Source organism: Trematomus bernacchii, unplaced genomic scaffold (genome assembly GCF_902827165.1).
Source record: "Trematomus bernacchii unplaced genomic scaffold, fTreBer1.1, whole genome shotgun sequence".
NCBI lineage: Eukaryota > Metazoa > Chordata > Actinopteri > Perciformes > Nototheniidae > Trematomus > Trematomus bernacchii.
The window spans coordinates 10,230,377-10,352,982 of NW_022987698.1; the positions used below are offsets into that span (position 1 = coordinate 10,230,377).

Here is a 122,606-nt window from a genome sequence, read left to right on the forward strand (position 1 = left end):
TAGCATAATGTACAGTAATATCAGTTTTTCTCCCTGATGAATACATGTCTTTTTTTCCTTAGCAGGTCTACATTTTTTCTCTTTATTTGGTCTCTGTTCAATGCTCATATGTGTCTCAGTATGAGTAAAAACAGCAAATCAATCTGACTAAGTGGTATCTAATGAGAGTAATTATGGTTAAAATTATGAAGATGTTCCTCTTTATAATTTACATTTATTTCGATTAAATTTTTCAAGGGGAATCCTAAGGTGGCTGTCAGGGGCAAACGCACTACAACTGCCAACAACACTTACGGACCGTCCATACAGCAGCGTTAAAAAAATCTTGGAGGTGGGCGTATCTGAAGCTTGGGGATTTTTTGCGAGCAAGGCACCAACAACCAATCACATGAATCTCCCGCCCCCGACATACGAAGCAAAACAGTTTGAAGTAAACTGGATATAAACTCCCAAAACAGGCGAAAACATACCACTGTCTCTGCCACCTCCCTCCATGCCTGGCTCCTCCGGTTTATATCCCGGTAGGTAAATAGGGACTGGTCATAAAGCACCGGGTGATTCCCTACCGCTAATTTCTCCTCCATTTTTTGGAATATGAGGAAATGAACTGCGGTATGTCTCTCCCAGCATACACGCCATTTGATTGGCTAGCGCTTGAACTGTCAGATTTGCGTACACGGGATTTGATTGGCTGACGCTTCCACCTCAGCCTCAAAAGTTGAACGTTGTTCAACTTTGAATCCTGAAAATCCTGAAAATCTCCGCTCGCCTGCCCACAATGCAGTTCGGCGAAAAGTGAGGGAAAGTGACGTCACCCCATTCAAAGTGAATGGGCAGAAGCGTTTCAAGATTTGTTTAACGCTGCTGTGTAGACGGTCCGTTACATTAGGGGACACGTGCTGCCGTTTCAAAAACTGCAAATAAAAAATCACAAAAGTTGTTATAAATAAAATAAAACACGCTTCAAGAAGCTGAAAACACAAAAGAAACGGGGACACTAAAAAGTGATGCACAGAGCTGGGACCGGAGCGCTTGTTGACGTTCAGATATTATAAAGTGGGCCAACTGAACTGTTATTGAAAACGTACCAACGTTTTGGTTTTATAGTCGTATTTGAACACATTTTAATATCGCATGATTCCTTCCAATATTACTGCATATCTGCTGTAAGCTAGCTAGCTAACGTAGCTTACCTATTCATTTAAAATAAACTGAAAGAACACTTACAATTATAAAATAGACTTACTCTGCAACACTGATAGTTGGCCAAATGTATAATCCCCAAACATCAACAAGCGCTCGAGTTGCAGCCGTGTGCTTCACTTTTTGGTCTCCCCGTTTCTGTTGTGTTTGAAGCTTCATGCAGCATTTCATTTATGCAGTGCTTTTAGTAAACCCTATGCATGTTTCGTCAAGTTGGCAAATGTTTTTCTAAATGCTGCGCATGTTTTTTGGAAAATGTGTGTTTTAATATTACACCTTTTTTCAAATTCCAGCATGTTTCTCCTAATGTTAGTGTTTTGGGCCGTTGTAGCTTGTTTGCACGGGTCTGCCTCCGTACATTCCTTATAACAGACGTAATGCAACCATTTTGTAGTATCTAACATGGCACTTTTAACTTAAGTTATGGAATATGCTTAAAATCATTATTGTTGACTGAGTTATTCCCTTAAAAATATCCCTACAAATGTCTAAAGCCAAAATAGTTAAGTTATGTAGCATCAGCAAACACACCAGTAATTAATTATCCCTGCTGAAATTGTGCCACAAACTCCGTCCACATGTTGGGACATAGGGGACATCGACTCCTCTCTATCAATGCTCGTTGGTAGGTGGCACATGATGGATTTCAGAGCAGTGCTCTTTCCATCTCCTGACTGCAGAGATTGCCTGGGGATGCTGGCAGGTCCCTGACAAGCGGGGCCTCCTCCATGCCTCACCTTGATCAACATTCAGCGTTGCCCCCTGAATCCATCATGGGCTGTGACAACACGCCCCATTTTGGGCGCTTTTTATATCACCGTGGATGATATGGCTGCTGATGATGAAGATGATGATGATGATGATGATGGTGATGTAGTGGTGGTCTCAAAAATAGAAAGAGAACATTTTATTGAAGTCCGATGTATACAGTATTTTTCATTAATAAATAAACAGATGCACTCATCATTTTGATGCATGAAATGGGGGGAATAATATATTATACAAGAGCAGGAAATGTCCTGGAGCAGTGACAACATAAAGCTGGAGCTTTTTTTGTCATTTACAGAATGCAGGAATAATCATTAAAAGAGACTATTGTACAGGAAATCTCTGTCCTTCCTTTGTCCTCCTGGGAACCATATGGTTGCTCATATTACATTTTACAGACATTTAATGGATTTTGACATAAACCCACAATACAGCACAGGAAATACAACTTAAGTAGAATTTGAAAGCACATGCATTCACTTTCAACTTTTCAGGCTGTTAGTTCCTTAAGGTCTCAAACTGTCAGTTATTTATGTACAGTAGAGCATTAATGAAGTCTTCCCTCTTCCTCATTGCTACTAAGCGGTCTGAAATGAATTCAAAACAGATGACCCAAAAAGCTAATGATATTTCTTTGATAATCACTTGTTTGATCTGAAGTAATTATTGATTCTAATCTGCTCATCTGCATGAACTCGTCTTGAGTAAATGTTTTTGTTCAGATTAGCTGCCACGCTTTACCTCATTAAGCTCGATTTGTCAGACGGCTTTGTCAACAGCGGGGACATGTTGCGAATGAGGCTGCGAGACAATTAAACATAAATCTACATCATGCAAATGCAATTTCTAATTATGATTATATGTCAAAAAATAATTTGCATGTTATTTAAACATAACTGACTGGACCGCTATAAAGATGAGATGAATGATACCGTGGTGGTAAACAAAGATCTGTAGGCTGACACATGATTTGTCATTAGTCATTTGTAATAATGCTTTAACGATTATACTTCACCAGGGATACTCGGCTGTAGTTTTAAATCATCTCCAGGTTAGTATAATTAACATAGTACCTGGTGTGAGAATGCATGTATGATTTAAAACGATGTTGGTTAAAGGTTATAACCTGGAAAAAAACTAACTTTTCTGCACCTACACATTTTTAGGACAAAAACAGCTCAAAACAGCCCAAAATTTCCTCTGTAAATACCATTGACTTCAAAGACAAATTTCACTCTCCCTCTGTGTCTTGTGCTCCCTCACTGCAATGTTGGTGCCATTCCCTCCAGATGACTGCTTTTATTTGATATCAAACTAATGAGATTTCCATTCTCAAAGCATATCCTCTCGCTTCCTAGTCTTAGAGACGGTTCCATTTATGTATATACCCTGGAATGATATTTGTTTTGCATATTTACATAAGATATATCCGCCCTATCTATATGTTTTCCAAATGCCAATGTTTTATTCATGCATTTCTCTATCGTTTGCTTTTCATATCCTCTGCCACTTAAACCGCATAAAGTGTCAAAAAGAGTGATGCGTATTATTGGTGTATCGAACATATAATTCAGTTTGCGGCTTATGTGGGCGAAAGCTTATACTCCTGAATACACAGACACTCAATCAAGTAGAGCAATTATAATTGATATTCTTTGAATTGAAGTTATTGAAAGATTACTTTGCTCAGTTCTCTTTCAGGAAGCCGGTTTTCTTTGTCTTTGCTCAGGGAATCACAAATTGAAATAGTAATAATTAAAAAACGCCATACACCGTTATAATCCAATGCTGTTGGCTATTGTACTGTACTGTATTTAGCAGTAATTGAACCTAAACAAGTAGAACATCTTCTCCTCAGAGCTGGCAGTACTGCAGAGTGCAGTGAATGTATACACTGAGTGTGATTGACATCCCAGTCAGGAACATGACAGCGTACGCTCAGCCAAGCTGGCAGACGACGCCTCCTCCCTCGCTCAGGAAAACATCAGTTTGTGAGCGACAGAAATCCTCTTTAATATTCGTCTCTCTTTGGCCTTACACACAGACTGTAAGGGTCTTACATCAACAGACAGAGCGTCAGGGAGTGAAGTGTTCAAAGTCCAAGCGTTCAAAGTCCAAGCATAAAATATGTCTTCCACAACTGCTGAAACACGTCCAGGTTGTACTCTACTCACCGCTTCACTTTGTCACCCTCCATATGTCTCCTGCCCTTGGCACATCATACTCTCTTCTTCTTTTACACACACACAAGCACAAATATATAATCACTGAATTATGGATGAACCCTGTGACACTGTGATGATACATTTGTCACATCTATACAAAGTCATTCTTTAAAGGGTTGTCCCTCTTTATGCCGCCTAGAGTTCACATTTTGTCACTTGACATTTACGGAGAGGCTTCTGACGGCCCTGAGCGCTGATGTCTCACTGCGGCTGACACTGAATCCAGACGGCGTGGACAGCACACGGACACCACCTGAGGGCCTGAAGCGGTGCAGAACAAAAGCTCCGAGTGTGAGCTCAGCTTTGAGGTACGACTGAGCAGCTCTGTGGTACAGGAGAAATCCAGACTGAAAGACACTCTTACTTCTTACGAGTGTTGCACAAACCAACCCCAGTAATTAGAGCTTGTTGATTATTTAATGAGTTTTAGTTATGGGGAGGCGTGGCTCAGGAGAGTGGAGAGGTTGATCTTTAATCGGACGGTCAGAGTTTCAATCCTCAACATATGGAAGTTAAGTACAGGGGCTCAACAAGATACTTGACCCAAAATGTGCAACGTTGTATTGTGTGTGGAAGTTAGTCTCCCTGACCAGGTAACACCTTGTATGTACCTGTGTATGAATGTGTGTGGACGGGTGAATGCTGACTCGAGGGTTCGCAAAAACCGTCGAAAAGTGCTATATAATTCGCAGTCCATTTACTTTTTTTACCAATTATGATTTTTCTTTCAAACATTATTGAAAACAAGGTAATCAAAACAATTATATATACAGTATGTGCTGCATCCCATCCGGCAGTGACGCCCGGTTTTATCATGTGTTGTAAACCTAGCCTAGCAGGCCCATTTTCTTTACAATGGTGCGCTTTTGTTTCGCCCCCTTGGTTTGTCAGTGACTGCCACTCGAATCACTTTGTGGCGATGTGCTGCAACCAGCTCTAAGTTGGCTCGTAAATCAGATGTAAAAGTGGCTAACATGAGCCTTACAGAACCCCCTGAACTAATCCTGCAGTTTTTTTCGGGGGCCGTGCATTTTGAGCCCAATGCGCCCTTTCTGAGGGGCGGGGCTCCCGTCATCTTGAAACACGGAACCTGTCCTATTTACCATGCTTTTTATGTTTGACTTCACTAATGATTGCTTTAACTAGTGTCTACAAGAGCACACACTTCATAGATCCACCTCTTCATTGTGCTCTCAAAGTGTAAAAGTTAGATTTATTGTGTAACAAGTGACATGTAATGTAATGTAATTTATTGCACTTGTACCAAAGTTTTTTTTCGAAATGCATGTTTCCAAATTGAATGAATACTTTTAAATAAGTATTGAATAATAATAATCATTATAAGGATGTTTATCATAATCTAGCAGTCCTACCAGCATTCACGCTTATAAGTGACCTAAATTGGTACCATTAAAATGTTAAACTTTCTTTATGTCTTTCCACTGGGGATACATTTTATTATTTTGCTCTGGAGGGCCCTGGCATATTTCATTTTTCTCAAATTTGGCTTAAGACTCAGAATTATTTTAACAAGAAGCCTTAAAATGTTTTATTAATACGAATAAAAATGGGGGTTTGGGATTTTAGGAGGCAGTAAGGGGCTAATGAAGATCACTATTGAGTTACTTATGGGACAATTAATGGGACATGTAGGATCCAACGTTTGTGGGGCTTTAGGGACTGCTTTCCGTCCGACCACTTTTTAAACCTCTCTAAAGTTTAGGAAAGTGCAGTACTAAATGCTTCCCATTAAGGAAATTGTTAAATTGGGATATTTATTGTGAAGGTTCAGTTAGACAATAAATCAATTCATAGACACACCTTAATGCTGTAACTGAAATGGCCCATAAATATAAAAGCAGTTAACTTGCTTGGTAGTTCTACAAATCAATATTTTAAGCTTAAATTAGAGCAAGGTAACATAGACAGTCACACATTAACATGCACATAATCAACCAGGTTACGGTTGCCTTTTTAGAGTCGTGTTATTCTTAAATGTAGTGTTAACAAGTACTCTGTCTATGCAAATTAGGAAATGGAGAAACTTGGTTAATGAAAGTTCACATCTGCTGGAATGTATTTATAATAGTGTTCCCAAAAGGCGTGTAACACGTATGCATGTACATATCAGGGACATCAAATAGGGGAAGGATAAAAGAGCATTAGATTCAGATTCATAAATAATTACATTTTCCAACTTATATTGAAAACAGACTCTAAAATCAAGAATTATGGTTTCTTGAAGTCATTAAGTAAATATGTTTCCACAGCTGGGGCCTCATTTATAACGCCTTGCGTAGGATTGACGTGAGAAGGTTGCTTACGTAGTACAAAGCAAAAAAATAGGTACAGAAACTTTCCGACATTTTCCGATTCACAAAACATTGCGTACCGGCGAGGGAAGTGCGTACCGGCACTTCCTACGCCTGTTTCCCTTTATAAATCACAATCGACTCGAAATGCGGCGCAGCTTTTGCAGGCTTCACGTAACGCCCATATTTGCCTATAAATAGTCAAAGAAACGCCCATTCATTCATTCATTTTGACTGACTGCATGAAGAAGATCGCAGGAAATTACGACCGAACAGCTAAAAAAGACATCTCACACCGTGTCAGATTTTGGTTATTTTGGGGAGGTCGAGATAAATCATATTGTTTGGTGGATGCAGTTTGAACCAGAGTAGCAGCATGGAGGTCGGATCGTCACCAAAATAAATAAATAAGTGGTCCGAAAAAAGTTAATGACAAAAGAAATACACATAACCTTCCTCAGGCAGTGTGTTTGTCCCGGGGACAGGAGACACCCCCTTGATGAGAAACTGTAAGAAATGATGGGGGAATCCCTCCGGAGTGGAGTCATGACGACTGGATCTGAATTATTTTGTTGTATTTGGTGGTTTGTGTTCCAGCTGTCGATCAGCAACTATATATCCATAATCCACCAGTTAAAGGAAATACAACTAATGTGTTGTGTTATATTAGCTGTACAATTTACCACATATGGTGTTCTTAGTTTCCATACCTCCTGTGTTTTACGAGCGACTTATCAAGTCTTGGCAAACGGCATAAAACACGATTAAACGTGATAGTATATAAAACCATACTCGTATCTACAACCTATAGAAATGCAAAACGGCGTCAGTTTAGACGTAATTCTGTCCTCCTGCTTACCGCATCATTTATGAGAAAACATTTCATAACATGAACACAACATATTCGAGGTGGTTTTAAATAACATATCCGTATTTATTTATTTCTCCAAGTTATGTTTTTGTGTGCACTGAGGAGTCTCAAACAGGCGTTTGTTTAATCATTTAAAGATTGGCTTTAATCAATGTTTGAAAATGAATTATTCATATATGATAAATGAGAGGTAACATTTGATTTATTTCCACATATTTCTCTCCATTCTTCCTTCTGCCAACGGTGTCGCAGTTTCTCGTCTCTCCCGTTGTTGTGCTTAGTGCGTACGCATGGGTTAGAGTTTGCGTGGAGGACAGCACATTTTCCCGTCAAGTTAGTATTTTATAAATCGCAAATATTGCGTAGAAACTGGCGTACGCCATTTTTTGAGCGTATATCCCTCTATAAAAATAGGGTCCCTCAACAGTGGATCATATTTTAGACACATTCATGCTGTGCTGTCAAACCTAATACTCTGTAATCTGTAAAACCCAAAATCAGATCTGTCAAATTTTCTTTTTCTTTATTGGTTTATCAGGTGCACAAAACTTAAAACAGAAAGAATTCAAATCTTCAAGGTAACAATACAGAGAATGTGTCATTGTACATTATTACATTGGGTATTTACCAGATTTGGTTTAATGTGATGCTGTTCAGCATGTGGGCATTGCTTTTATAGTAAGCAGGGTTTTGTATTGCAGTGAAATTGGTTATTAGATTCCCAACATTAATGGTTTATCTTTTATCTGGCAATAGGAGGTCATGAATCAAAGTCTGTTTGTACGAGAAGACTCATTGATGAAGTATGATCAGCTGACTGTCAGAGGCGTGTTACTTGTGGACAGTTGAGGTATGGCAGGGCCTGAAACAAGACTAAAAGTTCAGTAAAACACACAGACCACAGACCGATACTAACACTGCAGTAGGTAGCAGGAGGACTGGAGGCAGAGGAGGACGGAGCAGCTGTAACCAGGACAGAGCGGTTACATTTAAAGTAATCACATTTCCAAACATCCATCCTTTTTATCTCCGACCAGCATCTAGCATAAGTCACAGTGTGGGCTTGTCTGGCACATACATTTTACTTTTTGCACATGTTCTTTTGCGGGGCACAGCTGCAAAGAGCCTGCACATCCTGTCTGTGGCATCATCACTTTGAGTTTAGTTTCTCATAAGTAACAGGCTTGATCCGACTAGTGGTTCCTAAACTTTTCGGTTCAGGAACTCATATTGTGAATGCTGCCAGTGACAACTTCAGAAATGTGAATTCATCTTATATTAAACATCAGTATGTATAAAGTTATAATCTTTAGGGGTTCAGTCATGGTTCATTTAGTGACACTTGTGGTTGCAAGTGGTAACTGCAGGCTTCTCCTTGTCAAATATACAATCAAAATCTCAAATAGTGTTACTGTTTACAGTTGAAAAAACTCATCCTCTTTTTGAATAAAAGCAGTCTGATTCCATGCTAACATAAAAGTTACTTATCCTGCTGATCAGTTTTTTGGTGGGCTGTCAACTCTACCTAACGGCTAACTGTTGCTGCTCATTCTTCTTCTGGTACTCCCTGCAATAATTAAAAGCCCACAATTGCAAGGTCTGCTTTTGTAGACATATTTTTGACTAATGGTTTCACTAATTGTTTCCTTTACATTCACAAGCATGCATCATTTACCAGCTGAGAGGTAAACACTTTTAAAATTACACTGGATTACATGCTTCATTGTTTCTTGTAATTATTTTTTAAAGACATGATGTATCATTTGTGGCTATGGCAAACTTTGTTACTAACAATGACAACTGCTTCATAAAGAGGTAATTACAGAAAGTAAATAAATTGAATGGCTATTGCTAAAAACAGCCATACATATACTATAAATGGGATTTTTTTTTTACAAGAATTGTAGGGATTCTATTTAAAAACATAACATTGCAGCATTCACACATAGTACAATTCAAACTGTATTCAAGAACTGCCTTAAAAATCAGGGCCACAGTATGTTAGTTATAGTGCTGCCCCAATGGTATATTATTTTCCATGTTTGACAGGGTTGTCTATACCAAACATTTTTCTAATCTTAAGCAAAGCTTAGAGATCTTAAATTTGACTATAACAAGTCTCAATAGCTTTTTCTCTCCAGAGGTGATCTGTCATTCTGTCAACTCACTAATACCCGTACACAAGCTCTGTGCATAGGGAAGAGAAAAGGGAACACATCAACAGAGTGTTGCTGTACTGTAAAACGACAACGAATCATAAATATTCAATTTAGCGGTGGAAAAAACGACTTCTATTAATGTTATTGGACATAAATGTGTTGAAGTCTAGAGAAAATTCCTACTAAAGTATAAGGCAGTAACGATACAGCCCACAAAGCTGGAAATGGGGCTTGAGAGCAGTTTGCACATCTTCATGCTCAGTGAATGTTTGCATTAAATACGGTTTCTTTCATTTTGCCAAATGGGGCCGGTCTCCGTGTCTCCCACCTCAAATGGCAAGTATGGTTCCCAACTGGCTCTGCGAAAGGGCGTTGATTCAAATGAATTTCCATTACAGAAAACTGGCTGGCTGGAATAAATCATCATAAAAATGGCACTTGTGGCCTGTCATCTCTCAAAGATCGGTTACCTTGGGACACTGCTGAAACCTCTCCCATCATATGCCCCAGTGAAGCAGAGACGATGGGACTGAGGACAGAGAGGATTTCTGTGCCAGAGGGAATGTTTTTCAAAGGAGATTAAAATATACAGTTCACTTTTAAAAAGGCTTCCTTCTGAGGATATAGCCCACCGGATACAGCTGAGAATGTTTTCCCCAGAAAGGACAGCCCATCAGTTCCCAATGCTCCTTTATGCTTTATTACTCCGACCATCACCTCTGAATTAGTCTGATAAATCACCCACGTCATTGGGAACAGCCTCACACGCTGGAAGGTTTAAAGGGTTGTTTCATGTTTGGATACGACCCATAGACTTGTCAGCCGTTGTCTAGCAGCAGAATGAGGGTGTGTGCCGCACTGAAAAGCTTATCAATTAGATGTGATGGCGAAATGTCAGGCAGAGAGAGTGCCGGTCCCTTAGAGCACCCTGTGAATATTGTTTGTCACTTCTCACAGACATTAAGCATGTCAGCATGTCACACTGCAGCCCTCTGCTTTTTCAAATTGGTCCTCTGGGAATTGGTGTATGGAACTTTTTTTTTTTTCTTCAAAATGTCAAACCACTGGCCAAGATTCATCAAAATATATGTCCATCTTTCCCTACGAAGCTGCTGCATCATACAGCCAGAAGTATCAGATTCTATCCCTCTGATGTAAGGAAGCTCATTTAGGATTCATCTTTCAGACCTATAGCTGTCCTTCTGATTAGTCTCTAGCATGCTGGGTTGCTACTGTGTTTAAAGGGGCCCTATTATGGTAATTTTCCCTTTTCAAATTTGTATTTTGCTCTCTGATGTGTTGAAATGATCAAAAAGTATTTATTTTTCTCATACTACCTGTACTGCAGTACCTCTTTTCTACCTTTTTCTAAAACCAGTGCCCAGTCTGCTCTTATTAAGCTAGCTTTGCACACCATTTACATGCACAAAAACCTATGTAACACAAAGGAAAGGGAAAAAAGCATATGAAGGCCTCTTCAAAGGGCCTAACAAACTGCCCAGCTGTAATGATAACCCGATGTTCAAACAGGTAAAAAATCCCTCATTTATCGCTAGGTTGCTTTGTATGTGCAAAACAGGAAACTTACTCGCCTGTCTGGGAGAGTTAGCAGCTCCAATGTTGCGTGCAATGTTGTGACACACACTTTCCCAGTACCGTCTATTTCCACCACATCAATTAGTTAAGCCAGGTTGGCAGCTGTGTGTCTGCCTGGCATTACAGTACATTACTGTCTGTGTGTGTACAATGTATTTGTTGGTGAAAATGAATTGTGATATAACGCAACCCAAGCCAAGTGTCTGTGTCTTGCTTGCCACCTGCTGATTAAAATGAAAGTGGTTAGCTTCCAAAGCTAGCAACAACAACTCAGGCTCACTCAGGGTGGACTCACCTTTAAGGCGGACAGCTATTTTCATAAGTCGCTTCTCTGAGTTTTGCTCTACATTTATATATATGTATTTTTAAACGTATCCACTAATTGATCTATTTAATGTGGTTGGTTGACAGATAACATATACATCATTAACATCCTTGATTTATATTGACAATAATGTTGTAGATTAATAGAAACAGTGGTTTTAATAAGTTTAAAAAGCAACACCTTTTTTTAGCTTAACATTAATTACAATTTGATAGCAACAGGCAATAACTAGTTACATATGCAACTGTTGTTTTGACATCTATGCTCTTCGGTACAATATCTCTTTTCCCTCTGTGAAAAGCTTGGTGTGTGTGTGTCTCTGTGTACTTAAAAACTTAAAATCAGATAGCTATGACAGGTCTCAGGTCTCAGTATCTCTATATCTTTTACCCATCATATTTTTAAAATATGTATCTGTTGCCAGAACCATAGCTACATACACAACTCTTGTTTTAAAATCTATGTTCTCTATACTTCTCATGCTTCACCGGCACAACCTGTCCTGTAATGAAAGCAGTGAGTGACTTAAAGAACTAGAATCACTACGTTCACGTTTCAAAAAGTGGTTCAGAGCAATTTGAACTGCTAGTTTAGCTTAATTGAATGTAGCTTTAGTTGAAGCAATGGATAGAGACAGTATTAGGGGTATGAATGACTGCAAGGTATGTATACATTTGCACGTAACATAATAGATGTATTGGACACTATACTGTAGATTGAGTCTGAAGAGTGAGTTGGTAAATAACACTCATCGGATTTCGTTTTTTTTTCACTCTTTAATGAATAATGTGTGAAATGAGAACTCCAAACCGGTGAACATCAGAGGAACATTTCATTGACTGTGTTGTTGATTAGTGTTTTGAAAAACCAACACACTCAGAGACTAATGGAATAGCTGGGCTCTTTATTGTGTTTCACTCTGAGCTAAAAAGAACACTCATATACCCACAGAGCCAATTTATTATTACATTATTTCCCACAATCCTTTGCTATTGTCAGTTTGTTGCAACTTCAAAAAACCCTGATATTGACAGTACATCTTCATATGCTCACTTTCAAAGGAGAAATTCAAATTGAAGTTCAGTTGTTCATCTCGTGAAAACCTCCGGCTGTATTCAGTGATTATGTGGTATAATGTGTTATGATTGATTTATCATATATCTATTCTAATTATATATTTACTGTCCTGAAGTCCTATGAAGTCTGAAATGATTAGGTAGAGGGCATTTTAGATTACATGTCAAGTTTATGTTGTATTGACAGTTTTATGCTTCGCTTTGGCACCTTGTTTTTATCTTGACTTAAAGGTCCCATGGGTAATTTCCCTACAATAAAATAAAATGACACCCGACTTTACATAACAGGATATTGGCTGCTTTTGAAGGTCATCCATCTTTTTTTTAAATATGTGATGATCCAAAATGTGCTTCTAACTGGCCCAATGGGGAAATCTATCCTTTTTTTGGTTAAAGGTCCCATGTCATGGCCATTTCTACTGATCATAATTCCATTGTTGAGGTATACTAAAATAGATTTATATTCTGCAATTTTCCGAACTCACATTGGTTTCTCATACAGCATCTCTGTATAGTATGTGTATTCACTCTCTGTCCTAAACGGCTTGTTGGAGCTCCTGCCCCCTCCTCCCTATGAGCCCACTGTGCTCTGATTGGTCAGCTCGCCCACTCTGTTCTGATGAGTCTACCACCGTTACAGCGGAACATCAGTGATTATGTGTTACAATGGCCATAGTAAACAAAAAATGACACCAGTAAGGACAAACAGATGGGAATGCTGCATCCGGACAAAAACAACCAGATTCAGAGACAGCTTCATCCCGCAGGCAATAAGACTGTTAAACAACTGAACTGCTGAAACAATTTCATAACATTCATCTGCTACTTAGTAATTATTTATCTATTATCTAATATATAATTCCAATAACTTGTATAGACTCGTATTGCACTATTCCACTTTTTTTTCCTCACTTTTTTTAAAACTATTTTTCTTTTTGTATTACTTAGTATAGTATATTTTAATATTGTTTTAATATTGTCTGCTTACCTGTATTATTGTGTTGCATTGTTGGAGAAGCCTGTGACCTAAGATTTTCAACGACATAATTACTCTGTAGCTATGTTAGTTTGACAATAAAGAACCTTGAACCTTGGGATCTGGGTGCCGTGTGGTGGGACGTTGCGGGGCTCGCTGCTCCGCCCTTTGAGGCTCGAGGAGCGGACAGTGTGAGCTGGGTTCATTTCCTGCTTGCTGCGTGGGATCTGCGAGACATCGGGAATGGACGCGGGAAGGGGGCGGTGCTGAGGGGGCTGCAGCACCCCCATATGCGAGGCTCCAATAGCACCTGCACCCCCCAAACGCGGCACACCTACACTAGCACCCATTAAATCTCATTCCTGAAAAATTCAACATCACAGCGTGCATCTATTTGTTACTACTGTTAAACAATGCTACTGCTATCACTTTCTTTTGCATTCAGATTTTTAATACAGAATTGTCGGCCTTTTGAAAAGTATGTTCATACTGTATGTCTGCACTCTGTACTTGGTTGGGCCTCTTTTTGCATGAATTACTGCATCAATGCGGCGTGGCATTGAGGCTCTCAGCCTGTGGCTCTGCTGAGGTGTTGGCACCTGCCCACACTGCCCACACTGCCAAAAGTACCAATACCTGGTTTAATGACCATGGACATACTGTGCTTGATTGGCCAGCAGCTCGACTGACCTGAACCCCGTAGAGAATCTATGGGTAATTGTCAAGAGGAAGATGAGAGACAGGAGACGATGCAGACGAGCTGAAGGCCGCTATTGAACCAGCCTGAGCTTCCATCACACCTCAGTAGTGCCACAGGCTGATCACCTCCTTGCCACGCCACATTGATGCTGTAATTCATGCAAAAGACGGCAAAACCAAGTACTGAGTGCATGCACCTGAACTTACTTTTCAGAAAGCCGACATTTCTGTATTAAAAATCCGTTTTTATATTGGACTTATGTAATATTCACATTTTCTGAGATACTACATTTTGGGTTTTCATTAGCTGTAAGCCGTAAGCATCAAGATTAAAACAAATAAAAGCTTAAAATAATTAACTTGTGTGTAATGAATCTGTTACGTGAGTTTCACCTTTTTAAATTGAATTACTGAAATTAATAAACTTTTCCACGATATTCTAATGTATGAGGTGCACCAAATAACTCCCAACAGGAAAGGGAAAACCCCCAAAAGCACAATAGAGCCCCTTTTAAGGCTTGTACAGACACAGAATCGTGACGAGGGAATGTTCGAATCTTCAATACACCATGCAGGTTTCTCCTCATGGCATCCCGATACTCTCCAAGCTGCTAGGTTTTCAATTATTTCCCTCCAGCAATATCTGCGTTTCTCATGGTCAGTTTTGCCATGCAGGCACCTGTTCCTCCAGATGAGTCAAGCATACATTAGGCATTACTCTTCTTTAAAGTTTGCCTGCTCAAATGTCTCAACAATATAAATTGTTTCCGTGCAACAACAGATTTGTATGTAATCAAATCCCATTGCCCATACAGACTCCAATATACTGTAATTTCATGCACTGCTGACTGGATGTTCAGTTAGCTCTATTTTAGCAAAGTACACTACTTGTCACATGCACAGGGTCATAGGCTATTACTGTAGGCTACATCTCAAAGCAATAACTTATTTATTGAACATAAAACATTTTACATTTTTCACAAAGAAGTCCCATCCAACAGTTTATTTGGAATTCACACCATAATATGAAAGTTTGTTTATTCTTTATTTTACTGGTTCATTTAACATGGGCCTGAATAAACATTATTTTAAATGTGCCAAAAATACCCACCCTAAAAATCACAGGAAAATAAAAATAATTAGTTTCCCCCTAGGGAAAAGGAAAAAATACATCTCACTTCCTCTCATAGTCGGAATGAAACCCACCATGGGTGCAGGTTGCCAGCTCAACACAGAGCTCCAGAAGCAGAGCACTGATGGACAGGTGCAGGTGTTTGAGCACAGAGGTGAGAGGGGGAGAATAACAGGGGAGATAGTGAAGCAAGTGACGGGGTCCTATACGTTTTTGTCTTCCCCCTTTCTAATTTCACATCCCTCTGACCGAATGTGGAATGTGGATGTATTTACTTTAAATCAGTGATTTATTTCCACTCTTCCATCTAAAGGAACTCTGCCCTCCGAGCTGCCTCCCTGTCCCGCTCTGCCTGTAATCCCATCATGCTTCTCACAAGCACATTGCTGCTAGCGCTAGAAAATAAATGGTAGGCGGATATAAATAATATAAAAACTCCACAAATATTTCAAAATACATGCTCATGCTCATTTTTTTCCTGCAAGAACACATTTCAAACTACAAGTGCAGAGTATTTCCATTGCATTTCTCTGACCTTTTACTCTTATTTATATGTTCCAATTCAGAAAGCAAACACATTATGTAGACCTGCATGCAGGATCAATTCAGTTTCCTGTGAATATTGTTCAACACTTATCCATTCCTATGCATTTTTTTGTCATTTCATGAGCTAAAGCTGAACATGTTTTGCTTTTTTTTTGTGATAGTTCTTTATAATTCATGTTAAAGCAATTATTTTTGGCTCATGGACGTTTTGAATCGGCCATAAAAAGGCATGATTCATGTCTTAAAATGCAACAAAAGCACTTTATAGCTCCTATTACATTTTGACTTCTATTCAATTTAGCTTGATTGATAATTATACCACTTCACAGTCGTGGGAGGCGTGAAAGAAAATCAACACCCCACTGTTGTAAAATATAATTTGGAAACGCACCTTTGAAACCTTCTTTTTTGTAATACTCGATTAACTTTATTCCTAATGCAATTTACATTTGACATCATTGTCCCCTTCTACTGTATGATATAATGTATATACATCACGGACTTGAGTAAAACACTTGAGTATTGATTGCTCTTGTGTGTCACTGCTTCCTCTGAGAGGGAGAAAGTAGGAGAGAGACTGTGTTGAGTTGATGAGCACGGATTCGCCTCTGGGTAGATCAGCCTTCTCTTATTGAACTCTACTGTGAAAAGAGGAGATCATTTATCTCCGAGGAAAGACAGAGTGCTATTACTTGTAGACGGACTGATTGTGATCGTGTTACAAGTACTGCAGCTCTCTCCGTACCAGCCTCACTGATGCAGGGTGTTTGTGCACATACACAAGTGTGCCTAGCATAAAATGCAGTTGGTACATTTGGAAATGAGATGGAATATAAAGTATGTGTTTTCCAGTTCACAGAATTTATTTTGAAATGTAGATTAGAGAAGCACAGGCTGAGGCCCTGAATGCATTTGTGGCCATTTGCTCTTTAACAATGTTTGGAAGGGTTACCCACACACCATACATTACATCCAAAGCGCGGATTCTTTTCATCTAGCATTAATGATCTTTACTTCTTTTTTTAGAAGACCATCGCTTTATCTCCTGCTGTAAGGCCAAAAAAACCTTCCTCTAGTACATACAGTCGCAGTATGCCCACATTATGTGAGCAGGCTTGGCTTGATTGACACATCATGGAATTATCTGGGTTATATTTTTGATTTATACATTTGATTCAAGGTTCAAGGTTCTTTATTGTCAATCTGACATAGCTACAGAGTAATTATGCAGTTGAAAATCTTATGTCACAGGCTTCTCCAACAATGCAACATAATAACATAACATAATAACAATAAGAGCAAGAGCAATACAAAAATAATAATAGTTATAAAAATGAAATAAAGTTATGATGTGGAATAGTGCAGTACGAGTCTATATACAAGTTATTGGAATGATATATATATATTAGGTATTAGATACATACTACTGAGTAGCAGATGAATGTTTGATGTTGTTTCAACAGTTCAATTTTTTAACAGTCTCACTGCCCGCGGGAAGAAACTGTCTCCGAATCTTCTTGTCCTTGCCAGGATGCTGCGGTAACGTCTGCCAGACGGCAACAGAAAGAACAGTTTGTGGCTGGGGTGATGGGGGTCTTTGATAATCCGTAGTGATTTCTTCCTGAGCCGCTGGGAGTAAAGGTCCTCCATGGATGGCAGCTCCGTCCTGGTGATGTGCTGTGCAGTTTTCACCACCCTCTGTAAAGCCTTACGATCGAGGTCGGTGCAGCTGCCGTACCAGGCCGTCATGCTGCCAGTGAGGATACTCTCTATCGTGCACCTGTAGAAGTTGCAGAGTATCCTGGAATCCATTTTGAACCTCCTCAACCTGCGGAGGAAGAAGAGCCGCTGTCGAGCTTTCTTGGTGATGGTGGTGGTGTGAAGAGACCATGTCAGGTCCTCAGTGATGTGGACCCCAAGGAACCTGAAGCTTTTGACTCTCTCCACCGTAGTCCCATTGATGGCGATGGGGGCGTGTCCCTCTCCCTGCTGCTTCCTGTAGTCCACAATCAGCTCCTTTGTTTTGCTGATGTTGAGATGGAGGTTGTTATCCTGGCACCAAGATGTCAGGTTTTCGACCTCCTCTCTGTACGCCGTCTCGTCATCGTCTGTGATCTGGCCGATGACGGTCGTGTCATCAGCAAACTTCACGATGGTGTTGGAGCTGTGTGTGGCCACGCAGTCGTGGGGGAACAGGGAGTAGAGGAGAGGGCTGAGCACGCAGCCTTGAGGGGCACCGGTGTTGAGAATCAGGGTGGAGGATGTGATATTTCCCACCCGCACTGCCTGGGGTCTGCCCGTCAGGAAGTTCAGGATCCAGTCACTGAGGGCGCTGTTGAGCCCGAGGTCTCTGAGCTTGATGGCCAGCTTGGAGTGCACAATGGTATTGAATGCTGAACTGTAGTCAATGAACAGCATTCTCACATATGTGTTCCTGTTCTTCGGGTCCAGGTGTGAGAGGGCAGTGTGGAGGGTGAGGGCTATGGCGTCGTCTGTGGACCTGTTTGCTCTGTAGGCAAACTGCAGGGGGTCCAGAGATTCAGGGAGGGAGGAGGTGATGAATAATTTGACTAACCGCTCAAAGCACTTCATTATGGTGGAGGTGAGTGCTACTGGGCGGTAGTCGTTGGGGCAGGTGATGATTGTCTTTTTGGGGACAGGAATGATGGTGGAGTGTTTAAAACATGTGGGGACTACAGACTGCAGCAGGGACCTGTTGAAGATGTCTGTGAACACCTCTGCCAGCTGAACTGCACACACCCTGAGAACGCGGCCAGGGATGCCATCAGGTCCAGGAGCCTTGTGTGGGTTAACCCTTTTAAAGGATTTACACACATCTGCCCTATTTAAAACAAAAGGGCAGTGTAGCTCCTGGTCCCTCTGTACCTCCACAGCCTGGCTGCTCTCAAAGCGTGCAAAAAAACTGTTTAGCTCATCTGGGAGAGATGCGCACGCAGACACTCCCGCAGCACCCCCCGCTGCTCCTTTGTAGTCAGTCATTGTCCTTAGTCCCGCCCACATATTCCTAGTGTTACAGCCTTTGAAGTCAGATTCCACCTTGTCTTTGTACTGTCTCTTTGCATTTTTAATTGCTCTCCGGAGATCATACCTAGACTTCCTGTACTCCTCCAAATCTCCCGCTGTGTGCGCGAGAGTGCGCGCTTTCAGTTTGCCGCGCACCTCACCGTTTACCCAGGGCTTTTGATTTGGGAATGTCCGTACAGAAACCTTCGGTACCACGTCATCGATGCATTTCCCAATGTAGCAGATGACAGTGTCCGTGTGTGTGTTGATGTTATTGTCCTCAAACACACTCCAATCCGTGGATGCAAAGCAATCCTGCAGTGCCTCATCTGACTCCACGCTCCATCGTTGTACTGTCCTTGTTACCGGTCTGTCCCTTTTAAGTTTCTGCTTGTACGCAGGCAACAACAGTAGTGAGATATGGTCTGATTTGCCGAAGGGAGGGCGAGGGAGAGCCTTATATCCATTCCGGAAAGGGGAATAAACATGGTCCAATATGTTTCCCCCGCGCGTCGGGAAGTTGATGTGTTGGTAATATTTTGGCAAAACCTTCTTCATGTTGGCGGTGTTGAAATCTCCGGCCACAACGAACGCCGCATCTGGCCGTGAAGTCTCGGTTTTATCAATAATCCCAAACAGCTGATCGAGTGCCGTGTTGTTGTCGGCGAGTGGCTGCGGCGGGATATACACTGCTGTTATCACAACAGATGCGAGTTCCCTCGGCAGATGGAAGGCCCGACATGAGATCATGAGGTGCTCTAGCTGTGCGGAACAGTCCGATGAAATAATCTTCACATCTGAGCACCAGTTGTTGTTAGTCATTACACACACACCGCCTCCCTTACTTTTCCCCGAGTTAGCAGTCCGGTCCTGACGAAAAATAGAGAATCCATCAGGGACAATGGCGGAGTCCGGGATAGCGGGGTTGAGCCAAGTCTCAGTGAGAATTAACACGTTACAGTTCTTAATGTCCAGTTGAAAAGCAATCCGGCTTCTGAGTTCATCTAGCTTATTTTCAATGGATTGAACATTAGCCAGAAGAATACTCGGAAGAGGGGGCCGATTCTCTCGTTTCCTCAATCTGACCAGCAACCCGGCCCGGGATCCCCGCTTTGTCCTCTTCTTGCGTCTCTCAGGTAGAACAGCAACAGGTAGCCATGGTGAATGTCCATTGTTTGTCGGAGGGTTATTATTGTCCACGAAGTTTCGCAATTGGAGAAGTTCCTCTCTGCTATATTGTATGGCAGAGTAGGTGCGGTCGGCTAGCATGTTGCGAACCATGTTAAAAGTAAAACGGCAAAAGTAAAAGAAATATGTACAAAATACGAAAATGGGCAAAGTTGGAGAGGAGCACATAGACGATGCGGCCATCTTCACCGGCGCATCATACACAATTCTATTGATCACAATTCTATTGTGATCTATTCACAGTTGAGCGGTTCATTAGAATAACATCAGAGTTTACCAGCAATTTTGTTTGTTAATCCCACAAATGTGGGCTACTTTGGATGCTTAAAAACCAAACACTTTTAGAGAGAAATGATGCAGCTGTAAAGGCGCTACTTATTATTTACTGTATAAGAAGTGAGCCTTTGTAGCTTTCCGTCGGGCTTGTTTGACATAACATGAAGGAGCAGAGTTAGAATTCTGTGAGGAAACAGTCTTTTACATACAACCAATTTAAAAGTGTAGGTAAACCAGAATCAGCAGGTTAAAATTGACTCACTTTACATACTTTTCTTATGCATGCATATGCTAATTGACTGAAGTTTCGACGCTGGAGGAAAATGGAGGTTTATCCTCTCTTGTAGATCGAAAGACGTGAATTATCTTGTGTAGTTTGAAATTACTGAACGCTTCTATTGAAAACAAACTGGTTTTAGAAATGCCGCCAAACGATTGGCTCTTGCCCTTTTGCTCGTACATGACCACCGCAACAAAATTAATGATCTTATTATCTTAATGGCCATAGGTTCATGCACAGCCGGTTACTAATGCAGTTTGCTGTACGGCTGAGCTAATGATGGTTAATCATTTGACCGTGCCGGAACTTCATCCAAAATCATCGCACATGTAATATCGCTGTAAATTTCCTCTGATGTTTTGTTATTCTCAAAGCACTTATACTCAATTACATGATTCCCAGCAGCAGAGGAGTGAGGCTCTCACAGGAGGCTGCTGACCACGCGGGCCTCTGGCCAAGATGTATCATTCTGTGGCATCATGGATAATTGAACAACAAATTTGTAATTTCAGGGACCAGTGCTCAATGTCCACCATGTTCTCTTTCCAAAGAGAGCAGCTGATTATACACATCTGCTGAGGCTTCAAAATACTGTGACTCATTGTGTGAGTTTAAAAGTGTGCTCAAAAGAGGACAGAACATGAAAACAGATCCTTGGACAACAAAATAATAATACAAATAGAAAAGAAACGCACTTGAGGTTTGTTTTTCTGGTAAATCCTCTTGAGCTGTGCCTTGCACCAAGTACATACTCAGATAGAAAAAGACAAAATTATGAACATTTTGTCTAATAGTTTTGTTGTTTTGTGAGATCTCTGACTCAATTTTCGAAACAGTTTCTAAGTGCACATTTATTTCATCCTCTTAGTGTTAGCCTAAATCTCTTAGGCCTATATTAGAAGAAAAGAAAACATGCTACCATGATCATACAAAAGTGATATCCTGCCATCAAATTTTGCAACAATATTGGACTTTTAAATATTTAATGGATTTTCTTGTTGTTCAATGTAATATTGTTTATATCTTTCTGCTTTGAAATTGTTTGAAAAAAGACCTTGAGCTGCATCAACAACTTCATTTTTGTAGACAAGAATTTATTGATGGACCATATTTGTTGAAAAAGCCATTACATACTCTGGTAGGATTCTGGTAGGTAAACTAACACTATATGTTATGGATTTGGTCACGGTCAACCAAAAAAAACATACATCAGGGGTTTATCCAAGGTTATCAGCAATGTAAATGTGTATATCTCAGATTTGTATACCTATAGTATGTTATCCGAGTATAACAGTGTGTTGCCCTGCCACAGAGGAGCGGTGCAGCGCAGCCTGGTCCAGCAGCTAACTGAGGGTTACATAATGTAGCTCGTGTTCTATTCAACACCTTAAAAGACCTGTGAGAAACAGAGCGGCTCTTCTTACCGCTGCAGCAGCAGCAATAGCAATCTAGGATAAGCCCGTTTAATACCAGCCTCTTCAAACACAGTGCGAGTGATAGTCAAAGGTTAATGAAAGGGCACCTGGTTGGGAGGATGAAGACATGGCAGCAGCCAGAACTACAGGGATTAGCCCTGTTCTCATATCAAAGGGATCCCCAACCAGCGAGGCTCAATCTGGATTTTGTTTGGAAATCTGTCTCCGAGCAGAGGTATTGGGTCCAAGAACAGGCTCGCTGGGCTCTTCATTTTCTCTCACAGCCTCCACTCTCTCTTTATAAACTAACATCCACTCTGTTAACACTGAAACCCATAAGGCTGTGGATGAAAGTTGGTAAAATAGCGTGGACAATTGCTTTGTTATTGTACAATTAATTGGTATAAAGAGTTTTAGGTCAGAGTCATTTAACTACCTTAATTGGTATTTAATGTTAATTCTTCATAATAATGCTGCCCTTGTCACCTGTGTAGCAACATGGTTTCAAACTATATTATCACCAAAAATAGCTGTTGCAAAATCTGCCTTGACTAGAAACGCTAAATTGTCTTCAGAGTTGGCCCACACATTATGAGTAAATCGTGTGCAACTAAAGATTATGCCCATCATCCACTGTTTCTCAATGAACTGACTGGTATATTAAATCCCAGAGTATTGTGAAAGATTACGTTACTACTTCTCAAAGACCCTGCTGGGTAATTCCAAAGATTTACTATCACAAACAGCTCAAATAGAAATAATAGCAAATATTAAAGATCTCCTATTATACTGTTTTTCATCAATATATTATAGGTCTCAGATATATACAAAATATGTCTCTGAAGTTTTTGGCTCCAAATACCAAACAGATCATTGCAGCATCCCATAATCCCCTCTGTTTCAGCCCTGTTTCAAAAGTGCTGATTCTCTGTCTGTTACTTCAGATGAAAATAAGGAGCCACTCCCCACGCCCCTCAGAGATATATTTGGTTAAAAAGAACACAATGGTGCTCTCGGAGGAGATTCAGGTGATACGGTGGGTGGGGGTGTTACCTTGGTTGGTTATTGGCTAATGGTTACACAAGCCAACAAAATCGTTATGATATCATAAAGTGGCCAAGATCTGATCAGCTCATTTTCAGACAGGTTTTTATATAAATGGATCAGGACAAAAGGAGAGGGGGGCTTTTTTCCTGAAACTTTCAGAATCTCTTTACATAGAGGGGACACATGTTGATGTATAAAAGACATGAAAAGGTGGATTTTGCATAATAGGTGACCTTTAACATCTGAGAGACTGGAAGTTACACAATTTGACATTTAGCTTGAAGAAGTTTCCTTAAACGATTAATCAATTAATAAAATAATCAGTTTTCTGTTAGCTTAATAATTGGTAGATATGTTACACTGTATTGTAAACTTTGCTTTACAAAGCTGGTGCTACATAATTATAAAGTGCTATGTCTCTGCTTTAAGTTGATTATGTTTTTTACATACAGTTTGTTGTCCTTTGTTATTAACAACTTTATCTACAACCTATAGAAACGTTTTAATCTCACATGGAGTTGCACTTGAACTCTCAACTTCCTGCTTGTTTCATGGAGATTTTGGCTTCAATTGTCTACTCTTTTACAGGAGAACATTTCCTCTATTTGGCACCTTACAAAAAATGTTCTCTTGCCTGTTAAGCTGTGTATTTATTGTCCTCCTGTAGGATGAAGCATCCAATAAGATGTGATGCATTGGCTTGAGTCTGGGTTAAACATATTGCTGTATAGATCCTCCTGCATTCATCCAGCTGCTGCCAACAGAACTAATCAATGATCATTGACCCCAAGTGAACCGGATCCATTGGCAGTCTACATCATCAAACCATAACTTCACAGCCAATGTGTTTGACCGATAACCTAATATGGCTCAAATCGAAAGCCAGGTCGTTGTCTTTCACTGTTCTCAGTTTCTATTATGAAAGGTTATGAATTTTAATTTTCGTATAACCCAAATTATCATGGACCAGGACATCCAGGGCAGGGATTGAGTTTTAGTAAATGTACACCCTGTACGTAGGAGTTCAAAGAATATGAAAATATTTTTTTGTAAGATATCACACAAACTGTTGTATGAGGATACTTCTAACAAGCTGTTACTTTTTGTTCTCCCCTTCTACTTAGTTGAGCTTTGTCAAAGAGCAACACAACTCTTACATTTCTCCAAGCTCTTTTTTTCCAACTTGCAACTTTCTTAAGGCTATCTGGGAGTAGGAATACAGATATCTAGCTCACCTATGTTTCTGCTGGTGAAGTCTACTCAGTGTTTCCCCTAGGTTTACTGCTCTGGGGGGGTGCTGCCTGAGCGCGGGGGGGGGGGAGGGATATTTATTTTTTAAATCCTCTGGAGCAGAGAGAGGAGCTGTGGATTATTGTTATTGATTAATGCATCAGTGTTTCTTAGGGTCAAAAACACTAAACTCACAACTTAAAATGAAAGCGTTTAGTTTATTTAAAGGTCCCATGTCATGCTTTTCCGGTTATTACCCGTCCCCTTGTGTGTTATGAAGCTTTTTCTGCATGTAAACGGTCTGCAAAGTCACAAACCCTCAAAGTACATCCTGTAGCGAGTACAACTCTAACACAGAAAATACCTGTCTATGCTGCCCCAGAACGCCTGGTTGGAGATTTCTCTTTTTCCATTGTTTTCTTCCTGGGTACAGTGACGTGCCCATACCCAAATGGACCAATCCGTGCAGCCGTTACGTTACGTCCGCGGAGCCGTTAGGTTAAGTGACTTCCTCACACACACACACACACACACACTCAATCTTTTCTCAGCTGCAGCTCCGCCGATTTCTCCTCCCTGAGACGGCGGAAGGGTGTAGGAGCTCCAACAAGCCGTGTAGGACAGAGAGTGAATACACATACTATACAGAGATTGTGGACCATGGCATTCTATGCCAGAAGTTATCTCATATAGGCCTGTCTGACCAAGCTGTTGGTTGATTTGCAAACTATCTTTCAAATCGCAAGCAATGTGTAAAATTCAGCGGTCTCTCCTCAAGCTTTCTTAATGTGCCCAGAGGTGTTCCTCAAGGTTCGCACTTGGGACCGACCCTTTTTACTATTTATATAAATGATGTGGGTCAAAGTATTGATGCCTCTGTACATCTATATGCAGATGATACTGTTGTGTACTGTTGTGCTAGCACTGTTGCCCTTGCATTTGAACGTCTGCAGTCTGCTTTTGACACTTTTCAGTCACATCTGTTCCACCTTAGGTTGGTGTTAAATTCAGATAAGACAAAAGTCATGTTGTTTTCCAATAAGAAAAGGTTACCAACTGTTCTTCCCTGCATCATGTCTGCACAGCATAACCCCATTGAAGCTGTTAACACCTACAGATACTTAGGCATTACTATAGATGAAAATCTCTGCTTCAAACAGCATATTGACAATCTCTTAAGGAAATTGAAATTAAAACTGGGATTCTTTTTTAGAAATAAGGCCTGCTTCTCCACAAGTGCGAGGAAACGGCTTGTAGCTGCCACATTTTTGCCGCTCTTGGACTACGTGGATGTTGTGTACATGAACGCCTCAGCTCACTCCCTTCATCTGCTGGACGCTGTCTACCATGGGGCTCTGAGGTTCATAACCAACTGTAAACCCCTCACACACCATTGCACGCTGTACTCTTTAGTCAACTGGACATCATTATCAATGCGCAGATCACTGCACTGGTACAAACTCATCTATACCGCTATGCTTGGACTGCTGCCCCTCTACATATCCACTTACATATCACACAAACAGTACAGCTATAGCCTACGATCTCAAAATTACATCACTCTGTCCGTCCCCTCAGTTCGCACGGTGCTTGGGAAAAAAGCCATATCATACTCTGCCCCCTCGACCTGGAACACACTTCAGCAGGAACTTAAGCTGACCAGTTTGATACCCATCACGGATTTTAAACTAATTTTAAAAAAGCTGGAGAAATCATCTGTGGGTGTTTGCACCTGCTATATCTGAATACTTTATATGGATTTCAATGACTACTTTTTTTACGATGTTGTATTTTAGTGTTGCCTCTATGTTTAGTGTCCTGTCTGTCTGTAACTTTGTGTGGTAGTGTCACCACTGACAGGTCTCTCTTGAAAATGAGACCTTGTGTCTCAATGAGATTTTACACCTGTATAAATAAAGGCTAAATAAAAAGAGATGCTGTATGAGAAACCAATGTGAGTTTGGAACATTGAACAATATAAATCTATTCTAGTAGACCTCAACAATGGAATTATGATCAGTAAAAATGGCCATGACATGGGACCTTTAATAAAAGAGCACATGTTCAACGTGAAAAGTGACAGTAGATATAGATTAGTTGCAATTTGCAATTTTTTTTTAAACACCTTGAATTTCAGGGGGGGCGCGGGGCATCCGTTGGCGGGCGCAGCTTACCAGTGCATTCTTGGATCTTTATTTCATTTATTTAATACAAATATCATTTATTTAATACAAATATTATTTATATAATTCAAATAACACACAATAAATCAATTATACTGCTCAGATTTATTGTACAAAAGTTAGAATAATACGAAATACACCTTAGAAAACAAGTTAGCAGGAGTAGTTATTTTATGTAAATTCAAACAGTATAAATGTAGATTAAGATCTAAAAGTCAGCATTTCCACCTCACATCTTGATATCTGACATTGTGCCTGAGGATCTTTGTATGTGTCAGTGTAAAGAAAGTCAATGTGTATTTCTGTGTGTAGGGACTGAAGGGAATTGTTCGTGCAGAGATGGATAAGCTCTTCTGTAACCATCTTTATAAATTGGATACAGAAGCATAATGCAGAGCTGCTTAAACAGTTTGCAGCCGCTCCCTGTGGTCCCACTGTGTGACGGCGTTTCTTCAATCTGCTCTTCAGAGATAGGCCTACTTCATGTTCATAAAAGGGCCCAGTCGTTATGAACAGATTTGAATGGATTCTTTAACATTAAGCCTTAGTGGTTTTTTACGGTGCCAAAAAGACTAAGTTGAAACTCTCTTCTATTTGTCTCTTATGAGCAGTTTTCTTATTTTTCAGATGCATTGGCACTTTTTGAATATATTAAAATAAATTCTGTGCTTAAGTCCTCCAATACGAAATAATTAAATGACAACAGCATACACTAAAGACGTTTGTTCAGAAGCAGGGTTAGAGGGCAACTTCACAAAAATAAAATAAAATTGGTTGCACAATAGCTCAATAGGGACAGATTTATTTTTGGGTAAACTTCTTCTAAAAGGTAAGAATGCAAGAGCAGGCGTTCAGGCCACAAAGAGGGACTGACAGAGGCAACATTCTTCCTTTTAAAAGCAAGTGAAGCATCAAAATAATTTAGAAACTTTGATTGAAAGGTAAAATTGATGCATATTTGAATCACTTTAGCATGCCCATGTTAGCATTCATCACAGGTCAGGCTGTACTGTAGAGTCTCTGATTGTTTGATTATTGACATCATGCTACTATAAAAAGTGTAATACAACATTTCAGACTTTTTCACGGTAACTACAAATCTGGACATATTGGCATGGTTGTCAAAAGTGATTTGATGGTAGAACGCTTCTTGACGCGGTTAAAGAATCAAAGCTTGGCTGTTAAGAGTTGACGGTCTCATTTCAAAGTAACATTCACATCATTTCCTCATGTGTTAACATTGTTGTGAAGACATGAACATATATTTCATTTGAAGGGGTGGTTGAGCTGAACAAGATATTTTCACTGTAGATAAAGATAGAAGTGTGTTTGCTCCTATTAGCCAGCCCACACATCACAGAAAGGTTATGTGGCAGCCCACAGCAACAGAGGAAGTTGTTATCAAGTCAAACTATTTTGCAAATTATTCTGCCAAGTTTTCTTTTGATGTTTAACTTGAGCAATTTGTTTGTTGATCATTACAGCAGATTTTTTTAGACGTGGGTGTCGGTAATGTCTCTGAAGCCTTGACAGAAAAGGTTGAGATCGTGTGTGTTTTTTTTCTAATATAATTCGACCAATACTTTTCTCTATTTCATTGCATTACTGCGGTATGCTAGTGTTTAATATAGAGGTCTGACGTGAACCCCACATACATGTTTAATGAGTGGGAATGTTAATCACCTCACAGTGTAATATGCCTTAGAAGTCTTGCAGGAGAGAAAATCCTCTCAGCGCTTCAAAGTGCTTCTGCCTCCCACTCTGTGACAAATTACTGGCTGAATCTTATCAAGTCAACGTGTCTTTAAATGCCTCTGTTACCATTACACCAGAACTGCTATTCTGGTTCTGCACCTAATGCTGAAAGACCTGCTTCTCTGTTGTGTACATTCACTGCACTTATTGATCTTCTGTAATGACTGCCAGTTCATTTCACATGTAGTAAAAGATGTAAGTGTGGATCTAAAAGTGAATTATGGTTCTAACCAAGGTTATCTCGATCATATTCTTTTCCCCCAGATCTGAGTAGTTTAATTGTTAGTATCTGCGGATCCCAAGTCCTGATGTGATACTTCTATTATCTCAGATGAAACAGCTGCACTGTGCATATTTCTACTACATAAAAATTCTGTAAACAAACAAAATGTATATGCTTGACATTGAAGGGCTCTGCATTGCATTTGAAAACAATGTTTGTATTTTTGCTTTAGTTTACAAAAGTAATTATAACAAAGCAAACCCTCTCTTTAGTATTATAATAAATAAAAGTTGTTTGGAGAACAAGCGTTACATAAGCTACTCTCCTTCCATTCTTACAACAAAGACGTTAAACAGACCCCCCCCCCTGCCTGAAACGCCTGCATTGGACTGTGTTTACTTCCTGGAAAATAATGACATCACTATGTAACAGTTAGGCTTCTATTGGATATTGCTCCAACACCTTGTACATGATAGGCTAAGGGGCGGGACATCTCAGAGCGGTTGACCAATCACAACAGAGCCGGCCAGCTAACCAATCAGAGCAGACTGGGCTCTGGTTTCAGACAGAGGGTGAAAAGAGGTGCTGCAGCACAGGCACTATGAGAAAAATAAAGACATTTTTGAACATTAAAGCATGGAGACATGTCACAGTAGAAATACAAATATGAACCTAAAAATAACCATAACAGGGTCCTTTTTTTTTAAACTAAATATTTATTTTGTTTAATAATGTTAATGTTAGTTTGGCTTAGTCACTAAAACTACTTGATGAGGTTTAGGAAAACATTTCAGTTTGGATCAAATAACTTTGATCGGATGGAACAGCCCTTTCTTATGTCTTAAGTCAAATGTTGTTTTGACCACCATCCGCCCTGAGTTCCTCCCAACATGGAGTTTGAAGCTATTCTGTAAAATGACATCACCTGCCTAACTCCTTTGCTTCTGCCCTAATTGCCATGGCGGCTCGAGAGCTTTGTTATTTCAACCTAAATGTGTAAAAAAGGCACTCGTTTTATCGGAAGGACAATCTATTTACTTCATTACTTACACAAGCTCACATTGCAGTCAGTGTATACATTTTGTATATATATTGGATTATTATCATCTGTAATAATGTGTGAAAATTACTACAACAGATTAATAACAAATCCAGGCTTGCTAACAAGACCAATGGAGATGAGATATTGCAGTGTCTTTTTAATTAGTCCACTTCATGTCATGTCCTGATTTTCCCACAAGGGCAGCCTGAGAGCAGCACTAACCAGGAGACTTTCAGTCGTGGATTTTGGTCCAGGAACCACAATCATTTATTTGAAAATAGGACAACCCTGTCGACTCATTACAGCGTATTCAATCCTAATATGTGGATCTCGAAGGAGACAGCTCTTAAATTGGGACACACCATTTTCTCTCTTTCTCGAACACTGGATTTCTATTGCACCATAAACATGGCTTTACTGTAGCCGTACAGAAAGGTATTGAGACAGTTTGAAGAATCTACAGATAGGAGACGCCTTGAAACTGTGGAGGAACACCTGTTATATCCTCCTGCAAAGTCATTCTTGGAGGGCATCTGTAACATGGACTAAAATTCTCTTTCTAGGTCTTCGAGGCGAGTGCCAAAACAGCCTCTAATAATTGCTTGATGGTTTGAAATATAGGCAGTTTCTCAATGCCCCCCTACAGAAGGTAGAGGGGTGGATGGAGAACAGGTATTAGCCCCATAGATCATGTAAAATTAGCAGCAGGAACTCCTGTCAGCCCAGACATTGGCACTTAATCTTGGACTTTTGGCAGACTGTTGCCTTAACAGGTCAAATGATATCTATAAATCAAGGATCCCCTGGTGGAGAGCGAGAGGGAGCCGGGGCGAGAGGGGAATGCATAGAGCTGGCACTGAAACTCCAAGGGAATTAAATGGCATCATAAAGCCTAACCCAAGGAAATAATCCAGTCTATTTCATAAAGGATTAAAACCTTTATAGAAGATTGATTGCCTCTTTTTCCTTTTCTACCCGATGTAATCCTAGATTATGGAGAGCACTTGGGGTTAGATTTTAAAGAAATTCGCACAGGATTAATGGTGAAGGGGGCATTCGTTCTTAAGATTGCTTTGCTGGTTTGTCGCAGAAAAATATGCTTTTAGGGACTCATCCTCCGTTCTGTCACGAGTGAATTATGTTTTTAAAGTAGAGCAACAGAAGAGGAAGAAATGTCTTCCATTTTAACATCTCTTTATTTTGTACTTCTTTGTGCTCCACTCACATTGTATTCGACAACTATTGTTGCTCTGTTTAATCAGCTATTCTCATCAACATCTACTTTTCAAGGGAAACCTGAAAAACAAATATAACAAAGGTTAAAGTGATTGTATTTTTGGGACAATTCTTTTTGAATGCACTGCATGTGCATCTCAAAAGGCCAGATCACACATCCTCCAGTCCAGAAGGCAGTGCCATGTCATGTGGAATACACCTGAAGCTTTTTGGTATCTGACAACAAACACCAGAAGAAGATGTCTGCACTTTGGCAGTTTAGTAGCTTTAGATAGCATTGGCTAACAACTAGGGATGCTCCGATCGATCGGTCACCGATCGAGATCGGCCGATACTCACTCTCTACCGATCGATCGGTGCTCTCTAAACATGCCGATCGCGAGAGCCGATCGCATGACGTAAAATACATGACACTTTTCTCTGTGTCAAACAAGCTCGCCAAAATGGCTTCACCGGTCTGGCATTATTTTAAGGTGTCCGAAAAAGACAGTAAAATAGCGGTATGCAACGTGTGTGAAGCAGAAATCCTGCAGCTCCGCCCGCTGTGACGGACCGGTGAGCGGAGCGAAACACACAAGAGTTAGACCTAACACACTTAGCTATTTTATCTACGTCTGGAACTAGTTATAAATATATTTATTCTTCACTGTCGGGTCACACATTACTGGATCAGTGAGCTGCATGAGATACTGACAGGTTGTCAGGAGAGGGAGAGAGGGGGAGAGAGGAAAAGAGAGCGCTTCCGCTAATTTCTCCCGTGTTATTATCCAAAGTGAATGTAAACTTGAATAATGTACATCATTTGAATGTAATAATTAAGTTGATTGTTGTTTGTGGAAGCTCCAGTGAATGAGCCCCATTAACTGAGTTTTAAACATCACTTTAAATGGAAGATTTAAAGTGATGTTTAAATCTTCCATTTAGGCCCCGCCCACTCGATCGGATCGGCGATCGGTATCGGCCGATACTGATTCCGGCGATCGGCCCCAAAATTGGCGATCGGAGCATCCCTACTAACAACTATCTGTTACAAAGTCATAAATAAATCCCCTTTAGTTTCATGGGCTCTACAGACTCTAAATCATGCTGCTCAAATCAGAAACATGCTTCAGCAGCTTGGACGACTTGTATTTTCTGCATATTTAGAGATATCTGGAATTGTCTGACTGCTTTAATGAGAAAGAGAAGAAACTTGGCATAATTCAGTACAATGTTAGTTTAACTTCAGCTGACATAACCACAAGGACAGAAGAAACAGACGAAGCATGTATTAAGAAAATCCTACAGTGAGAGCGTTTCCACTGATGGCTTATTGACATGGTTACACTATTCATGTTGTGCGTCTTAAAAAGACTGCAGCATTTACACCCATCTGGCCCGTTTGAATGCTTCTTGGATGCCTTTACGCTTAGTTTTCTTTGAAATGCACTCAGTGACTAAATGTAAATCAAGCCTCAAAGCAATTTCTGTTGCAAATGACTAGTATGGTAATTAGTAGGTAGTGGAGAGGAGCAACGACAGATCCCTCATACCAAATCACTGTGTTTTTCCGACTAAATTCAGTTTTTTTTTTTATATTTAACGTAGTAATGGATCTCCTGTGAGCAGAGTGTCTAGTGTCCACAGCGGGACACGCAAAGCACTGTGATGGACAGAGCTGAATATCAGGTGAAGAGAGCCATTAATGATATGTAATCACAGAGCTGGTTGGCAGAGGAACGGGAGGTGGTAATGGAAATGGAGGTTTGTGAAGTGTGTGTGTGTGTGTGTGTGTGTGTGTGTGTGTGTGTGTGTGTGTGTGTGTGTGTGTGTGTGTGTGTGTGTGTGTGTGTGTGTGTGTGTGTGTGTGTGTGTGTGTGTGTGTGTGTGTGTGTGTGTGTGTGTGTGTGTGTGTGTGTGTGTGTGTGTGTGTGTGTGTGTGTGTGTGTGTGTGTGTGTGTGTGTGTGTGTGTGTGTGTGTGTGTGTGTGTGTGTGTGTGTGTGTGTGTGTGTGTGTGTGTGTGTGTGTGTGTGTGTGTGTGTGTGTGTGTGTGTGTGTGTGTGTGTGTGGACAGCGTACCTCAAGCGAAATGCTCCACCACCCATGGAACTAATTTAAAGTCCTCGTTTAGAGGCTGTCACACGAAGGCTCTGACGACCACTGATCTCTGCACATTTAACGGCACAGGCAGCTGTCAGGGGCTGACAGACAGGCCCCTCCACTGACTGATTACATACAGGGCCAGAGTGAACTGTGATCTGGTGAACTTTATTTTCCCTGGCAGGCCCAACGTGCGGTGCATGCCTCAGCTCGGTGTCCGTTCACAGGCTCAGATAGACTCTCCGTCTCCTCCATTAACACCATATAGCTGTGAGAATAGTCCCTGAGTGGTTATGATTTATTAATTCTGATGATGGAGATCCTGTAACACCTTTTGAAGATGATAAAATAAACACTTTTGGACTGTTTTAGTTGCGTAGATAAAAGCAGAAAAGCTCTATGCTCTTCTTCAGGGTACTGTGTGAAGGTATTAGCGCTCTCAATATAAGCTTTCTGATTGAAGACTGAATATTATATTGAATCCTCACTTATCCTTAAGCCTGCATTTTTTTTTTCATGATACAGACCTCTGAGTTTTACATAGGATTCCATTGTCAAAGAAATCATGTGTCAGGAAATGAAGGAATTGTGACAATCCCTACACCTGCTGCGGAGAGTGAAGCTGTGGAAAGAGTATTTCAGAGATATACAGGCATAGATCTATCGGCATCCGCTGGGGAAAGAATCATCTCAACTAATTTCAAGATTAATCAGTAATTACCTCAAAACTGCACATTTCCCTAGTGGAAACACATTAATGGATTCTCTAAAATCGTTGAACTGATTTCAAAGAGGCAACCCTCAGAGACTGACATAAAAACACCAGATGGAAATTAAAGGAATAATTACAGCAGAGCCTTTTTTTTAACAGTTTTTATGTGTTTTATAATTGCATTTTTCAGGTTTCAGACTTGATCTTGAAACATTCCTATTTAACATTGAGTCACCAAACCTGAGACTTGTACTCAGGTTGAGCTTTAAACTAAAATCTTGCTTGTACATTTAAAAAAATAGATTTAAAAGATGATAAACACCCCAAAACCACACACACATATATATATTTCTTTAAGAGACATATACTGTACATGTCAAAAAGCATTGAAAGATAGCACATAGGCACTAATCATGGCAGCACAAGAACAGGCGCTGAGCACAAGATCCAAAGATGCCGGGGGTCTACCACCCCAGACAGGACCCCAGGCAAAGGCTGTGTCAAGAGACCCCTGAGACAGTCCAGCAAATTACAGCAGGGTGTAAGATGCAGGCATACATGGAGATCCATAACCAAGTAGGTGGCACAGTGTACAAAAACATCTGTGGGGGCCACATCTGTGGGGGCCACCAACGGTGGCTGAGAACAATAAAGCTAAAGTCTTGGTCTTCAGATCCAGAATTGTGACGGCTAACCAACCAGACATTGTGGTGGTCGACAAACAGCAGAAGAAGGCATAGCATTCTCAAAGGAGAGCAGCATCAGGAAGAAGGGACACGAGAAACTTGGGAAAGACAAAGGGCTCAGAGAGGAGCTAGAGAAGATGAAGAAGGTGAAGGCAACAGTGGTTCCAGTGGTGATTGGAGCACTTGGAGCAGTAACCCACAAACTAGGTAAGTGGCTACAGAACCTACGCAGAACTGTTCCCAAGGCTCTGGTAGAGGGCCCGAGCCTGAAGAAAGTAAGAACAACAGGCCACCCAGGATGGGCAAGTGGGGACATTTATTAAATGATATACATACAGTATATAGACTTCTGTCAAACCAGGGCTAATGTTACTGCGTGCTCTGCCCACTAAAGAACGAGGAGAGAGAATAGCAGACGGATATGTAATCCATCATTTGAAATAAAGAAAACTGTTGAAACTTATCAGTTCATTCTTTTAGTAATTCTTCAAGTTAAAATGTCAAATATTTGGCGATTCCACTTTATTAAATGTAAGAATGTTCTGCTTGTATTCATCTTAATTGATAGTTAACTAGAAAAGCAAATGTTTTGAGGAATTCACCTTGGATTCTGGGAAATAGGACATTTTTCAAGGAAAATTCAACAATTAAGAAAATAACTGGCAGATGAATCAATAACAAAAAGATTCTTAGTTGCAGCCCCAGAATTCAAACACATCGAAGAAGACATTTGGGGCTTTTTCAAAAGATTACCAATATGTCTGCAGAGACTTTGTGAAATCTTTGAACACGTTGACATATAAAACAGATCCCCTATATATTTTCCACTAACACTTGAGGTCAAAAACAAATACAAAAGCAAGTTTCTTCCTCTGTCACTGTGCAAACACTGACATCTCTCTCTGCCGGAAAAAGAAAGCCATCAAATAAGAATTCCAGCCTGTCTACCTGCAAATCTCCCTCCATCTGTGGATTAGATTTAAATCCTCCAAAAATCTTGGGCTGGTGCTACATCAGAGGATGTGCGGTGCGGGGTGAAGTTACGTAACTCATTAAGACCTCACTGCTCTCTCCTGGGCTGGAACTCATCCCTCTAAACTTGCAGCCTTTGAGCAAGTAAAGCCATATAAGAGGGTTGAAATATAAGACACCCGAAAACTCTGTAAAACTTTCTGATCTAACACAGCTTGAATTCAACTTGAGGCCTGGCAGCCCTTTTGAACTGCGTCATTAAGCATCATTATTCTCATTGTTCTGCTTTCTAATCAGCAGTGTTATTCCCAGCCGGCGCAGTACAGAGTAACACATGCGAGAAATAATAGCAGACTGTTGGTAATGTTTTTAATTATGGTATTTATTAAACCGCTCAGCTCTTGGATACATTTTCAGAAATAACTGAACATGTAAGTACTTTTGAGTAAACTAGTTCCAGTTTTTGATAGAGAAGTTTGAATGGTTAATTTATCCTTTTGTGTGCATATTTTCTTCTGCCACAAATCCCCCTCTGTCAGCCTTTCTTTCCTAATAACTGCTTTGTCCTTCAGGAGGATCGTGCTCTCAGCCTCCTATTACCTGTCTTTCATACTGCACATTAGGACAACATTGCTATGATTGGCATTCTGTATTAGCAATCCCCTCCCTAGCCCTTTTCCTATTGTCATTCTGCAGCAGTGCTGGGCTGCAATGTTCTCCCTCAGTCTCTCTGAACTGCCATGACAACGTGCTGGAAAAGCCTGACGAAGCCCGAAGGCCTCCTCAGTCAGGAGGGCTCTGCTCGCTCTGCAGATGACTGCACTGTTTCATTTATTTTCATGAAGGAAAACAAAAGGCAAGATTGAACAGGGGATAAGGCGGCCCAGCTAAACACGCCTGAGAGACTGACCCCACATACTGTAGTTGGCAGCACACAATTTACCAGGAGATTCTGTGCTGTGCATCCAGAAATGATGGAAATATTTCAGCGTGGGTTTAATTACAGCCTCTGCTTTGGGTACTGTAATAATGTTGGAGCTTGGAGCGCCATGTTTATGTGCTAAACTTGCAACACTTATTGGTGCAGAAGACAGCTAATTGATCTCAAAATTGATTTGTTTGTCCTACCGTTACTTTATTGTATCACATGAAGTTGATTAATGGCTTTCATTTTTGTTAAAATGAGGAGGTATAGTTTGGGGGAAATACACCTATTTGCTTTCTCCTGAGAGTTCATTGAGAAGATTGATACCATTGTCGGTAAATGTGTTTGCTTAGTTTGAGAGAACAGAAAGAGAAATATAGCCTGCCTCTGTCCCAAAGTAACAAAATATGCATGTCAACACCTTCCATCCTTTTGTAAGTAATGTTAACTTGCACAATCTTTTATATTTGTGTTTACTTTTTTTGGTTAGTGTTTTCCATCTACTTGTAGTCTTAATGCTCGAGAGCATAGGATGGATGTCAAACATCACTTCTCAAGCTGTCTTCACATGGAGAGAGCTTTGACCTCGATTGCCTCCGATCTTTTGATGCCCAACCAATCAGATCATAGCTATGTGAATCCGCAAGCTAGCAGGGGAGATAACCATATAAACGTAATCAGCTGTTTTCATTGCAAGACTGCGCCTGACCTCATGGTGGGCAAAGACCAAATTGTGTGCCATTTGAATGCAGCTTAACTCTGCAAGTAAGCGCATATGAACAAAAAACTAGATTTTCCACTGGTAATCTAAGAGAAGAAAATTCAGTGTTTTTGTTTTATAGTAACATTTCATGGTCATCTAGGTTCTGGTTCATACTTGTTTTTGAGTTTCATGTTGACCTGCTTTTAAGTTCAACAAACTCTTATTTATCTGTTTTAACAGAACTACTAACAGTTTGGCTTGTCAGCTGATCTTATTAACATATATACATAGACATATACATACATACATTTAAAACTGAGAAATGAAAATCTTCATGTAGTATCTGGACAACTAATTTACACTCACAGTTTCTGAATACGGGGTGTGTGTATTACTGTGGAATTGGGAGCGTTTCAATGTTTCCACATTCTATAGCAGAAGAACAAAAGAAAATATAACTTTTTACAATTTGGGACCTATAACTAAATATTGCATGGTTTCATTTTTTACATTCAGTGAATAGTAATTTGATGTTGGCAGCCAGCTCTCCTTTGGATGTCTTCAACCATCATTCATCAGCGGCCGCTTCTTTCTGCTTTGAAAATGCGGCATCAGACCATCATAGGAAGCGTGGCGAGAACCGCTCTTCTCTGAGATCTCGCTGCTTTGAAGCCTCATTACACCTGCAGCCAATAACACACAAAGAGAGGTGGAGAGATTACTGATGCAACATATCTGAGTTCATAGCTGGATGAGGCGCTTGGGGGCACCGGAACAAAGTCAGACACTTTCACATACACCAACAGTGTGTAGCTGTGTCTTACAATAACTCTTTGAATCTGTAATGGTGGTGGTGGTGGCGAGATTTTCTTTTTGCGATGAGAAATCTGTGACCTTTCAGTTCGTTTTCATTAGCTGAATCCCAGCTCCCATGAAATATAATAACAAACTTGGCCAATGGAGGGGCATGCAGGTTTGCACTGGTAAAATATAGTAAAACTACCAAGAAAAATATAGAATCTCCCTCAAAGCACCTAATTAGCATGCACATTACAAGATTTTGTAAACGGCTAATTGGTGCTCTTATTCATCTTGTTGGAACAAGGTTATGAGTAGAATTATTTAGAATTAGTTATGAGTGCAATTTGCAGATCTTCACTCCATTTTAATTTATTATGCACCTTTAATCATCTGCTCTGCTCAGATATCTCATCTTTGAAGTTCAACCGTGCCAAAAAAAAAGGTCACTGGAATATGAAACCAACCAGAGTGAGATAAAATAGTGAAGGAAGGGGTGCTGTGTGAGTGTTACTGTAGATAATCTGGGGGATATGATTGTGGATGTGCTTTTAGCCAATGTACCCTCTGCCTCAACCTTGCCCGCAGCGAGTGTAGAGTTAGGGCAGCATGCCTGAGGCCTGGCCATGTCTGAGTGATTAGATAAAGCAGGAGAGGCCAAGCGGTGGGAGCCACAGCCAAGTTTATGCTGCACTGACCACTCTGAGCCCAACTTCACATCGACGAGCACGGCAGGAGGCTGCGTCTGCTTCTTTATTCATTCACAAGCCCTCTGAAGGAAGTAAACACTGCGAGCAAGCGTGTTGATTTGTGTAAACATTTTCACTACTGATTAATTCTCCGAAACAAAAACATTTCTGCACATTGGTGGCACTTGCCATGCCTCGACCATGAGCCATGACAGCACAGCTGGCTGGGGGACACTGTTATATATTTCATGCTGCGTAAGTGCTGCTTTTTCTCTCCCCTGCTTTATGGTAATGAGATTCACTGAGGTGTCAAATACTGCTCTGGGCGTATTCCCCTCTCCCAGTTCAGGTCAGAAGAGACCGATGCTTCGACAGTTGCAGATGTTGCCGAATCATGTCTGACATGACAGCAAGGTTTGAAAAACGCTGCAGCAAAACAGTGCGGCATTTTCCAACACAAACAGGATGTCCTTTAAAGCTCTGCCTGCAACATAATCAGAAAATGGACTCTAATTTGAGCGACACATGTTTTCATATTCACATAAATCCATTACGACGTTGTTATCAATCCTTCCATTAAATCAAACACCCAGGTGCTAGAATGGATTTTGAAAATATTGTGCAAAACAAAAATATTTTGGTCTGTTGGAAGCCCTGGTATATATCCCTGAGAGCTGACTATCATCAGAGACGAAAGGTTTTAATGGGATTCACACTGCACCAATCCGGCAGTTGTGGACCCCGGAGTCGTCCACAGAGGAAACTCGGGGGATTCGTGATATCAGGGTTGAGATAGCCCTCGTAGGATTCCTCTCTTCCCTATCAGATGGTTTTATTTCTAATCTTTGAATACTGCAACATGACACATTTCACTGGATGAATCCATAGCTACAGGAAATCTCCTAGGCTATGTGCATGTACTGTGTCAAAACCCAGATGTATGCAAAATCCTGTATCTTGAGCAGATCTTCGTCAAGATTTTCCTTAGAGTAAAGAAGCTTATAGGAAAAGTAGGAATGAAGAATGTGCCGTGGTATCCTTGATGCAATAGCTTCTTCTTTTTGCTTTTTTTCCTACAAAGATTAATACAAAACCACTTGACAAACTGAATAATCTCTCAGGGCGAATGTTTTCAGATATGAGTCACGTGTAAATATGCAATATGACGACAATTTTGAAGAAACATTTGTTAGGCAGATGCACAGCCATTTTCGAGCTAATTGACAAGTTATAATGATATAAAGTTATTTCCCTGAATCCCAGCCAAAGTGCTTCCACGCTCTGATGCCCTCAGGAAAAGCACCATCTGTACAGCCTTCCATAAACGTTTTGCCATTTTCATTTTTAGACAAATGTGTTCTTGATGAGCAGGTTTTGTTTGATTATCTGCCTTAATGAGTCAAAGGTTTTGTCCCACAGCTTTATTGACATGTTTATAGTGGGGCTGTTGGTTCTGCTCTGAAGTAAAAAAATATACAAATATAATAACGCTGCGAGGCCTTCTGTGAGTGTGATTGATGGCTTTGTGAGTGTTTTACATCGGCTGGGGTTCAGAGTAGAGGGCTCTTCTCACGAAGTGAAAGAAATTAGCCTTATAGAAACCAAAGCCTTTTTCAAATCCCTGGTCTTTTATTTAGCAAATGCTTCTCTTCGGATTATGTTTCTCTAAGGTAGCTATTCTTTTTAATCCCCTTACCTGGCTCCCTGGCAGATGTTTGTTTAATTTTAGCCTGCATGTTAGTGATTTATTTCTTGTGAAAGCCATGATAGTGCAGAGCAGGTAAACAACAAATGCCTCATAGTGAAAGGGTAAACATGAGCTTATATAAGGTCTTCAGGTGGATTTGTAGTCAGACCCAGTACAGTGTGTGTGGCCACTGGCTATGTATGTTTGTCACTGATGGTATTGTGCCCTCTCAGCCCCCATGGGAACTATAGCATGGACAGTGTTCCCTCTACTTCACAGATGGAGTTTGCAATTGGAGACCTCCAGTGAATAATCTTCTCATTACTTATAATGATGAACTGTGGCATGCAAATATCAATAAGGGACTGTGGTGAAGCAATCCAATTAAGGCCCAAAACCGGGAGTCTCATTAGTGCTGAGTCTCTGATAATGCAAATGACACCCTACTTGTAATCAACCTTGAATATAAATGGCCCTGGCAAATTCCCCACTACAGGTGATTCTGCCTACCTGGAGGTGATTAAAGACTTGAATCAACACTGCTCTGTTTGAGGTTTTGTAATAAAAAATGAGCATTTTCCGCCCTTTGTGTAGATAATGTGGTCAAAATATGGTGCCTTCAGATTTTTTGCTGCTCTGTTGTTGCTGCTTTAGGTGTTGACAGTAAAAAGCTTGTCATAAATTATCTCCCGGCTGCAAATATAGTTGAATCCAACACTTAATAAATCTCAAAAGTATAATTGGGAAGAGGAAGTTGACTGCGGTTACTGTATCAAGCTAGCTCAAATTGCTTGATACTAAAGGGAAAATATAGCGGGATTTAGGAACAGTGTCATACTGGCAAAGAGAAAACTCCAACAGTGGTCAATTCTGCAAAACCCAGACAACCTTTAACGGTTTAACTGTTTTAGATTGTCTTAACAATTTATGCATGGTAATAAGACTGTGGTTAAGGTTGGGTATATCTTTGTTTCACAATATAAACTAAGTTTAAGGTTTTGCTGCCCTTTTTAAAGTTTCTGTACCCTAATTTACAGCTGGCCTGAACCCAAAGTAATCCCACAGTTGATGCCTTTGAGGGCAGTGTGGCATTTTGTGACCGAAACAACATCCCATCCCTGATATTAAGGGCTTCTGCAGTAAAATGTAAGACTTTTCAAGACCAAATGTATACCATACAGAAGGTAATTTGATACATTGTCAACTGACATACTGGTCAGAAAATGAGAAAACCATTAAGGAATATGAGGCTTACATTTTGTTATAGTAACATGCATGTATTACATTCTTACCAGCCGTATCTAACATTCATTCATATCAACATTTCAGATAAGTGACCAGAGATGGGGTCGTTACTAAAAAAAAGTAATATATTACATATTACATATTACTTTAAAAAAAAGTAATATATTACACTACTTCGTTACTCTCTACATAAAGTAACTCGTTACTTTACTCGTTACTTTACTCGTTACTTTACTCGTTACTTTACTCGTTACTTTACTCGCAGGGCCGGCCCGCCCCTCCCTACAGGCAGATCACGCAGACTGCTAAAGTTTCAAATGTTCTCTTTAGTTCAGTTTCCATTGTCGCATAAGACTGATCCAGATAGCTCTGACCATGGCTGTCCTCTGTCTCCTGCTATCTGTATTTTGTGCAGTATATCTCTGAACGATGCGATGGTGATTCCACTGTGCAAATGGGCAACATTACCTCTACTATGAAGGATGCTACAAGCCTGTCCATCTCTGCTTTGGTTACCGGTTCTCCAAATTCTTGCGGCGGCGCACTCACAACATCCTCACTCTGGGTTCGGGGGTCCTTAGCTATTAGCTTCACCTTAGCATGTGTTCTTTGCAGGTGTTTGTTGAGGTTTGACGTGGTGTTTACAGCAGTGGATAACAGCTTCTGGCCTGGACACAGTTTGCACCTCACCGTCACATTCCTGTCTATTCTTCGGACGAACTCAAAATAATGGGCATACCTCCACCGCTCGAAAGTTATCGCTGACTCTGCCATGTTTATGCAGCACTGCACGTGGAGATGTGGACGTGCAAGTCGCGCAGATTACGTACATATAAACCTGCGGCGGAAACCCCTCTTGTCTGTCAGTGTGATTATAACTGATTTTATAAAAGTAACGAAGTAACGCGTGTCGGGGCAATGTTAGTAACTGTAGTGTGATTACTGAATTATAAAAGTAACGCGTTACACTACTCCGTTACCGACAAAAGTAATATTATTACACCCAACTCTGTAAGTGACATAATGATTGATACATATATTGACCAATTATTAAATAAGTTTAATTTAAGTTTTTGCTAAAATTAACACTTGCCCAGTTTTAGTTGTAGCTGCTGTAGCTTTCAGTTGTGACACAAGATGTTACAAGGGACAAGGAAAGATGGAGCTCACTGTGGACACACATCGTAAAGTGCTGAGTCGTCCCTTATAGAGGTAATCCCTGGTGGGCTGCATCCTGCGTTTAGACCCCATCGCCTTCCTTAAACTGCAGCAGGGTTAATAACTGCTGGCTTAAAGGGTCAGTGAACATGTTCCGCTGTGTGATAACCTTCACAGCAAACACCTCAGCACTTACATTTAAATCAGCATCCCACTGAGGAAACAGGGGTTTCACATCACTTTTGGCTTTGAAATGGTTAATAAGGTATTTGTATTGAGGTGTAATGAAGTAGAAAGGAAGGGTCAGCACAAGCAGCCTTTCAGTAAAGAAGGAAGAGAAACATGATGCAACACAAATGCAACCTGACAGAAAACCCCCCCTGGAGGTTTTTTAAGTCTGCCCGGTGCTCCCTGTGGCCATTTTCCATCGACTGTGGGGGGGTCTGCTGCTTCAGGCGCATGGAAAGATATGGTGGTTTGTTTCATGGTTAAATAAAAAATAAAAACATAAACAAGATAAAACTAGTTTAGCTTTATACTTTCTCGTAGGTGGAGAGGACATTTCTGGAATCTCTCTGGTTTTCCTTGTCATCTCTTCGTCTCTTCACTCTCGGATCATGACTGATTCATTCTCCCCCAACCACTGAGAGCATGTAACTTCCCACCAGTGTGAGCAGAAGTACAACTTTTCAAACATCTTCGATTTCGTCAAGTCCAGTCTTGCATTCTTGCGTAAGTTGAAGTTTTTTCCAGTTTTGGCAAGAGATGAATACAAAAATGTCTGCTCAAGTTGGAGGAGAGTCATTTTAAAAACACTTTCCCCTCCAACCACTCCATTCTTGATTTTAACATTTTATTCAGAAGGAGAAAACATATTCACCAAAAGTATGTTTGCTATGTCTTTGGCCTGTTATCTTCTACATTTTAATCCCCGCTGCTCTCCCTGAGTTATATTCAGAGGCCCGCTGTATAATTGTAATAAAATAAAAGTTTGAGAGATCACAACTGTTTGAGAAATGACACCGCTGTAATAGCGCTCCATGTGCTGCACCATTACGGCAATTTCCGAAGCACTTCAGATTGGTAGCACTTCACATTATAGCTACCTTCTTCCATAACAGCAGATCCACCATCTGCTTACACATCAGCAGGTTTAGTAATGCTGCAGCTTCTCAAACCAGCTTGTTACATGCACATTCATATCCATCATACTTTTTACAGAAGCCTTAATGATGAGATTACTTGTTGAGAAATATTATAATTTGCAATAAAATGTCGATTAATATGCTGAGTTAGATTTTTGAAAAAGACACTGTTGTGTAATGTGCCAAAATCAGCATTACATCAATACTAAGATTCATTCATTATTCTACGTTATTATTATTACAAACAAAAAAACAGTATATCAAATATTGTGCATTTTACTTCAAATATCTCAATCTTTATTTATTTATACAATAAATACAAGTACATCCCTGTAAAAGTCGGAAACTTTACTGTACAAAAAGCTCCACAATTAATACATCATACGTGTCAGTTAAGTTTTTACTGTTTGCTTATGCTGTAAAAGAAAACACAGATAAGGAGAATAGCATGTACATCAAGCAACCCATTTATCCTAATAACAATATACCTGTCATCTTAGACTAGTACATGTTAATATCATGAGCTGTTTTGTTTAAACTTCTGTCAGTTTCAGCATATAACCATAACTACATCATTCTTTGTACTTAAACTGGATGCTCTGTGAAGTGCTCCAGCTGTGAACCTTTCAACACATGTTAGAAGCAAAGTGAGGCTCATTAGCAGGACGTATCCTGAAGAAGAGGGATTTGAAGTGTCAGCCTCTTTATTCTATAGGATTTATCTTCTCAGGGTCTGTGATGCTCCCGCATTCCTGTCAGATCTGAGATATCAGCGTTTTGGTTTTTCTTTCAATTAAAGCCTTTCAATGACAGATTTCCTGGAATCGTTAAGTATTTCTTTGAAAAATATTGTGTTTTTGGCATCGACAAAAGCAGACATCTAATTTCTAGCCGGCGACTGACAATTTTGCCGACTGATGTGAGACCCGTAGCTAGCAAATTGTATCTGCTTGAGCTAGCCACATCATTTTGTGTTAGCTCCCTGAGCTTGTTGAAAACGGTTAAAGAAGTCTAAATGATGCACTTGTTGGTGAAATAAGCTACATAATAGGCTAAAAGCTAGAGGCTAAAGCTTTTTATCAAACAGTAAGTTATTTGGATTAGAGTTGGTATGAAAAAAGGTTATATCAGACTGTTGGATTGATTAGCTTAAATCGCATGTTTTCATTTCGATCATTACAAGCGTTAAAAGGCTTTCAAGATAAGAACTAGCTAATGTGTTGAGCAGACGCAACAATATTTAACGTTAGCTAGGGTTTCATGAGTACATGTTTCCCAAATACAGAAAAAAAAGTCGTGACTAATACAAATGAGGTACTACACAGTGGTAGCCATGGAAGTAACACCCAGTTTCTGCTTTGAGCTACTTAGCATGCTAACGATAGCCGATAATGTCTCTGCTTCTATTTTCTTGATTCCTTCAATTTGTACGCTTGTGTTTTTGGTTTTCGAAAGTCTTGAATAAATACACCGTCAAATTCTTAAAGCGCTACAGTAAGAATTACTCTTTATACACTGCTAGTGGAAAATGGCAATCTGTATAGCTCTGCAGTTACAGTTGCTATGCTTTGATTGGACAATTGCTGTTCATGGGAAGGGTTTAGATTATGGTCTATTGAGAAGAATAAGCCCATTTAGTTATACATTTTGCCTTTTGTGGTTAAAAAATAGTGTCTCCTCATACTCAACGTACATAATGTGAATCCATTTAAATGGTTACAGCTCTTGGGAGTGTTTTCTATGAAAACACAGTGCTGGAAATGGGTCTTAAGTTAAAGGCGTGCACCCATTTTCCGCAAAGCTTACGCTAAAGATCAGTTGGCTTACAATCATTAATATGATAGTTGGCTGACACTCTGAAAAGCTTTGAGCTGCCTAGAAGAAAATCCAATTATGATCTTTGATTCCTCTCCAGAAACAGATTACCTATCTTACTAATGACATTTTCCTTCCCATTCATGCCCTCTGTAAATGAGACGATTGAGAGACCGTGCGGGTGTTCCAAATGTGTGCGGATGGTGATGACTGTCTATTCCTTACAGGTCTATCAGATGGACAGCTCACATTATGTTTAAACGCTTTTCTTGCGATTCCCAGCTTCATGAGATGAACTTTATAAGGATTATTTAAACTCCACCTTATGTACAGTGGGGGCAAAAGAGGGAGAGAGGGTTTTTTCTGACTCTCACTATCTTTGCAAGGATTTTAATTCAAATGAGATGAAGGCAGGCTGACATCCAGACAGATGTTTATTATAAACTATCAGCCCCTTTCATATTATTTTGCAGAAGTCTGTCAGTTCCATGTAGGTCTCTTTAATTTTGACTAGGTACATTTAAAAAAGAGGAAATGTGGCTTGCAGCATTAAGAACCCAACCCAAAATATATTTTAAGCTCATGGAAGTATGGCAACAAACGCTGAACTTTTTCATAGTGTCAGCTTTTTTAACTATTGCCATTGTGAATTTACTTTTTTCTTTGAATAAAAGAGTGCACTGTTCTTTTAAGTGATCCATAATTCATGACGATAAATATGTCTGTAGTTATAACACATTTTTAGAACCCTGAGGGCATCACATTGATAATTAGATCCTGGAAAGCTGTCTTTACAGTCATCATATGGGAATCACAAGCGGCAGTTCGCGAATCTTTTTCTTTTTAATAACTCTGCTGTGTGTAGCTACAATATTAACATCATAGCAGTAAAGTAGTGTCACAAGAGATGCTAATCACAAGTGGGACATGACTTTAGGACAACATTTAGATTTAAGTACTTTCTGTAGGGGAATTAAATATTGTGGGGATATTTTTAAAAGAAAGAAATGCAAATTCTGAACCATTGGCATTTTTTTAAAGTTTCCTTCTGTGTACTGGGATTATACGTCTTGTCACAGGATGTTGCTGGAGGATAGCACCAAAGTTCCTACAGTATGTAATACACCGAAGTGTAAGTACACCACCTGCACACATATTTCTGCCTGTGTGCCTCTGATACTCCCTGCAAAGCTCTGGCAACATTGCGTACACATTGGCACTAAGGTAGAGTCCTCGCTGCCAACCGTATGAGCTCCACACCTGAGGCAGAATGAGCAGCAGTCACACAGGCACCGAAAGAACCTGCTCAGCCCTGCTCTGTTGTGGTTTCAGACAACACCGAATAAGGCTTTCTTTCTTTGTGTGTCCTTTTCAGTGTCCTAACTGTAAATTACAATTACATTGTTGTGTTACAACCAGGGGTGTTAAGTAACCGAGTACATTTACTGTACTTAAGTATAATTTTGAGATACTTGTACTTTTACTTGAGTATTTCCATTTGATGTTACTTTGTACTTCTACTCCAGTACAATTCAGAGGTAAATATTGTACTAATACTCCACTACATTCATGTAGTACCTTTTAGTTACTTTGCAGGTATAGGTTAATGAGTTTTGAGTTACACCTGAATTCAATTCACAAGCTACCCTGCAGTGAATGAAGTAATTCAAATGACTTCCACCTTTACCGGCTTGATAAACAAATCAATGTATCAAAAATCATAATCAAAACATTTAATTTACAGTATATGATTGTGAAATGGGCAAATCTGCATAATGAGTATTTTGAGTTAACGTATATCTAGATGCCAATACTTTTGTACTTTTACTTGAGTAACATTTTGAATGCCGGTTCCTGTTACTAAGTATTCCTAGTTCTACTTTTACTTAGTACAAGATCTTAGTACTTCTTCCACTTCTGGTTACAACTGAAGCGTTTTGGGTTTAAGAGCTGCACATGATTCAGCAGGTTTTCTTGGTATGAAGCAAAAAGAATGGTACGTTTGGGATTCGAGGAAAGAAACAGGCCGATGGTCAGATGAAAAGATGGACGGATCGACAGGCGGAGGGCACGGTTGACTCCTCTTTCCCTTCTTGTCTCGAATGATCAGTCTCTTCATTGGAATTCGGCAACATACGCGGCCGGGTAGTTAGCATGTCTCCAAGGTTAACATTTTTTGATGCAAGACTGAGGGATTCAGAGAAGTGCTCCTTTGAAGTTTCTTGTTGGAGTCAGAAGGGAGGCGGCAAGGCTGTTGAAGACTGTCTGCGATATTGACATTAAAACTGAACACATAGAATGATGCCAATTGAAATTTCATAGTGTTCCCTTCGGGTAGCTTGGGAGTTGGGCATGCCAGTGTGAGATGAATAATGAAACTTCCCTCGCTTTGCTCATTTTTTATTTAATGTGGAACTCTCCTTTGTTGCTCCCCGAAGCTCCGCGGGAGCCGGTGTGCACGTACTACAGGTGTAGAGTCAGAAGAAAGGAGTCAAGTTCTTATTTTATATATGCATGAAATTGGGCATGAAGGTTAAATGGTGATGAATAATCCTTTGTTGTGGATTTATGGATCACGGCTGGCTTTCACTATTGTTTGTCATCACATGGTGAATGTGTAAAGCAGGATTGTGTAATGAGTTTTGGCTGCGTTTTGAATTCATATCTCCCCCCCCCCCTCTAGGATTAACAAAGATACCTTGGGGTATAATTGAGTCATACTATTGAATACATAAACTGTAGCATGAGGTTTCCCCCCATCTTTAATGGCGTGTTATTTGATGTTACCAGTCCATTAAGCAAGTACATTACCTACCACCTTGCATATTCACTTTAAAAGGCTGTCTCTTCACTTACTTGGTACCAGGCTTTGCTGGAGGCAATGCTGCCAAAAGGGATGTCACGAAAACCTGTTTTTATTTTGTACCGTGGCATAAAATGAGAATAGAAAATTTGGAATTTCCCTGGTAATGGTATTGACTACTTTATGGTATTTACAAACACAGCAGTAGGCAATGCAAATATTAAGAAAAAAATATTTTTGATTCGTTTTTTCAAAGTTACATTCAGTATAACCACTATCAACCACATTTCATTGGCTACATCTTAAAGGCAGTCTGCTTCACAATAAAACAGTCAATAAAGTGCTGTTAAAGTTCTTATAGATCCTTAAAAACCTTCCCTTTTTAGCCGAATATAGTCCTTTTTAAAGGATGGTAATAATGAATTTTGTCTTGTCTGATGTTTTGTCACCAAATTCCATTATAAGGCCAAAACCAAGTTTCCTTTATTAAACTACATGTGTAGCAAAAGGATAATGTGTCCTATTCCTGTATGCTATAGACAAGCATTGTCGTCTATCAAATAAATAAATAACGTGAGTGGCCGACTGAAAGACTGTTGCATTCCTTCATTGTTGCTGTATATAATACATTGTGCATCAAATGTAGTCCAGCTCCTCAACACACATTACATTTACTCCTGTTTGAATAAGGTTGATTCAAAACTACAGTTCCCAGCAGATTTAACAAATAACTTAGACTTTTAGAAAACATAACTCTGTTTTCTTCAAAGGATGTATGTATTAGTATGAATAATATGCTTTGGAAGTTGTAGATAAAGGTGGAAAGGAAAGTGTTGTTCTTTAACTGAGGCATCAAAATACCTTTTAAACTTGCACTGTAGATTTGAAATCAAATACCTTCCACTGAGAGCACATAGAGAGTTTTCTGTCGATCACAGAGAAACAACCTGGGATGCTGAGTTAACAAAGAGCAACTTCATAGCCGCATAAGAAGCAAGGCTCCAGCTCCCATACAAGACTTATATCAAACTGGTGATATACGGTTCTAATACATATAGTCAAAATAGCGCCTTCGTTGTTTTATCCCACTGTGGGCAATAGTTGTATGCTTTATGCATTCAGGCAGGGACACTGGGAAAAAACCCAACAAGACTTTTTAAACATCTGTTGTTTCCCATTTGTCAGCTAACCTGCCTGCTCTCCTCTCATCCACTCTCCTCTGTTCTCTTTGAGTCATCTGGTAATGTGGCAGCAAAGCCCCCAGGGACTCCATGCCCACCTCTGAATCATAGCTCATCTCCCAAAAGGTTAATAACTTAATGAAAACTCAAGGGCATCGCTTTGAGCCGTGCCACAGCGGTGGCTGGGGTAGCAAAAAAAAGAGAGGGAACCTGCCAGGGCGGTGTGTTGGATTTTGATTTAAGTAAACAAAGGGACTGACCTACTTCAGCTCATAGAAGGAGTGATGGTCTTTTTTATGAAATCAGGAGGTCAAGGGGCAAGAGGGTTGTTTGTTTCTCCCATTATGATTTTGTCTCAGAGGTATTTGGTGGTCGGGGAGATGGTGTGTGCCGCAAAAGATTAAGAAAAATAAGGTGGCAAGGCACAGTGTCAAAAGAAAAATGATTCCCTTAACCTTTTGTGATAGGAATTGAATCTTTTGCTCTGTCTGGTGGAGACCTACTATACTTCTGTGCACGGTGTTACGGTATGAGTCACTTTTCATTTCATCCAAAAGATCTCCAAAACGGGGAACAGTGGATTGCACGTTTAAGAAAAGGTGGTATTAATATACTTGCCTTGTTCATGAGGTTGTCACGCTTTTAAAACCCTCTGGGAGTTAAAGTGGTCCACCTGTGAGACTGTAGAATCAGCGAGTCATGATAATTAGCAATTACATCCACAATCACCCATGTTAAATCACTTAGCAGGAGGTCGGCATAATTCATTCTGAAACTAGGACTGACAAGAAATGAATGCACCTAAAATAAGTGGCATTTATGAAGCAGTTTTCCATTCTCAGGGGCAGCCAGTTATCTCTGTATCCTGTTCCACAAACACTTTTACACACACACAGTGGCGGCACCAGGGGGGAGCTAGGGGGTGCCGAAGCACCACCCAGGATAGCCATAGCACCCCCAAGAAATGTATGTGTCTTTTATGTGTGAAATTCATAATTTGAAAAAGGATTGATTCGAAGATAATATGCTACAGTACAGTACAAGTAGCCTACTTCTGGGTCTCTGTGTTTCATTCAAGCTCTGTGTGTGTGTGGCACGCACGAGCCATTTTGTGTGCGTGCACGAGAGAGAGAGAGCGCGTACCGGAGATCGTTGTGGTTAGCATCTGCTAACGGATATAAGGAGCTTTTTCAACATCAAGGTGGAGGGAGAACTCTCTCCTGTCAGATTGAGAGTCTCAGATAACCTCAGCTCAGGTGAAGTAAAGGACTCTCTCAGTGTTTAGATAGTTAACTTTAGTCTAAGTTATTTCAGTGGGTCTCAAACGGTTTGGTCACGATCAATGTAAATAAGTATTTCTGAGGCACACGTTTATATGATCATTATAGGTATACAAAAACAAGAGCATAAATGAAAAACAGGTATGAAATACTATATGACAGTAAAACAAGAATACAGTTTTAAGGGGAGTGATTTGTAAAATATCCATAAAGAAATAGAAAATCTGTTTACAGTTCTGTTTCATATGGATGTTGAGAGATGTATCCATAGATCTCTTCATTTTGCTCTCAAAGTGAACCGGATTGATGCATTTATTTTCAATATTAAAAAATAAATCTTCCCGGGGGAGCATGCCCCCGGACCCCCCTAGAGGATGTTAGGTCCACCCCCCACTTGTAAAAGAAAAATACCACTTTACCCTTGCTTACACCTATGCTGTGAGCTGACTATCGAGCCTTCATTGTAACAGTCGCGGGTACACTGTGTATGTGCGTGTGGGGAGTGTTGCAGTAGAAGATTCAACTTTAGCGCCCGGGACATTAATGGGAAACCCTAAATGTTTGAGCACCCTCTATGAAACGTCAAGCTACCCCACAGCACCCCCAAAAGAAAATATCTGGTGCCACCACTGCACACACACACACTTATTACTGTTTGAGTCTTATCCTCTCTCAAGGCTCTATTGTCATTCAATTCTAATTTCTCTCCAGAACAAAGATCCGATCTCTGTCTAACATGCATGGACAGGGTCTGCTTGATTTCCCGCGTGTTTCTCTTCCTGACTACACGGTTACAACCGTTGGCATTTCCATAAAATACAATCTGCACCAAAGAACAGATTCAATGTTGGGATATAGTCCTACAGTGTCCTGTATCTGGATAACATTCAGATGATATTATGCTTTTTCGGGTTATCCCTTTCCTGCAGTGTATTCTATAGGTAATGGTCTGCAAATGGTCTGCAAAGGCTAAATTATTTATTTTAATTTTACCTTTATTTAATCAGGATAGGTCTCATTGAGATTTAAAATCTCTTTTTCAAGAGAGTCCTGGCCCAAGAATGGTAACAGCACAGTTACAGACAATTTAATTTAAACGCACAATCACAACACAGTCAAACAACAGTTAGCCAAAGCATTTACAGACACAGCAGCCTGCTTCAAGCTCATTTAGCATCGCTTTGAGTTTCTTTAAAGAGACCAGCTCTCTGAGTTTCAGCTCAATTTGCAGCTGGTTCCGAACCACAGGAGCAGCGTAACTGAACGCCCTCTTCCCCAGTTCAGTACGGACTTTTGGTACAGTTAGAAGAAACAAATCCTCGGAGCGAAGCCGGTAAGATCCTGTGCATTTTTGGTTTATGTAGATCCTTTGATAGGGAGAAAGAGCACCAAGAATAGCCTTATATATAAAGATGTGCAGTGTTTCAGTCTACGCGTGGTCAGGGAAGACCATCCAACACGAGCGCATAGGTTGCAGTGGTGCGTCACGGTTTTGAGGGTTGTGATGAATCTCAGTGCACCGTGGTAGACGGTATCCAGCGAGTGAAGGCACTGAGAAGATGCTTTCAAATAAACCACATCTCCATAATCCAGCACAGACAGAAAAATTGCAGACAGTCAGAGCAGAGTGGGCTCTGGTTTCAGACAGAGGGTGACAAGAGGTGCTGTAGCACAGGCAGTATGAGGAAAATAAAGAGCTTTTTGAACATTAAACTACAGTAGAAGCACAAAATCCAAATATGAAACTGAACATTTGCATAAGAGAGCCCCTGTAACACTGCATATATTATTTACAATTCTTCTTTGGCCTGAATACAAATATGTTTGCATTGCATCTTGGTTTTCCCAGGCTGCTTGTCAATCAGAATCAGTCCTACTCCTCCTCCAGGCTGTATTGGTATTACACCTGAATCTGAAGTGCCAACAATGCCAGAAGAAGAATAACTCATTCACTGAAGCAGTTTAGCTACAGCAATAAAAGTTTACTAGCCTGCTAACAAGACAAATACATGGATTAATCATATTAACTATGGGTTAGACAAAAGTATTATTGTCTTCACAGACTCTAATTTGATGCTGCTCCTTCTCCCACAGAGATCGTTCAGCGGTCAAACTGGTCAGGAATCAGATAAACGCTTCAATAGCTCATGGGCTTTCGTATTCATGCCTTTTTCCTGTCACTTTAATGAGACAAAGAATGACGGCTGATTTTAGTTTAATCTATTCTGCTGTTATCACAGTGTCCGCAGAGGATACTTCTGTAGATACCTGGCTCGAACAAAGGGGATTTCAACCATCAGATTTCATGTTAAAACCTTATCTTTCTTGATATCCATCTACTTTTAAAAAACGACATCCAACATAGCTTTGATATATTGTCCTGACCAATGTATTAGTCTAGATCTAATGATACCAAGGCACAAATATGTTCTGGGAATTGTTAAAAAATACATATCATATTCTGCCTAACTGCCTAAGGAATACACTGCTGGGAACCTTAAAACAAATCTGAATAACAAACACCTTTAGGGAAACAGAACACCTTTACTGTGGCCTTATGTAATTGTAATGAGCAATTAAGAATACAATTCGTAGAAATAAAAGAGAGCACACAATCCATCACACTGTTCAGATGGCCTATCAAGAGATTACTTGATAAGTTGCCCTGCCTAATCCAGTTAACATGGTCATTTTTCAGGTTTTAACGATTCATTTCCTACACAAAGTCCTGTCTGTGGCCACTTCTCTTTCTAAATGGGAGACCAAGGCCAGCCACATTGATTTGACCAAAATACTTCTATTGTTGTTCCTGTGAGTTTATCTGGAAAAAAGACTCATTAGCAGCAGTTCTGAACACCATTTATCTTTGAATACACAGCAGGTGTCACAATGTTGATTTGAAATGGAAATGAGTGTACAAAACCCAGAATCTCTCAGTACATGTTTTTTCGACACCTACATTTATTTGCGCGTGTCCAAAAGAAAACAATCACAGCACAGCGCATTTTCCTGGAGCTTGCAGATTAAATACAAAACTCATCTATCGAATTTGTTTGCGCTAAAAGACACCAATCCATTGCTAGAGTTGACGATGCCACAAAAGAACTGGAAAATCCTTCTGCCTCCCTAAAGTCAATCTATGGTTACATTAAGCCTCCTCCCTTTAGAGTTATCTAAATGTGTCTTAGACAGAAAACTATAGTTTGTGATTTGATGATATTTGCATGTTATCAATCTGCAATCTAGTCATTGGGTCTCTGTTTTTGTGTAGCCTAGTTTCATGGTGAAATCAGGTATGATTATATTTTTAATAAGTTATTTCCCAAAAATTATATGGTGGCTTTATGTACTTGATAGCATGAAGCCTTTGTTCTCAATGTAACAGTTTTCAGGGCATAAAAACAATAATCTGATGGTCTTTACAAATTTAGATTTAGAAAAAAAGTTTCAATTGAATTGTCGCCTTTAAAATCGAAAGTCAAATCGAATTGCAGATTTGGGCAATTGTGACACCCCTAATACACTTTAATTGTTTGATATGAACATTCGTTTTACATACTGTGTATGTCTGGTCAGATTTTTACAACCAGTGAACATCATTAATTGAAGTTCCCTCAACCCTGCACAGTTATCATTTACCCAACAAATCTCATGAAATGTCCCATCTGCATGTGCAACGGGGAAAAAGAAAGAAATCCAATCTAGAGGCTTTGCTGCTTAATCTCGTAGTTCAATTCCAGCTGACAGATTCGGAGGAGATTTTCTTTTGCAAACTGAAATTTCACCATTAGCCGAAGAATGTGAACCAGCAACCCTCGACACGGAGTAAATTGCATCAGATGCTATCATCAATCTCTGTTGGCAACATGTCTTATACATTTACCAGAGTGGAGGAGCAGTGGAGAGCTGGATGGTGCTGTATCTCCGTCATACAGGTCTCTTCAGAAAGTCTTGTGACAGGCAATGAAAGACCCTGTGAAAGCTTGTGTAACACACATGCATTCTATCAAGTCCTATTGTCTCTTCACACATTTATACTGCAGCTCTTATTATTGGCTTTCTTTTTTAAAGTTTTGAATTTCTTTATAAGATGGTAAGACTTAAACCAAAGCTTGTATGATCTCCTGTGCATCATTTAAGCCCATTGGACCCTTGTTCCCAGCTATACTCAACAATTTTAGAAAAGGAGACCACCCAAAGAAACTGCTTTGAAGAATAACCTCAGTATTTTTTGTATCAATCAATCTGGCTTTAAAGATCTTCACAGCACCAACCATAAACTCATGAACACTAATGATCTACTGGCTCTTGATCTCATCAGTGCCTTTGATACGGATGATTGCTCTATTTACGCGAGTTGACACTTCTGTCTGGGCTTTTTCTAGGGTTTTCATCTTTTGTTACTCCTGTGTCACCAAGGTTCGATTCTAGGTCCTTTATTCAATCAACACACATTTAAAAAGACCAATAGTCTTCTTTGTAATCCCCTTTGCAAATGCCCTGAATCTGAAATGATGGGCCGTCCAGGAAAGTGTTACAAAATTATTAAACTTGATATGTCTCAATTTATCAGCCAGTGTGAATTAAAAATATGACATCACCATTTTTTAATTTTTTAATTTATTATTTTTAATCGTCGCAGATCTTTAATGATTCTTAATAGTGAACAGAAAAAATGTGGTAAAATCAGTGAGAGGAGAGCTGATTAAAGTTATATTTCAGCTGCCTGTGGTTCACCTGAAAAATGAGTATCAGGCAAATGATATTGTTATCATGATGTGCTCAAACGTAATCTTATACAATTGACTTTTTGCAAGACATTTGAATAGATGCAGTGTATTGAAGGGATGTTTTCAAAGCAAAATACAATAGATACTGTATTTAAGAGGGAATTAAAACCTGTTTAACTTATACATAATTAATGCACCTAAAGGCCAAGCAATAGCCCCCAAAATCACTAATCACTAATATGCTACTCGTTTAGACTGATCAATTATGTTAAGCTAACCCTCAACATTGAATTTGGCTGTTTGAAAGGGGATTGGCTTTAAAAAGCAGCAAGGTGATACATGCTGGTGTCATCTGTAAGAACTGTGGCAGACATAAAGAAAAAAATACTTGAATTAACGGAAAGTTACGAACATTTTTAATTGTTGCACAAAAAAATATCTCTGCTACTCAGCTAACATCCACACTTATTTATTTTATAATGACTTAAACATCAGAGTTTATTCTCACAGTTGGAAGCGAATTGTTGCAGGCAATCGATATAATGTTGGTCTTTTTAATGAATAAAATATTTACAGTAATGTTAGTTTCTCTGCCTTAAAATCCAATATGCATGTGTGTATAATGGAAAACATCTCATGATCTACTGGCTTCTATAATGAACAACACATTAACTTTCAATATGCTGCGTAGTGGACCCATTAATTTTTGCACTCCATAAAATGCATAATATATGCTCACCATCGTCATCCTTATTAAACAAAGCCATAATTGTTCCACGCTTGTCAACTTTTGTGATTTGTGGAGGGAGAACTTTCTTCTATTAAGGGGCGAGCGTGTGCCATTTGTATCGTTTGCACTGGACTCATGGGAGCTGCGATTGCAAGATAATATGCAAGTTTTGCATCAGCTCTGACATCTCCGGCCAGCAGCGCATGACCTTTTTATTTAAGCGTCTTTGCTTCTAAATCAAAGAAAGGAAGGAACAGAAGATCACATTTACTTGATGTCAAACCCATAACAAGGGATCTCAAGTGGTAGGTTGTTTTTCCACTACAATGCTCTATTTCTTTGCAACTAGGAAAACAGTTGTATAGTACATTGTTAGAAAGGATTTAAAGACTAAAGTCATATTCAGTTTCCTCTGAAAAACCTTAAAAAAAAAGAATATTACAAATCAAAAGTAGGTATAGTAGTAGAGGCAGAAATAAGATAAGACTCGACGTGATACGTGCGTGTTATCAAATGAGAAGTGTTGCCTCTAGTGAGTTTTTGACTCGTTTTGACATTTTAAGAGCACTGGCCATCATCAGATCATCTTTAATATGTCTCCTTTTTACCACATGGTCTTCATCGGTTGTCACGGAGTCCTAAAAGTGCTGTGGATGAACTCATAACCTTAAATGTGCATACTTCTCTCTATAAATAGTGAGCAAACTCCTACTGCTGAGGAAAGCCATGTGACAAGGCCTGTAAAAGAAAAAGGATTTCCAAAGATGAATGAACCGTCATGATTTATTTTTATTTATTTATTTTGTAATCAAAATCTAGTCTCAAACAGACAAACATAAGCAAAACAGTTCACCTCAAATTCAATTTCAATACATTTATTTCTGAGGATGAGTTGTTTGTATTCATGTGACCCTTAAAAATGTATTTGCAGGACATTATAATAATATCGTTTTGGAGGAGAGAATGTGTTGACATCATTTTATAAAGTAATTTAAAGTCAGTAAAATAGTTGAATTTAAATACAGAGGGCCTTTTTATTGTTCGAAGGAACCAATTACGACCAATTATATACCAATTATATATCAGAAGAATCAGAAATCCTTTATTTGTCCCGATACAGGGAAATGTACACTATTACAACGGTAGATAGTGCAGATAAAGTTTTATTTTTTAATGGCTAAGTGTATACATGGGTAGAAGCAGCACATCTCCAAATCGTATATAATGTATCTGCTGAAGAGTATTGGCAAAGATCTGAGAAACCAAACACCTGCACTCACAGATATAAGATAGCTGAAACGTGTTTGTTTTGTGCCCATGAAAAATCAGACCTGTGAGTGCCAGTGTTTTGTTTCTATGGACGGAAACAATCCCCTATATGGTGTATACTGTATAACCTTCTTTGTAACAAATGTATAAAATCTGCATTTTTCTTTTTACACTGACCTTTTGTGTTCTAAGTTCAATCAAATCCAAGTCCCTGCTCCGCCGTGTCCTCCTGATCTTTGCTAGCTGAGAAGCCGGAGTCATCATCCAACACCAGCAGCAGAAAGCCAGATCCTGACATTTAAATAAAATATGATGCAATTCAAAAGAAATGCCGGGCTCCATAGGAAAATCTGATAACACAGAATAGCTTTTACCCCTATTTCATAAAGAGGTGCACACTTGAAGGAAGCATTATTTTTATCTTCTGTGCTACATTGCCAGAAAATTAAATATTCATGGGCTGCTTTCCCCATATTTATATACAATGTGTTTTTTCCTCTGTAGGTTTTCTTGTAGGTTGTTGTCAAGGGCACTGTTTTTTTAACCTGCTGATTCACTAAACCTCTCATTTAATTGTGCTTTTGAACTCTGAGTATTTCATTTGCTTTGGCACTAGAGCGCTGAATGAAACAAGCATAAATGATGTAAGGGAAGTTCCCTTTTGGATTTGTGCACCTCAGATATTTGAAAGTGAGACCATTGTCATGTAGCTTCATTGTCAAAAGACAGCAGCGGATGAATATTTCATCCCAACTGCCTACCGAACCTTTCCAGTCTGCATACAGATGTTCGCTGCTTTAAAACCCTGTTCTGCTCGTGGTGCTTCCTGCTGGACCCAGTGTGAGTCAGTCATAAACTACTTTTAACCTTTGTCCCCCAAAATAAAACAATGATTTTAAATGTATTGAACAAAGTAAGAGATCTACTTAAGATTTAATTTATCACTAATACAGTATGAAAAAAAAAGAAAAGTAGGGGAACTCTGTTGATCTCACACTGTAACATTAAAGCTGGATTTGATGGCAGGAAAAAACCCAACAAGAGTTAGCGATTCTGTATTAAACTCAAATGTAAAAACAGTGGTCTGCACATTAAATCATACCAGTTCCAGAATTAGAAACATCATCCAAATAAACACACCCACTATATACATGTTCATTTCACCTTTAAATAGTCTTACATTATATATTTGTCTATCATAATCTTAATTTACAGATCATTGCAGAAACATTGTTCTGATAATTATAGTGTATGATGTGACATTATTACTAAAGGAACTAAAGTATTATTTATTCAATATTTTCATTTTATTCAACTTTATACTTAACTAGATTACTAAGGAGATAATGGAGTACTTCATTATTATACATGCTGTGTATAAAACAATTAATACAATATGATGCATTGTTAAACTACTGTCCAGCACATGAGGTGGTTCAAATGAGCTTCACCTTAAACAACTTTAACAATAGAGTCCTGCCTCAATAATGACCATTCTAGTAAACCAACCATACTGCGAAACAAGAACGTTTTTCCGTTTATTCTGTACTTTTAGGAACATTTTGAGTAAAGACCTTTTTCTTTTTATGGAGTCATTTTAACATTTGCTCTTGCTAGTTTAGCTTGAATACATGAATGAACTGAATACTTGTTCCACAACTCAGCAGCACATGGAGTAGCAGTGGAGACCTTCTTGTCCTGAATGTTTCAAAAAACTTTTAGGCTCATATAGTATGTACTGCACATAGAGGACATTACGGTGGTGCGTCCACAGCGCCCGGCCCTGCCCCCCCACCACTCTGCAGCCTTGTTCCCTGGAGGCCAGCGCAGCATTATGAGCTATGAGAACAGCTCCTCTCCAGCCATTTGGCTTCCTGCAGAAAGGTTACCACAAATCCTCCACGCACACAGACTGGAGGAGCTGTGAAGCATGCCTGGCTTTTACAAGAGGGTGGGATTTGTTGATGTTATTGTTGTTTTTTTCTAAATAAATCCTCAGGCTATAAGCTGTTGTCCCATGCATCTTTCCTCTGATGAATATTGCATGGGTTCCAACCTGACTGGCCAGCCAGCCGCAGCCCTTAATAAAATCACCGCGCAATGGTGAGGTAAATTATGCCCTAACTGCAGTGGCAACAATTAATTATTCATCAGGAGCTTTTCAGATAGCAGAGGCCTGCAATACCTTTCCTGACAAAGCTTCTGATGTCAGCTCATAATTAGCATTCAGAGAAAGTTCTTTAAGGCAGAAGTAAAGGATTGTATGTACCTGTCATAGGAACAGATGTACGAAATGCAAATGGTAATATATTACAGGCTTCTTCACCTCCTCAGAACTTTGCTTTCACCCTGTTTGTCTCCAAATTACCATTTTTATTATCTGAAATGTGGTCAATTAGGATGATGGATGTGGTTGCTTTGCATGCTACCGCTCTTTAGCTAAAGAGGACAGGAACACACATTGCACAAGGAACTGCTGTGTTGATATATTCATGCTTTAAATGAAATTACTGTGCTGACCGCTGCAGTGTAGATAGGAATGAGTGGGCTGTTCAAATAAAATGCATCATGGGAATTTGTTGTATATATCAGGAATGTGTTTTGTGACAAAAGAAGTACACCTCCGTAGAAGCCAAGTGTAACCTGTGTTGTCCTTTCAGGTATGCAACAAATTGCTTTTCAGAAAGAGACTGAAGTAGCGCTTCGGCTGCATAATCCATTATTTTACTCAAGCATACGCAGCATTTTTATGTGTCTCCGCGGACGAGAAGCTGCATCCTAAATTCCTGAACACACCTCAGTACATTAATTTGCGCGAGGAGTGCTGATGGCTTTTATTTGCAGCCCTTGGTGTCCTGCATCGCTGAAATCCATGCATACCTGCGCCACACTCCGATGCCCTTTGTCTAACCATGTGAGTGGAAGGTGCAGCTACTTTACATGGAGCAATTCTAAGTCAATTTTGCCTACTTCCTCAAGCGGAAAATGAGAAGAGCACAGATAAGATGCGAAAGTGCATTGTCGACTGTGTAGTATATCTGCTTTATGATGGCATACAGTGAACACCCTGTTTAAGCAGGGGACCGACTGTAAATTGAATCACATTGCATACATATTCTTCCATGATCTCCACGGTAATGTGCCCGGCTCATCCGACCATTTCTGGCTCTGATTCTATTTGTTGTGCTTTCATTAGGTATTAGCCACTATATATATACTTCAGTCTTCAAGCTGACAAAGCTATATAGTCATAAATTCATAGATAAATGGATTTACTTAGCTCAGATAAATGATTGCGATTCAGCCGTGGCATTGCAGAGACACTAATGGATGCAGCTACAACCAACACCTAACTAGAATGAATGAGTCATTGACCCAAGCAGTCACACAGTGATGAGATTTAAATTGTAATAATAAGATATAAAGGGGTTTTAAACCGTACAGCTCGTGGATCTGCACTTAAAAACTAAAATAGATACTGAATTAAGTCAAATGTGTTCTTGTGTTTTAAGAATTGTCAGGGTTTTCTCCTTTTTGCCACGCTACAGGATGAAAAGAATTGCCATGAGATTTGCACATTCATCCTCTGGGAACGCATTCATGGTTCCTAGAGGATCAATCCTACCGAGTTGTGTCCCCTGAGCTTTCATCTACTGTACCGCCACAGGCACGGTTGATATATCCATTTTTAGAAACATGTCTTGATAACTATTGGATAGATTGTCTTGAAATGTAGTTCACACATTCTTTTTCCCCTCAGCCTAATAATGTAGTGTCCACTTCTAAGGTTTCTACACCAAAAGTCCAAGGGATTAACAGGAACACAAATCAAAACATGCAGACACATGGTATAAACATAGCAACTGCAAGCTAAAGACCATAAAGAATGATTACAAAACATAATGATAATAATAATAATAATAATAATAATAATAATAATATTAATAATAATAATAATGATAATAACTAATAATAATAATGATAATAATAAATAATAATAATATATTTAAAATGTAAAATAACAAAAATGTGTTTAACAATTATTTAAAAAACGAAATACTTCTATTGCTATCTTAAGATAGTAAAAATGAATACAAAACCTAATAATACGATATGAATAATAATAAAATGTTTTTGTATATAAATATCAAATCATATACACAATAAATACATAAATAACAGATTAAACAATTATTTAATAAAACGTAATACTTATAGTTTAAAAATAAATGCTGTTTGACAACGTGCTAACTCCCAGTTGCTATCTGTTATAAAGGGTGAGAATTGGCATCTGGAGGGTAAATATTGGCAGTGACAAGAAAGACATTTTGAGTCACCTGCCAATGACAAACCAATAGTGAAGGATTAAGGTAACATGATATACTCCATATTGGAACTGTCTGGTAACACTGACTCAGTGTTAAATATTCTAAATCGTTCTCCATACATTTTGGAAGTATAATTAATACATTGAGTGGCTGCTAGAAATGTAAAGTGATCTGCCATATCGAGGAAAAAAATGCAGACCCTGGTGATAAGTCTTGCATTATTTCTATTACCTTTATAGGAATTCCTTTTTAATATTTGAAACTACTTCATTTGCTTTTTACTTTAGGATTGAATTAAGATAACATAAGGCCAAGCTACACCCTCCCATGAGTCTGTAAGCAGGTAGTGCTGAGTATAATTGTATCTATCGATGTATTGAAGCTTCCAATTTTCTTTTTTGGAACATCAACATGGTGCAAAATAAACTTTGTCCACAAGATGTCCCCACATTAATATAATCATTTAGTTGATGAGCATCCTTATTGGAATTTACACGAGAAACACCTAATTTCCTACAAAAACAGTCGATTCAGTTTGGAACAAATTGCATGAGGATGTCCTACATAAGTCTCCATTTGCATTAAATGGACTGGCCACTCTGTAAAAACTGCAGAGCATATGAGCCGGGCTCAATCTGTTGGCCGCGCAGGAGGAGAGGATAATGAAGGGGAATTCAAATGTTATGCTGGAGTTATGTTCTCATTCCAGCCTTCACTGAAGCTGGGGCTCGAGCCAAAGAGTCCCGTGGTGTAACAGTGCTCTTGTCTCTCAAATGTTATCACTCAATAGACCTGCCATCTGGCCAGTCTCAGAGGTGCAGAGTGACTGATCCAAAATAGAAGCAGCAATAGAAAAGGTCAGACACAGAGTAAAGGCATCTGTAAAATGACTCTCTCTTGGCATCGCAGCGTAACACTGACAGATTTAGCGCCGATCTTTGATGTCTTTTCTATAAAGAGGAGGAAAAGGCTTAGGTCGCAAATGGGGGGTGTTCCGTTTTATAGCCGGTAATAATAATAACATTAATGCCTGTATCATCTAGATAATAACCTGTTTCATGTCCTTGTTATGTACAATAATTGAAAGGAACATGGGGAAATTGCCTCTTACAAAAGATTTGATTTGGACCAGAGCCAGAGCAGTAAGGCCACAAATAGCAGGAGATAAATCTGCTGATGCACGTTTTCCTGCATCACAAATCCTCATGATTACCGCAGTCTTCTGTGTTTTGTGTGAATGATTTGCTTGGGCTTGATCAGCGGCTCAGTCATTCAAAAATGGATCCATCCTAACCTCTCCCCGTGAAGGCACGCTCGGGCTCCGAAACTCTGATCTATGGTACTGCAGCAGGAATTGACCCTCATCGGATAAACCGCTCCAAATTGCCTCCCTGATATATAGCTGGCCCTTGTTACCGCGCTCCCCCTTGTCAATTTTCCACATTCCCCTCAAGGTCAGCTCTCTGTGCTGTTGGACAAAGTAGCAGAACAGCTCTCCTCTTACTGCCTGCCTCACATCCAGCTCTGCAGCCCGCACACCTCCACCCCTCTGCACCTGGGCACCAATCACATTTCAGATACATTAATGACAACCCCGCCTTCCTGCATCAACACTGGGGTTAGAGGAACGTGTTGACATCACTTCAAATCAGTGCGACACAGGGTGTAGAAATACTATTAAAGCCTAAAGGCATTTAACCATCTCTGGAATGCATGTGATGCCCCAGATGAGTTTTACAGTATAATGGCAAGTCACAAAAGAAATCACATTAACTTAATCATTTCTTATGTCAGTGTAGTGTACAGGGCTGCGGCTAGTGATTGAAGCAACATTATGACACTTTAGTGCATCCCTGAACGTATTGAACTAAACAAGGGTGTGTTTTATTGCTTATGAGTTTGTTTGTAATAGGGAGAATGTGTTATTTTTGTATTCTCTTGTTTGAAAATGATTTACTATAAAACTAAAAAAGCAGATAACTTCACTGTGGTGTACAAAGGAGCAGGAAACAGAACTCAGAAGGGGATTTGTTGCCCTCCCACTTGTTCAATCTATTGCAGCAGTCCTCGGCTCATTTCCCTCACATGCTCCTTCATCAGACAATAGGACCCCTGTGATGACAGAACATGCCCCGCCACGGTTATTTCATCTGTGTACACAGGAGCTGCAACAGTGTTTGATGTGTGACACATCTCCACTGGGCTGTACACCCCCCACAATAGATACATGTTAGATACACTTATTCTAACTTAACTTAACTTTATATCTCTTCACCTGGACAAATATTTGTGTGTGTTGAGATTAGATTAGATTTCCAAAATGTTTTCAATTAGATGAATCTGTTATGATCCCTGTAGGTAAATTGGGTTGTTGGAGCTGCAGGAAATCTGTTATAGATAACACTGAAGCAAGAACAGAGAATATTGAAGATAATACAGATCAAAGTAAAAAGTTAAAACAAGATATATATTCCGCAGATTAAGGAAGGAAAGAGGGAATCTTTTCTTATAATATGAGTTACACTTATTAGTTTTTTACCCCTAGATGCAAAGAGGAACGTTTTTTTTGTCTGAATCGTGCATGAGTGCATATTCCTGTCCGTGGTTTTATTTCACTGGTTTTAACAGTCTTTGAGAAGAAGTGCAGAACTGCAATTGATAAAGGGGGTAATGGGGCATACTGCAAGCAAGCATGGATGTAATAACCTTTTTTTAATATGAACAATTTTTTTCAAATGTTTTTAGGTTTGTTTTATTTAGTAAAAATGTGTGATAAGGGCATCATATTGCATTTTAAGACAGAAGTTTCCTAATACCTTAACTTTGTATGGAATACGAGCCCCTATGCAGAAAACTGCTCTAGAAAAACTTTGATAACATGGCAGATGTACAGACCAAGAGAATAAGGAGAAGTAAGTCAGCCCAGCTAGAAACTAGTGCACAACTTTCAGTGGTTTGAGGTTAACACAGGAAGTATTGTGGAGCCTGATACCTGACAGCACAAAGCAGTGCTTGAAGTGCTCCATAAGAGAAGAAGTGTCCTGTTCGTGTTTGATGCAAGGGAAGAGGCTTGTAAACAAACTAAAGATTAAAACAAAGTTTGTGTGACCAATGTTTTTACCAGAAACCCCTCAAGATTTGAAGCTTCCAAACTTTTCAATGGTCACCTCTTGGCGCCTATCATCACTAGGTCTAAAAAGCTTGCATGATAACTTTTAAATATGATCTGACACAGCTTTCAAAGACTCCCTGGAAAAATGCTTTGTTATTTGATAAAATACCTCCGTGCATTTGCTAGAGGCCAGGCACGGACCTGTGTGCCGGTCACATCAGGATGCACAGTCATCCTGAGCCAAACAACATGGAGCAAATTAGAAAATGTAATCGTGTATTAGCGTTAATGCACTCAGGTGTAACCAGAAGAGAACCGAGTGCTGTAGCTGTGGTAATCATTATCCAGGATGCCCCTCTCACTAACCAAACTGACACATTTGGCTGTGGCATGATCATACGGTGGCCGACAGGTGCAAACGTGTTTTAACGGCCCAAAACATTTCCATTAGGAGAAATGTGCTGCAGCTTCAAAAACTATGCATTTAAAAAAACAAAAATGTGCCAAAACACCAACTTGACGATACATACGCAGCGTTTACTGAAAGCGTTTACTAAAAACGCTGCAAATACTAAACGCTGCAAATAAAAGAAAGCTATCAGAAGCTCAAAACACAACGAAAACAGGGACACTGAGAACTGAAGTGATGCACACAGCTGACCACTGGGATTATACATTTGGCACAGTTAGCCTGTTTTATAAAAGTGTTTTGTCAGTATATTTGAAATGACTAGGATAGCTATGTTAGCCAGCTATCTTACAACATCTGCAATAATATCTGGAAGAAATAATGCGATCAAATTGTTAAAATATCAACAGTGATAGTTGGTCAATTTTATAATCCCCATGTCCCGGTCCCAGCTGTGCGCATACATTTTTAGTGTCCCCGTTTCCATTGTGTTTTGAGCTTCTTGCAGCATTTTGTATTTTCAACGTTTCATATATGCAGCGCTTTTAGTAAATGCATGTTTCGTGAAGTTGGTGAATGTTTCCTGAATGCTGAGCCTTGCCATGTTGGTGACGACGCTACATTATTTGCATGTGTTTTGGCATATTCGTATTGATATATTTGCATCGGTTTTTTAAATGTAGCGTGTTTCTCCTGATGGAAGTGTGTTAGGCCTTTGTAGAGCGCTTGCCCCTGCTGGCCACCGTATGATCAGGTTAATTCTAAGAAGTGTCAGGGGAAGTATTTCGAAATTGTCGTGTAATCTATAGAAACTTTGAAAAAAAAGAAGTTGGAGGGAGAGTATCAAAGTAAGAAAATAAAGAAGAGGCGTTTGATTATTTACTCAACATGTGTCTTCGTCAACATTATTTAATTATTGAAATATTACTGATATCCCAAATGAATACAAAACATTATAAACAAAGTTAATAACAGTATGATTATTAAGCCAGCAGCCGGCATATTCATATATTTCCTTAAACCATTAACATCTAAATATGTAAACCAGACTGGACAAAGCAGGTGGTTCCTAACTGTTGGTCTTTGAAGGCTAATTAATCAATGGTTTGTTATTTAAAAATAGGGTTAGTTTAAAACCCATCCATAGTTATGTAATACTCCAGAGATAAAACTGACTTCCTTTTCAGAGTCAAAAGTGCGCCATATCCAAGTGTGATGAGTCTATCGCCTAGAACAGGGGTTTTCAAAGTCTGGGAAGGTGAGCCTCCCCTCAGAGAACATGAGAACAGCCGCGCCCCCCCTCCCAATTATTATTGCTATTATTATTATTATTATTATTGTTGTTGTTGCTATAATGCAGGGGTATTCAATTGCATTTCAAAGAGGTCCAGTAAGAGCAAATGTCATTAAATGCTCTGTTTTCGCTGTCTACCTTTCTCTTTTTTGAGCACGCCATTTGAAGTTACTCCAACTGTTTCTCTCTTCTTGTCTCGTCTCTGTGTGTTTGAATCTATCGTGCTGACTCACTGACTGCACCGATTTGATTGGCTGAGTAGCATCACCTCCTAAAAACATTACAAAATAACTTTTAAAAACCTTTTTATCTTTTTGTTTTAAATATTTGTTTTAAACATTTTTTACATTTTCAACATCGTGGATGAATCCTTATATGCTCCCGGCAACACACTGAACATCAACTTTGCCTCCTTATTACACTCACCCCTACTTTAGTGCTGGGAACAATGAGTCTGCGTCTTTGATGCGCACAGGCGGATGATGCGGGGATCAGAGTCCTGCGGGGATCAGAGTCCTGCATTGGGTCGGTACCCGACGGGTGACCCGCAAAAAAAGTGATTCGCGGGTGGTAAGATTCCTCAGACCTCTCCCCCGCGGGACCGGGCATAATCATAACCTCTGCACCGCATCAATCTGCTGCTGAGCGCGCCACATTCGAAATGGCTGAGGTGAAGCTCTAGCGGAGAATACAGCATTGTAAATAACTCTTCCTCAAGAGCGAAATCCAACGTCTGGGAGGCTTTTGGTGTCATGGAGAAAATAACCAACATCCCACACTCTTTGAGCCAAATACGCAACTGCGTGTGTTAATAATTGCATGTTTTCAGTGCTCCTAGAATATGCGGGTTCGGGTCGGTTTGCGGATCTTGTGCCGACGGGTCGGGTCGGTTTGCGGAACTAATTGGCAATATGTGCGGGTGGCGGGGCGGGTTCGGTATTGCACGTTGCAGGTGCGGGGCGTGAGCGGGTCTTGAAAATCAGACCCGTGCAGGACTCTGGCGGGGATGCAATGTAGACAGGAATAAACGCAGATCATCCTCTGGCTGCAGCCTTGACCGGTACTTGCTTTTGATCAAAGTCAATGCGGAAAACCCACACTCACACAGGTAGGTGGAGGTGAAGGGAATGAGCACTTTTACAACCTTTTTGGCGAGGTGGGGGAACTCGGTCTCCACAGACAGCCAAAAGTGTGCAAGTGACACTTTACTCATCTTGTTCTCGTTACTTTTTTTTCTCATGCTGCGCCTCCCCTGAAGCTCTCTGGCGCCCCCCCAGGGAGGCGCGCCTCACACTTTGAAAACCGCTGGCCTAGAAGACTCTCGAGGATCTATTAAGTGCATTACATCCTGAAGTAGACCATTCAAAAGACTAAAGTCTGCTTTCCTGAGAAGATTATAAATTTCTGTCGAGGCCGGAGCTGGATAAACCTTCAGCCTCAGTGTCTCGGTGACTCTGCTGCCTGGCATTGTTCCACAGCAGTAATTGTCTGCCAAAAACTCTCCTCTGTCCTGAGAAAAACGGGGAGAAACACACATACAGATGTGTGAGTGTGCGTTTGAGCTGGAGGTGCAGTAGGTTTTTGTATACACTCCACCTGGTAAAGGCTACAGCCTCTACCTGGAATAGATATTTCCCCCTCCTTGTATGTTTGAGCTAATTGGCTTCTGCAACAGTGTGCCCTCACCCTGACCCTTAATGAAGATCCCGCTCTCTCTCGGTTCAGCACGCCTGGATTTATGCCACTTTCATCTGCACCACCATGCCTGGCAAAAAGGTAATTGCAACTGACTTTTGACCTGCTCGTGTCAGTTTGTAGGCCACGGTGCAATTACCTTTAGACCAGTCGAAGCTGGAGGTGGTGCAATGTTTATTTGGTTCCTTGTTACTCTGCTGGTGTTGTTTTTGTAAAAATAACTAACCTTTATAAGACACCCGCTCTTATAGGGCAGATTTATTTAGTAATAATCTGAGAAAGAGTAGGGGTACATGCTGTGCACTTGATGAGGTGGGTATACAGTACAGCAAAGCATTGTGTCTGAGATCAAGGCAGCTCCGTAAGGAACAAAGAGCACGTGGAGTGTGTGCTGAATGTCCTAGTTTGATTGAGACAGTATAGCAGTTGTATATAAACTGTGTTGCACATTGCTGAGCTAATCAATTTGAATCCCTCTTGCACTGCTATAAGGTCATTTGTTCCTAACCACAGTGCTGCAGACTAAAAAAGACCTCGGAACTTTTCCTCTGAGGCAGAGAGAAAAAAATATTAAGATATTTTAGTCTGAATAATCTTTGCTTCTGTCTTCACCTTTTGACATGCCCACAACAGTGCTCACATATTTCATCAGTACATTTGGTTGTCAACTTATTCCACTCTACTTTCTTATTCTTGCAACCGGGAAGCTAACATTGTGACCATATATAAAGATGGATGTGCAACTTCTCAAAATATTGACATCATTTTGAACCAGAATTCATGCATTAGGGATCTGGGGGCTGGTAATGCAATATCTAGGTCCCAAACATACATCAGCCTGCACTTATCATGAGCGAAGCAAGGCACAGCCTGTTAGCTTGAGCCAGCTAGCTGCTACTTTAGAACCACGATAGCTTTTTGAAAATAGAGTAACCACTAACCATAATATCTCTATAATTGTATTTAGCTGCAGTTTGTGGTATAAACTGAATGCTATCATTCTCACGAATATGCTAATAAATACAAAGTACAGCAAAGGCTGATGGGAATTTTTTCAGGTGGTCATAAACTGCGTTTGTGCGCAAAATTAAATATTTATGTCCCAAAATCAATTCCCAATTCACACTAAATACCAGCCCAGGAGAAAACCCTGAATTATAGGTGGTGCTCCACTGCATCCTCTGTTTGAAAAGCAGTAAAAGTTCTTATTGGAATGGGAAACATGAGGGCAACAACATAAAACAACGTAACAAGAGACATAATGTTTAGAGGATGTCGAGAATTTCAAGACACTTTGCAAGTACACACTGTTTCAATAACCTCCTGTACTCATGCCTTTCCTTTCCCAAGCTCTGATACAGACTCTCAGACTGAGACTATAATAGCACCTCGGGGAGGTTTTGGAGAAAGGCTCAACAATTTCTGCCCCTAAAGTGTTTAGAAATCTTTCTTGTAGGTGGATGAGGTTAACAAATGATGTGCTGTTTAAGTAAACCGGATTTCTTAAAGCGCTTATAAAACAGCTAATGTGGAGAATCAACGTAAGAAGCATCTTATCTGTGAGGGTGCAGACATTATTCGATATCCTCTCAGGTCACACGTACTATAGGGCCGTGCAGTGAAATACCCTGACCTTGTGTGGGAGCTCGGCACATGACAGAGGGGTGGAGAAAAAATCATTGTAGGGGAACGGCACAAAGCCTCCCACAGCCAATAAGAACTTCACTGACCTCAACATTTAGATAGTGTCCACACCGTTCATCTGTGTGATGTGGACACTGAATAAACTCAACTTTTCAGCTTCACGTTAGTCACTTTAGATGAAGAGTGAAGCTGAAATGCCACTGGCTACTTTTGGACTGTCACAGTGGATTTAGACCCACAGATAACATCAGGAGTATCTTAGAAACATATTGAGTGTTTTTTTATATTTCATAAATATTCAAAGACATTCAGTCCCATTCAATGATGTCTGCAGTTTGTTAACGTGCCGTGGAGACGGGTGTTTATCTTCAGAGCTCATCTGGCCTGTTCGAGAGCTCCTGTCAAGGTAAGACACTTGACACACACACACACACTATGCACGATTACCATTTAACAGTTATCTCTTTAAAAGTAATTACTTGCATAAGTACGCTATTTTCAGCTTAATACTCATAAAAGATGTATTGCTTTGTCAATGTTATAACAATACATTTTGTGTGAGGGTGAGATTTCCCTCTGCAAATATTTAACAAGCTATTCTCATCCATAATTAATCAGACAAATTCACTTGATCTAATAAGTAGTATGAGAAGACCTGGGGTCATAAAAGGCTCAGAGCATTGCTGCAGGGAGAATGAATCAAAGATATTTAGCTGCAAGCACAACATTTTTGCCAAAGATGTAAAATGTTATGTTCATTCAACAACGTTTAAACTACTTTTGCTATAATACTTTACAACATTAACATCTATTTAATTCAGTGTAGTGTTCTATTGATCCAAACCAAAAACAACTCTGACTTCAACAAAGTAAGAGGTTATTTCTAGACCCTAGAATGCACTACATGGAACATATTTGTATGCATGTTTATAACATGTTTAATGTTATTCAAGTCCAACAATACACACTGAAATCTAACCGAGTGACCAATGTTAGTTGAATTATTTCCAGAGAAGAACGTATCCTTTTAACAATGACACCTTTTCATTCTGCATCTCTATTGTGCTCAGACACACCCACCATGCTCTGTGAGGGTATGTCTGTGTTGTCAAGTGGCACTTTGACTGCTTTTTTTAGACCTTTACAATGTGATTTGGCTTAGCATCAATGCCTCTGCCCATTCATTACATTACATTACATGTCACTTGTTAGACGCTTTTATCCAAAGCGACTTACATACATTCAGTACTGTGGGCAAACGACATGCTGACTGCAGTGGGACTCGAACTTGCTATCCCCTTGCTAGTTCAGCGCACTATCCCACTGAGCCACAGCCTCCATTCGTCTACTTATTTCATTTTCCACTACCAGGTATAAATGAATAGACTCTGCAGTTTTCACTGAATTATTTGATGCTATTCTCTCCAAATTAGAGCATAGCAATCGATCAATCAGTATGAAATCATCCAGTTTATTTATTATTCCTGCGATTACGCCGCTTTATCTGGTGTCCTGTCTGTATTAGCTACTTCCTGGATTCATCATCTAAAGCCATACAATGAATGTTTCATTCTTCTAAAACCCAATGCTGTCTCTGCTGTCAGTTCAGAGCACTTCCCCAGCATACTGTCCTATTTCAGAGGCTGCCGGTGAATTTGTGGTGACTTTTCTCACACAGTGATAATCTTTCAACCAACCGTTCTTGTAAACGTGTTAACCCTAACATTAACAGTGATGAATAAATGTTTTTGCTCATCTCTAATACCAGGAGTAGGTATTAGCTATTAGATTGTTACATATGTTAAGATTAAAACAATCGAAAAACATGGTAATTATTTGATGTGTTTCCCCCACCATTAGCCTTCATGCTAAGCTAGGCTACACAGGTCCATACTCAACATGTTTTGATTTATATCAAGCTTCTCTTCATGCACTTGACAAAATGTTATGAAAACACCACAAATCCAAAAAAATTTGACTATTTCTTTAACACTGTCATTAGTAGATATAAACTGTTGCTGAACACTGACCTGAAAGCTTCAAAGATATTGAAGTGTGCTTGTTGATTTATGTTGACAAATCACCAATGTGTATACTGTGATATTATTACATTATTAAACAATAAGCAGGGGACACATGTCAGATTACAGTTCCACCTCCTCTTGATGATGATGGCTATGTAAACAGCAACATATCCATGAACTCGAGGAGCTGTTACGTGATTGCAGCTTTAACACTTTTTGCGCTTTCTTTCTATATATTCTATATTGCAAATTAGATTCATTACACCTCAGTGCTTATTATCTTATTATTTAAAGTCACCCTTAAGGTCTATTTGAATAAATGAAAGACATAAGTTCTCAAATCTCGCCTTCATTGACTATTGAATATGTAGAATAATGCAGGAGGAACATTTACAGCTCCACAGCTGCAGCTAAAATCCCAGCTCAATAATAAAAGTTCTTTAACTCATTAAATATTCACCACTCGCTGCACTCAACTGGCTTCTCCAATACGTTTTCAGAGCACCACTACAATTCATCAACCAAATCAAGTCCTCCTTTGCTGAAAAACACTATATCATCACCCACTCCTGAGCGTAGCCCTGAGCTATTGAACAGTGTGAATTCAACCAGTGTTCATGGTCTGATCAATGTTTTCTCTCTGTAGTCTCCCCAGTGTAAACAATGCAGTAAGTTGTTTGACTCTGCAGATGGACTCTTATTCATCATCTCTAAAGTGAGACTGTGGGAGATCAGCGGGTGGGCGCTCAGTGAATACATGCAGAGAACAATTCAAAGGCAAAAGAAGGCCAAAAACGGCATCCCTCTTTTATCAAGTTGGGGAAATATTTTAAGAAATATTTTATCTCTTTCCAAATACGCACAAAGTATCAGGTACTCAGAGGTTTTTATAGGTCAGTGTACAGAGCATGCACTATATTTGGCAGTATATGAAGGTGAAACAAGCAGAAATGAATCTGATACATTTCTACCATCATGGAGAGCTGCATGTTGACAATAAAAGCTCCTGATATAATCCCAGCCAGACTGTAGCAACAGTATTAGCAAACCTTGCTAATGAAAATACCAAAGTGCATTCAAAGTGCATTTCTAATGTTACCAAATAGGACAATGATAAACCAACTGGTTAAAAAAAATCTTTAACAATAAATAAAATCTTTTAAAAATATAACACGTTCCATGTTACAAAGAAATTCCGAGCTGCTAATGATAAATGTTTCAAAGCAGAGGACAAATCATCAGGTTTGAAAGGACAGTTCATCCCAGAATAAATATTTTTCAGCCTACCTGTACGGTGTAATCTAGAAACTATCTCAGTCCATAAAGATGTCTGCCTTCTCTCGAATATAGTGGAAGTAGATGGCACTCAGTTTGAGGTGCAAATAAGCCCCAAAAATTACATTTGAGAAACTTAACAACAATGTCTCCAAAAATCATGACCTAGTTACTCAAAATAATTCACAGTTTTGTTGTGGGCAGTTTCATGTAGGAACTATTTTCTTCCAAAGAAACTTGCCAACAGTGCTAACCGTATCACCGCGCTGAAGAAAGCATAAACTCTTCAATAAGAAGCTCTCCTGCTAACTCTACAGCTCATCTGAGGAAGACCCTTTTAATATTTACATTCCAATGTCATGAGCACGAGACTCTCATTCATGAGCGACAGGAAAAGTCCTATCTCTTTTCCATAATATTTGAGTGGGCTGATACTCGGCTGATAAAAAGTACATATTTGGAGTCCCTTTAAGTAACATTTGTTTTCATTCTCTCCTGAACAGGTCCTTGTATCAGTAAAACGTGATATATTGAAGAGGAGTTTTGAGAGTGCAAATGGCGCCCGCCGTTGGTGGTCCTGAAGGCTACACACCCCCTGAGGGTGGCTGGGGATGGATGGTGGTGGTTGGGGCCTTCATCTCTATTGGCTTCTCCTATGCATTCCCCAAGTCCATCACTGTCTTCTTTAAAGAGATCGAGGTGATCTTCGACGTGACCAGCAGCCAGGTGTCCTGGATCTCTTCCATCATGTTGGCCGTCATGTACGGCGGAGGTGAGCTACAACCCAAAAATACAACCTGCCAAAAATGAGTTTGTTAACACTTGACATTTAGCACAACAAGAAGATTTATACATTAAATCAATCTCTGGCTCTTAGCACAACGGTAAAAGATTTATTCCTGGAGTGTTAAAAGCCGATTCATTGCTCCAGAACAGACTTGCATTGTAGCCTTTCATCGTGTCTGTCCACAAAGAGGCCACAAAGAGTCTCAGAATTATAGTGCGGCTTAAATCAAACATTTCATACTGAGATAAAACAAAACTGTAAATCCTCTATTGAAGTGTTGTTTATAAAAGTGCAACATTATCTGTCCCTTAAGCACGTTAATGGGCCGTGTATACCGGCCTATTGTTGTCCCATTGTGCTGTGAGAGCGGGGGACCAGGGGGGGTAGCGTGTGTTCCTGCGCTGATGAGATGAATGAGGCGCTGGGTGATGTCACACAGGTCAAGTGATGATAAGGCTCTTTTCATGTTCATGATATTCAACACGGAGCGAGCGGAGTTCAAAGGAGCTCTCCTCGCCCCTCAAGACCGTCTGCTCTGAAATCAAAACACTGCAGTTCTCTTTTCTCTTGCATCTGATAAACTGGGGAAATGATGACTACAGCATCTTTTTCTATTCTCTAGGAACTTTGAGAAAGTTGCTGTAGTGTGCCTAACTAATCTGAAGTGGAAAATATTACACCATAATATTCTATTCTAGCCTCAGTGTAAAATGTATTTGCAAGATCTAAAAGAAATATAATAAAATTAGACATGGTGTTTTATTGCTAGCCTAGTATTTCATCCCATGCAAAGTGTTGAACATATTACATTTAAACTTATCTTAACATCATATATTTGCGGCACAACCTCTGTATAAAGAGTTTGTATAGTTTGTATCCACGATTTGTTCTCAATTGGATTTCTTTGATTCATGTTATTTATTTTGTATTTCTTTCTTATTTTCTAAGGTAAGAGAAACGTTTACAAGCAGCCGAGAAAACTCTTTACAAAATAAGAAAAACTGTTTTAGTTTATTCAACATAAACTTGATTTCAATACTGGTGAAGACTTTCTTTGAGCATTTTTTTTGGTGGCATCTCTTCGATTCTTGTGCATGTGCCAGAGTAGTTGCACATGACCTGCCCTTATATAGTGAACACTGGGTGTTTCCGATGCTAATTATATAAAATCGGCCACACGTCTCCAATCTATTATCAAGCGAGATTACAGTAAATGTTTAGAAGGTTTGGTGCGTCGGACTTCTCTTATATTTTTCTCTTTGGAGAACATTAAGAGAACTTGGAAGAGAAAACCATTGGCTGCTTCTAACTTCCAACTGTAACAGCATTACATGTTAAATACGTGCAAAACCTCACGTCCAAGTTAAACCCTCAATACAGTACAGCAGAAGTATGTTTAAGGAATCAAAGCTGCATATTGTTCAGCAACACATTCCCTGCAGTGGTTAAGGGTCACAGGGTAACAATCTGATAATTCTTAATTTTCTTTCACTTTACAATGGGTTCACTGTCACTGTACTCAATATGAACATCCATGTGTAACAATGTTAATGAATGCAAATGTTGAGAAGTAAATAAACTCAGATGAAAGCAAGCTATGCATGGTAATTGAAAGTAAGCGAGGAGATGTTTGTCATCACCGCTAGTAGATGACAGCTGAGTCTGTTGTTGTGTTACACATTCTGAGCACATCGGCAGGAGAAGTTCATTAACAACCTACTGTTGCGTACCTCTGTACTCCTTCAATTTTTCATTCATTACACTCATAATATTCTACATTGGTTTGTCTCCAACCTTTTATCCTAAGCAACTCTCGCTGCACGGCGGACGGAAAGAACTCATTGTTAGTGTGGAGACCGCCTGCATTACAATTTAAAAACCCTTTGTCTTGCACCGGGCTGGCAAATGATTCTGGACAACCTCTAAACAAAAACTGTCACTTTCCATTTAGGCTCATTGGATAGTGCAGGGATTTGGCAGGAAGGGAGAAGTGTCTTCCATGTGGGTCCTCATACTCATTTAGGCTGGTGGTTATAAGCCGTAGATGGAGATGGAAACCTGAACCCTGCATGTAATTTAGTCATTTGTTTACAAGTCACACCAATTTTGCATGAATTGATGTAGAATTCAAGGTGAATGCATATAAATATTACCTGATTCTGTCACTTTTTCTTTGGAACTAAGGTACCAATACTGTATGTCAGAAAACTGTACTTAAGAAAGTACCAGTTTATATTTTAACCCCAAACACACAAGTCTCCTTACCCGCCCCCACTCCTCTCATTTAAAAACAACAGACATCTACTTATGCTTAGATTATCTGATAATCATTTAAATGTATTTAGAGCCCATTTCTGAAGAATCCACTAACAAATGATCCCTCCCTCCGTCTATGAATATCTGAACCAAATAGATGCTTAATGCACTACAGCCTTCATGGTTTTTCTGACACATCACATTATTAATGCCATGAGAACACATCTACTGCAGTGCAGCACTGACAAAAATGATTGCAGAAGTTGTTTGATTTTGCTGAGCCACAGCCGTGACACTGGAGCCCTCTTGTGGTTAAATATAAGAAAATAAACACCTGTGCTTTGATGATTGGAGAGAAATCCCCATCATTCTGCTTCTAATACGTGCATATTGTTATTTTTCTCCTCAGGTCCCATCAGCAGCATCCTTGTGAATAGATATGGGAGTCGTATTGTCATGATGTCGGGAGGACTCCTGTCCGGATTGGGCCTCATTGCTGCGTCTTTCTGCAATTCTGTTCAAGAACTGTACTTTTTTATTGGTGTGGTGGGAGGTACCTATATCAACTTTCTATATTCTGAAGTTTAACAATGAGTCACCCTTTCTTTTCTCTGTCATACTGCACACTGTTGCCCCCTAGTGGTAAATAATAAAAACAACCAGGGAACTTATTGCCTAGACATTTTAAAGCACCAACATTTATTCCCAGCCTTTTATTCTTTCATACCAGCAACTACAGAACTAGAACTAGATCTACTAATGGGATTCTTTAAAATGCCCTACGGTGCGCTCTGAGGTTTCTGCTTCTCTTTCTGTGCAACTTGGGCATGGAATGAGATGCAATATATCATCACCTGAAGTAGTCCTTTATTTTGATACCTTTAAAGGTCTCTAACAAACTGCCTTAAGGAAATGTGTTGCTGTTTTAAAAAAACACTTGACTTCTGGAATAATGCTTGTATGGACTGTGATGGTCTCTCTTTTTTTCACTATTTCTCTTGTGTTGCTTTTATATATTGTATGTGTTCTAACTTGTGACAATCAGTTTATATCAAACTGATTACACTGCAATCCTGACCAGGAGTATCCCTAGAAGAAGAAATAATGTATCTCAATGCGCTGAACATGGTTCAATCAAGGACAAAAAGGCTTAGTTCTTTTTTACTGAATCTCTAAACACTGTTGAATGCTCAAATCCTTATTGTTCAACTCATATTCATAGAGGTCTAATACATTAACATATTTCTTTCGATTGATTATTTTAGGTTTGGGATTGTCCTTCAACCTCAACCCCTCCCTCACAATGATTGGAAAGTACTTCTACAAGAAGCGACCTATTGCTAATGGAATAGCCATGGCAGGCAGCCCTGTCGTTCTCTGCACCATGGCTCCGATAAACACCTGGCTTTTTGAGAAGTTTGGCTGGAGAGGAAGTTTTTTGATCCTGGGTGGAGTGCTCTTTAATTGCTGTGTCGCTGGTTCCCTCATGCGGCCTATAGGACCAAAACCAAAACCTCCAAAGAAGACCACAGAGAAGAGGACTGTAGTCCAGATCATTAACAGCTTCATTGACCTCTCATTGTTCAAGCACCGCGGCTTCATGCTCTATATTGGAGGAAATGTCATCATGTTTTTCGGTCTCTTTACACCACTTGTGTACCTCAGTAATTATGCAAAGAGTAAAGACATCCCTAAAGACAAGGCAGCTTTCTTACTGTCTGTGCTGGCTATTGTGGACATGGTGGCCCGGCCATCAATGGGGGCCTTGGCTAACACTAAGTGGGTTCGACCCAGAATACAGTACTTCTTTGCTGTATCTGTTCTGTTTAACGGCGTTTGCCACATTTTATCACCATTATCAGTTGACTTCACAGGCTTTGTGATTTATTCCATCTTCTTTGGGTTTGCTTTTGGCTGGCTGAGTGCAATTCTGTTTGAGACGTTGATGGACCTGGTGGGAACTAAGCGCTTCTCCAGTGCTGTTGGGCTGGTCACCATTGTGGAGTGTGGTCCTGTGTTGTTGGGACCCCCTTTGCTCGGTGAGTAAATCGACTTTTATACGAACTTCCAAGTGCATCGGCCCTATTTTTTATTTGTTCCACTTCTCTGCTTGTGATTTTATTTGAGTTTATAAACATTAAGTACAGTATAAAAAAAGTTTGAAACAAAAAACAGCATGAAACAATGCAAAGCATTTCCGAACCTTAATAATATCCATATCCATTAGCCAAAAAACAATAAATACAATTTGAGTTATATAAAAATACATATGGGGTGTAGTACAATCCTCTTTTGTGTTGGTGAAATGCTGAGCAGGTCAGTTTCTGTAAAGTCATTAGAGAGAATCTTAGTTTCTCAAGTTCAATATTAATATCCAAATAACTTGACAAGCAGCAATGCACTCCCTAGGATCATTAAAAACACACACAACAAGCGTGAAGTAGATCGGTCCAAGGGTTGGATAGATACTCAAAAGCTAAGATATCCAAAGACATACTGTATTACCACAGAGATGTTGACATTATATAGTATGATAATGATGTAGAACTTGCCTAATCTATCAATAATGTCAGGGAAAGAAGCTTGCTCCCTTTGAAGTAGAGTAAAGATGTGGACTGGTAAAGTTGTGAAGTCCAGGACTTGTTGTGTAACAACAGAAAGGCGCCAATGATGATAGATAAAGACTTATGGGCAATGACCACATTATAAACCCGGTTTATTTGTTCAGATATTTACAACCTGAAGGTAATTCATATGGAAAAATACCAAAGAATGTACCTGAGATTGGCACTGTTACCAATTTCAATGTATTTCTGTGTTGTTAACTGCATCCTAATGTTGACAGTGACTAAAAACTATGCAATGCCCTTCTTATTCTCTTCACAGGGAAGCTTAAAGACATCTATCATGATTACAAGTACACATACCAGAGCTGCGGGATCCTCCTCATCGTCTCCAGTGTTATTCTGTTTGCAGGGATGGGACTCAACTATCGACTGCTGGACAAAGAGAAAAAAGAGGAAGAGAGACTGGCCAGGGCGGAAAGTGAAGAACAAAAGTCCATCATGGAAAATACTGCCAAGGGTGTGTCAGAGGCTAGTAACAAGGAAGACACTGTCTAATATTGTGTAATATGTTATGTTATATTTAAGTTCAGTTTTAACAGTGCCTGTGAGGCAAATATGCAGTCTAAGACCACCATAGAAAGCCTTACCTGCAATGCAAGTTAAGCTATTTACAAACCTTTTAACTCAAATAAACAGTACACATAAAATGCCTCTTATATTCATATAGGGACTGTTACATGAATTTGTTAGACAATTCAAGTGTGCGCTTATAGGATATATCTGTATAAAATCTGAGATGGTATCACTGAGTTTTCTGTTACTGTTATTGCAGTTCACCATTTTGGGTACTTTAACCTTCTTAAATGTGCCATCAGATTATTAAAGTTATTTTTCAAGAGGGAACATTTGAAGGGTTGTGCTCAATTTAGGACAATACAAAAAAAAGATTGCAAACATTCTCTGTCAAAGTGCATCATTATAGTCTTACATCACTATTTTTGACACCATCTCTCAAACACATTGTAAAGGCCTTTTTGATGTCTACAATTATATTGTGGCTCTCCACAGTTTTTGAATGTTTGAAAACATCTACTTGTATGGTCAACTATAACTTTACATATATATTACAAAAACATATTCATACTCTCTATTTCTCCTTTTATGTTTTGCTTGGTTCATTTTTGATGATGGATGATGGGAAATATCTATTATACTGAGGGCATTAAACCTTTGAAACTGTGTGTTTGCATATGAAAGAAAACAAACTACAAGTTCCTATATATTGAACAAATCCAATAAACATTTATTCTTTGATTAGGATAAAAATGTTCTCTGTATTCAATGTGTTTCATAAATTGGAGATAAGACTGAGTATTCATAGATGCACTCAATCTATTTTTCTTAGATTTTCCAAATCTAATTAACCTTTATTAAGCAGCCTTGGGGAAAAAGTGTAATAGATTTACTGTAGGCCTAAGTCAATTGTTACAAATGTTTCCACATTGTATTTTATTCATGTTCTTGCCATTTAATAACAACCACATTAAAACTAAATCAAACAAAAAAAAAGTGGCCTATAGGCTTAATAGAATATTGCCAAGACAATATTAACCTCTGACATTTTCGCTGGTTGAACAATGTAAGTGAATTTAGGGGCAACTATTTATTTGCACGTCAAATTGACCATGCCTAGTCCTCGATGTTATATTTTTCCTACACAAAATGTGTGAGGTTTTGTTTTTCACAGTCTATTATATTACATTAAACATTAACATTAAAACAGAGATGTTTTAGTATGTATGATGTTGTAATAAGTATACACCCAGTGACCCAGACCAAAACAAGCGTCTCCTCTGAGTGTGTTCAGGAATATTATGCTCCTTGTTGTCCGATAATGGAAGTAATGCTCCTCGTGACGGTTGCACAAAGTTTGAAATAAACTGTTGAGGTCACGCTACAGGATTATTGCACGCGCTCGAATACGGTGGTCAGATAAAAACCGTTAACGGACGTTTTGACGTTAAATACTTCATACTCGTTACAACGAGGGACAGGAGGACAGGTAGGTAACTGCCCGGTCGCCGCTTGTTAAGTCAATTGTTTTGCCTGTTAGTTATTGTATTAATGTTCCTGAAGGTAAATTAGGTTAGATACTTGGACACAAGAGCTAGCGCAAAGTGCCGTTAAGTTCATAGCTTAACTGAAGTAACACGCTAACTAGCTTACTTAATTTAGCCAACGGTTTAAACTAACGGCTGGGTGAAATAAATAACGTTTATGTGAAGTTGTATAATATTATCTTTCTCAAACGTTATGTCCCCTGTTGATAAAGAATGCATTTCCTTTAAATGTTTAAGCTTAATTAACTGTACTTTACGTTTAAATATGGACCTACGTGGTGTTATTTCAGGATGGACAGAAACCGGGGATTTAGCTTCAAACTGTTGGTGCCTTCCAGGGTGAGTAACGGTCAGGTGTCTGCTGTTCGACCGCAGGAAGTCGAGGAGACATGTGGGGACTTCATGGTGCAGCAGGTAACTGTTCATTCAACTAGCAAAGTGTTAACTAATTCAAGGCTTAACACATATGCCAGCTCAGCACTGACGCGGCCTGTCAGCACAACAATAAGACAACTTTTTTCAACCAGCAATGAAAGTCTTCAACATACACTATCTACTCTTGAATGCAATTGTTGTTGTAGCCTGACAATATTTAGTTATTTCTATGAAAAAGCAACATCACTATATCACAATGAATTAGTTCCACTTATTTTCTTTAAAATGTGTCATATGTGTAGCCTAACATATTGCTTAAATTACAGATGAAGGTTTTACAGAATAGTTCACTTAAAATACTTTTTTTAAAACGTTATTGATGTGCTTGATCGTTATGAGGTAAAAAAAAATGTTGCCGCATAACGGAAATGGCACATTATTACATACGGAGATCTTTTCATAATAAATACACAAAATAACCAAGCATGCTGTTTTCCCAGGTTATTAGTAAAGGTTTTGAAAAGGAGCAGACCATGCCATTTCCCAATACAAGCATGGTTGCACCAACTAAACCCACCGGAACAGGTATTTTCTACTAAACAACGTGCACTAGCTAGATAAATTCAGCACACAAATATTTATGTTAAACCTTATACATTGAACATTGCCTCTTCTCTCCAGAGTTGCCAAAGATAAAAGCTGTGTCGCCAATGGAAAAAGGCGAGGTAATACTTTCATTGTATAGTGAAGCATAAATAGGATAGATTTGGCGTATGCAACAAGTATTTATTCAAAATAATGTCTACCTTACCATCTTTGTGTATATCCCACAGAATAATTGCAATCCTGGACAGCTTTATTCAAAGTTGTTTGATGAAGTTGAGAAAGTTAAGTGTTGGAAGGTCAAAGTTGACTCTGACACTTTGCAAAAGGAAAGGAGACTCCAAGAAAACAAAAGAACAATTGAAACTCAGCGCAAAGCCATCCAAGAATTGCAGGTTTGTGCCTCAGTTCTTGCCTCTCTCTAACACTATTTTCATTTATATCAGAGGATTATTTTGATGATATTGTTTGTATTGTGTGTTCTGTCTTCACAGTTTGGAAGTGAAAGTCTCAGTGTAAAGCTGGAGGAACAGATCAGCGAAAATGAGGATTTGAGGAACAAGTATGAGTTTTGTTGTAAAAACACAATTTTTAAATGAAATGTTTTGTCTCTATAAAATACTCTGTTAATAACACATTTTAATTATTAAAAAAAACAGAAACAACGCAACGAGGAATCTGTGTAATATACTCAAAGACACTTTTCAGCGGACAGCTGAAAAAATGCATTTATGTAAGTTAAAAGTGCTTTTTCTTCTGTATTCTGTGTCTTAACCAGTCATATCAAGTGTTGAACAAATGGACACATTGCTGCTTATTTGCTGATGTCTTTTTAAATGTTTTAGTTGAATCCGAAAGAGAAGAAACACATCACCTGTTTATGGAAAATAGTTCAAGTATTCAGGTAAACACCTTTAAATCATCATGTTATTAACTAATAATGTGATGGACAGGAGTAGATTAAACAGCGGGATTAAATGTGTGATTGTCAGTTTATATGGAACTTTTTCTCGTAGAACATGGTTGCAGCATTTGAAAGCCTTCGTGTTCAAGCAGAAGATGATCAACAAGAGATGCAAAAAGGTTTGCTTTGATCTTTTTGTTTGCCGTAGCCTTCTCACTACAGTGAAACCAAATCTTAACTTTGAATGATCTAGGATTAAGAGATAATGTCCAACAGCAAGAAAACATTGCCTTAATGTTTTCAGTCAAAGAGGCCTTGCTGCAGTTTGAAGATCTGAAAGAGAAGTACAATCAAGAATATGACGTGAAAGAAAAAGAGGTTAGTAGAAGGAAATGTTGGTCCGTTTATTTAGGAGTTTATGAAACTCAAGGCTAATGGTTTGGCATTCGCAGGTCGCAGAGCTTCAAACTCAAATACGGGATAAGGAACATGAACTACAAAACCTCCTGCTGGACCTCCATGAAAACCAGAAGCAGTGCAAACAACTCCAAGAAGAAACAAGTACGATCATTTCTTTTCTAATCATGAGCTTGTTTCTTTTTAGATTCAGAAGTTATTTTTGATTAACTTAGTTTTATAAACATTATTTTTTTTACCAAAGAATTTTGTGTTTACATAATCAATGTTGTGTTACGTTCTTGTGAAACAACATTCAATGTAATTTCAACAATGTTTAGAAACATCTCAGCAGTTGTAATAAAGTAGAAATGTTTAAAGATAAATAGGTTTGGATCAAATATAATTACAGTGATAATGAAATGATCATCTAGGGAAGAATACCTAATTAAATATGTATTTACTTTACAGATGAACAATGTGGACTTCTCAGTAGCTCAAAAACTGAACAAGAGTCCCTGCTTCAGAAACGTCTCACTGCAGAGCAGCGCTGCACAGAAACCGAGGTGAGTGACATGAAACTGGGCTCTGTTGTGCCTTGTTTGCTTTGATTAAATATAGTTTTCTATCCTTTAGATAAAATGTGAAGCTCTTGCTGCAATTCTTGAACAAACTAAAGAAGAATTTACAGAGATGATTCAAAGCAAAGACTCAAGCTTGCAGGAACTCAGCAAAGTAAAAAATGAACAAGCAGAGACGTTGGAGCAGATTCAGACGAACATTCAGGAGCTCCAGGATTCCCTAGCCTTAGAGGCAAAGAGGTATACATGTCATTAGCGCCAAACACATCAGGGCATGTTCCTTCCTTCCTTCATGTTTCCTATGCCATTATTTTCCTGTTAGGACTAAATATATATAATATAACATTACCATTTTGGGAACTAATATTGGAATATTTTATTTTCAAGGGCTAAGGAACTTGAGGATAAACTCATGGCCAACAGTGAGGAACTGGAAAGAAGAAACACACTTTTAGGTAAGCCTCACTGAGGGACATACGTAGATCCTTTCATTTGAAGCCTTTTGATGCTGTTTTCATCTACAGGAGAGAACATAGAGCACATTGCAAAGAAAGAAGGGCAGATCAAAATACTTGAAGATGAACTGGTAGGGTATATTTATATTTTGTAGAAGAGTATAACTCGTTTCTCAATCATTCATTGTAGCCCGCACACTACAGAAGCCCATTTGAAGACACTTACAGTATGTTTTTGTTGTTCTCAGGACAAAACATCTAAATGTGTCGAGTCCATGAAGGAAAAGATCGACGTCACTGAAGTCAAAGTGGAGAAACTCACCACTGAGCTTTCAAGGGAAACCGAAGAAGCCCAGCGGTATAAGGTGAGCCAAATAGATCATTCTTCTCCCAATGAATAGGGAGTCTATTGTGTGTACCTTAAAATGTAAGCCCTATTATATTTGTGTTGATACAGAATGATGCAGAGATTGAGAAAGCAGAACATGATCTACTAAAGGAAGTTTGTGAAGCTGCTGAAAAAGCACAAGAAGATTTGAAGGAGAAATCCAGAGTGACTGAGGTGTAGATATCTTTCATTATCTTGCTGCACTCATGACCTCTTACCCACTGCGGGGAATTTGTCTGGGAAGTTCCCAGAAGAAAAACAAATGATTGATATGGTGTACTTTACTCAACACATAGCTTCACCACATTATGTGTTATATACCCTCAGGTCAAAGTGCAGCAGCTGGAGGGACAACTGTTCACAGAAGTAAAGACAAATAAAGAACATACCTTCCAGATGGTGCAACTGAGACAAGACATCCATCAGCATGAGTGAGCTCTTAGTAGCCAGCCAGCGCATTATACAATATAAATACATGTTTGTAATTTTGATGTTTAATTGATGTAATTTCTTAAGGGATAAGTACACGGAGCTATTGGCCAACTTTAATGAGCTGCATTGTGAGAAGACAGTCATTCAGCAGCAGTTTGTGAGCGGATCTTCGAGTGTGAAAGCAGTTGAGGAAAACTTGAAGGTATGAATGACCCAATCAGCTAGATCATTATCTTGTGTATATCAACTTGTTTGCATTATTACTGGCTGTATCATGAAGGACACATTCTGAAAGTGGGTTTGACTAAACAGGTTAGTGAAAAGAAGGCTGTGAAACTCACAAAACAAATTCAAAGATTGGAAGAAGAAAACCAAGGTCTACGGTGAGTTGGCACGTTGAAGACCTAAGAGGTTAGACATTGTGTCGTTTTTCAGGTAAAATGGTATTTATCTTTGTTAAATAGAGAGGAAGTGAAGTCCATTGAGAACAAGAGCCAAGAGAAATGTCAAGAAACTGAGACTCTGCAGAAGAAGTTTGAAGCAAATGTAAGTATGCCAACCAACCCAATGAACAATAGGGTTGTTGTGAAGGTGTTACAGGAGGATGTGTTTGTGATCTCTGTTTATAGTATGAACGTCTGGAGGAGGGAATTGCAGAAAAACAAAAACAGATCAAATCTGTGGAAACCAAGGTGATTGAATTTTGAAAAAACAACATGAAAAACACTATTATTATTCCTTCTTTTTGAAAATAACTAGAAATTGTTTGTTTTTTTAGCTGCGCAGTCTCAGGAAAAAGTTTGAAATCAAACTGAAAGCCCAGGAGGAATACCAGAAAGAGGTTAGTGAGTGCCCTGAACCTGAAGTCATTCAGCGAACGGCTCCATCGTGTACTTTCACATGAAACGCTTAAGAAACAAATGTCATAGGAGAAGGCACAATCCAGTCAACTTGAAATGGTGGTTTCCCCTACTAGTTCTACACATTGATATAAACGGTATAACCCTGCATTATGTAAATGATTGATTTTGTCTTAAGATCAACAATCTCCATGAGGAGGCCGAGAGCCTTAGAACGCTGAACGAAGAAAACCGTCAGAAATTGCTAAAGGAATTTGAGGCCAAATCAACCTTGGCAGCAGAGCTTGAGATTGAGGTTGCTTATTTATTGTTATGTGATTAACCACATATTCAACTCCTCATAATAAGAAATAAAGAATAAAAACACTTTGTCTAACAGGTACAAAAGCTCAAATCAACAGCAGCAGAGGCCACCAAGAACAAAGAAGACGCAGAACTGAAGTGTCAACACCAAATAGCAGATATGGTCGCTCTGATGGAGAAACATAAGGTAACCTCATCAAAAAGCACATGTTGTGCTGTCTAAAAATAGTTTTTTACAACATGATTGTCACTCCAAACACATGTTGAATTGGAAATGTATTTGTTATCATTAGAGCCAGTATGACCGGATGGTTGAAGAAAAGGATGCAGAGCTTGATGAGACAAAGAAGAAAGAGATACAGGCTGTTGCACATCGGGAATCACTGGTATGGTGTTTTTAAAAAATCACAATTTAATGCATAATTGAATATATATATATATATATACAATGAAATCAACGATTATTTGATAACAAATGAATTATGTCAAATCTACATTTAAAAAATGAGGACTTGGAACTTGCAAAGCACAAGACGGATAACGATCAACTGAAGCAACAGCTGGTGGCAGGAACAACAGAAAAGGTATGTCCTAGTTACTGTAGTAGTTGGAATCAGGTAAATTATATCGTTCCCCTTTTTTTCACTGAAATAGCTTTTGAGAGAGTTCTTTATGAAACACTTTTAATCCTATTAGGAAAAACTGCAGAAGGAGCTGGCTGACTTCAAGAAAGAAATGTCATCTATGAAAATGACTCCGCTGTCAGAGGCAAGGGACAAGCAGGTACAAATATCCGTTCATCGGCGAATATGCTAGCACTGATGAGGTGGTTTGTTCTCACATGTACTTGATCTTTAACATTCCAGGCACCTGCCTTAAACTATACCCAAGGGGAAAGCTCTAAGACTCCAAGAGAGAGCTCTTCAACGAGACACTTGTTTGACTTCACCAAAACCAGGAGAACTCCCTCCTCCAGCAACAATGAGGGAAGTTCTGCATTAATGAAGAAAGCTGTGAGTTACAGTACCTACCAGAGTCCTTTAGACAGATAGACTAAATGCTCTTATTTCAGACACATCCCTAATTGTTTAGGTGAGTTAGGAATCAAATCATGAAGTTGTCTTAACTCAAAGACACTGCAGATCTTTTCTTTAACTCACCTGTTAGTCCAATTCAGACCATCTTCCTACCATGGATGTCAAGTTGTAACCATTCAACAATACAACGCATACTGAAATGATAACTCTCTTGCACATGAATACACATCCAATGCAGTTTCAGGGCTGTGTATTGTATGTTCATGTGCCATAATCACTATGGACTGCATGTCCATAGTGATTATGGTCAGTAAGGCTGTTATGGAACGATATTGCAATACATTTTTGGTTGTCAAGGAATCAATTTACCTGCATTAATATTATACATATGTTAGGAATCCTACACTGAATCCATCAGAAGATCCTCTCGAACAACACCAAAGACCAAGGTAGACAACAGTACATTTACATACAAATGTTTACTGGTGATGATGATGATAGAGAGTCTGTTGTTGCTTTCATTATAACTCCGACTGACCTTGATTTCCCTTTGAAGGAACTTCGTAATGAAGACCTAAAAACCCCAAGAAGTACTACAAACAGACTTGGCGGAACATCAAAGATCAAAGTAATATAGTGGATTATTCTGACATTTTCCATAAAGAAAACAAATATTTGAATGACGTGCGGACATTAACGCTCTGATTTGTTTTATTCAGTCCTACAGAATAAGGACTCCTCCTTCTTCTGAAAAGGCATCAGGCTGGGGAAAGAGCACCTTAGTGCTGTCGGACAAGTCTGATAGCTCTGATCAGCATGATCTCTTGGTGAGTTGTATTTGTATTGATTGTTGGTGTATTGAATTACACAGTAAGTACATAGTATCATTGTTTTTGTGAGTTGTATCTGATAAAAGTGCATGATTGCCAAAAGAGCTGGTTTAGTCTTCTGTTTCTCTTCTTGGCAGACCTTTGCTAGTACACCTATACCAGATGTTTCCGCTCCACACCGCAAGTTCAATATCTTCAAAAAGGTAACATGCTATTTAAAAAAAAGTTGATGCATTGTATACATAGACATAAAAACAAACTATCGCATGTCATTTTTATTTATACAAAAATGGATCATTGTTTTTTCAGATCCAAAGCCCCGTCTCTCAGAAATCACCAGGGAACTCCTTGAAGTTAGCAGCAATGAAAAGGATGCGAGATGCTGGTTGGACGGCTGTTACGGGCTGTGACAAAAAGAAGAAGACAACCAATGACAAGATCTTTGCATAAATAGTGCGGTCACAGGACAGATAACCCTTACAAGGTTTTAGTTCAGATGTTCATGTTTCAACTTTGTTATTGTTCACAAATAGCATCGGTAAGAATTGAACACACTGTATCATTAATAACAAAAGGCCAATTTATTTCTTTACATGCACAAAAGATTAGATAGGTTGATCAGTTAAACAGTCTTGTTATCAAAAGTGTTCATTGTCCAGCTGTTCAAGCAAGTTTGGCTATAAGGTCATTTAAATGACCGCAGAGTCCCCTTCAATGCGTTTAGGTGCGTTAGAAAAAATCAGTTTGTTGTAGTTCTGCTGTATGTAAAGACTGATCTTTACTGGTGTTCACATGAAATGGATTTGATCTGCACAAGTTTATATTGTTGTTGTGAGAAATAGTGTAGTTACGTGTTGCTATCTTAATATATTTAATGTATTTCTGTATTCTAGTATTGACAGCTTAGTGAATAAAATTGATGTTCAAATCAATCAGCATTGTCCTTGTTTCAATGTTCTGCCCATCATTGTTTTGGCTGTCCTCTCTGCTGTCAGACTCTTATGAATCATTTTGACATTTCTCATGGGTGAAATGTCAGTCCTGAAGTTCTCTACTCATTTGGGGAAGAGGAAAACAGTTTCAATCACCAAAGCTGCAGGAACTCGGTCCTTAATGAAGGAACTGGAGACGGAATTGAGATCGGTCTGCTGCTGGGGCTTCTGGAACGTTGTCGTATATCGGGTGGCCATCATAAAGTCCTCCAGAAATCACGAGTGTGTCATCGTCTGCCACAAATGCATCTGCTGAAAACCAGGTATGTTAAACTGGTAATGATAAGCAAAACAGAATATACTTATTGTGTGAGGAAGGGAAAGTCCTTACCCGTGTCATCAATGTTATTGAGAGGTTGATGCAAGTATTGGATGTTATGTTTGCATCTGTGAAACATGAACCCAACCAATGCCAGAGCAAATACTCCGAGTACAACGCTGAAAACAATAGTCATATTCTTTTCTGAAATGTTCAGTCGCAAACCTAGCAACAGGGAAAAAGGAACACATTAGAAACCTACAATGAGCAATTAAATCAAAAACTGAAAACTGAAGCCTGCTTACCTTGTGTGGTTCTGTTCATTGAATCTGACGTTGTGTTGATGGTGTGTGATGAGGTTGCAGTTGTAATTACTGTAGCAGTCGGTGTACTCATGTTACCTGCTGTGGTCTGTGTTGCTGGTGTTGTCTGTGCAGTGAGTGTCGGTGTGTGATTGCCAGGTGTCGTGGTTATTTGTGATGTAGTGTTTGTTAGAGCAGTCGCCTGAGATGGGTGACTTGTGCTCTCATTTGTTGCGGCTGTACTTCCTGTGAATGTCTCATTGTCTCGGGTTGTGCTGGTGAAAGGAGTCGTGTTTTCGGTCAAATTTGAGATAACAGTAGAGTTAGGTGAAGGTACCATTGTTGTTCCGTTTGTCATGTTTGAACTGGGGGTTGGTATTATAGGTCTGATAGTAGTGATATTCTCCGCTTGTACCACAGCAATAGAAAGAGCCAGAAGGCAATAAGCCAGACCAGCAGAGATGGTATCCATGACTATTAAGTCCTGTAATGGTAAACAAAACATGAGCACTTCCAGAAACAGTGTAAAATATGTTTCCCGTATCTTGGTAATATATGTTTAAACCGTAAGCCTGTGAAAACAACATCTTAAACATGGTGTTTGACCTTTTAATAACTAGGTCATATCTACTACATTAATCAATATAATCCAGCAAAGATCAGACACATTAAAACACATAATGGCATACCAACTCTGATTTTATTAAATATAATCATTTCTAATCTCCCTCTTACTCTATGTAAAAGCTAAACTAAGTTCAAATCTTGATCAAGGAAGTAAATGTAAGATCTGACTCACCTTGTTTTGTCGGTATCAGTGAAAACAAACTGGGCTCACTTCACTGGCAGCGAGTCTGCCTCCATGCTACGACTGACTCCACTTCCTGTAAACCTTGTGCAGCTCGTGTGGATTTGCTGGCGCAGTGGCAGGTGAAAGTGGGCAGGTCAGTGCTTTGTAACCTTCCTCCATTGTATGTTGCCAAGGAGACAAATGACACGTTTATTATCCAGACCAAAGCTCACTCTCGGTCTTTTCCTTATTGCTCAGTTCAAACACTTTTTACAGCCCTGAGTAGAACAGAAACTGCAGAGTTTCTTAGTTTCACTGTCATATATGGTCACTCTACATACAGAGGTCATACACTCACTGGGGTTTTCTGCATGCTTGTGTACAAGGGTTTATCAAATCTTTAATAATGGGTGGAATTTGTGACAAATTCATATAGGTAGTTACTAAAAAAAGTTCACAATTCCCCCCCAACATAACCAGCCACTTAACAAATACAAACACATGGCCATGTCATCATACATTTTGTAGTATATCAAACAGTGTTTCATTGTGCCTTTGTCAGCAGGACATGAAGGAGGACAATGTTCAGGTAGAGAACATAGAGCTAGCAGACACCGTGAAAGAGAACAATTGAACAAAGGGCAATGAAAGTAAAACACATGTGTGAACACATCACTGCTTAACAGGACATGAGAGCAGCTCTGTCATAGTGAGATCAAATATGAGGTGACTGTGGTCTCAAAGCCTATTGTTCTGATGAATACTAAAACAGCAGAAATGTCCTGGTTTAACTCAGGGGTTATTTTTCTTTTTTTTCAATTATTAAAATCACCTCAGTAGGGTAGTAACATCCAAAGACAGATTTGGATTTTCTTTATATTCTTAAAGCTCAATTTAAGACAAGTTGTCAAGCTCTTTCTCAATGTAAAATATACATAATGTTTTATTGAAATTCAAGAAACATGTTTGAAACACATCAACATAAATACACGGTAATGGACGATTTGTAAAAACAATTGTTTCCACAAATGTAATGCACAGGGGATCAAGCAGCAAAATCATTGAGTTGTCATTATCATGTTTATAAAAATAATGATATTAAAATCTCTCCTTTCAGTAAATATGTATGAATGCAGCAGTGTCACAGTTTGGTGGCTCTTTCAGGATCTTTGCTTTTCATTTCAAAGTCTGTGAATGTTGGGTTGTCAGCCCCCGTATTAAAGTCTGTTGCAGACTTTTCTGTGACTTCTGATACCTGTAATGGAGTGAGAACAAACTATTACTAACACGTGACAAAATATACACATCTGTATTTCATATATCCTTACTTTGTTACTTGTTATATAACAAAGGGGTTATTCTCCTACCTTTGATTTACCACAGCAGCTGAAGCTAAACAGGTCACTCGCCTTCACAAACAGATCAGGGTTCTTTTCATCTTGCTTACATCCACCTGAACGCAAATGGAAACATATTCCCATAACAGTTCTAATTGTAGATTTACATTATACTGTTAAATATTTCACCAACACAAGAATGTATGTGTATTTGGAGGTAATGGTAAAGGAGATGTCTCACCTGTGGCCATGCTCACCAGCAGGCCAACCACCATCGTGGTGAGCGTACCCAGGAGACAGAAGTAGAGGTAGGACAGAGAGTACCAGGAGTCTGCCAGAGGCGGCCTCTCACTGAAACACAGAGGACATCGTTACATTATGTCCTCATGTTATTCTGCACTCCTTACGCCAACATTAATGACACTTTTCTTCTGATGGCATACTGCATGAACCTCGGTTGCAACTATCGTTTATCCTTATTATCGATTATTCATCTTATAATCATTTTGTCCAACGTACAGTCCAAATTCCTAATATATTTTAATAAACAATAATATAAAACAGAGAAACATCCGCAAATTATCACTTTAAGAAACTGGAACATGTGAAAAGTTGCCATTTTTAAAATGCCCTGAGGAATGAATAGCTTGTTGAAATAGTTGATTTTCTCTCAATTGACGTATTAATAAAGCAAGTAACTGCTGCTCAAGTATATATATAAATCTAGACTGAGGTTCTTTGGATATAGTCTCTATCTGTGCACTTTGTATTTCAGAAATTATTTTGAAAAGCATCAAAACCCTGTATAAAAATCTATTTCTGAAATGTAGTCCAGAAAAGCGGTGGGTTCAGCATATATTATCAAGTTTAATGACATGTATTAATATAGTGATAAAGCATTCAAGCATTCCCTCTGGGAGCATTCATCCTTGACAACAGCTAAATCATTTTATTTTTTATTTATATGTGTTTAGAGTTTTTACTTTTTGTAATAAACCGGCAAATTGAAGTCTTTGCGGGTCAGATATGAAGCTTGGAAACATTTCTATAATTTGTATACATTTGCTAAATGAAAATGCTAATGTTGTTTTGGCTCTGCTCATGTCATGTGAGTGGCAGCAGACGCCCCTGTGTGTCATGAATAACTCACTGGGGCTGTGAGGTCAGAGTCACGGGACTGGTCCATGGAGCTGGGGTTGTGACGTTTTGACTCATTGTGCTGTTGCAGCCCACAGTGGAGACTGGGAGAGGGTTTGTCTTTTCAGCTGTGGGGGGGTAGATCTGGCTTCCAATCCCCACCCACAGAGTCAACACCAGGCCACTCATCATTCCCACGAGCCCTCCCTGCAAAGTAAACATGGTGCAGTCAAATACCTCCTGGATGCGTCACATTCAAAAAGAATGCTAGGGTAAAAGGAAATACTCACTATTGAATTTGATGTGCGGAATAGCATGCCTAATAGGTAAAGACCAAGAAGAGGCCCGCTGATCATGCCAAATATGGACAGAGCTGCCTGTGAAAAGAAAACGATCAGAAGGCTTGTAGTTCATGGTGTTCAGCTCTTGGTGGGGCAGTAGAGCAATACAGTACATGAGTGCATGGTGTTCACCTGCAAAATGCTTCCCAAGGCTGATGCAACTCCAGCCATCCCAATGCACACGGCACCAAAGAAAACACCTGGGAGGTGTTAAAATCAGCATTGTTAAGATGAAAGAAAGGATCTAAACACAGCTTTCAGAGACAAATGTTTTTTTATAATTTAGCGGTTTTTGGTCTCAATGTATTTTGAATGTTGTCTTGTATTTCCAGGGTATCTGTTCTTGAAAAGTCATACAACGCGTTGAATTTAGTTAATGTCAGTTCATAGGCGTTGATGTTATTTAAAAAATAATTCCACATATGATTGTGGGCTGTCAGGAGACGTTACACATATATAAATTACATTAGGAAGGAAACACATTGTCATATAAAGGGCACGTGTCAGTTTGAGCAAAATGAATGTGTGGTTAATCCATTCATCACTAGTTTTATTTGTAATCATTAACACTTGGTTATGTAACCTGTATTAAATTAAATATATCCTATGGGCAACTAATAAAGGGTTTATCTTCCAAGTAATTAACTAATAAAGGGTTTAACTTCAAAGTAATAATGGAAACCACAACTTTGATCCTCCCAAGTTTACCTACGTGTTTCAACCTTTGCAGGGTTTTTTCAGCCAATTGAGGTATTAACCACTGTTTGTACAACATGGAGCTTTGCGAAATCTGCTTCTAGAAGCTTTTCTCCAATAATGGTTTCATTTATTGTATTACCACATTTCTGGTCATGTCGTAACTTGAACAGTGCAACTGGAAACAATTATATTTCTTTGGAAGAATAACATAAGATAATGGTTATCTACTACTAGTATTTTATGAGCTTCAAGGAGTCACACTGTAAGACAATTACTGTGGTATTTATGGTCAGAACGGACTGTATCTCTTTAAATAATGAGATATGTAAGGTTGTACAGCAAAACTGTCTTCATAAAACATTTTCTTGGGAGTAGTTTAGTCTTTATCACACTTTTTATGATACTTGCTCATTTTTGTGCTGACGTGAAAGTATATTGAACTTACTGAGGCCCATGTTCATCCAGGAAACTTGCTTCTCTGTGAGGTTTTTGAACACTGGAAGAATAAAGTCCTCCACAGTGACAGCAACAAGAGCATTAATGCTTGAAGACACTGTGCTGAAAAATATACAACAGTTAGCTTTTAGCCTTTTAGAATAGAACAGGATGTCTTATGCATTTAGATGGCCATTTAGATTACAGGTAGGATTAGTCTCAGATAGCATGCAGACGGTCGTTTCGTGCGTCATGCGTGCATAAAATTACTAGAACCCAACAATGACTTTCTCATTCGTCATAAAAACAATGACATGGAGTTAGGACGAAAACATAACCCAGGTACTGCCAGCTCATTTTTACTCATCATTGTATCTTATCTACAAGATCCTTTCCTTATTCCTTATAAACTATAACAAATGTTCCATGTTTGTCTCAGGGTACCTAAGGGTACCACTGTATGCAGCAGCCACAAACAAGCCAGGGATTCCAGGGTAGGCTGCCAGGATATCCATCACAAGGTACGGCAGCATCTGGTTTCCAAAGAATAGCCATTTTACAGTTAACAATAATGCTTTGTGACACACAGCATGATGACCATGAGATGATGAGACTATAACAGCTGTGGTTACCTGGTCAGGTGTGTCTATGTCACCGTTTTCAAGTGGGTCACAGTTCTTGTAAATGGAGAACATGGTGAGGCCGGAAAACACAGCCAGACTCACAGTTAGCCACAGGCCCACCAGGTTCACATACAAAGACCTGGGATGTTAAAGAAGACGAGTCAGTGCACAAACCTTTGCTCACATCTAACAATATACTTTTAGCATTGCAGGAACGCTCACATCTTGGCATGTCGCAAGGTTTTGCAGGAGATGTAGCGTTGCACCTGGGACTGGTTGATGGAGTAGATGGACACCCACATGACGCTGCCACCGACTACGATAGTCCAGAAAGTGTGTCTCTTCAGAGGGTCCGGGTCAAAGCTAAAAGTCAACAACATGTGGGTTTGATTGTTTGGGGACCTCAACAGCACAAACATCTGGTAAAGAAAGGTCTTTTAAATCAACACTGAGAAAAAAGTTGAATTTAATGAAATGTATTATGTCAACAAATTACTGATAATTGTATTCGGTAAGTTAAAAGCAATAATATTAAGTTTGAATAATAACAGTATATTGTTGCTTTCAGCTGACCCTATAGGCATAATACAGTCAACGTTTCTGTTTTTCCAGTGAATAAACAGAAATTATTGATATTTAATTAACAGTTTCCTTAGAACCTTCCTTTCGTGTATACACAAGCAGTTAGTCACAGGAAACAATTACCGGAGTTAATCGAATTGGTTTTTCTGTCAGTGCAGTCTAATTGATCTGATTATGGAAGCCCCGCCCATCTGACATCATAATCTGTTTAAAACAAACCAACAACAAATACTATCCTCCACAACTCTGCTGGTGTACTTACTCAAACGCATCTAGTCGGCCTCCTTTGCCAGCATCTTCCCAAATATTGGTCAGGCCTCCCTGCAGAACGGCTCCTCGAGCTATAACCGCCACAAAACCTGCCAGCATGATCACCATCTGCATTACGTCCGTCCAGATCACTGCTTTCAGACCGCCCTGAAACAAATCCAAGTTCCTGTCAGCTTATCATTTCCAAGTAATGTTGAAGATCTTTCCAATGTAGTGCTAGTTGAGGCTTCATGCTGTGAATTTCAAATGTGTACAATTATAAATCAACTTTGACAACTTTAGTTTCACAAGCAGATCTGACGGTGTAATTAACCGCACACCTAAATAGGTGTGTACAATCTGTAAAAATAAGTTTAGTTTGAAACATTTTTAATTTTTTTTGCACTTTTATTGTCATTACATAGTACAGGTACTATGTAACTAAATGGTTTCTCTGCATTTGACCCATCCTAGTGTTAGGAGCAGTGGGCTGCCATTATGAACGGCGCCCGGGTTGGTATGCAGATCATGTATTTACTACAATAAATACTATATGAAATGCAGAATACTGACCAAAGTGCAGTAGACGATGCACACTGCTCCTGTGGCCACCAGCACTCCCCATAGATCCAGCCCTGTGACTGAGTAACCACAGAAAAACTCCTTTATGATTTCAGAACAAATGCATTGAGACATAACACCATGAGACATTTTAGTTAATCCGAGCCGCTCTCATAACCTCCTAAAAATGTTGTATTTAAAAAGAAAACACATACTCAGCTTTTTTAGTTTTAGGTTAAATCTGTGTTGAAGTTAAACATGAGACAGAGAAACCATCTGTCCTATCTATCAGTATTGAACAGTATAAACTCTGTTTTCAGGCCAAATCAAATCTAACACAGGTTACCTCTGGACGACTGAAGAACTCTTTATTCATAACTGCTGCAGCAGACTTACTTTGATTTAGTGCAAGAGCTGGGGCGTAGATGACCATGCCGGTGTACAGGATCTGAAAAAAAGTGCTCCCATTAGCTGATTAGTTGGAAACACATCAAACGTGATTCATATTCATCTTGAAATTGGTATCAAGAATCCATTTTACATGAAGCAAAACAGGTGCTTTTCACCATGTTACATTTATCATGTTATTTTGAATTATCTAAATACATAGCAACCCATGAATATGTTTGAAAAGCATGTTTTAGTTACCGTCTGAGCAATGTACATTGTTGTCCCAATTAGACGAACGGGCCGGCTGAAGCGCAGCTCCAGGTACTAGAAATGGAAGGAAAACAGACAGTCACACTTCAGTAAACTGTTCATTTGGTTTATATATCCACATTTACACAATATGCAAAGTGTTTTTTATTTGTTTTCCACTCCAATGTCTGCCCAATTATCGGAGGAAATGCTTTTATGGCAGATTTTGTACAGCAATGGATAACAGTAAAACCCTTTAAACAAGCTACAGCCATGTTGCGAAATAAAGTGCAGCCACATTAACTTGTAAAAGTGCCCATCAATAAAGCATGCATGCTCCAATTATTGTTATATTCCAAGGTGTTTGGTGCCAGCTTTTGTAATATTTTAATCATTTCCGTACCTCATAGGCACTGGTGATTGCCAGTCTGTAGAATAGTGGGACAAAGACCTCAGCGGTGATAACAGACATGATGGCATAGGAGAAGCCGAAGAGCCAGAAGGCAGCTCCAAAGCGGTAGGCCTCAGCCGGTGTGCCGATGACCGTGATGCCAGACATAAAGCTGGCAGTGAGCGACATGGCAACAGGCACAGCTGTCATTTGTCGTCCACCAAGCAAGAACTCAGAACTGCTGGTCTCCTTGCGGCTTCGGATGGCCTGGAAAAGGCCAATGCCGGCTGCAGCCAAAATAGTTCCCGCAAACACCACATAATCCCACACGGAGAAAGTGGCCACTGGACCACCTGCACCAGTCATGGTTAGTTTAGCAGCTTTCACCAACACTTCTCTCTGAACTCTTGTTATGAATGCTTCTGAATTATTTGTTGTTTCTAATGTTGAAGGATCTTCCCTTTAATTTAGCCTGAAACTGTCTTAAACTCCAGTTGTACACAAACCAAAACATAAGTAGAAGTCAGAGAAAGCCAGCTGTGTCAAATGTGAGACGGGTGTAAATAAACTGCACTCATCCTTAAAATGTCCTTTCAACAAAGAAGAGAAAAATCCAGAGTTTGAGGCGTTAGTCCAACGCTGTTTTTCCGCTTTGCAATCCAACTATCAGAGTTGCTCCAGCTGATAGTAGAGGTATAAGACACTTACAGACTAGTTTTCTGCAGACTATAAAGATTAGCTTACTTTAGTTAATAATCCATCAAGGACACATGGTACTCAAGTCAGCCTTCCAGTGATTGTAAAAGGTGGTGCTCCTGGGGTTTGTGCTGATGGCAGACAAGGTACTTTCTATTGGAATGACAAAAAGAATGTGCCAGAGAGAGTTTGACTACCCTTGACAATCATTAAACAAAAAGAGGATAAGGAAATCCATGCAGCTTTGGCTCAAGTGAACATACCGACTGGTCAGTAGCTCGAAGCCTCTATCTCTGACGTTTAGAGATAAACTGTAACATCTACTGCTACAGTTTTCAGTTGACTCACTGTACTAGGACAAAAGATTAGATAACCCTACTCTGAATGTGTTTTACTCATGTTTATAACAAGTTTGGACTGTACCGTTTGTGAAAGTCTTGCATAAACTTTGCTAACTGGTGTGGATTTTTGGAACCACCAATGCATGAAGCATCATTTCCACATGCACATTGACAGAAGTGCTCAGACATGTTATCTAGTTCAAAAAGTGTTTTTTTCTCTAGTTAATTTTTATCCAAATGAGGGACAGATTATGTTTGTTTTGGAAAAACAAGTACAACTCTGGTTAAAATGTAAAAGTGCTTTAGAAAATATGCATCCTTCCAAGAATGTATGCTTTTAGGCATTTTGTGACATCTAGTGGACACTGAACAAGCCCAGGATCTACAGTTCATTTAGAATCAATTGCGTCACTTTGCTTTGTTTTACATAAACTTTGATCATTCAAATAATTATTAATTCATGTCACTCAACTAATGGACTAAACACTAAGTCCTGTCTGTTCGTCACAGATAGAAGATAACTGCTACCTTGGATACGAAAAAGTTTGCATAAATACTGTTCATGAGGGATGTTCAAACTCACAATCATCAGGTCCTGCATCTCTGGAGCAGGTGACTCTCACATGCAAAAAGGAGCAAATCATAATTAAGATACTATACGCTTTATGTCCTTGCTGATCTCTGGTTGACAATGTGTGTCTTTATATTTCCTTTCCATGCAGATCCCAAGTTTATTTGGGAAATAAATCCCTTTGCTTGACATGGAGACTGCAGTGTTCACCAGCTGGCTCCTTTTCCTGATGTTCAGCCCAGCTGTTCCCATGTGTTTACCCACAGACTTCACCCTGTATGTGGAACGGCCAGAGTGTGGCTACTGTGTGGCGATCAACACAACCATCTGCATGGGATTCTGCTACTCAAAGGTATGTCTGACGTAGATTCTCATTCATTTCTTCAGCTGGAAAAATAAAGATTGTCATATAAGTGATTGATGTAAAGGTTTATTGTTTCACCATGGCCAATACAAATTCGAAACTGTGAATGGTTTAAAGTTGTCATCCACTTTAAGAAATCTTTTTTTTCAGTCAAAACACATTTCCGTTTGACCGTTAACCAGTGTAAATAGAAGATAGATGCAAAAGTATTTAAGGAAAATATAAAACTCAAAAGGGTCAGAAACAAATGAAAAACAAACAGATTTAAAACATAGGTGATCTTTTAGAAAAACTGTAACATTTAACCAACACACTTGTTGCATTATTTATTTACCTAGAAAAGTTTACATTAATCAACAATTCAGTTTCAACCTCAATGTAAATATGTCTGTTGGCTATTGATCAAGGGGCCTAAGGGGGCCTTGACCTCAACCCTGACAAAGAGACAGAGCCACGGCTGGATTTATCCCATTTTAAGATAAAAATCTACAAAATGTTGTTTGTTTTCAAGGATTTGAAATGTATAATGAGTTGATGATGTGTTTGTGTACTGTTTGTTGAGCAGGACAGTAACCTGAAGCACCCACTCCGCACACGCTTCCTGATCCAGCGAGGCTGTACCTATGACAAGGTGGAATACCGTGCGGCCGTACTGCCCGGCTGCCCCGTGGACTCCAACCCCGTCTTCACCTACCCCGTGGCCCTCAGCTGCCACTGTGGGGCCTGCAGGACGGACAGCAATGAGTGCATACAGAGGGCCGGCCCTGACAGAGCTCGCTGTACCAAACCAGTGAGAAGTCTCTACCCGTACCCTGGCCAGAGAAACTACATGATCCCTTTCTGATTCTCCTGGTATCAGCTTATCTCTTTTTACTGTTAAAACGACCCAGCAGCTGCATGAGTCATGAATGTTTTTAGATGAAACAAACACCATCCTTTAGTTGGTGATGGATACAGAGTTATCTATACTGTCTGTTCTGGTACCTATTGTTCCCGACTGTTTATTGTGTCTTTGTTGCCAAGCGTGCTTGTGCTGCAGCCCTGCTACTCACTTTACAATGCAGGGTTGATCCTGGCGCACATTTTAGTCAGCGTCATTATTTATCCTCCTGTACCCTTGTGTGTGTGTGTGTGACTCCCAGACGTATTATGTTTACTCTGGGATACTCTGAATTCAACTCAATTAAAGCTGACGTCTCTAAATAGCTCTCTGACTAAGCTGTGTTTGACTTAATCACATCCTGTACAGAGCCCTACAGTAGCTTCCACATCACAATCACAAGGCCATGACGCTCCACAATGTCACCTCAGGATACTATATTTGCCACATCCGTCATTCTGAAGGCACATGATCGTTAACTCACCTCTTCTTACCAAATGGATTATCAGTGAGCATGTTGGTCCACAAAGATAAGGCAGAAGAATTACCAATCTCCAAAATTACAGTATGACAATTGTCTTTACCAATTTGTTGAGTAGATATGTCTACATTAATAACAGTACAGCGTCAATTTATTGTTTCCCATCGTCACAGTGAATTCTGGAGGGAGACAGCTGGAGCTTATTAATAGCACAGTAGTTCAAAGTTGAAACTGACTATGAAGTCCATCATGTGGAACTCTGTTACATTGCCCTTTCCTCACCTTAGGTTATATTCATCTCACTTCTGTATTTACAACATTCCTCCGTCAGTGTACATTTCATTTGCTTATTCAAGTGTCTCTTTGTTGACTTAAGAGCTATCTTGTAAGGCTCAGATTCTAACTGTACGTATCAGAGCATTATAAGTGTTATTCATTGGTGTTGCAGCTCTATAGCAGCTTTTCAGATATTGAGATATTTAATAAAATATCAAATTTAACAGGAAGCTGGTGAACTGAAGGCCAACCAAAAAGATGTTAAATGAATGGCAGAAAGTTAATTTCTGTTTCACTTTCATCAGTGAACAATAGTTGTCTACATCTGCATTGCTCCCCATGTCAAGCTTTGACTCTGTGCCACTTATCCCTGACACATATCATAAAGTTAGAAACCTTATATTTTTGGGGCAGAGGTAGAACAAACCAAATGTGGTCTAGCTAAGTGTGGGAAATTATGAATGTAAACCGGTTTTTAATGCTGAACCCTATAGCCCATAACCTTGAGGAAGCTTCTTCAACTTCCCACAGACCGGCACTGTTTAACCTTGACACTCTGCTGTCAAATTGAACATTCCTGGATTTATGGTCCATTGTTTATGTCTTTGTTTTTCAGTTTCAATATTGCTACTTATCCTGTAACCAACATAACAACAAAAAATGGTTTCCTGAGTTCAATGAATCAATATGATCTAGCCTGACTTTACTCATAAACCCACCTCACTAGAGGGTTAATTATGCTGTATACCTTATACAAAAAGTTGACCTGACATAACTCTACAATCATCAGACTGGAAAAAGCAGTGGATGAATTGGAATTTGCTTCCATCAGCAGTCCAGGAAAACAGCCATGTGACGCACATACCGACCACTCTTTCATTGAGACAAACCATACAGTTTTGTTTGTGTTTTGTTTATTCAACTAGAACAAATGTGACTTTTTTTCAGTCTAGACTGAAATATCTCAATGGCTATTGAATGGATTAAGATGTTTTTAGTACTCGCATTCATGTTCCCTTCAAGTTGAACTGTAACAAATATTATGACACCTTATTGTTTCTACTATAGCGCCTATATCTCAGAATTTCCACTTCTGCAATACTTTAATTGATGACATAATCACTGCTAATAGGTAAATGACTGCATGCTAACATGCTAAACTGTGAGCATTTAGCTCCTTAAATCACTGTGCGTAAGTACACCTTAACAAAGCTACTACTACTGTTACTGTGCCTTCGCACACCAACCTCTTCGAGAAACCAGTTTACATTTAAACAAGAGCCCTCTTGCCTTCAGCCTATATACCTTGTAATTTTTCTATGGCACATACCTGGTTGTGGGTGCGGTGCATTTGAGTCATCTGCAATTTAAACCTATTCAGTAGAATTTACTAGATGCTCATGCAACAAAACCCCTTTGAGTAATTCCATAGACATTAGTTCCTGGTTTAACCTTAGCAACAGATGGACATTGTTTCATTTTCTACATCAATATTCAAAAATGAAAAACTTGTAAGGTGAAGCCATTGGCTGTGCTTCTCTTTTTTTGCAAAACCTTCTTGTTATAGCCTGCATGAACAGATCAGATCAAATATGTAAATTAAGTAGTACCTGCCAGAGCATATACAACATGACCTAGCAGATTATTTGGTTTCCCTGCCAATGTATTATACACACAAACACACCTGTGAGTTTAGGGTTTTTATTAATGCTCAGTCTCAATTGTTCCCCACACCATGTCTGTCCTGCTTAAGTTACATGGCATATATTGTTTTTATTTTATGTATTATATTATTATGATTGTTACTAATGCATTTACATGAAGGCAGGTAAAAACTGCATGGAGCCAATTGTAACTGTTGCATCCTGTAGGGTAGTTCCTGGTAACAATGCACTGTATTTTTTAAACTGGTGGTATATGGTTTGTATGGAGAAATATGTATATGTAGTTGTTTATAGCAACTGTGTCTGTCAGATGTATGTAGTTGGAGAAAAAAAATGCATATGTTACATTCATGTGTTTAGTTACTTTAACCCCAAAATAGCATCAATAAGGTAATTAGGATCATTCTAGTTACAACCCCAAACAAGTTCACCAGAATGTTCCAGGATGATCTTAAGGCCAGGGTGATCTTAACACAGAGACAATGGGAACTTGACCAGGAACCGGATCATCTAGTAAAGATCTTTTAGTAAACCGCGTCTTAACCCTTCACCCTTATGATGAATTGGAAATGGGGGACCCTGATGTAAACAAGACGAAAGTCTTTCTCTGGTCTGCATCCCCTTAACAATTGTATGTTTTGAGCTGTACTGTACTGTACCCAATATACAAGCTGTTAATAAACTTTTCAATCAATCAAACCGACTTTCGGGATTACCTCTCCAAAAGACTTATCATGATTAAATTGCTGCTAAGCGTTTGTTTACCGAACAATGGTTTATTTGATCTTCTCTTCACCCCTTACTCATTTGTAGAAGCATGATTGGTGCATTGGTCGATTGATTGGTAGATCTTCCAATTAAAATAGAGAAGGTTCAATAGTAGCCAATCAGCTCCGGATTTACATTCTTGGTGGATCCGCCCCCGTCTAGAGCTCAATGGAAATTTCCACTCTCTTCCCTCGTAGCTATATATCAGCAGACCGGCGACTCACACGGAAACAGAAGTTAACGGCTCGAAACAATCTTACTTAAAGCATACAAGACAATCGTTTGGTGAGTACTAACTTTTGAATTTCATTCATAATAATAAGATTATGCATTTAAAAGTCATTTAGTCGTTTGCAATAGCCAACTTCTCCGCTTTAAGGGAAGGAATTCTTCTGAATGGGTGTCTCCGTTAGCTAACGTTTAGTAACAGCTAACGAATTAAAGAATTTGCTCTTTAAATGTTATGAGACAAACCTGTATGATGATAATTGCTTTTATGATTTATTTCTAACTGTTGACTCTACATCTTACCTTCCTGCTATACATAAACACTTACTTGACATAATGAATGCAGATTTTATTTTTCTGGAAAAAAAAGTCGTGAATCGCAAGAAAAGAGTAACTCGTTAAGGTATTGGCCTATTGGGAGCTCTTTTGCGTTGATTTGCACGGACAGTATTCCGATAAAACTCAGTTTACAACGAATACATTCACACTGCTGCCTGCATGTTACTTGAAAATACGCTAGTCTGCAGTCATGTTGAACAATGACTGAAATGGTCATGCCCATGTATGGTGTTCCGGTATGCGACCCCACGGGTTGCACTACTCATATTACAAGTAGCGGAACTGCTGCTTCACGGTCCCGTGACTTTGAGGTATATAAGCTAAAGCCGGCTGCTGTGGATGGGATAAGCTCTATGAACACAAGTGTCTGCGACTTCTGAGGAACCTGTTCATATCTAAAGTAACTCCTCCCGTTTTCTCTCTCCAGGACTCTATTTATTGATTTGACTGAAGAACATTTGGATCTACATCACTACCTTTTTACACTTCTATCTTTACCTTTTTTGAAAATCATCATGGCTCAGCAACAAAACAGGTGAGTCTGATACATGTATTTACTATTGTGACCAATTACCATTTGAGTAATTTTCACAACAAACATTCAAGCATATTTGAGTTAGTTTGACAAGACATGAAAGGACTATGGCTTAAGAAAATTTGAAGGACATCACTGATTTTAATAATAATAATCAAATGTAACTGAACAATGCAACTTGAGAGAACAGTATCACATCTAAAAACTATTCCAGCCATAATTTTACGTCTACTTTCATTTGATTTGATTTGTCACTGTTTTTATAGTTACAGTAAATGCCATTTCCAATATAATAACTTTTTTTTTTTTTTTTCAGTCTTCCAGCCAAGCTCATTAATGGAGGTATTGCTGGCATTGTTGGGGTTACTTGTGTCTTTCCCATTGACTTGGCAAAGACCAGACTGCAGAATCAGAGACCAGGACAGCAGGTCTACAAGAGCATGTAAGTATTTCCGTCTCACACGACAACGCTCTGTGTGCCAAATCTCTTGGCACTATACCTACTAGGTCCATGTGTCATCAGTACTATTTTAGCTAATCCTTCAATGACGTCATGATTACTTTTTAGATTTAGGGGAATACCTGACTCAATGGACCGTGATAAATATAAATCTTTCTCATTCCTCTCCAATGAGGCGTTCAAATGCCTTTGGGTGGAAATGTACTGCCCATTTTACGCGCCCAACTAGCTTGTATGCTAACGTACATGTCACTGTTACATGTTGTAAATATATAATAGTAATAAATAACAGGTTTTTTTGTAAGCATCTGTAAAATTCTTTTTTACAATCTGCTACTTTATATGATTCAGACCAATAATATTTTCTTTGCTCTCTATTTCTTCAGGATGGACTGCCTTGTCAAGACAGTTCGATCAGAGGGCTTTTTTGGCATGTACAGAGGTAAGAGTTATGCACCTACGAATGTTATGAAGCAGTAGGCTGAAACATGTAGCAGAGGATTAGATGTAGGACAGAGTAAGATGTGTTTATGTTCGTTGAACATCTATTACGTGATTACAGCTATTGAAGGTTCATATACAGTGTATTTTAAGTGCATGGGTTGCTTTATTTACTTACACTTATAAAATTACAGTTATTAGTAAAGTAATGGGAAAAGTTATGAAAGTGAGGCGGCCAAAGCTGCTCTCATTTAGAGTGGTTTTGCCACTTTAAGATATTTTGAATAGCATTCATGCAATGAGTAAGAGAACACTGTTTAATCATAAGTTAATCCATTTTATTGTCAAAAAGAAGTAAAAACTTGTGGACATAGTTAAATGTGAGGAAAATTGAGAGCTTTTTAGTCTGGTTCTCTGCTTTTGTGAGGAATGCCGTTTGTTTGCATCTGTGTTTTTCATATTGCAGACCTGGGTCCCCCTGGGATATTGAAGGCTAGCCGATAAGGCGCAGCCACGCTGGAGGCAAATCATATAATGGTTCTTACATTATTGCTCTATCTAAAAATATAGGCACATGTTTTTGTTTTGCCATCTGTTTGTTCTATATTTGGACTTCTCGTCAATAACTACTTGGTTTTCCTCTTCACTGTCAACTTGTTGTAGATCCTCATTTTGTCTATGAAGTGTGTCCTTGCAGACTTTGGTTGACTTTGAGAACTCCTCTGTGGTAGACTAAAGTTATAGATGGTCCACAGTCTCACAGATCAGCTTTTCATGTTTGCCCAAAGTCTGCACACACAGTGCATTGCCATATGAGGATTTAGTCTGTCAACATCTCTTCTTGTCTCTTGTCTGTTGTCGTCATTAACCTACTTACTCGCTTGTTGTCTTTCAATAGAAACACACATTATCATTTTTAAAGTTTTCTCTTTGTAAGAGGACCATCTTTATCATAAACTGACTTGTGTACTTCATAGTGTTTGCATCTTCCTCTGGATATTCATCACCCGCTTCATTTCTTCTCTCGTCCTGTGTTTTGCTTGTTTCTCCTTTTCCTTTTGAAACTCATGTATTGTAATGTTATTTCTTTTGACATAACCCCTCGTGATTTATAGCTGAAGCTACTTTAAATTGAACATTTTTCCTATCTGTGTAGATTTTCTGTACTAATTCAATTCCTATGGTGTTAAAGATAGTGGAAGGGAAATGTTTTTGAAACTGAGTGAATTGTTGATTGTGACTTCAATGCTGACAGTGTGTGTTTTTATTTCAGGTGCCGCTGTAAACTTGACCCTGGTCACCCCTGAGAAGGCCATCAAGCTGGCTGCTAATGACTTTTTCAGGCAACACCTCTCCAAAAATGGGTAAGCAAAATCATCAACCTCAGAGTCATCAGAACATAATTTAAACAAAAATATTAAGCAATACACTGGATTTAAATGATTTGTGTTCCTCTGTGTTAACAGAAAGGGGCTGACGGTGTTCAAAGAGATGCTGGCTGGGTGTGGAGCAGGCATGTGTCAGGTTGTTGTCACCACCCCCATGGAGATGCTCAAGATACAGCTACAGGACGCAGGCAGACTTGGTGAGAAGAGTACACCGTTGATACTGAATTATAATCTGAATATGCATTTTACTCAAATACTGCCATTGTGTGTGTATTAACATATTTTGTCTTCGGTCCAAAGCGGCCCAGCAGCAGAAGCCCGTCATGATGTCCACCACCAAGCTGGTGGCCACCAACACGGTGCTCAGCCGCTCCTTCAACTCGTGCACCGTGTCCTCAGCACCGCGAGCCGTTTCTGCCACTCAGATCGCTAAGGAGCTGTTCCACACACACGGCATCCAGGGGCTCTACAAAGGCCTGGGGGCCACCCTGATCAGGTGAAACTCCTATTCATGGTAACGAGGCAGACCAGTTACTAGGTATCAGGGTTTCAGTCTGAAACAACTATTTCTTTTGTTCCTTTCAGGGATGTTCCCTTTTCTATTGTTTACTTCCCGTTGTTTGCCAACCTGAACCACCTGGGCAAACCGAGTCCTGATGCTGCGGCTCCGTTCTACTGGGCCTTCATGTCCGGGTGTGTGGCAGGATCCACCGCCGCTGTGGCTGTTAACCCGTGTGACGGTGAGTGTTCAGAGCCATGTCAGCCATGATGCTAGAAATCTATCAGGTGTTTACCACACCAGTGAAATTCCTCTATTTCTGTCGGTTTTTGTTAGGAAGTTAAACGGGTCATAGTTCCAACTCTAACCTTTTTTATACTACTGTGAAAACATCTCTTTTGAACAACTATAATTATTCAAGTCTTAACTTGAATGCACCGCTATGCTGCTCTTTGTTATCCCCATTCTGATATTTCTTAAAGCTAACGTTAGCTAGCTCTCCTCCATATCATTTCAACACATGGTTGTTAACAATGGAGAATGATCAGTATTTAAGTGTGTGATATGTTCTGCATGATGTGCCCTGTTTATTAGTAACAGCACAGTAATGTTTCTTAATGTCATTTCATTTTTTCTCTTTCATTTTCTTTGTAGTGGTGAAGACTAGACTGCAGTCGCTGAACAAAGGGTCCGCTGAGGAGGCCTATAGTGGAGTGGTTGATTGTGTGAGGTAAGACAGATAAGTCATACATTGTTACAAAATCACTTTTCTTTTTTTGAATGCCTGTTTACATTAAGCCCTGCCTCTGGTTCTCCACAGTAAAATAATGCAGAAGGAGGGACCCTCAGCCTTCCTGAAAGGTGCTGGCTGTCGAGCTCTGGTGATCGCGCCTCTCTTCGGCATCGCACAGGTTATGTACTTTGCTGGAGTTGGAGAATACATCCTGGACAACACTCCTCTAAACCTCCTGTCGGCATGAGAGCATATCAACTTGACTGAGGACCTTCTGAGCGTAGATGGTGGAACAACTGGCAGCTACATACCATCAGTTTACAGCAGAGTCTTGTCTGGAGACAGGAAGACTTATGAAGACCTATGATTCATCTTCTGCTGTGTTGCACTTAAACACTTTTGTGACTTTTTCAGGAGGCTATAGCCAATGTTTGCACTTGAAGCTGTTGGCCTTACCGGGCTGGGGGATGCAGAGTTGCAGTGTTATTCTTTCTCTGTCCCAGAGACAGTCCTGTTTCCCTCTGTGAGGGAGGAGAGCTATTTCCTTCAAATACACATCCTATTTTTGTGTTTTCTTCCATGCTATCGCTTTGCTTTTTTTTTGTGTACTTTATGTGTATGCTAGTTTTTATTTTTGAATTGCTGAATGCAGCAGCTTGCAGTACTTTATGTTTTTTCCTTTTCCACTGCTGTCTCATGTTACAAAGTCTTTAAGTTGGGGACTCGTTGAGCCCATTTGAATGCAAAGGGATATTTTAATTATTTTGTTACACACATTTCCAGCAAGAACTGTTATTGTACATGTTTAAATCTCACTGATCATGAACCTTCCTACTGACATGGGACCATATGGCTTTCCAATCCATAACATGTCCTGTTAAATACTTGATGTTACCCTGAAGTTGTTTTAGTAGTATTACCTGCAATAACTTGAGATGCATTCATGCATATTATATATGTATCTGTCCACATAACTTCAGTTAAGACATTTTCATATGGATACCTGAAACTTCAAATGTTTTTTTTGGTTTATGCCTTAAACAAAGCAGAAAGACCTTTCTGTCTGAATAGAAAACATGCCAAATAAAAACAATATTACTGTGACTGAGCATGTGAAATGTGACTCTTACCATGTTTTGTGTTTGTGTTTTTTGTACATACCATATATATATTAACATAAAAAATGTAAATACACTCATTCTGTGTTCATTGATTTATTACACCATATCGTTGACAGGTCTATACCACACAGACATAAATGATTCCTGCTTTGTTACAAAAACTTTGAAAAGGTCCAAAAGACAGCTGGTTTAAACTGAGATAATGCCAGCGCAGCCCCTCTAACAAAGGCAAGAACAAAAACATTTAATCCGTAGTGACAAATGGCTTCAATCGTCATAATACTTAACAATGCTAAAGCAGAAACACTAGACTAGAGGCTATTGAAAGAGCTGCTAATCTGGGTATATCCTTCATGTAAAATATGATTGTACATACGCACACCTTGATGAATCGGAAGTTGATTAGGAGAGGACTCAATGTCAATTTAGTTTAAAAAGATGACATTTTAAGGGTGGATTATGCATTGTTATGCTAAAATGTGTGTGAATGGATAAAGTCAGCTGATTGCTAACAAGTATCATGCATGATTTTTGTGAAATGGCTAGACGGGAGGGATAAGGTGGCGTGGGAAAGGGACTCGGTTATCTTTTTTCTTTCTTTTCGTTTTCTCATTCACTTATTTTGTATCTGTATGTGTCCATCTGTGAGGGCGACTAGAAAACAATAAAGATTTGTGTTAAATATAAATAGGTGGCAGCCTAACAAATGCATTTTAGTAAGTATAAAGGCCTCTTGAATATTATATTTTGTCTCACTAATGTAATGTGTCTCAAGAGGCCCTATTGTTGAGTGTGGTCTATTTGTTCCCAGCATTATTGAACTGGTTTAGCATTGTGCTGCCATGAGACACAACTTGCATTAGAGACTTCAAAGGCAGGAAAAGAACCAAACACTTTTTTAAAAGCACCCAGTATTTATTTGTATTTATTACGGTTAACAATATGGCATAAACTATATTATTCTATAATTCACATCTTATTGGCACACCAACAAAATTTACATCCAAAATAATTCACACAAAATGCAAAGTAGCTCACCGTTACAGTTCACACGCGCTCGAGAGGAGCTCACGACTCTGTGTTACTCAGGACCTTTTGGATAAGTTTGGGGATTCACAGAAAGGCAGTTTATCATCAGACCTTCCCTAACCCTTTTAATATCACATCTTCACTTCCTCTTTTGTGCTTTAAAGTAGAAATACTTGAGAGTGGTGGCAGGGAACTCATGTAGATATTCAAATCACAATAAATAGGCAAATTTAGTGACAAGATAGGCACGTGGTGGAACTTTACTCAGCAAAGGTAGGCTAGTCCTCAAAACATATACTGTAAGCACACGGAGTAGTATTGGCTACATAAAAAGGGCACAATAAATAATGTTAACAACAATTGCATAAAATAGCTGTCCATATTTACAGCAGTCACAACATTCCTGTGTCTAAAAAGGCTTCGTGTAGTGCGTCGTGTAACAAAAAGATGTTAAAACTGAGGAATGTCTCAGAGTCGTGCCAAAAGCAGAGCTTAGTTTACAGGAAAAAAAATCATTTTCACTCAGTGCTGGTGGAGTTGAGGTGTGCAGATTAGGATCCAGCGTATCGTGTTGAATTTTGGCCCGTGGACAACTGGGATGTATTGAATTCTCTCTTTGTGATATTCACTGAACTCCCCCACTAGATTCCTATGGACTAGAGAAATGACATGAAATGTAACTTTGGGGTTTTCCATCTTTATTCAGATGTCTTGATGATAAAGGGGTCATTGAGGGTGTAGTGGGCTCGCTGGTTGGGTGGGACTCAACTTCTAAATAACCTCCCTGTTGTTCCTGATGGCACAACACAGGACCATGCTGAAGATCATCCCTATGACCTGGAATCAGACACATTGTTGGACATGTTAAAACAATTATGGAGCTTTGTGTAAAGTTGGACAATACAGTATAGCCATCAAATCGTCGTTGAGGGAACATTTATAGAAGTGATTGTAAACTGGGATCATGATTGATGAAGTTTGAATTCAATGATTTGTAAGTCTCACCATTACTCCTGCTATCCCAATCCCTATGTATCCAATAGTGTGCAGCTTTTCATTGAAGAAGTCTGATATTGCAGTGAGACAATCCTAAAAAATAGAAAAAACGCATATATTATGTTAATAACAGTTACTGCACACAACCCCACTGTGGATAAATGTACATCTGTGATCCATGGTTCGATTATGGTTTGATCTTAAATCAGTGCTACTGTGCCCCCCTGTGGGTCTAAAGTGTCATAGCAGGCAGCGGGGTCACCTGGGTGTTCTCCTCGGCCTCTGCACACAGTGTGGTGGACGTGTCTGATGTGGAGCCTCCACAACAGTTCAGCTGTGAATGAAAAGATGAAAGATAAAATGGTGATGCTGGTTCACTGTGACTCAGTCATATGAAGAGGAGAGGTCTTACTCACAGTTTGGTGGTAAATGACTGCGATTGCTGTGTCATTCGGATTGGAGACGTCAGCAATGGAGCTGCTGTAAAACTTTTGGACTTCCTCAACAATCTAAAGAAAATATCAGTTATTACATTTGAAAAATACATTACAATCTGATTTATAATGTTTAATTGCAGTGTTGTACCTGTTTCTTGTTTATGAATCCAAACACACCAGCGGCAATCTCTGCTCCGAAGATTATCAGAAGGCAAGCGAAGAACTGTAGAGCAGGAGAAAGGCTCATTAATGTCCTATACTAGAGGTATCTGTATACAAGGCGTGTTTGTATCACTTAATGTTATCATTTTATAGATCAATCATTTCCCTGTGATTTCCTAGATGCTTTTAAGAAAATAAAAATGTTATTAGGAGACACATTTTCTATTGTTTGCACCTAATGTGCACAAATTTAAAAACTCTTGCATTCCCTCGCAATAATTAGGATTAATTAACACCAATTATCGTGCCAATTAAAGCCTATTTCACCTATAATTGGAACCAAATTACACATAGATCTTTCCAGGGAACTGCATATAAATAACCAGGACATTTAGTAATGAAACCTTTAGAAGTAAAACATTTGAGGGATTGATTACATGTTTAAAGTACAAGAATAGGAACACTTTAAAGCACCCAAACTCACCGATGCAAGAAGACACTGCGACTCGCGTACAGCCCCAAAACAACCGAAGAACCCGACGATCATCATCAGGCCTCCTGCACCGAGAAGGATGTACACGGCTGAGGGGAGAAAAAGTAGATGGATGAGTACTTGAAATCGTTTTCATCTGTAGAAATAAATCAGGAGTAACAATCCCCTAGAATCACAATCAGAATCAGGTTTATTACCAGCTAGGTTGACACGTACTGTACGAGGAATTTGACTTGGTGTCGTGGTGCATACATAAAAGTAAAACAAAAATAAAAAACACAAAGAACTATTTTAAGAAAACTTTAATAACATAAAAAATTATAAAAAATATAGTAAAATAAAGTTAAAAAATATATATAATACAAATAATAATTAAATAAATTATTTTAAAAAACAATTTTTTAATCCTGTAATGTTCAGGATAGAGGAATATATGTTCTCAATTAATACAATATTATCCCAGTGTCTGTAGCATGACTGCAATTCACAGCTTAAACTGCAGTTGGCAGCATTACGCAAGTATTTGCTGTAACATGAGTTATAAAAGGACTGTTTGATTTGCAGCAGAAAAGTGTAGGTGGAAACTCTTTGAGAAGCCCGAAAGCGCTGAACCACCTCCCACAATTCAGTGTGATTACGAGCCCACTCCTTCAGTCCAGATACTTGTGAATATTAAAGCTTTGAATCGAGATGCAAAAAGAATCTCTGACACGACCAGAACTAAAATAGTATTTCTTTGTAATGTTTCCTCCTCTGGGGGAATCACAAGTGAGAGATGAGTGCATGTAATCTGTCAGATTAGAGTTGGTGTCCTAATCCTTGTTTCTAAAAATGAACTAAAAAAGAAAAAGAATGTTGGTTTGAAGATAAGAGCTGGTTGAGACAGTCCAATAACTGAAAGCTCAGTCTGAAAATAAATACCATCTGCCGTCCCTTTGACTGTGTTGAGCAAAACAAGACGCTGGACTCTGTGCTGCTTCAGGCGAGCTGCAAATAGCTGAAACCCTCCATCTCTGTCTCAGAGGTGCAGCTAGACTCTCTGCAGTATCACCATTAGAGTTAGAATGAAAGCTGATGGAGTCTACTGAGAAACAAGGCTTCTGGTTTTAGACCTTTGATGCTGTTATTTCCAATTATTCAGACATTGTGGGGTACAGCAGCACACAGATGCCATCTGTCTGGTCGAAAATCTAATTTTTAAACTACATCCCCCAGCCATCCCCGCTCCCCTCGAGCCTGGATGTCATCACCCCCCCGGTCTGCTCCTCAGCTCCCAGCCCTCACTACGTAGCCCTCACACTGTAACTATACACCGACTCTGTCCCCGGGGTCCACGCTAAGGGTCTTCTCCGTGACATAGACGGCAACCATCGCAGCAATTTAATTAATCCACATGGGGGGGGGGATTGCAAGCTGTTGTTTTCCTGTGGTTGAACAAAAGGGGAGGTGAAGATGAGGTGGATAGCTGAAGGGGGCAGGAAACGAGGGATAGGCTGCTTCAAAGTGGAGGGTTAGCAATGGAAAATATAATGGGCCAAGCTTCTACTGTATATACAGAGTGCACACAGAGCTGCCTGGCTGCTGCCTTAAACACTTGTAAGAGAAACCAGCAGAAAGTGGCCCTCCTTGTTAATGCTGGTAGCATGTAGCGATACATATTGGTGTAAACATCTCACAGTCTCTTTCTGATAAATGCACATAATGGCTGTTTACATGCGGGCGCAGGGAGCAACAAGGTGACAGCAAATGATTCAGCCACAGGGAATGCTTCCACTTTCCCTTGTTAGGTCCCTCTGTTCAGTCTCAGTGCTGGAGGTGCATGAAGGCAGCATTCTGCTCATGATCATATTTATTTTGTTGCTAAGGCTCCTCTGTTAGACGCCCTATGCAGGATTAATTGGAAATATAGATAAATAGATATGTCGTCTGCTGCAGTCTAACATTAGAACAAGGGCAGTTCAACACAGAAAGGAAGGTATTCCTTTATTTAATATATTATATAAATGCAGTTTGCCCCACTTTTAGTGTTTATTATACTATATTTTTCTCCTGCACTTTATATGTCGTAGCTGCTACATTGTACTGCCATGTGGTAAATGCTTATATGCTGCTCATGCTCTTTCTGCATATCATGTATTTATTTTGCTATGTATATAAATGTCATGTTCTTAAATGTTGTATGTGAGGGACTACGGATGGAAACTAGCTCAAAGATAAAATCTGGCATGTTTAAGTTTTTAAAGCATTATTTGTTTTAAATGTTCATCAATGTGCACTGTCCCTCTTCAAATAAACGATTAAATAAATAAATAAAAAATACTGTAGTGGATTAATATTATTGATGTAGTGATGAGTGAGCAGACGCCCTGCAGGATTAATTGGAAATATAGATAAATAGATATCTCTGCTGTCTTCTGCTGCAGTCTAACATTAGAACAAGGGCAGTTCAACACAGAAAGGAAGGTATTCCTTTATTTAATATCTTATATAAATGCAGTTTGCCCCACTTTTAGTGTTTATTATACTGTACTGGATTAATATTATTGATGTAGTGATGAGTGAGCAGATGCCTGTAACTTTAGTTGAGTACAAATTTAAGTATTTCCTGCTGAAATGTGAAGTACCGATTACGGGCAACGCACCGATTAAAAATGTGTGCACGCTCTGTGATATTTGCATGTCAAATTAAACCAAACTGAACGAAAATGATCACGCCGCATTAGTTTGCATAAACTGATGAACAACTGTGAGAACTCAAGTGAGTATCTCTCTAATAATATCTTGCATGACTGCATCTTTGTCCAGTTTATATTGGGTGTTACATATTTACAGTCATATTTTTAAGGCTGTATTGGACTTCACTTTTTCCCCTTTTACATTCAACAAGACACTTTGTTTTTGTTTTATTTCTCACAAAGTTGCCCTGAATGGTGCAGCATCATGATCCTAAAGGAGGTATCCTCCTGTCACCTGCCCCACCCAACCTGCTCCTCCTCTCCTGAGGGAGGCAGCCCCATGAGAGGCAGCCCCATGAGAGCAGAGCGTTGATGAAGTGAAGTCACCATTTTAGGGCATGATCTAAACGGGAGTTACAAGAATAGGCTTCATTCTAATCGTCCGCTCCTACACAGAGCGACAGAGAAAGAGAGAAGCCCATTGTGTGCACCTCCACACACTGAAGGGTGTTTGTCCACTCTTTAGGTTTAATGTTTTAGTGTTTATCTTTTGGCTCAATCAAAGGTAACCTGAGTGCAAAGTGCCGCACGGAGCTGTTCATGAATCAGTTTGAGGCTCAGGTCCATTTGTCGCTGCCTGAGCATCTCTGATTGATTATTTTGTATTCCTCCAGTGGGAGGAAAATCGAATCATTATTTGTAAAACATGAGCAATTCTCTCCATAACCTATAAAACAGAGCACTAGTGCTAATGGTGCATGTCAATAACGGTTTGACATGTGCTCTTTCACTTCCTCTCAGCACCGTAATATGTTAGTGACTACACACTTTGCAGAGTGGTGTGGCACATCCGATGATCTGGGCCTAATAGGGGAGGATATGAATGGGGACTAAACCACTCAGAACAGTGAGTTGGGTCGTGGGGAGGAAGTGTTGAAACATCACCATGCATTAAAGGTAGGATGCGCCTGTTAAGCGCTCATTACCGCTCAACAACACCTGCGGCTCCTGAAAGGCTCTCCAGTTAAAATGGTGGAGGAGAATCCCAGAGGGGTGTTTGTGAAACGATTTTTACAGCGCACCATAAAACCTTATGTCATCAAGCGTGAAATCTGGCTCTGCCCTTTGTTCTCTGAAGCTTGTTCTTGTTCACCTGAATAGTGTTTTATGCCTGAAAATGCATCTTAATATCTAAGAAATTCTATCTTTGAGCATCTTTTACCATCTTACATTTGATACTTTTTATATTGAGAAGTCAAACTATGTTCAATAGCTTGAAAAGGAAATGAATCAGCAACATAGCGTTTACATTTCTCAAAATAAATCTCTAAATTCAAGCTACATTGTGGATTTTATTAGCCACAATGTAGCTCGAATTTGAAGATTTATTTTGAAAAATAGACTTCCAATTCCTCATAACATTACTTAGCTTCAGTAGCTGCAGGCCAAACTTCCATTGTTGCATTGTTGACATAAGAACTTGAACTATTAAGTTGTTAAAATTACTTCACTTAAAATCAAGAAAAACTAAAAACACTTTAATACACTAAAATAAATAAACAACTTCAACATGTTATTCTGTTATCTTGCCCCATGTTGCAGTAGATGTAGGGTGTGTTTGGAGGACGTACCTATGAAGAAGGTGTCAGGGGCTCCGTCCCCCATCAGCAGCTCCACTGTGTTGGGGTCAAACCGGAGCCAGAGTCCCACCGCCAGCACCAGCAGGCCCGACAGCTGAGGAGCCACAGTCAGGTCACAATTACTCACTGTGGCAGGATATTAAAGAACACTGTTTGAAATGTGGTCTCTGATTATTTTGAGGATTTAACTGATGTCTCTGGTTTGATGTTTCAGAGAAATCCCTTCACAGTTAAATGTTGAGGCCCCTCTAGTTTTTATCTAGCTCTTCTGTTGATTAATATTCTGAATGTGCTGCTCTCATCTTTGTCTCCTCCGTTAAGTGGCTACTGGTGCCCACTGTCCCTTTCTTTCTCCTGTTTATCCCGAACAAACTGCTGCCAAAAATGTTAATGCATCAGCTCTTTAGAGACTAAAAGTTTAAGACCTGTTTAGACTCTCAAACAGATCATAGGCTGCACGTAAAGCCAGGAAAGACTTTCCCTCTGCTTAATGGCATGTAGTACAAATTAAGATAGGACATCAGGTGTGATGTTTTTCTCGACACTGAGACGTCATCACTGCTCCCTGGGTGAGTTTGACCAGAAATAAACCATCGATTGAAGCAGGTCTCACCCTCAGAAAGTGAATCCTTCTGACCTTAGACACAAAGAACATTTAGGTGTAAACTGCACATGTTTAACATTGATACATATGAAGGGTTTTAATACTAAATATACTTTTGTGAATACATTTCTTGAATCATATGAATAATATGAGAGCAATATAGCAGCAGATGGGGTGTATTAGTGGTTATTTCCTATTATAAGTTTTTATTTAGAGCAAAACAGTTGAGTTTTACAACATTTTACACAATAACTCCTGAACACATACTTTTAATAAATAACAACCCTTAATGTTTCTTGATCTTCATTTTACAGATCAGATATCTGATAATACATGTAAATGTGATCATCTCAACCATTTTACTTTTAACCCTGATTCCTAAAAATAACATTCTAGGAGGAAAACACATGAACTAGGCAAGAGTAAAAATGATCGGAGAAGGAAGACAGCAGATGGACAATCATAATATCAGATCTTAACATCATAGCATCAATGGTCCACCTCCCATGGTGCATTGCAGCCGCCGGCTGTGCCAGCCTCACAGGGCCTGGTGATGTAACTCACACTAGCATTGGCTGCTTGTTTGGCTTTGCACCCCAAAATTACAGCATAGTACTGTACGCCTCTTTTGGCCCGGACCACAACGGCCCTGCTCTCAGTCCCCAAACTGCGAGACAAAGAGGCCGCTGTGTGTCCGTGACACAAGAGATCGTCTTACAGAGATTTGTCAATGCAACCGTCAAGATCCTATACACTGTATCGTTTAGCAGTACAACTCAAGCATCTATCTACAACCACTGAGTCTGTCACGCATATTAACTAAGTAATTTTCTAGAACAAATTCCAAACATTGCCTAGTTCCAGCGCGTCACAGTGCTGCTTTTATTTGCTTTATGTGATAGTACATTTAATCTTTCAGTTTTGGACACTTTGTTCATGCAAAACTAACAATTTAAACAAATCACCTTTGGCATTCAAACTGTGATGTCATTTGCTTCAAACATTTTCTTGACCAAAAGAATAACAAAACAATTGTTAGTTGCAGCCGATTCATTTATTGGTTATCTCTATTCTAATCGACATATTTCAACCCATTGCAAACTAATCTCGTGCTGAATTTACACAAAGGATTCTTTGAACATAATACATGTAGGCAGATCATGCAATTTGAGGTGGGATCATATACAAATAATTTGGCATTGATGTTGAGACTGCAAATAACAAATATTTTCTAGATGAATTGTGTGGTCTAGAAAACATGTCCATCCCATTTTCTTGAAATCCAAGGTGATATGTACAAATCTAGTCGTTTCTTTATCAGTCCAAAGCTAAAATGATTCAGTTAAATGTAATATAAAAGTCAATATTTGACCGGCTAAAAACTGCATTTTCTGTCATACTAATTTCATTCACTTCAATGTGTCCACTAATGGTTGCAGCTCCACTCTATTGGTTTGCAACCTGGGGGTCACGACCCCAAACGGGATGGACAATTCAGTGGCTGTCTACTTATTAAGAAATACAACAGACAACAAAGTAATAATCTTTTCTTTCAGTGTTTCACTGTTTAGTGGAACAGGTTTCATAGCTACACAACGAACAGTAGCTTTAACTGTGTGAGGGTTTCAAGCTAAAGTTTACCAAGCCTATATTCCCATCAGCTACACAGTTCAAAAGAAGAACCGACACAATGTCAGATGATAATTCAGTGCAGAAAAAAATCCAAAGTGACTCCACAGCAGCCGGAGCCACAGGTAACCTTATCTGATCATAATGTTTCATAACAGACATAAACCTCCATGATGGTCCCAAAACAGATTAACCCTGTCTGTTAGAAACTCCCAGCACCAAGCCACTGTGCTGTGTGTGTGTGTGTGTGTGTGTGTGTGTGTGTGTGTGTGTGTGTGTGTGTGTGTGTGTGTGTGTGTGTGTGTGTGTGTGTGTTACAGTACAATACATACTACATAAAGCATGGGTATTTAAGGGTTTGTACAGATTTAACCATTAATTATTATACATTTGTAATAGATAGAGAGCACTTTAAGAGGTGTGATGGTTTATGTATGAAGGATTTAGATAAGAAGATGATGGATGGCAATAAATCAATGATTTGAGTATTTAGGGAGCCAGTCAGAGAGGAGTTTGCACAGAGCAGGTGGATGAACTCCCCCAGTGTAAAACGAAACCAAGTTAATTAAAAAAACATATCTAACAAAAGCAATAGACAGACACATCCTGCAGTGTTGAACATGTAAACAGCACTAACCGGTTTTCCACATGCAAACAAAGCTTAATAATTGTTTGTAATAAATCAAATATAAATTGAAGAGAAATAGAATAAAAATGGCCACAATGTGCAAAACATTCGGGTGATTTTAAAATAGCGATAACGTTGTTTTCATGCGAAGTGAGTCGGACTTACCCAGAAGATGAAGTTGAAGATGAAGAGCAGATATTTCACGCATTTCATCCCTCCCTGTACGTTGCTCATGATGTTTCCTGATTTGTCGATATTCCCGATTTCTGATGGCTGTTATTGAGCAGAGCCTCTTCCAGCTGGACATGAACCGTGCAATGATGAGGAGCTGCACAGCGACACCATCCTAACTGCAGAACATGCGCACAAAGCTGCACACCACGCTCGCGCCGCCCCTCCCTGCGCATGTGTGTGTGTGGTAGCCAAGGTGGGGTTCAGGGACGGGATGGGACCCCCGGGGGAGTCTCCGGGAGGTCCCCCAACACATGAGGAACAGCCTCGTTTCAGAGTGTGATATCACTGCTTCACGTTTGGCAACATTAGAAATAAAGGGCATTGTCTTTTCAAATGTGAATTACAGATAAATAACTTTAACAAATAACAAATGCAACATTCTCTTGCACTATTTTATTTGTTTTATGTCCTATATATTCATGTTGCACTGTTGGAGGAGCCTGTGACTTAAAGGGGACCTATCATGCAAAATGCACTTTTGTACGTCTTTTATACATGAATATGTGTCCCCGGTGTTCCAGGGAACTCACCAAGTGTCAGAAAACCAACCCGGTATCACGGCAAGACGTGAACATGTGACGATCTACCATGCTGGGAGACGTGAATATGTCACGGTTTCGTCCCTTCAAACGTGACAGTTACACGGTATTGTTAACATGGCCAAACCAGTGGAGAAATACCCGGAAGTGCCAAGCAAATGGTCTACCGCGCCTATTGGTCGGTTTTTATTGTCAAAATTAGATGTTTTTAATTTATTTTTTAATCGTCACACTCGATTTCGCCGATTTTCTTGTTGCACTAGCTGGTCGACACCTCTTTTAGCAGAAACAAAGGCTACATTAATGTATTAAATCGATGTTAATCCATGTGTGTGGATCATAGACTGTGGGTGTTTCTCAATCGCGAGTACGCTTGCTTGGTAGCACATGTCTGCCGAGCATCTTGCTTCAGAAGCGAGTCAAGAATACTTCCTGGCATTCGGAAAACGAAGTGTGGAACACGCTAGCAAGTGTGCAGGTGTGCGTCATATGAGAGGCCCCGCCTTACATCTTCCGCCACAGATTTGGGGAAATTGGTCCGTGCGCAAAGCATTGTGGGGATTTTAAGACCGCGGAGTCTACTCATGTGCAGCCTCGATATTTCTCCAAACGGAGTACGCCGGGCTCGGTAGATTTCCAAGTATGCTGGAGATTGGAACAGTACTTCGGCGGCACTCGATGACGTAGTATGCTTGAAATAGTGGCTCTGAAGCAGCTTTACTCGCGATTGAGAAACACCCTGTATAACAAGTCTGACAAACAGGAAGCACTGCCGCCAAAACTGAAAACGTGACGTGGATCATAAATATATCAGCAATTAAACAACATCTTACATTTCTTTTCACACAATACGTCTCCTTGCAGTATCAATACTAATTTGGCTGACTTTTATATTTAATCCAATTGGTAGATAGGTTTTTCATTTTAATTTACATTAAAGTATTTCTTGAGGCCTTCTAAAATGTTTTTAAATATAATTAGGGTTGTAGTTGAAGAGTTTGTAAATTGCGTTGCCTGGCAACGCAATCGCACAACGTCACATCTGTTAATTCCACATCCACACCTTTATATATACAGTCTATGATCCACACACATGGATTAACATCGATTTAATACATCAATGTAGCCTTTGTTTCTGCTAAAAGAGGTGTCGACCAGCTAGGGCAACAAGAAAATCGGCGAAATTGAGTGTGACGATTAAAAAATAAATTAAAAACATCTAATCTAATAATAAAAACCGACCAATAGGCGCGGTAGACCATTTGCTTGGCACTTCCGGGTATTTCTCCACTGGTTGGGCCATGTTAACAATACCGTGTAACTGTCACATTTGAAGGGACAAAACCGTGACATATTCACGTCTCCCAGCATGGTAGATCGTCACATGTTCACGTCTTGCCGTGATACCGGGTTGCAGAAAACACAACCCTCTCTATTTTCCTCCATACCCAAATCTCTAAAAAAGGGGCTGCAACGGATCTGACAAAAAACTGATCCAGATTTGAACACTGTCCTGACGTCAGGACAGTGGGGCTACGGCTATTGGGCCAACTCTCCACCTATCAGGGGAATGTGGGGTTGGGCCACGGCCGGCCATTGCCGCTCGAAAGCGCTGGAGACGCTGTAGTACATATGCCAGGCCTGTAAGTAGCGCTGAAGTCTGCCACAAAAGCAGCGAAGAAGACTTCCCGCGCATGGTTACCATGGTTACCATGGTTACCATGGTTACCATGGTTGCCCTTCTGTTTATTCTCCGCTGTGGCTTTTTTTCTCCCTCCCCGAGGCAAGCGTTTGCTCCCGCTGCTTTAATTCAATGCAATCCCTCCCCGTCGAGGCAAGCACTGTAATTCTCTCCGGTTAGTCCACCAGCAGATGACAAACACCCACCTCTCCGCCTCTTCCAAGGAACGAGGGGACCGTGCAGCAGAGTTTCAGTTAGGTTTTCTTTCGCCAGTCAAGATGTCTGTTAAAGTTTAAATCTTCCGGACAAAATTAGAAAAGTGCCGGTCAAAGGTCTTCTTTGTTATTTATTGAACTTTAAAACAAATGAATAACGACTCTATATATAAGCAATAGGCTATAATAAAACACGGAGGACGGAGATCTATTTTTATTTTTCTCCCCCTCTTCTGACTTGACCACGCCCCCCTCTCCTGCAAGGGGGCGTGGTCAGCTGCAGCTCACAGAATCAGCCCCCTGCAAAAACAGTGCTGGAGAACAGCAAATAGAGCGAAATGAGGCATGGCTTAAAATCATGATCTGTTTGGTATTTTGAAAACAGAAACGTACAAATATACCTTATATAGGTATGGCCCTACAATATATCATTTAAATATAGCATGATAGGT

At 39.5% G+C, this 122,606-nt stretch overlaps 7 protein-coding genes across 10 annotated transcripts; 4 read left to right on the forward strand and 3 right to left on the reverse strand.

Annotated features, from left to right (window-relative positions):
* Positions 1-73,722: 73,722 nt before the first annotated feature.
* On the forward strand, positions 73,723-79,474 carry slc16a1a (solute carrier family 16 member 1a). Its single transcript, XM_034139501.1, has 4 exons — positions 73,723-73,948; positions 76,629-76,772; positions 77,485-78,258; positions 79,106-79,474. The coding sequence occupies exons 1-4, from the start codon at positions 73,732-73,734 to the stop codon at positions 79,339-79,341; spliced, it is 1,371 nt and encodes a 456-aa protein (XP_033995392.1). The 5' UTR covers positions 73,723-73,731; the 3' UTR covers positions 79,342-79,474.
* Positions 79,475-80,675: 1,201 nt separating this feature from the next.
* sycp1 (synaptonemal complex protein 1) lies at positions 80,676-88,545 on the forward strand. The gene is given in 35 exon segments (XM_034139500.1): positions 80,676-80,848; positions 81,197-81,320; positions 81,782-81,866; positions 81,963-82,006; positions 82,115-82,279; positions 82,379-82,446; positions 82,544-82,617; positions 82,730-82,788; positions 82,901-82,967; positions 83,093-83,166; positions 83,241-83,349; positions 83,656-83,750; positions 83,821-84,005; positions 84,153-84,220; positions 84,290-84,351; positions 84,469-84,585; positions 84,678-84,782; positions 84,936-85,039; positions 85,125-85,242; positions 85,353-85,423; positions 85,505-85,586; positions 85,670-85,732; positions 85,819-85,880; positions 85,939-86,002; positions 86,079-86,195; positions 86,280-86,390; positions 86,497-86,589; positions 86,713-86,787; positions 86,900-86,986; positions 87,070-87,216; positions 87,636-87,689; positions 87,797-87,868; positions 87,960-88,067; positions 88,208-88,273; positions 88,380-88,545. Coding segments are annotated over 34 exon segments (3,135 nt in total). The 5' UTR covers positions 80,676-80,848; position 81,197; the 3' UTR covers positions 88,521-88,545.
* si:ch211-105j21.9 (uncharacterized protein YBL113C) lies at positions 88,331-90,527 on the reverse strand. Of its 3 annotated transcripts, XR_004556635.1 has the most exons (5): positions 90,423-90,527; positions 89,627-90,107; positions 89,394-89,546; positions 89,159-89,314; positions 88,331-88,474 (listed from the first exon to the last, which is right to left on the reverse strand). XR_004556635.1 is itself a non-coding variant. In XM_034139503.1 (4 exons), the coding sequence occupies exons 2-4, from the start codon at positions 90,093-90,095 to the stop codon at positions 89,181-89,183; spliced, it is 753 nt and encodes a 250-aa protein (XP_033995394.1). In that variant the 5' UTR covers positions 90,096-90,107; positions 90,423-90,527; the 3' UTR covers positions 88,630-89,180. The 3 variants fall into 3 exon arrangements, 2 of the variants coding, with proteins under 2 accessions (XP_033995394.1, XP_033995393.1); XM_034139503.1 differs by lacking the exon at positions 88,331-88,474 and having other exon boundaries at positions 88,630-89,311; XM_034139502.1 differs by lacking the exon at positions 88,331-88,474 and having other exon boundaries at positions 88,630-89,314.
* Positions 90,528-91,366: 839 nt separating this feature from the next.
* On the reverse strand, positions 91,367-97,773 carry slc5a8l (solute carrier family 5 member 8, like). The gene is made up of 15 exons (XM_034138538.1): positions 97,420-97,773; positions 97,026-97,091; positions 96,774-96,825; positions 96,390-96,457; positions 95,830-95,984; positions 95,208-95,348; positions 94,995-95,124; positions 94,807-94,895; positions 94,373-94,485; positions 93,361-93,428; positions 93,178-93,264; positions 92,901-93,094; positions 91,992-92,101; positions 91,781-91,866; positions 91,367-91,668 (listed from the first exon to the last, which is right to left on the reverse strand). Exons 1-15 carry the CDS (start codon positions 97,771-97,773, stop codon positions 91,555-91,557), a joined length of 1,827 nt encoding a protein of 608 aa, XP_033994429.1. The 3' UTR covers positions 91,367-91,554.
* Positions 97,774-99,025: 1,252 nt separating this feature from the next.
* On the forward strand, positions 99,026-100,580 carry tshba (thyroid stimulating hormone subunit beta a). The gene is made up of 3 exons (XM_034138539.1): positions 99,026-99,056; positions 99,167-99,367; positions 99,945-100,580. Exons 2-3 carry the CDS (start codon positions 99,206-99,208, stop codon positions 100,221-100,223), a joined length of 441 nt encoding a protein of 146 aa, XP_033994430.1. The 5' UTR covers positions 99,026-99,056; positions 99,167-99,205; the 3' UTR covers positions 100,224-100,580.
* Positions 100,581-103,627: 3,047 nt separating this feature from the next.
* slc25a55a (solute carrier family 25 member 55a) lies at positions 103,628-109,269 on the forward strand. Of its 2 annotated transcripts, XM_034138777.1 has the most exons (10): positions 103,628-103,733; positions 104,443-104,550; positions 104,867-104,992; positions 105,397-105,452; positions 106,725-106,815; positions 106,918-107,036; positions 107,140-107,335; positions 107,425-107,579; positions 107,993-108,068; positions 108,159-109,269. In XM_034138777.1, exons 2-10 carry the CDS (start codon positions 104,531-104,533, stop codon positions 108,316-108,318), a joined length of 999 nt encoding a protein of 332 aa, XP_033994668.1. In that variant the 5' UTR covers positions 103,628-103,733; positions 104,443-104,530; the 3' UTR covers positions 108,319-109,269. The 2 variants fall into 2 exon arrangements, with proteins under 2 accessions (XP_033994668.1, XP_033994669.1); XM_034138778.1 differs by lacking the exons at positions 103,628-103,733; positions 104,443-104,550 and having other exon boundaries at positions 104,930-104,992; positions 105,918-106,815.
* An 815-nt stretch (positions 109,270-110,084) lies between these two features.
* tspan2a (tetraspanin 2a) lies at positions 110,085-119,891 on the reverse strand. The gene is made up of 8 exons (XM_034138779.1): positions 119,651-119,891; positions 116,616-116,718; positions 112,301-112,398; positions 111,803-111,877; positions 111,634-111,726; positions 111,480-111,551; positions 111,227-111,310; positions 110,085-111,058 (listed from the first exon to the last, which is right to left on the reverse strand). Exons 1-8 carry the CDS (start codon positions 119,717-119,719, stop codon positions 110,993-110,995), a joined length of 660 nt encoding a protein of 219 aa, XP_033994670.1. The 5' UTR covers positions 119,720-119,891; the 3' UTR covers positions 110,085-110,992.
* Between the last annotated feature and the right edge of the window lie 2,715 nt (positions 119,892-122,606).

Excerpts from the sequence above, each read along its gene's own strand:
- slc16a1a (XM_034139501.1), top strand. The coding sequence starts at position 73,732 with ATGGCGCCCGCCGTTGGTGGTCCTGAAGGCTACACACCCCCTGAGGGT. Across the intron at positions 73,949-76,628 it reads GGCCGTCATGTACGGCGGAG|GTCCCATCAGCAGCATCCTT; the intron begins GTGAGCTACAAC and ends TTTTCTCCTCAG. Across the intron at positions 76,773-77,484 it reads TTTTATTGGTGTGGTGGGAG|GTTTGGGATTGTCCTTCAAC; the intron begins GTACCTATATCA and ends TGATTATTTTAG.
- si:ch211-105j21.9 (XM_034139502.1), bottom strand. The coding sequence starts at position 90,095 with ATGGATACCATCTCTGCTGGTCTGGCTTATTGCCTTCTGGCTCTTTCT. Across the intron at positions 89,547-89,626 it reads AATGAACAGAACCACACAAG|GTTTGCGACTGAACATTTCA; the intron begins GTAAGCAGGCTT and ends CCCTGTTGCTAG. Across the intron at positions 89,315-89,393 it reads CAATAACATTGATGACACGG|CAGATGCATTTGTGGCAGAC; the intron begins GTAAGGACTTTC and ends CCTGGTTTTCAG.
- slc5a8l (XM_034138538.1), bottom strand. The coding sequence starts at position 97,773 with ATGACTGGTGCAGGTGGTCCAGTGGCCACTTTCTCCGTGTGGGATTAT. Across the intron at positions 96,458-96,773 it reads AGCTCTTGCACTAAATCAAA|TCACAGGGCTGGATCTATGG; the intron begins GTAAGTCTGCTG and ends GTGGTTACTCAG. Across the intron at positions 94,896-94,994 it reads ACATAGACACACCTGACCAG|ATGCTGCCGTACCTTGTGAT; the intron begins GTAACCACAGCT and ends TTTGGAAACCAG.
- tshba (XM_034138539.1), top strand. The coding sequence starts at position 99,206 with ATGGAGACTGCAGTGTTCACCAGCTGGCTCCTTTTCCTGATGTTCAGC. Across the intron at positions 99,368-99,944 it reads TGGGATTCTGCTACTCAAAG|GACAGTAACCTGAAGCACCC; the intron begins GTATGTCTGACG and ends TTTGTTGAGCAG.
- slc25a55a (XM_034138777.1), top strand. The coding sequence starts at position 104,531 with ATGGCTCAGCAACAAAACAG. Across the intron at positions 106,816-106,917 it reads CAACACCTCTCCAAAAATGG|AAAGGGGCTGACGGTGTTCA; the intron begins GTAAGCAAAATC and ends CTGTGTTAACAG. Across the intron at positions 108,069-108,158 it reads GGAGTGGTTGATTGTGTGAG|TAAAATAATGCAGAAGGAGG; the intron begins GTAAGACAGATA and ends GGTTCTCCACAG.
- tspan2a (XM_034138779.1), bottom strand. The coding sequence starts at position 119,719 with ATGAGCAACGTACAGGGAGGGATGAAATGCGTGAAATATCTGCTCTTC. Across the intron at positions 112,399-116,615 it reads CCCTGACACCTTCTTCATAG|CCGTGTACATCCTTCTCGGT; the intron begins GTACGTCCTCCA and ends TTCTCCCCTCAG. Across the intron at positions 111,878-112,300 it reads CGCAGTGTCTTCTTGCATCG|TTCTTCGCTTGCCTTCTGAT; the intron begins GTGAGTTTGGGT and ends CCTGCTCTACAG.